Raw genomic sequence first — 144,179 nt, 5'->3', positions numbered from 1 at the left:
GAGGGCCTGTAGGCCTGTTGAAAGGCAGGTCCTCACCAGACATCACCGGCAACAACGTCGCCTATGGGCACAAACCCACCGTCGCTGGACCAGACAGGACTGGCAAAAGTGCTCTTCACTGATGAGTCGCGGTTTTGTCTCACCAGGGGTGATGGTCGGATTCACGTTTATCATTGAATGGAATGAGCGTTACACAGAGGCCTGTACTTTGGAGCTGGATTGATTTGGAGGTGGAGGGTCAGTCATGGTCTGGGGTGGTGTGTCACAGCATCATTGGACTGAGCTTGTTGTCATTGCAGGCAATCTCAACGCTGTGCGTTACAGGGAAGACATCCTTCTCCCTCATGTGTTACACATCCTGCAGGCTCATCCTGACATGACCCTCCAGCATGTCAATGCCACCAGCCATACTGCTCGTTCTGTGCGTGATTTCTTGCTAGACAGGTATGTCAGTGTTTTGCCATGGCCAACGATGAGCCCGGATCTCAATCCCATTGAGCATGTCTGTGACCTGTTGGATCGAAGGGTGACGGCTAGGGCCATTCCCCCCAGAAATGTCAGGGAACTCGTAGGTGCCTTGGTGGAAGAGTGGGGTAACATCTCACAGCAAGAACTGGCTCATATGGTGCAGTCTATGAGGAGGAGATGCACGGCAGTACTTAATGCAGCTGGTGGCCACACCAGATACTGACTGTTACTTTGATTTTGACACCCCCTTTGTTCAGGGACACATTATTCCATTTCTGTTAGTCACATGTCTATGGAACTTGTTCAGTTTATGTCTCAGTTGTTGAATCTTGTTATGTTCATACAAATATTTACACATGTTAAGTTTGCAGAAAATAAACGCAGTTGACAGTGAGAGGACGTTTCTTAAGTTTATATTCCCAATCTTGCGAAATCCATAGATTAGGGCCTAATGAATTTATGTCAATCGATTGATTTCCTCATATGTAACTGTAACTCAGTAACATCTTTGAAATTGCTGCAATTTGTGTTCATATTTGTGATCGGTATAGATACCGTGCATTAGGAAAGTATTCAGACCCCTTCCCTTTTTCCACATTTTGTTACGTTACAGCCTTACTCTAAAATGTATTTAATTATTTTTTCCCTCATTAATCCACATACAATACCCCATAATGACAAAGCAAAAACAGGTATTTAAAAACAGAAATACCTTATTTACATAAGCATTCAGAGCCTTTGTTATGAGACTCAAAATTGATCTCAGGTGCATCCTGTCTCCATTTATCATCCTTGAAGATGTTTCTAGAACTTGGTTCTACAACTTGGTCCCACAATTTAATTGATTGGACATCATTTGGATTGGCACACACCTGTCTATATAAAGATCTGTCTATATCAGGTCCCACAATTGACAGTGCATTTCAGAACAAAAACCAAGTAATGAGCTAGAAGGAATTGTCCACAGAGCTCAGAGACAGGATTGTGTCAAGGCACAGATCTGGGGAAGGGTACCAAAAAATGTCTGCAGCATTGAAGGTCCCCAAGAACACAGTGGCCTCCATCATTCTTAAATGGAAGAAGTTTTGAAGCACAAAGACTCTTCTTAGAGTATAACTGAGCAATCGGGGGAGAAGGGCCTTTGTCAGGGAGGTGACCAAGAAACCATTGGTCACTTTTACAGAGCTCCAGAGTTCCTCTGTGGAGATGGGAGTACCTTCCAGAAGGACAAACATCTCTGCAGGCCTCCACTAATCAGGCCTTTATGGTAGAGGGGCCAGACGGAAGCCACTCCTCAGTAAAAAGCACCTGATACCCCGCTTGGAGTTTTCGAAAAGGCACCTAAAGGACTCTCAGACCATTTATTTTATTTATTTATTTATTTATTTCACCTTTATTTAACCAGGTAGGCAAGTTGAGAACAAGTTCTCATTTACATTTGCGACCTGGCCAAGATAAAGCAAAGCAGTTTGACACATACAACGACACAGAGTTACACATGGAGTAAAACAAACATACAGTCAATAATACAGTATAAACAAGTCTATATACGATGTGAGCAAATGAGGTGAGATAAGGCAAAAAAAGGCCATGGTGGCAAAGTAAATACAATATAGCAAGTAAAACACTGGAATGGTAGATTTGCAATGGAAGAATGTGCAAATTAGAAATAAAAATAATGGGGTGCAAAGGAGCAAAATAAATAAATAAGTTAAATACAGTAGGGAAAGAGGTAGTTGTTTGGGCTAAATTATAGGTGGGCTATGTACAGGTGCAGTAATCTGTGAGCTGCTCTGACAGTTGGTGCTTAAAGCTAGTGAGGGAGATAAGTGTTTCCAGTTTCAGAGATTTTTGTAGTTCGTTCCAGTCATTGGCAGCAGAGAACTGGAAGGAGAGGCGGCCAAAGAAAGAATTGGTTTTGGGGGTGACTGGAGAGATATACCTGCTGGAGCGTGTGCTACAGGTGGGAGATGCTATGGTGACCAGCGAGCTGAGATAAGGGGGGACTTTACCTAGCAGGGTCTTGTAGATGACATGAAGCCAGTGGGTTTGGCGACGAGTATGAAGCGAGGGCCAGCCAACGAGAGCGTACAGGTCGCAATGGTGGGTAGTATATGGGGCTTTGGTGACAAAACGGATTGCACTGTGATAGACTGCATCCAATTTGTTGAGTAGGGTATTGGAGGCTATTTTGTAAATGACATCGCCAAAGTCGAGGATTGGTAAGATGGTCAGTTTTACAAGGGTATGTTTGGCAGCATGAGTGAAGGATGCTTTGTTGCGAAATAGGAAGCCAATTCTAGATTTAACTTTGGATTGGAGATGTTTGATATGGGTCTGGAAACAAGATTCTCTGGTCTGATGAAACCAAGATTGAACTCTTTGGCCTGAATGCCAAGCATCATGTCTGGAGGAAACCAGGCACCATCCCTACAGTAATGCAAGCATGGTGGTGGTACCATCATGCTGTGATAGAGCCCAGACTTGAACCCGATCGAACATGGAGAGAGAGACCTGAAAATGGAGAGACCTGAAAATAGCTGTGTAGCGACGCTCCCCATCCAACCTGACAGAGCATGAGGGGATTTGCAGAGAATAATGGGAGAAACTCCCCAAATACAGGTGTGCCAAGCTTGTAGCATCATACCCAAGAAGAGTCAAGGCTGTAATCACTGCCAAAGGTGCTTCAACAAAGTACAGAGTAAAGGGTCCTAATTCTTATGTAATATCTCTGTTATTTTTTTAAATTTGCAAACATTTCTAAAAATCAGCTTTTGCTTTGTCATTGTGGGCTATTGTGTGTAGATTAATAAGGGGGGAAAACAATTTCATACATTATAGATTAAGCCTGTAACGTAACAAAATGTGGAATAAGTCAAGGGGTATGAATACTTTCCGAATGCATTGTACAGTGTGGGTATAGCCTACATGAGAATATTATGGAAAAAAGAGCGAGAAAATATTTATTTTTCAAACGGCAGCCAAGCATCAATCATCATATCAACAGACTAAGCCCCTCGATATTGTAACGGATTTCCTCCTCTGAAGAGGTGTATCAAGGATCGGACCAATACGCAGCGTGGTAAGTGTCCATGTTTTAATAGAATAGACTGAACATGACACAAATACAAAATAACAAAGTGAAATGGAAACGAAACAGTCCCGTGTGGCACAAACACTGACACAGGAAACAATCACCCACAAAATAACCAAAGAATATGGCTGCGTAAATATGGTTCCCAGTCAGAGACAACGATAAACACCTGCCTCTAATTGAGAACCAATCTAGGCAACCATAGACCTACATAAACACCTAGATGGAAACAACCCCATAAATCTACAAAAAACCCTAGACAGTACAAACACCCTAGATGAGACAAAAAACACACATATCACCCGTGTCACACCCTGACCTAACCAAAATAATAAAGAAAACAAAGAATACTAAGGTCAGGGCGTAACAGGCTGGCTGACGGCTCTGGCGGCTCAGGACAGACGGGAGGCTCTGGCGGCTCAGGACAGACGGGAGGCTCTGGCGGCTCAGGACAGACGGGAGGCTCTGGCGGCTCAGGACAGACGGGAGGCTCTGGCGGCTCAGGACAGACGGGAGGCTCTGGCGGCTCAGGACAGACGGGAGGCTCTGGCGGCTCAGGACAGACGGGAGGCTCTGGCGGCTCAGGACAGACGGGAGGCTCTGGCGGCCCAGGACAGACGGGAGGCTCTGGCGGCCCAGGACAGACGGGAGGCTCTGGCGGCCCAGGACAGACGGGAGGCTCTGGCGGCCCAGGACAGACGGGAGGCTCTGGCGGCCCAGGACAGACGGGAGACTCTGGCGGCCCAGGACAGACGGGAGACTCTGGCGGCCCAGGACAGACGGGAGACTCTGGCGGCCCAGGACAGACGGGAGACTCTGGCGGCCCAGGACAGACGGGAGACTCTGGCGGCCCAGGACAGACGGGAGACTCTGGCGGCCCAGGACAGACGGGAGACTCTGGCGGCCCAGGACAGACGGGAGACTCTGGCGGCCCAGGACAGACGGGAGACTCTGGCGGCCCAGGACAGACGGGAGACTCTGGCGGCCCAGGACAGACGGGAGACTCTGGCGGCCCAGGACAGACGGGAGACTCTGGCGGCCCAGGACAGACGGGAGACTCTGGCGGCCCAGGAAAGACGGGAGACTCTGGCGGCCCAGGAAAGACGGGAGACTCTGGCGGCCCAGGACAGACGGGAGACTCTGGCGGCCCAGGACAGACGGGAGACTCTGGCGGCCCAGGAAAGACGGGAGACTCTGGCGGCCCAGGACAGACGGGAGCACCTGTAGGGATGAGACAGAGAGACAGCCTGGTGCGGGGGGCTGCCACCGGAGGGCTGGTACGTGGAGGTGGCACTGGATAGACAAGACCATGCGGGCACACTGGAGCTCTTGAGCACCGAGCATGCCCAACCTTACCTGGTTGAATGCTCCCCGTAGCCCGACCAGTGCGGCGAGGTGGAATAGGCCGCACTGAGCTGTGCTGGCAAACCTGGGGACACCATGCGCAAGGCTGGTGCCATGTACGCTGGCCCAAGGAGACGCACTGGAGACCAGATGCGTAGAGCCGGCTTCATGGCACCTGGCTCAATGCCCACTCTAGCCCAGCCGATACGAGGAGCTGGAATGTACCGCACCGGGCTATGCACCCGCACCGGGGACACCGTGCGCTCCACAGCATAACACGGTGCCTGCCCGGTCCCTCTCGCTCTCCGGTAAGCACAGGAAGTTGGCGCAGGTCTCCTACCTGGCTTCGCCACACTCCCTGTGTGCCTCCCCCCAATACATTTTTGGGGCTGACTCTCGGGCCTCCAACTGCGCCACCGTGCTGCCTCCTCATACCAGCGCCTCTCTGCCTTCGCTGCCTCCAGCTCTGCTTCAGGGCGGCGATATTCCCCTGGCTGTGCCCAGGGTCCTCTCCCGTCTAGAATTTCCTCCCAAGTCCACGAGTCTTGTGTTCGATGCTGATGCTGCCTGTTACCACGCCGCTTGGTCCTCTGTTGGTGGGTTATTCTATAACAGATTTCCTCCTCTTCGCCTGAAGAGGTGTATCAAGGATCGGACCAATACGCAGCGTGGTAAGTGTCCATGTTTTAATAGAAAAGACTGAACATGACACAAATACAAAATAACAAAGTGAAATGGAAATGAAACAGTCCCGTGTGGCACAAACACTGACACAGGAAACAATCACCCACAAAATACCCAAAGAATATGGCTGCCTAAATATGGTTCCCAATCAGAGACAATGATAAACACCTGCCTCTAATTGAGAACCGATCTAGGCAACCATAGACCTACATAAACACCTAGATGGAAACAACCCCTTAAATCTACAAAAAACCCTAGACAGTACAAACACCCTAGATGAGACAAAAAACACACATACTGTATCACCCATGTCACACCCGGACCTAACCAAAATAATAAAGAAAACAAAGAATACTAAGGTCAGGGCGTGACAGATATTTATTGGAAAGGAGCATCAAGCTCATCACCTTGCACTTTCACCACACTGTAAAGTTCATCATAACTTATTTAATCTGTAGCCTAATAAACTGCATGCTTTCCAAGACTTAGTGGGAGGACCTCACAACATACTGTATCAATGCGTGACTCCAAGTTTGCTTCGATATAATGGATATTTGATCAATTTTTGCACACAAAAGCATTTACACCACAATTTCTCAAATAATACATTTTACTGACACAAAAATATCCCATCTTTTGTCGACATTTGTAAAGTTTACCAACAAATGTACTGTTTTCATCAGGCTTGTCATTACATTTTTATCTGACATGTACTTTACTCGTGTCACACCTGTTCTTGTGCTTGCCTCCACCCCCCTCCAGGTGTCGCCCATCTTCTCCATTATCCCCAGTGTATTTATACCTGTGTTTTCTGTCTGTCTGTGCCAGTTCATCTTGTTGCCAAGTCAACCAGCGTTTTTCTCTTAGGTCCTGGTTTTTCCCAGTCTCTCTTTTTCTCGTCCTCCTGGTTCTGACACTTGCCTGTCCTGACTCTGAGCCCGCCTGCCTGACCATTCTGCCTGCCCCTGCCCTCGAGCCTGCCTGCCGCCCTGTACCGTTATGGAATCTGCCCTGGATATGAACTCTTGCCTGTCCCCGACCTGTCTTTTGCCTACCCCTTGGACTATAATAAAGATCAACTCAAACCATCTGAATCTGAGTCGCCTTGTGTCGTTATAACTACCATAAAAAGGTTACATGGAAACATGTTTACTGTAACAAATTCTTGCTGAAAGAGAGATACAGTAAGTATGACACACACTCCACATTATGACAAACGTTTGAACTTTAATTGGTTGATTTAAGATTTTACATAATAGTAAATGTACTGGTTACACGTGTTATGTTTAAAAACAGCCACCAGAGTACATGTAGAGTATACCTCAACTTCAATGTTTCAGACTCGGTTCTACATGCTTACCTTCACACACCTACATTAGACCCAACAGCGATGTGGACAGCTCGAACAACACTTCAATTCTGTCCAACAAAGTCCAGAGCAGCTGCATCTATTTTACCCCCTGCAAAGTCCAGAATACTTTAGTAGCGATTGTCCTGAAAGCCACCCATATCATCCTGGTATTATGCCCAACTAGAGAATTTCAAGTCTAGCACCAGAATAGCTTGATACGATTGGCTTGGCAAAAAGTCAGTCTGTGTACCTTTCCTAACATCTGCGAGTTGAATACTGGCACTTCACAGCAACATGTTTTTGGTGGTGCTTTTTTTTTTTAAAGATGTTGAATTTAAAAGGAACTATAGTTGTACATTGTTATTTTTTAATCAAGTACCACAATCCAGAAGATGACTGTCAGATTCAAGTAGAATATGGAGCAACTATGCATATCTTACATCCAGTAAGATGGTCTCATTACACCAAGCTGGGACATATCAGAATGCCATTGAAATCAAGACAAATAATAGTTGCTAAGAAATCAAAAAGCTAAAAAACTACAAATGATAATACTCAAACTAAATGTTGAAAAAAAATAAGTGTGACATGTAAGTAAACAGCATTTCAAAGAGACATTGAAGCACATATGGCAGAATGCATACAGATGAAATGGTTATGTTACTCAAAGAACAAGAATTAGTGCATCAATCATATTACATACTATTAGTGTAAGACATTGTGCATCATGAGTGTGTGTCGTAGTGTCCCTCATAAAAAAATACTACAGTTTATTCTAGAATACTACAGTATATAGAAGTATGTAGTAAACTGTAGTATACTATACAATTGTATACACTGTAGTATCCCTCGATCATGTGTAGGACTTAGTATAGAATTTTGTAGTACTGTAGAATACTATAGTAAATACTACAGTATTATCCACAAAAAAACACTAGTAAATAGTACAAAAAAGTCTGCAAAAATACTACAGTCCACAAATTTTTTTTTTTTTAAACTATAGTAAATACTACAGTATATAATTTGTACATACTGTACCCTGCCCATTCCCCTCCCCCAAGTCACAATTTGGGCCACCCGTAAGTTTGAAACCTACATGCCAAGTTTAGACCATATATTGTGTTCCCTATGGTTATAGAAAAGAGTAGAAGTTCTGAACTCTCCGTGTCAGAACCCAGCACTACCTACAGGTTATGGAAAATTTACTCTGAGTATTTCTCCAGTAGGTTTCTTCAAGGAGAATACCCCCCACTTCTATGTCAAAGATAATAAAACAAAAACACTACAGTAAATACTACAGTATACTACCGTCTGCAAAAACATTACCGTAATGAATATAGTATACACTACTGATTGTTTTTACTACAGTATTTATACTATAGTAAACTGTAAATACTACAGTATACTATAGTAAATACTACAGTAAAGTTAGCAAAAACACTACAGTGAATACTGTAGTAGTCCTACCATAGTGCAGACTATAGTATTTCTTCATGTGGGATGTTTGACATTTATAGACATTGTGCATGAGAGTGTGTTGTTGAAGTTTGCTTGCATGAATATGGGTTTATAATCTCAAAAATGTAAAGAGAACACTTGTTTAATGCTACATTGACACAATAGCTATGGTTTAATAAGCATAGTGGTGATGGTGGTGCTATGTCTGCCCAGAACTCCAGGCTGGCCACTCTGTCCTGCCCTTCCTCCAGGCAGGCAGGCTCACCATGGGGGGCTGTGTGTGGGGGGGGAGCCTGGACCCCTCCCCTCAACATGGGGGGAGTGATGGAAGGAGACTTCAAGAGGTCAGGCATGTGGCTGTATGATCTGGCCTGGGGGTGAGAGTGTGCAGGATCATAGAGAGAGAAGAGAGAGAATTTACAACTGCCAGGTCGCAGTTGTAAATGAGAACTTGTTCTCAACTAGTCTACCTGGTTAAATAAAGGTGAAAAAAGGGAGGCTCCCTGACCCTGGTATTAGTAGGGGATTAAGTCAGGCTGCTAGGAATGGAGGATAGCCGATTGGCAGTCATGAAGGCGTGTAGACGACTATCCAGAATCAAGCAGCATCTCACTAGCTTACCTCAGAGTATTCGGGGGGGCACACCCAAGTAGCCACACCGAAAAGGAGGGGTTTGCAGCAGAAGGAAATGGGGTGTCCCCTGACCACAGTATAGGTCTGTAGCATCACAGCAGTGTGCCTATAGGAGGTCAGGCAGGTGGCTGTAGACCGAGTCCAGCAGGGTCTGGCTGGCCTCCTGGCTCTTGACCCCGGCAATCTCGAAGAGGCGGTCCAGTTTGTCCTCTGCCATGGGGATCGCCTCGATGACATGCAGCTCGTCAAGGTTTAGGATGTGCAGCATGTCGTCGAAGATGGGCTGCAGGTCACATGGGTCCAGCCGGACCTGACGCAGCACCGTGTCTTTCTTCTCTGGAAGTCACAGAGGAGAGGAAGAAAATGTCAGAATGAGGAGGAGGATAGACTGCAACATACTGTGGATGTTAGCTACAGCTTGTTGTTGTCCATAAAATAGGAAATCGTGAATGACTAAATTAGCAGTCACGTTCTGCTGCTGGGAATAAAAGCCCAGTCATCCTTATGAGAACAAAGACGTATTTCTCAAAGATTTCATAGTTGATGACTTGCTATAATGGAGTATGAAATCAGGTGCACTTTATAACCAGAAGGGGGCAGTAAATACAAATATGTCACCTCTGTAGGAGCCAGTTGCTTAGCATAATTACTGAAACAGAACTGTGTCATAATATGTGGTTACCTTTGGTAATGAATGAGCCATTCCTGCTGAGGGCGGAGTCTTTGCTGGAGGTGGAGTCACAGCGGAGCAGAGGCTCTGATTCGTCGGGGAAGAAGCCCTTGGTCCGGTCCACAGGAGACTGCTCCACCACCACCCCAGGAGACTCCAACGACTTGTGGACAGGACTGTGGCTCGGGGTTACATTCACAGTCATCAGCTGGTTCAGATTAAACTGCAGAGAGGGAGAGGGGAGGAGAGAAAGAGAGGGATATGGAGAGAGAGAAAGGTATATTATCTACTTCACTTGCTTTGGCAATGTTAACATATGTTTCCCATGCCAATAAAGCCCCTTGACTTGAATTGAGAGGGAGAGGGGAGGAGAGGGTCAGTGTCAGTGTTGGAAACCAATGGCTGAGAAAGCAGTGTTCTGAGTCACACTGTTGTCCGGACAGACCACTGCACAAAATAACCCAGTTTCGTACTCCTAGTTATCAGTACACCTCTGAAGGCACTTGTGTCTTGCTTGCCACTCTGAGGATTTAAAGTATGGTATCTGTGATGACTCAAAAGCGATTTACGACTGTTTGATAGTGGGAACACCACTCAATGGTGACTTTGATCCTGACTGCAATTGTGTCCAGCCGTTGCCATGCTGAGAAGTGCCAACGCTAAAGAGATTGCTAGATAGTTGGAAGATATCCTGACACTCACACCTCACCATTGTCATGAACTATTAGCATTTCAAGAGCTGAGTGCTCAGGCTTGTCATGTCACAGACAGTCAGTGACTTTAGCAATTGCTTAATTTTGAATCCTTTACACATCACGACTTGTGCCTACTATGGTACAAGTGGTTATTATTAGACTTTTGGATACACCTGCACAAGTTTGGAAACAGGCCATTTACACGGTGCAGAGAGAGGACAGGGAGCTCCTGTGTGCCCAGCCCCAGCCCAATGCAGCCCACGTCAGGTGACACAGCGGGCCAACCCACAGCCCCAGACCACCCACTCCCATCCGTGACTCTCTCTCCTTGCCTCAGGGAGCGTACACAACCGGCCAGACATGAAAGGGATTCTGTGGACTTGGACAGAGCAGGAATGTACTGCCCAAAGACCACATGGGCCCAGTCACACACTACCAGGTATAGTACACCACTGTGCTTGCCCTGGGGCTCAGGGAAGACATAAATAACAGTCTTCTTCGGTATGGTAATGTAGTGAACTGGTGGTGACAGGACCAGATGAGCTCTTGAGAGACTTACATTTTGACTTCGGTACTGTAGAAAAAAAGGCCCTGCTGTGAGTGAGACAGGAAGGAAATGGTAAAGGGCATTTCAAACAGTCGATGGGAATGCAACGGAAAACTTTCAGGGTGCTGAAAATCCAATAGAACACAGTTCAATATGGCTTCACAGAAACACAATAGAATTTCATGCAGGTGACGGGAGTGCAACGGGAAAACTTCTGATGCGAACATAAAATCCCATATAAAACAGCTTGATGTGGCATCAGACAGACCTCACTTACTTCTGCGTGTGTATATGACCCATATGCAGCCCCTGCTATCTCCCCTATTTGATAACAAGTTCCTCTGTGCACTAGGCCAGATAGGCAGGCAATGACACGTCCACGAAGACTGGAGCACTACGCCGCCCTGGCCAAATTATGTTACAAACAGCTGTTACAAAACCTACCAACTAACCCTCCAGAGAAACCCCTGGAGTCTAAAAATACTTGAACTCAGATTGACTCATCGTGGAGAATTAGGAGAAAACAGGGGGAAATGGTGTCACCGTTCCAGATGCTTCTCTGAGTTGTCAGTAGCCAGTGACTGAGTCATTAGAGGAGAGACAGTGATCTGGCTGAGTCACTGACATAGCCTGTCAACACACACACAGCAGACCCCAGGGTAGGGACATTGTCACGCATCACACACACACATACACATACACATACTCACACCAGGCAGCAGGCACACACAGGCACGCAAGCACACACACAATCACGCACACACTCAAACACACAATAGACACGCTAGGGGGTCTGGCCCTGTGTAGGGAGGAACTGCTGAGGCATCAGAGACACAGAGAACATCCACATTTGAATGGATACACGGATATTTTACTGAATCTGCAGAGTAGAGACAAATTTTGGCATGTGTTGCATGTTTAGTCATAAACCCTGTTCAGCAGCAAAATACAGCAGGCTATGGAAAAACTGCAATATCATAAGACATTGTGGGTCAAGAGAGCCTTTACCACTAAAGTGAATCCTCATATGTTAACACTGAGAAATTTCAGCATCACTACTGTTATGTAGGACACTGGGGGTGTTGTTTAATAGGCAGCTCTTTTCTCTGCTTCTCCCTCATAGACAGTATTCTTGTGACGCTGCAACCACTGATGTTACAGCTGATACTAAACATCTTCCCCAACAGATGTGATGAAGGGCCTACCTGAAAGTACACGGTGATGAGCTTGATGCTCCTTTCCAATAAATATCCAGGGTCTTATTCTGGTGACATGAAGATAGATGCTTGCCTGCAGTTTGACAAATAAAGATCATCTCACTCTATTGTCCATAATAATCTCATCATGTAGGCTATACATGCACTGTATCTGCCAGCTGTTGGCTAGAAAGCATGTGCCAAGACCAGAGTGGGCACATTCGCTATATAGCGCAACATTTTTACTGACAAAACCAGTTGAAAAAGCGATGGAAACTCATTTAACTTGTATTTTTTAATCGGTACATGGGAATTTAACGGCAAAAGTTATTTTTATGTGCACTGCATGTCACCACGCACAGCCTTTTATGTGAAACAAGGCAATTTGATAGAAACACATTAATTAACAGCATTCTTACAAAGGTATTCCTCTTGTCCAGATGGGATAGAGCAGTGTGTAATGCAATGGGGATTGCGTCATCTGTGGATCTGTTGGGGCGTCATGCAAATTGTAGTGGGTCTAGGGTGTCAGGTAAGGTGGAGGTGATATGATTCTTAACTAGCCTGTTAAAGCACGTCATGATGACCGAAGTGAGTGCCAAGGGACGATAGTCATTTAGTTTAGTTACCTTCACTTTCTTGGGTACAGGAACAATGGTGGATATCTTAAAGCAAGTGGGGACAACAGACTGGGATAGGGAGAGATTGAATATGTCCGTAAAAAAAACTCCAGCCAGCTAGTCTGCACATGCTCTAAGGATGCGGCTAGGGATGCCATCTGGGCCGGCAGCATTATGAGGGTTAATGGGCAAAGTAGGTGTTTAGCTTGTCCGGGAGCGAGGTGTTGGTGTCTGCGACAAGGCTGGCTTTCCCTTTATAATCCATGTCTGGAGTCCCTGCCACCACATCTTGTGTCTGAGCCGTTAAACTGTGTCTCCACTTTGTCCCTACATGGTTGTTTTGCCTCTTTGATTGCCTTACGGAGGGCATAGCTGGCCTGTTTTTACACGTCCATGTTCTCAGTCACCTTGCAGAGGTTAAATGCTGTGGTTTGTGCTTTCAGTTTTGCGCGAATGCTGCCATCCATCCACGTTTTTTTGTTTGGATAACATCCTCTATGCACTTCCTGATGAACTCAGTCCCCAACTAAGTTTATACGTTGATACTATTCTCTGAGGCAACCCGGGACATTTCCCAGTCTGCGTGATCAAAATAAACTTGAAGCATAGATTCTGATTGGTCAGACCAATGTTGAACAGTCCTTACCATGAGTGCTTCCTGTTGAAGTTTCTGCTTATAGGAGGGGAGGAGCAAAATTGAGGCATGATCTGATTTGCCGAAGGGAGGGTGGGGGAGAGCCTTGTAGCTGTCCCGGGAGGAGGTGTAACAATGGTCAAGAATGCTCGATGAGCGAGAAGCACAGAATATGTGTTGATAGAAGTTCGGTAGCGTTTTCCTCAGATTTCCTTTATTAAAGTCCCCAGCTACAATAATTGCAGCCTCAGGATATTCAGTGTCTAGTTTGCATAAAGTTGAGTGTAGTGAGTTGAGAGCCAGAAAACTCTCTTGGGAGGTAATGCGGTCGGCATTTGATGATGAGGTATTTCAGATTGGGAGAACAAAAGGACTTGAGTTCCTGTACATTACCACAATCACACCACAAGTAGTTAGTCATGAAACATACACCTTTCTTTTTCCTGTTCGCGCAATGGACAGAGAACCCTGCTGGCTGAATGGTAGGGGACAGTATGTCCGGAAAGAGACATGATTCCATAAAATAGAGTACGTTTCAGCCCCTAATGTCTCGCTGTAAGGAGATCCTTGCCCTGAGCTCATCTACTTTATTGTCCAGGGACTTAACGTTAGCGAGTAACATACACGGAAGTGGTGGATGGTATGCATGCCTCCTGAGTCTGAATAGGAGCCCACTCCTTATTCCTGTTCTCCAACAGCGGAGTCTTGGAGCTGCCCCTGGGAAGAAGGGAACTGTCTTGGGGAGTTCAAACAAAGGATTCAATTCAGGGAAATATAATTTCTGGTCGAATTGCTGGTTGAGTGATCTCCAATCTAATATCCAAAAGTTATTTTCGGCTGTAGGTAATAATGCAAGAAATGTTCTGAGCAAATAATATAAGAAATAATATTTTTTTAAATACTGCAAAGTTGACTAGGAGCTAGAAATAGGCACCATCTTCCTGTGCAGACCGGAGAATGCACCTGGGCCTCTGAACGAATGAATGGACCTTTAATGGGAGTAGTAAACACTTAATAATGTCTGAAATTGGATTCCGTGTGTAGCATTGTGCCTGCCTGAAGGGGAGGCTAGAACTCTTATTATGAGAAGTTGCCTTGGTGTGGATGGAAAAGCTCCTACTGGGAGTAGAGGACCAGAGGGAAAGAAGAAGAAAACAGACAGAGACAGCTGGCTAGGACCTTTGGGACAATACTTTTTTCCCAAGCGTGTATAAACACAACAACCACTGAAGCACTAAGAGAGAATCTTCATTCTGTTAAAGCAGTTTGTTTACGAGGAGTTGACCTGAGGTCTTGCGTGCCACAGAGAGTCAATGTGTTGTGATGTTTAATCTCTTCCTCTAAATGCATGTAAATGTGTTTTTTTTGAGCAGGCTAAAACGTGTCTGTCTGGGGCACAGAGGAGAGAGGGAGGGTGCCCCAGAAATACCTTACATAGAAAACACATATCCTACAGCAACAAAACATGCTGAGCAGATTGGTGCTCCAACTGCACTCATTTCACTTTATGGGGGAGGGTGTTTTGTCTGACATAACGTCATGTAGGTCAGTTTCCTTGCTGACTGAAGCATCATAACACATGGGCCTAGACTTTTGCAGCTGCAAAGAAACAGACAGTGAGAAGTAAAAACACGTTATTTTGACCATATGCTGCGGCAAAACTGTTTTTCCGGTGACATTATCAGTAAAAGGGTCTATCACTGTGTCCTAGGGTAAACTACTACAGTGTGCCAAGGCCCTTCAGTATCAGTGGTCTATGGCTAGGCCTCATTTAACACTGACAGTGCAGTGACTAAATCAGTCAGCCCTAACCAGCTGAGACCGAGGGCAGGAGGAGAGACACAGCTCAGCTCACACTGCAGCTATGGTCATCTGCAAGATTAAACAGGAGGACATGCTCCACACGCATACCAACACACGCTGACACATACAGTACATGCTGACACACACACGCGCAAACAACTTGGATCAGCCTCTGTCCTTTCTGCTTCAGGCTCCGTGCCTTACAGCTATGATAAAATCACACTATTGGAATGAGAGAATATCAGCTGGGGAGGCAGATGAGCAATGTTTGGGGCTCACCACCTGCGGTTTGTTTAAAAACAACCCAGTCATGGAGGATAGCTCCAAGCTGTGTCTTAATGAATTAACAAAACTGGGGTGGCAGCAGGAAACAGCATCCCCTCCCTCTCTCATTTCCTCCCTCCTTCGCTCCATCCCTCCCATACATAAGGCAGCCAGCCCACTCTGGTGGAATCGCCACACACAGACACCTCATTTATGAATCACACGGATGGGGAAGTCTTACGTCAGTGGAACCACATGGTTGTATATTATACCTCTAAGGAAGAATACCATATGTGTACACCTACAATGCTGTCTGTCTGCAGCATTTCTGTCTGGTACCAATAAGAGGCCCACTGCATGATGAATGGTCATCCCTCCTTACAGAGTATCCCTCATGAAATACCATTTCCTGGTGGTTTACCCTTAAGTTATTTATAACACATGACACATTCAATGGAATGAGGAGAAAATCTGTAGAAATGGCCAAGAGTGTACTGAGGAAAAACAAGGGAGGGAGGGAGAAAGGGGAGAGAGCAGCCTCCAGCACACTATGTTCCCTACTCATATTGTGCTTCTGCTTCCCTGTTCCCTCCCTCACCAAATGATTTATTACCTGCAATCTCCTCCACCATCAATTGAGACGAAACACCCTAGATATTACCATCATCCAAGGATTATTAAGTAGTGACGACAAGCAGAATTACAATAGGCAGCCTGTTAGATATATCTCCGGGTCTCAATATCTCTCATAAGACGACCATAACAAGCCCTTAACTGTAAGAATCTAACTTTGAGCAGAGAAGGTCACTGGACATGGGGATAATATGATATGTATCTGAGAGATGGGAGGAAGTTAGGAGAAAAGTGGAGCGTGATGAATGATCCACTTTCGCAACTGGCCAGTCTCTCTATGTTGACCTCTGTACTGTACAGTAGCGCTAGGCCACGCCAGGACAGTCACGGGGGCCCTTCCCTTCCCATGCAGGAGGGCTGGTCACCACTCGTGACTTGTTTAAATTAACGTTGTCATCCCATATGTGATTTCTATGTTTGCGTTCACGTTGAGTGACTTTGTGAGTGACTTTGTACTCTAGAGATTTGGTGAGATAAAATGAGGACCTGAAGGCTCATTAGTGAGGAGTGCCATTTAGCCCAAATAGCCCACCTGTGATTCAAGATGGGAGAGTTCACTGGAGGACAGAACAGATTCTCTTTGCCAGTAGGGCTTACCTGAGGATTGTCTTCCATGATGCCCCGTATCTTCTCCACCACGTCGATGCGGCGGTGGCGGTGCAGGGCGTTGATGAGCTTAGCCAAGTTGGCGTCCCCATCGCGGATGGTCCAGTGCTGCAGGGCAGCATATGCACGCTCGTGGTCCGACTGGTAGCCGTTGGAGAATGCTGCCACTTCACGCTCCGTGGCATTGGCCAGGGATTGGTACATGTCAATCCAGTGGCTGCCAATCTGAGCTGCCACCAACTTCAGGATGTCCACACCTGGGTAAAGAGAGGAGAGAACAGGTACATTTTATGCCATGTCTGAAATAGACTGGAGCCATTGATTAACAATGGATGTCATTCTTGACTAATAAGTCAATCCCTAATTCACATGGACTCGGTTGATCATGAGACATGATATGATAATTTACCCCTTCAGACTTTTCAGCCCTTCCTACATTTATAGTAATTATGCCCATTGAGTACTTAGAAATCAAATTAAAAGAGCATACAATTATATTACTTGATTTCTCCTTAATTGTAAGGTTGTGTCAGTTAAAAGCAATAATCAACACTATGACTAGTACAACAACAAAACATGGGTCCTCTTGAACCACACTGAGCCATTGTTCCTTTCTTATAAAACGCTATTAAGTGAACACAGTGAATCTAAGATTTGTGTTGTAGAGATGTAGAGAGTGAGTTTGTATGTGTGTGTTACATAAGGGTTATGACCTCTCAGTCAACCTAAGCCTTAGGTCTCAGTTAGGGGGTAATCAGAACAGTTTTAGCAGACCTGCACGTCTGGTTGCTGCTTATGAGCGATGCACCGTCATAAACGAGTGGATCCAGGAATACACTCTCTGAAAGTGATCTCTCACCAAGCTTTACCTCAGCAGATGCATCTGAAGTTCTCCACTACCCTCCACCTCTCCGCACCCCAGAATTGGCAGCCCATCTGTTCCCTCTGCACACCCTGTCCAGACAGACTCAGCGTGACTCATAAAGCTGAACTGGTCTCAACCAGATGGAGGAAGTGTTACTTTCAGTATATGAAGACAACCTCCTGATGGGTTCAAAGACCCTTGAAGAACTGCCTACCTGTCCTCCTGTCCGGCTTTTTGTGCTTTAAAGTAACACTGCCTATGTAGTTGAAGTAGTAGTAGTAGTTGAAGTAGTAGTAGTATTAGAAGTAGTAGTAGTATTCGAAGTAGTAGTATCAGTAGTAGTATTAGAAGTAGTAGTAGTAGTAGTAATAGTATTAGAAGTAGTAGTATTAGAAGTAGTAGTTGAAGTAGTAGTAGTAGTAGAAGTAGTGGTAGTAGTAGTGGTAGTAGTTGAAGTAGTGGTAGTATTAGAAGTAGTAGTAGTATTAGAAATAGTGGTAGTTTTAGAAGTAGTAGTAGTATTAGAAGTAGTAGTCGTATCAGAAGTAGTAATGGTAGTAGTAGTGGTAGTAGTACAACACTGCTGATCTAAGATAGACACTCCATTGAAATTATGTTGAGAATGCTCTTTCATAATCTCTCTCTGATAATCACAATAGGCATGTGTGAGAGTAGCTGGTGCTGAAACAAAGGTCCTTAGTGCCAGTGCGGAACATGGTTAGGCTCAGCTGCAGACTCAGCAGGTTGGTTGTCCTTTTCAGCCAGGGCCACTACCCAGGTATAAGACACTGCCTAAGCTCAGAGATAGGGCCAAGAGTTTTTCCTGACCATGTTAACTGACTGGGAAATAAACCCAGTGCCCTATAGCTTATAATTAGGGAATAGGGCCTGTTTTTTTTCCTGATGGTCTGGAAAACTACTGGACCTACTCATAGATAACTGTGGGTTTTGATAGGGCAATATTGTTGTGAAACTGTAAATAGAAAATGTGCATACTATAAGACATTGGATCATCTCATGCCTTGACATATGATTACTGGTTTAAGGTCCGTGCAATAGCATGGCATGCTATAACTCCCTGCTGTTAATGGCATCTGGATAACAAACAATGCATAAATCCATCTTGCGGTCCCCTTTGGTCTTTCATGCTAGAAATACCTCTCTTTATTCCTTACGTCATGGTCTACTGATGAATGTGTAATGATAGGTTTGAGAAAATGCATACTCGTTGGTTTAAATGTATAAATAGTACTAAGCGGCCTCAATTTGTTGATTGTGAAACGACACAAGTGGAAAAAGAGGACATGGGGTTCTCCTTCTCATCCAACCATAGCCTTTCTGAAGCTGTAGGACCTTATCTGAAGGATATCCTACACCACACCCTGCCTGGCTGGCTCCAGTCACACTTCTGAGGGATGCAGCAGAACATGTTGACTTGCAAATACAAGCCAAGTGGCAGAAATATGTCGGGGGGGAGCATTTGTCATAACAGGAAATGTCCCAGACGTGAATAGCCTAACTAATATATATTCAGACTGCCAGTCAGACACAAACATCCCCAGGTGTTAAAACTTCACTCAGTCAAAACAGAACATGTTCGCAAACAGGTGCAGAAAAACCCCATGTCTGTGTGTCTGTGAAACTGTGCCATCCCTGCAGGCATAACCATATTCAACTGAAAGATAAGTATGTGCGTCATAATTAAACTTGAATAAATTAAAATTGAAACCTTAATTAAAACATGGGGGGGATTTCCAATTGACTTACTGAATGTAACATTCATTCCAATTCATTAATTGAATTGATGGAAAGTTAAATGGAATTGACCCAAACCTCACTCCCCAGACTACAAGAAGCCACATTATGCAGGCTGAACTATAATGTGCAGAGAAACATCATTAATAATTACATTTTGATAACGATCACAGTGATCCCTGATCAATATCTTCTATCAAAGCCCAAACATCCAGAGTGCATAATACAGGGTCGGTTTGGAGAGATGGTAGCTGGGAGATTGACTCGCTGTAAACCGGCGGTGGTTGGCTTGTGATCTGGTCGAGGCCAAGGCTACACTACAGTTGTCCTGCCCTGAGGTCAGAGTCGTGCCACGAAGCGACTTTGTGATGAACGATGAGACCGACACCTGAAGCCTTTTGTGACAGTTCCTATCAAGCCTGCCTACTGTCACCTTCTTTAGAGAGAATTAAAACAAAGTGACAGAGCTAGGCTAGGGGGAAATACAATCTCTGTTTTAGTTGGATATAATAGATGACCTACATGTATAATGCAGTATGCTAGCGAATGTGTACAATAGTCTGTTTCCTTAACCTCCTGGCATGATTGCAGTGGTGGCAGATTGAATATAAACAAATTACTGACCGAAAATGGCTGCCAATCAGTAAATAGTAACGGGACGCTCAAAAGTAATGAAGACTCCAAATTGAATCTGTTAGTTAGATGTAAAACATAGATTGAGTTTTCACATTGATGATGGTGCATAGAGATGAGGCGACAAGTTGTGTCACAGTTATAACCCACCGTTCCCCGGTAGGCTGTCATTTTAAATAAGAATTTGTTCTTAAATGGCTTGCCTAGTTCAATAAAAGTTCAAAATAACAAATGTAAAAATAAAACAGTTTGTTCACAGCAATGTAACGTTGCCTGCAGAGCAGAGAAATGTATCTACTGCAAGGCTTTTCAACAGGTTACTCAGAGTCAACACAACACAAACATACTGTCACGTAGTCTACATCTGTTACAAGTAGAGCCTCTGAGAGGTGGTGAGACAATGTGGAATGTGGTTAATCTCTTACACACTCTTACACAGACCCTAATGGGAAGTGGGGGCGCTGTAAAATTTTCATTCGAAAACTCGATTGAGACAGCAGGTCTGAGTTGAGAGGGCTGCATGACAAAGAGGCCACAATAGCAGCCTTTCCCCTCCAGTCCATCTGCTCTGATTCTCTCTGGGGATTCCTGCTGGTGACAAAGTAAACTTGTCATTTTTATTTATGTAGGCAAGTCAGTTAAGAACACATTCTTATTTACAATGACAGCCTACCCCGGCCAAACCCTAACCCAGATGACACTGGGCCAATTTTCAACTGTTCGCTGCCTGCACCCGCACGCCTGACTAGCATCACCACCCTGGATGGTTCCGACCTTGAATATGTGGATATCTATAAGTACCTAGGTGTCTGGCTAGACTGTAAACTCTCCTTCCAGACTCATATCAAACATCTCCAATCGAAAATCAAATCTAGAGTCGGCTTTCTATTCCGTAACAAAGCCTCCTTCACTCACGCCGCCAAACTTACCCTAGTAAAACTGACTATCCTACCGATCCTCGACTTCGGCGAGGTCATCTACATAATTGCTTCCAACACTCTACTCAGCAAACTGGATGCAGTTTATCACAGTGCCATCCGTTTTGTCACTAAAGCACCTTATACCACCCACCACTGCGACATGTATGCTCTAGTCGGCTGGCCCTCGCTACATATTCGTCGCCAGACCCACTGGCTCCAGGCAATCTACAAGTCCATGCTAGGTAAAGCTCCGCCTTATCTCAGTTCACTGGTCACGATGGCAACACCCACCCGTAGCACGCGCTCCAGCAGGTGTATCTCACTGATCATCCCTAAAGCCAACACCTCATTTGGCCGCCTTTCCTTCCAGTTCTCTGCTGCCTGTGACTGGAACAAATTGCAAAAATCGCTGAAGTTGGAGACTTTTATCTCCCTCACCAACTTCAAACACATCTGAGCAGCTAACCGATCGCTGCAGCTGTACATAGTCTATCGGTAAATAGCCCACCCATTTTTACCTACCTCATCCCCATACTGTTTTTATTTATTTACTTCTCTGCTCTTTTGCACACCAATATCTCTACCTGTACATGACCATCTGATCATTTATCACTCCAGTGTTAATATGCAAAATTGTAATTATTCGCCTACCTCCTCATGCCTTTTGCACACAATGTATATAGACTCTCTTTTTTTCTACTGTGTTATTGACTTGTTAATTGTTTACTCCATGTGTAACTCTGTGTTGTCTGTTCACACTGCTATGCTTTATCTTGGCCAGGTCGCAGTTGCAAATGAGAACTTGTTCTCAACTAGCCAACCTGGTTAAATAAAGGTGAAATAAATAAAAAATATAAAAAAATTGTGCACCGCCCAATGGGACTCCCAATCACAGCCGGTTGTGATACAGCCTGGAATCGAACCAGGGTCTGTAGTGACACCTCTATCACTGAGATGCAGTGCCTTAGACCGCTGCGCCACTCAGGAGCCCAAGTCATCCTAATGGAAGAGACTAATTGGTCGCATAAGACCAGCTTGCTGCTCAGTCAATTTCATTGTTTCAATCTCTTTGACTCCCTAGGGTTGTGAAGTCTTGCTCAGTTTTTCTCATTTTGTAGAATACTATCATTCAAAAAACACTAAACAAAATGAACGTAAAGTATCATAACCCAATCCGTCTGCATGAAAATTTTAATAATACAAAATCCACAGCAGGCCCAAATGACCCACAGCCACAGTCCAGGTCCTATCTCTGCTTCCCTGCCTGTCCCTGTGGCCTGGCCCACCCTGGTGCTGAGCAGCACGGCCTCCTATGTACTCCCCCACCCCCCCGCCTGGGCGTCGTAAACAGCAGGCTCACACGGCGGATTCATTTCATCTGCACTATGTATACCCTGCTCGCCCTTCACATCACTTTCTGGACTCGTATGAAAGAATTGGCTATTTGTATGATCTCGTCTTCTTTATGTTTCCCATTCCACGTTTTATTAGGAGTGTTTTAACTACTCTAGTAAATAGACATTAAAGCCTTCAGGGTAGCCAATTATACACCTTGGACGAATTAACAAACTGTTTTGTTCGAAAGAGTAAACAGCTGTGTAATCACACACACAAACACACACATGGTCTGAATGTAAAACTTGGCATCCACTTGATAAACATTCTATAATCCTTTTTTTAAAAACATGCCGTAAATTCACTTGTTGTTTGAAGTTTAAAATACAATTAAATTCTCTTTTTTGGAACTGAATGTAGACAAACATCGCCGTAAAAATGCAGATTATTTGTGTATCTGGACATTGTTAATAAAAAGCTTACTACTACTACTACTATTTTGAGACAACAGTAAAGAAAGATATGTGAAAAATGTCAGTGCACTTAATTTCTTGATTGCCATTAGTGTGTGTGTGAGAAATGGACAAAACATTTTAAATGCTGAAAATCCTAGCATAGCAGCTGGAATCCATGTAAATACCAAAGCAGTTTATCATGGACTTTCCTTGAGGACTTTCCTTGAGGACTGAATTGTTAACAGATTGCTCTCTCTAATGCTTTCAAAATGCCTTTCGTGAGTAACACAAAGGGGAAGTTGAATAGACAATTGTATGTAGTCAGGCTGAATATTAATCACGGTTAGACTACTGATCATGTTTCAGTTGTCCCTTTCTATCTTCATAATGTACACATCCCTACTATACACTAACATTCCTGGAACATTCTCACGTGGTGTGAGCGGACAGGTACAATGTGCTAATCTCTTCACTTCACACAGTGAGAGCCCTGACACACAACAACCCCCAGACACCCTACCCATTTTCGACTTGGATAGTTCCATCTGTACCACTGACTTAGTCTGGCTTGTTAAAAGTTCATTTGTGGAACGTCTTTCCTTCTTAATGCGTTTGAGCCAATCAGTTGTGTTGTGACAAGGTAGGTGTGATACCCTATTTGGGTTTTTTTCTTGTAAATTTGCAAACGTTTTTAAAAGGCTGTTTTTGCTTTGTCATTATGGGGTATTGTGTGTAGATTGATGAGACAAAAAAAAACAATGTAATCAATTTTAGAAAAAGGCCGTAACCTAACAAAACGTAGAAATACTTTCTGAAGGCACTGTTTGATGTGAAAATTATACCAATTTTGAAGGGGCGGTGAGACATTTGTGTTTCGGTAATGAGGAAAGGGCCGCAAGATGAAGGATCAAGGCCTCGCCTGGCATGTATGTCCTAGATGGCTGGGAGCTCACCCCCAGGGATGCGCTGGGCCGTCCGCACCACCCCTCGGTAGGGCCTTCTGGTCAAGGGTGGTGCAGTTGCCATATTAGTCGGTGATACAACCAGTCAGGATGCTCTCGATGGTTGCGTTGTCAACCAAACACAATTCAATATTACTTTTGTAATACAGTAAATAGCCTAAACTTAAGGCTATCTAACAAACTAACATTCAACCTTAAAATGAGTAACACATCCATGGCCACATTTTGAAGTTACTGTTACTATACATTTATTTTTCTGTAACCATATAAAGCATGCATGTTCAAGATAGCATACATAGGTCATCATAGGTTTGTGGAGATCTTCACAATTGCTATAATAATCTGTGCAGAATCTCAAACAACATTGGTCACTTGCACCATGTACTTTAACGTGATCTCAACTGCAATTCAGGCCATTTGGTTCTGCTATTATGAAGCACAGTGATAATAGATATATAATAACAAAATATCTGACATTGTATATCCATTTGAACTTTGCTGTGTTTTTAAATGGTTGAAAGCACATTGACAGACATTTGGGTGACAACTAAACCAAAATCCGACATTATTTTTCCATTGGAATTTGTTTGTAATTTTAGATGGTTGAAAGCATAGAAATGATAATACATTAGAAATTCAACTAACTTTTGGCTGTCTTTCTGAGTGGGGGGAATATAGGTTGTAATCTCATTGATTAATGTCTCAACCAAATATTACCCAACACACCACGTTGAAATGACATGGTGTGCCCAGTGGGACATATATCTGAAAGCAGAGGCCTCTCCAGCCCTCCCTTCACCCTCTCCAGGGTGGCATGTGTCTGTGCAATGATAAAGTTGAGCTTCTCTCCAACCACAGAGAACTGGAAAAATCTGGTTTGAACTGAACTGCACTGGGTTGGAGCTCTCCCTGTCTCTCGCTTACAAGCGGATGGATATCTGAGGCTGACATCAGGCTGTGGCAGCCGGCGCTCTTCCTCCTGCCTGCCTGCTGCAGTGCTGTGGTTTCACTACTTTAACTGATCAGCCCCATGCTGCCACCCCGGCTCCCATGGTTACACACAACCAGACACATCAGGGAGACAGAGAGAGAATGAAAAGAGGAAGAGAGTAAGGCGTGAGGAGAGGGGGTAAAGAGGGAAGTAGAAAAAGAAAGTGAGACAAAAGAGGATGGGAGAGAGGTAGAGAAAGAGGAGATACGTGTGAGGAGAGTGAGGTGGCAGTTACCGCTTGTTGCAGACCATGCCCTTGCTTGTGTAACTGCCATTACTGTCCTGCTATGTGTAGTATTCTCTGGCGCAGAAAGAATTGGATTTAGATTCCCCCACTGGTGCTACAACAGATCAACAGATGTTCGTTCTTTTCGGCTGAGAGTCTCGCAAATATCTCTTTGTACCAAAAATATATGTTTTTCTGTTTGATTTTTTCTGTCTTTATAAAGTATGCAGCTACATAGAAAAAGACTTATCACCAAAGTTGCATTTCTTTCTATAAACCTTTGAGAGGTAAAATAAAGCGCCCACTCACCCTGTCCGTTGGAGTAGTAGATCCACTTCTCCTTGGTCTGTGTCGGGGGGCATGTCTTCTTCTGGATTGCCTTCTCAATGATGCTGCTGGGGTCCTGGACTGGACCCTTCTTCAGAACTCTGGAGCTCCTCTTCACGCTGCACACCACGATCACCACCAGCACCAGCAGCAGCAACAGAACGATCATCCAGGGCAGGTGCTCATTGATGTCAAAGTGCGTATGAGTGCTGGGTCTGGGGGAGCCCCTCCGCGTGGGCCTGTACCCTGAGCTCTGCACCCATCTGCCCACTCCCACACCAGCTCCATCCTCCATGCCATCCATGGCCCGGTTGTTGGCCGCCAGGTGGGTGCGGTGGTTATCACTGGGAACAGAGTATTTGTGGTGTGGTAGAGTCCGTGTGGAGTCCTGGGCTTCAGGCGTAGCGGCTAGGTTCAGGATCTCTCCATTGTCTTCGGGGCTGGCTTCGGAGGAGCCTGCTGGGGGGGGATCCTGGCCATGGCTGGGTAGAATCCCTGTGGCACTCAGTAAGAGCTCTAAGTCCTCAGCACCTGCTGTCAGTCTGAAGTTGTCTAACCCACAGAGCCACACAAACACAAATAGAAATGAAAAGAGAGAATGAGGGAGGAGAGGGAGAAAAAGCGAGAGAGACAAAGGGGGAGGGAGATGCAGAGAAAGATAATTAAATTCAGTCCAAAGATGGGCTAAATCCAGACTACAACAACACAGAAGGGAGAAATTGTCAAACTTTAATCCCACAGGCAATCTGCTGGACAGCTGTGGAAGGGAAGGTCCCCGCCTTGGCCAAGCCCCAACTAATCTGACACGAGAAGAGCACTAGCTTGCTCCTTCTACAGCTACCACATTGGAGCAGCAAGTAACTAACTTTAGCTAGCCAAATGATAGCAGGTAGCCTAGTGGTTAGAGCATTAGGTAAGTCACCGAAAGGTTGCTGGATCAAATCCCTGATCTGACAAGGTAAAAATCTGTCGTTCTACCCCCGAACAAGGCAGTTAACCCACTGTTCCATGGTAGGCTGTCATTATAAATAAGAATGTGTTCTTAACTGATTTTGCCTAGTTAAATAAAAATACAAAATTCATATTGTGTTCTACTAAAGCTGGAGTAAATTCAATTACAGCTCCAGTCTCAGCAGGAAATAAATGAGATTTTGAGTTGAAAAGAAGTCAACGATATATGCCTAAACACATTCATGATGCCGTTAGTCCATTGAGATTGAACTGGATATTACTGTTGCCCCATAACAAAAGAGCAGGCCCAAATGTCAAACTTACACTGCCTTTATAGGCTACTGTAGAAACAAAAACAGCCAATCAATAGGGGAGATGTGTTTATTTCCACTGAACCTGAATCAATACTGTAAAAACTCACTAACCCTGAACTGGAATACCCTTGTCTACTATAGTACTCAACAGATTAGATTAGAATTTCATAATGGCATCATATTGGGGGATGCTTTTGGGATTGGCACCCGGATCATTGGTAATCCTTGGGATCCTATTAACAGTGTACAGGTAATCCAGAAGTAAGCTGTGTTATTGGCATATTCATCTCAACTGCAATGCTTTCAGTTCTTCACTGCATGGGGACACACTGTCATGTCGTGGTGGTTCTTGTGCAAAAGCCTCTTCCCTATCCCATCCCATTGAGACTGAGGCATGGGAATCTCTGTAGTACATGTGGGACTGGAACACCCCTCAGCCATTCTCACTGAATGAGGGGGCAAGTTAACCAAGTGAAAGGCTATGAATCTACACACAAGACAAATAGCAGTGGAATTGATGCTCCTCTATGGGTGGTTGACATCGTGAAATACTGCAGACGAAACTGGGAGGAAACTGTGGACAAAAGCAGTAGCCGATTAAAAAAAAGACTTGTAAAGTCCTGCGAGGGGCTGTGGCATTCATGACATTTTGTTTGCCGGTTATTGTCATGCAAAAGACTGCCTATCTCACAGTAACTGATTGTTAATTAACATAAACACGTTTAGCATCTCCAGGCCTCCACGCATACAAGCCGCTGATGAGCGCCTTTGGAACATATGCATTTAAAAAAGTATAATATACACCATCACAATAAGTCCATTACTTATTTTAGGCAGGATATATTGAACTCAGCTGAATAAAATAGAAAGGATATTTTTGCCATTCCGGAGCTATGTTGAGTAGGAGGTTGCGGCAGGTACCATAGTGGTTAGAGTGTTGGACTAGTAACCTAAGGTTGCAAGAACGAATCCCCGAGCTGACAAGGTGACAAACATGTGTCGTTCTGCCCCTGAACAAGGCAGTTAACCCACTGTTCCTAAACCGTCATTGAAATTAAGAATTTGCCTAGTTAAAGTGATAATTTGAAACGTCCTATATGATAGATTTACAATTATTTGGCAACGTCAGTTGTCAATGATACAAACCGTTGAACCGTTGAATGCCTAAATCAAAAAAATATATGGGCTGCATGAAGAGACTATAGACTATTGATTACTTTAGAGGAAAAAGCTTGCGCTCTGTTTCTTGCCTCAGGCTGCACACGCTGTTGTTTTTCACTCATCAGTAGGCTACTCCGGTCATTTCGCTGCGCGACAGGGGATATTCCGCCCAAACTCTGTATGCCATGGGCTCTCCAACCCAGTTCCTGCAGCTAACCAGTGCTTAATTTGGGAAACCAAGTGAAATCTGTTCGGGAACATCGATAGTAACATGTTTTCACAACGAAACATATTTCATTAAACTGTTGACAGCCTTTCTCTCTGCGCGCTGGTGAAAATAATGAAGGAGAGAGGGGAAGAGATGGAAATTTACGGTGGTGAGATATTCTGTAGCTAAAGGTAATGTGTCTGCCTATTAATTATGAAAATATAAAAAAACGACCTATTACTATGCTATTCAAAATCAAATACAAATTCACTAAAATCTGCATTTGTTTAATTTAGGCTAGACCAATTATGTACCAAATACATCTTAAATCTGTATATATATTTTTAAAATGTTTTTCTGGCATGTGTTTTATGCGATAGGTTATGTATTGTATACTGGCACAATCATTATTTTAATTCCGTTTTTTGGGGTCGGGCTTGGACTACGCATAAACTCTAATATGCATATGGGTGTTTTTAATGAATCATCACCTTAGAAAGCGCTGTCCATTTGGTTCCGTTTATTCTTTGAAACAACATCCACAACAACCATGTTTTCCACTGAGTTTCAACTTGTTGTTGAACTTCTTTCTTCAAATTGATCAATTACAGTGGTGAGTTTTAAAATCACATACTGTGCTTTAATTGATGTCACAGTGGTTCGAGAGACAATAGAGCGACCTGATGATTGAATAACAATGAATAACAAATTCTTATTTTCAATGACGGCCTAAGAACAGTGGGTTAACTTGTTCAGAACGACATATTCTTTATATTATTTTGGGGGAATCGATTTTGCAACCTTTCGGTTACTAGTCCAACGCGCTAACCACTATGCTACATGCCGCCACAGTGAGCTGGGTACTACTAATGCATGTCCAGAGTGCATAGGGGGGATCACCACTGCGCAACTGTCATATAGTATTTTACTGCGGTCATGAGTCGGGTGTGGAGGTAATACTGTCACCAACTAAATAGTTAATCAGTCTCTGAGAACTATGTTGCCAAGGTAACATCATCAGCGAGTGACTACTTGTAGCGTTTCCGGGAATGTGTAGTATCTTCTCTGACCATCTTTTTATTTATTTATATAATTTATAGGAGACAAAAGTATTTCACATTTTCTGAGAATTCCCTTCTCTGCATATAGACAGCAGAATATGTGGTTCGTATAAAAAAAAAATAGGAACCTTTGACTTGAATGCTTTTATCTGTTTCAGATGAGCATCCTTTTTGATCATTGTCAATATGACCTGTTAGCAGGGAGACAAATTGGAAAGAAATAACAACAGCCCCTACAAAGGAATCTTTCTCTCTCTTGAGCCCCAATGGCTTCCCCTTGTCTTCCTATACATGTGATGTATTTAAGTAAAAGGGCAACCGTTTACCCACGTTACTCACCTTTCCCCTCTACAAGCAATTACAAAAAAAATGTACAGACATGACCTTTTACGGACCAGAGTGAGAACAAGGAAGTGAGTAGTCTGGGAAAGGTATGGAAACAACAACATGTTTTCCACCAAAGCAGTGTTGTCTGTGACAAGACCAAACATGTCACCGTATCACTACAGTACAGTACCTGATAGCCGGACCAATGTTTGACATGCCAGACCAAATAGGGGAGAATAATAGCCATCTGGGGACAGGTATTTTAGGAACACAAGTCTGTTCTACAGTTTGGGTTACCTCTAGAGTTTCTACATGATAATTACAATCCCCTGAGGGCATATCTAGGGCGATACTGAAATGAAAAACAAAATAACCTTGGTGGGGGAGCAACAGATGTAAAGTAGTTGAGGGAGTCTGGTCCACTGCCCCTTACCTTTACGTACTGGGCCAGATGAGGAGGAGGAAGAGGAGGACTCCTGGACGAAGGCAGACTGTGCAGGTCGCAAGAGGGTGGGGGAGGTGGGAGAAGCAGGTCCACAGATGTTGTCTGTCTCTCTAGTGCCCGTCGCCAGTAGGGGCAGACCGTGGGTCAGGCAGTCTGTGTGTGTCCTGCACCTCAACACACTGGAGGCCATATCAGAGAAACTCCCCCGTGCGCATGCCTTACAGCGCACATCCTCCACATCATTGCCCCTCTTCTTAACCCCTGAGCCCACAGGGCACAGGGAGTGAGCTGTGCAGCTGTCCCCCTGGGTGAAGGTGTCCGGAGGGCAGGTGCAGATCCGGTCCGAGGTGGCCGTGCAGGGGACCTTTTCAATGAGGGGGGCGAGGCAGGGCCTCATGCAGCGGTGGCAATGCTGAATCCCGTTCTCTCCGTGAGTGAATGTGCCCTCGTCACAGCGGCTGCAATCCCTCACACTGGTCTGGGTACAGTGTCTGGAAACAAAGGTGCCCGCGGGGCACTTGTCACAGACCAGCTGAATGCCTGTGCTGGGGTCTGTGTGGTAGTAGTGGCGGGCAGACAGGGCCTCTGTCTCAGTGCCTCGGCTGGGTGTCAGAGGCTGGCTGGAGGCCTCACCAACTACACTGTACAGTAGCTGAGAACAGAAAGAAACGACAACAGAGACAGTGTTGGGCTTAGACAATGTACTGCAGACAAGACAAAAACACATAAGAGTCGCTGTTAGAGACTCAGCTGATTTACCAAATAAATTGACGTGTGAAAACAACCACAGCTCAGGCAAAGTCACCCCTAGAAACCACCAAACTGGCAATAGTTAAAGGACAGTGAGTCACAAACAAGGGCATTGAGTCAACATTACAGGACACAATCTCACACCGAGTGCTTAGCCACCTACCGTACTGGCTTCCCCACATACTGTAATATGACAGAAGCTAGGCCATGGCCAGGGGGCATGCTCTAACAGTGACATCATCATGGAATGGAGAAGTCTATTATGTCATCAATAAATATAATTCCATAAGTACTAGAAGATTGTTAATTTTTTCCGGTGTTGTTGCTACAACCTTTAATAGATCCAATAAACTAATTGAAATAACTTATTCAAGTTCTCTATAAAGAAACTAAATATATATTAGTATATGTTTTAACACGGCATGGTTGTATTTAGTTATTTTCAAAAATGTTAAATATTTATGTTAAGGCAATCCATCCAAGGAACACAAAAATATTTCATATTCTCAGTAGCGAGCACTTGAAAATTCATTCAAATAACTGCTACCACAACTTGGCTGATGTTCTAAACAGCACAATGAGGAATTTCATCAAGATAACATCTGGTGAAAACACACAGTACCCAATGTTCTGTTGATGTGTGATGTCCTTCTGTTTGACTTTCACTGACAGGCATTCTTTCAGCACTAGTAAACGCTTCCATTCTGAAGTGATTATGGCTTGAATGTGTTCCATGGCAGTGAAATGCCATCCGCATCCACAACAGCCCTCCACTTCTTTCACTGAATTTACATCCAGTCTAGCCCTATGCAGATCCTACATAAAATCCCTTCTAATGGCAGACCACATGTTCTATTTCCTCTCTTAAATGTGGGGCTGGATGGGAAGTGACTCTGTTGATCTAACTTTTTGGTCCAGTGTGCCAATTCGCCACAGAAATATGATGTTTGAGGCTATAACCACCGATATACAGGGAAAGAAAGGAGAGCTTCATCATCACTTTCTGAACATGCAGAGCCCTGTTAAAAGTTGTTGTCAAATCCAGTGTTTTTAATGGTTTACATACTGCAGTAGACCTACCAGAGAAACAGGAGCGCCCTGATTCATCTCAGAGATGTGGGGTGGGAGGTATTAATATTCTCAGAGCAATCTCATCAGGAGCGGGACAATAAAATACCAGCCTCCTCCGCTGCTGCTCCCCGTTTGGCTCAGAAGCACATGTTGTTCTCGCTGATGTGAGGGCCGGGGACCTGGCGGGACCCTTTCACAATTTTGAGGGGAGGGGGAGTGAGACCAAACTCTGCTGAACATGAATAGAGATTAGCAGTTTTCCCACATGCCTGATGTCCTAAACTGAACCACAGCAAAACAGACTTTAGAATTGAATCAACATCCCTGAGTTTGTAGTCGGTGGGAGGGTGGGGGGGGGTGTATTAGCCATACTATTAGCCGCTACACATTGACTATATGCTTGTTGAGTAGCTTGGATGAATAAGGTGCCCAGAGGTGCCCAGAGTACACTGCCCGCTCCTCAGTCCCAGTTGCTAATATATGCTTAGTAGTGTATTTGGATAGAAAACACTCTGACGTTTCTAAAACTGTTTGAATGATGTCTGTAAGTATAACACAACTCATATGGCAGGCAAAAACCTGAGAAAAAATCAGACCAGGAAGTGGGAAATCTGAGGTTGGTTGATTTTCAACTCAGCCCATATTGAAGATACAGTGGGATATTGGTCATTTTGCACTTCCTATGGCTTCCACTAGATGTCAACCGTCTTTAGAAACTTGTTTGAGGCTTCTACTGTGAAGGGGGGCTGAATGAGAGGGGAATGAGGTCTGCCAGCTGCCAGCAGCCACGAGTTGGTCACGCACATTCACATGAGAGGTAGCTCCCGTTCCATTCGCTTTTCTGAAGACAAAGGAATTCTCCGGTTGGAACATTATTGAAGATGTATGTTAAAAACATCCTAAAGATTGATTCTATACATCGTTTGACATGTTTCTATGGACTGTAACGGAACTTTTTGACATTTCGTCTGCAACTAGTGAACACGCTTTGTGAGTTTTGATTTGTTTACCAAACGCGCTAACAAAAGTAGCTATTTGGACATAAATGATGGACATTATCGAACAAATCAAACATTTATTGTGGAACTGGGATTCCTGGGAGTGCATTCTGATGAATATCATCAAAGGTAAGTGAATATTTATAATATTATTTCTGACTTCTGTTGACTGCACAATATGGCGGATATCTTTTGGGCTTGTTGGGTCTCTGAGCGCCGTACTCAGATTATTGCATGGTTTGCTTTTTCTGTAAAGCTTTTTTGAATTATGACACAGAGGTTGCATTAAGGAGAAGTTTATCTATATTTCCATGTATTTTACACTTGTATTTTCATCAACATTTATAATGTGTATTTCTGTAAATTGAGGTAGCTCTCTGCAAAATCACCGGATGTTTTTGGAACTACTGAACATAACGCACCAATGTATACTGAGATTTTTTTATATAAATAGGAACTTTACCGAACAAAACATACATGTATTGTGTAACATGAAGTTCTATGAGTGTCATCTGATGAAGATCATCAAAGGTCAGTGATTCATTCTATCTCTATTTCTGATTTTTGTGACTCCACTCTTTGGCTGGAAAAAATGGCTGTGTTTTTTTGTGACTTGGCTCTGACCTAACATAATCGTTTGTAGTGCTTTTGCTGTAAAGCCTATTTGAAATTGGACACTGTGGCGGGATTAACAACAAGATTACTTTAAAATGGTATAAAATACTTGTATGTTTGAGGAATTTTAATTATGAGATTTCTGTAGTTTTGAATTTGGCGCCCATAACATTCACTGGCTGTTGTCATGTCGATCCCGTTAACGGGATTTCAGCCCTAAGTTAAATAAAGGTGAAATAAAAATAAATAAAAAACATTAACAAACATTAACTCAGCACCGGGATTAAAAAATATGATTTAATATGTACAGAGGGATCTGTTAGCAGCAAAAGTATTTTATTAACAAAAAGTAAACAAATTAGTTAGATTTGTTTGTTGTTGCAGTTTTATAGCTAATTTTCTGCAATTCTACTATTCTAACTCTCAACATTAGGTTGATGGGCACCTTTCTTATTCCTAACGCAGTTAAGCCAAAACCACACCCTGTTATTCAGAGAGGGGTTCTACAACACTTTGAGCGCTCTCCAAGTCTCCAAGTCTGGAAGTGAATATCCCCTAGTGTGAAATTTCAGTCACTGATCAATAACATTTGCCCTTGTATTTCAAGATCGAAAAATATAACAACATAATGTCATGGACAGAGATAGCCATTACCTTCCCTTAATGCTCAAAGACAGATTCAATGTCTGTAGCATAGCGTGTTCGACTGAATGATTAGCTAATAAATATTTGAGAAATTATGAATAATAAGCATATGCTTTTACCTGATAATAGACTGCTAAAGATAATATAACTTCAAATACGGAGCTAGTAACGTTATGTAGCCTAGGTAAACTTAGCTTACCTTTAATTGAGGGAATTCAGCAGAGTTCTGAGACATTTTTACAACTCATTTGAAACTCTGAAAATAAATACATGGGCAAATGTTACCAAACACGATGATAATAATAGGCTCTGCATTACGGTAGGCAGCTAATTGTTAAATTACACTTTCCATCCTTACATGGAATGCCACTGTCTCTGCGCAGATCGCCTGTGAGTGAGACAACGCTAGCTAGCCAATGGGAGCGTGATTTTGGCTTAACTGCGTAGGGAAAAAGAAAGATGCAGTTGAGACACTGACTGAGTTCCAAAAAACATATCTAGTAAAAACTATCTGTTCGTGTCATCATGTGCAAATTGACCCCTGGCGAACGATGGACATTTGAAGATAAGTAAGGTGCAACTAAGCGCAACATCACTCAAACAACGTTATTTTCAGCCAACAGTCAACAGTCTTTTGATGATATGTCATGAGGTACAAAATGTTCCAATTCCAGCCTTATCACGTTTACCCAATAAAAAAACAAGTGTGAAACTGGTTATATTCAACATGTGATACACTGCAGTGACATTAGTTTGGTGGTCTGAAACTGACAGATATTGACGGTTTGGGGTGTGAATTAATGTGTGCATGCGTGCGAGCGAGCGAGAGGGTGAATGTCCCTCCCTTCTAGCTCAGATAAGAGAGTAGGCTCCTGTCACTGCATTTCCTGTTTGAAAAAAACACACCACTGGCATCCTGTCATGAGACTGCTGCTGTCTGAGGGACTGCCCACCATCACACCACGCCGCCTGTGAGTGGCCATGAATCCCTGATAATTACCCATTACTCTGAATCTACCTCAGCCCTCTTTAGCGTTTCATACCTGCCATGCAGGATAAAAAGAGGAGAGAAATACTATAGTCTAATCTGGTTTGTAGATATTGTATACAGCAGTATCCTTTAAATCTAATACATTTGATACATGATGAATGTGTATAGGATACATATAGAGTATATCTGTTGATAGAACATCATTAATACTAAAGCCATAGCAAGGCTAGTGCTATTACAACTCATATGTTTAGAGCTGAGCTCCAGGAGGTTAGTGAGTGATATCAGGATGCTCCCTCCCTGGCTGGAGGACAGAGGGAGGAGAGGACAGCCAGCCCATCTATGCCGTGCCACTGCAGTGCTGCTGCAGGGAAACCCTGATCTGGAACAGGGGTATTCAACTCTTACCCTACGAGGTCTGGAGCCTGCTGGTTTTCTGTTCTACCTGATGGTTAATTGCACACACCTGGTGTCCCAAGTCTAAATCAGGTGAACAATTAAAAAATACAGTGGAACTAGCTTTGAGGTCCAGAGTTGAGTTTGACGGGTTTAGAACATCCATTTTAGAGCTAAATAAAGGTTAAATAAAAAAAAATTAAAATCCAGCTTAGAGTCTAACTGTTCTGTTGTAGGCTACATGAAAGGCATGGCTGTGCAAAAGTAACTATGTGCAAAAGTAACTATGTGTGTGTTTGTTGGACAACACTGAGCTTCCCATAAGACAGTACCAGATAACAACCAACCCAGCACCTGTTGCAACATGTCATCATGCAACTAAACGGCGAGGAAGAGGGAGTGTGTTTGGTGCAGTCATGCCTCGTTTATCACTGACAAACACCAGTGGTGCTGCCTCCTTCATGGGCCAGTGAAGAATATTCATGCTAATGTCAGAATGTACTGCCAACAACACAAGCACAAACAAGCAGTGGACCTCGCCTGAGTGGAGATGCACAGAGGGGCCCAAACCACAGAAAGGACTGACACACAATTACATTTTAGAATGGAAAATTATAATTTTGTTATAATATCTGTTCCATGGTGATACTGGAAGATAAGGATGTCTCCTTTACTGGTTAAATGTCAATAATTGATTACAGTGGATGATGGACTACTGTATCTCTAAGATTGGCTAGATAGAATTTTGCCAAATAGTACTTTAAAAAATTGGTCATAAAACATGCATAGATTCCTAGATGGTATGTTCTCTCTGGCTGAGAGCACTCATATAAATATTGCCCTGCACTGTATGAAGTGTCAATATTAGACAAAAATACATGGATCTATGTATAAATGAGAACATTACTTAAATATTAGTGTTAAATTGGATTGAGGCAGGGTGGGTCAACATCCACTACAGCATTTCAATGTCGTCTGTTTTCCCTAAGTTTTTCTCCAGCATTGGAAAAACAAAGCCTGAAGTATATGAGACTTTGTATTGGATGATTCCAGTAATACATATAGGACCTCACAGGTGATAGTCCCATACAAGCTGTTTGAATACAGGGACAGGGATACTTAAGATGACATATGTTACAATACAATTGTGTACAATTAAATAATGTTAGCTAATAACAAGCAATAAATTACATTTACAGGTAGCCTGCAATAAGATAAATAGTAGTGTCATTCTCATGGGGCAAGTGTCATAGCACATAGGCCTATGTGCTATTGTTCATCCATCCTACCATTCTGTTCTGACAATAGATATTTTTTTATTTAAAAAATGAATCGATATTGTAGTCTATTATACAAGAGTACCTGTAAAATTCACGAATTATAGAAGAGTCAAAGTTAACAATATCTTCACTTGGCTAATTGCAGATAGGTTTAGAACAGAACAAACGCAAAAATAAAAACGGTCTCTTTAAATCGAGAACCTGCCGGGAAGCACCCCTATAATAAGAACGATACCAAAGACAAAGGTGTCTGGTACTTACCGCCACAGACATACAGAGCACTAAAATTGTCCAGAGCATTTTCCCAAAATCAATTAGGACAATTTAGAAAATGCCCATCTCCAGTTCTGAGAAAACGTTAGGCTACTTCTCATCGCACAAGGTGGTATATCATCCCTGCATCAGCAGGAAACATATTCTGTAAATGCTGTACTGGCTAAGGCAATAATAACAATCTACTGCTGGTGTTCCTTCAACCGGCAGTTTTTATAGTCTGTGTCTCGAAGTGGACTGGCTTCAGATAGTATGGGATAAGAGCTTGGTTCTGAAAGAATGGTATAATTCCCATATCGATGATGGATAAGCAACTGAAATTCCGCCTCGTTTGGTCCAGGTTCCTGCGCGGTCTATGCAGCAAAGCAAGGCGATAACTGAACGGGGCGGGCACTGGCGACAGACGTCACCAACGAAACTCGCCCAAACCAGAGATACTGTATATAATGACTAAATGGTATTGTCTCCGCTTTGATGGGAGTGGTTGTCCCAAAGGCGGAAAGGTAGGTGGTCTGCTTATCGGTCTGTATGTTGTGGACAAACAGGACTAAACCATCTCACTTCGTCTCTTCTACCCAAACGCAGTTGACTCGGTTTCACGGAAGAAATTGCATAGACGGGATTATAGTGGTAGACACTATACAGGTGAACATTTACGTAGGCTAGGCTTTATATCTCCGGTACGTTTAATTGAAAATACACAAGGAAAAAAAATAACTAACAGGTTAAAACTGAGGTTACATTTTGATGTTGATAGAGTTATACATATATTATAGATAATTCAATATCGAAATGTTGACGAATAGTCTATATGTTTCAGTTTAGGGCACAGGTGAGGGGATTAACCATGTCCAGTGTGCTTTAGTTGTGCCATCCCCAGGCATATTTAAACTAGGCCAAAGCAAATACAATTTCCCTATGTTTGCCTCCTTATAATGTCAAATTGACAATTAGTCCATTGTGGAACACAGAGAGGATATGTGAATGACCCTATTTTATCATGAATAAAAAAAGCAAAAATATCCGCTATTGAATGGTGGCTTCACCCATACTTGATATTTTGTAATAGAGGATTTGTGCATGTTTTTGCATGCCATTCAAACAGTGCTGTTGGACTCATATTGGCACAGTCATGTGGATACTGCACATTTTAGGAATGGAAATTCCCTATTTAATCCCCAACATTGGCCACCATTATTACCATGAGACTGCCATATAAATGTTCTACTAAAAAACAGAAGGAATGGTTCACTTCATGTGTGTCAGTAGACAGAAATGCTCAGGCCCAGCATCAGTGATGTAGGATATTGAGCTTTGCCCAGACAGTGACTCCAAATAGAGTCAATTGATAGATTAGCACAACACACCATCTGGCATGTATGTGGAGGTGCCACTCTGTTTTCTGCTGGGGGGTCAGTCTAAGTGGGTTAGTGACTCAGCAGAGGGATAGAAAAGGCAGAGATAGAGCCAGATACTGGCTAGTGATTTTCCTGCCTGCCTGGCCAACATTGCTGTGCACTCAAGCTGAGATGTGACTTTCAACATGGATAGCATTCCCTTCGCCTTAAGTGAATCTCTGTTGCTCTCAGATCAGAGTTACTAGATTACCTTAAATAAAACCATATTTTGGAAGGGGAGAAGTTCTGTGCTCAAATGAAATGTTTTAATCAAGTAGAAAATTATGATATGGGGACTGTTAAGTGCTCAGTATTTGTTGAAATTATAATTCTAGACCATAAATGGCTAAGCCCATGCCCCGTGCTCAACACATATGGAATCATGTAGTAACCAAAAAAGTGTTAAACAAGTCCAAATATATTTTATATTCTTCAAAGTAGCCACCCTTTGCCTTGATGACAGCTTTGCACACTTGGGGCATTCTCTCAACTAGCTTCATATGGTAGTCACCTAGAATGCATTTCAATTAACAAGTGTGCCTTTATAAAAGTTTATTTGTGGAATTTCTTTCCTTCTTAATGCGGTTGAGCCAAACCGTTATGTTCTGACAAGGTAGGGGTGGTATACAGAAGTTAGCCCTCTTTGGTAAAAGACCAAGTCCATATTATGGCAAGAACAGCTCAAGTAAGCAAATAGAAACGACAGTCCATCATTACTTTAAGACATGAAGTTCAGTCAATACCAAAAAGGTTCAAGAACTTTGAGAGTTTCTTCAAGTGCAGTCGCAAAAATCATCAAGCACTATAATGAAACTGGCTCTCATGAGGACTGCCACAGGACAGGAAGACTCAGAGTTCTCTCTGCTGCAGAGGATAAGTTCATTAGAGTTAACTGTACCTCAAATTGCAGCCCAAATAAATGCTTCACAGCGTTCAAGTAACAGACACATCTCAACATAAACTGTTCAGTGGAGACTGCGTGAATCAGGCCTTCATGGTCGAATTGCTGCAAAGAAACCACTACTAAAGGACACCAATAAGAAGAAGAGACTTGCGTGGGCCAAGAAACACAAGCAAAGGACATTAGACTGGTGGAAATCTGTCCTTTGGTCTGATGAGTCCAAATTTGAGATTTTTGGTTCCAACCGCTGTGTCTTTGTGAGACGCAGAGTAGGTGACCGGATGATCTCCGCATGTGTAGTTCCCACCGTGAAGCATGGAGGAGGAGGTGTGAGGGTGCTTTGCTGGTGACACTGTTAGTGATTTGTTTAGAATTCAAGGTACACTTAACCAGCAAGGCTACCACAGCATTTTGCAGCGATATACCATCCCATCTGGTTTGCGCTTAGTGGGACTATCATTTGTTTTTCAACAGGACAATGACACAAAACACACCTCCAGGCTGTGTAAGGGCTATTTGACCAAGAAGAGTGATGGAGTGCTGCATCAGATGACCTGGTCTCCACAATCACCCGACCCCAACCCAATTGAGATGGTTTGGGATGAGTGATGGAAAAGCAGCCAACAAATGCTCAGCATATATGGGAACTCCTTTTTACTGTTGGAGAAGCTGGTTGAGAGAATGACAAGAGTGTGCAAAGTTGTCATCAAGGCAAAGGGTGGCAACTTTGAAGAATCTGATTTGTTTAACACTTTTTTAGTTACTACATGATTCCATATGTGTTATTTCATAGTTGTGGTGTCTTCACTATTATTCTACAATGTAGAATATAGTAAAAATAAAGAAAAACCCTTGAATGAGTAGGTGTGTCCAAACTATTGACTGGTAATGTAGGTCTCCTCTGCTTTCAGTTTATGTCTGTTTCTCTGTTAGTTTAATGCTTCTCTAGCCTATGCGTGGTGGGTAGAAACCACTAATGTCCGGTTTTCATGGATACAGTATCCAACCTAGCATCCGTTTCCCTTGAAAACCGGATGTGGGCACTCCGCTCAGGTGTTTCTATTACATCTGCTACTTAGGTTAATGTTTCTCTGACCGTGTTCTTCAAGCCAACTGCTGCATTAGGAACACTAAGTTTGACCTCTGCTGGACATCTTGGTCTGTTACATCTTCTGAAGTTTTTGACTTTAGCCTATTGTAACTGCTCAGTGCTCTATCACCTATAATAAAACTCTGTGTATTCAGTGTTTATTTAAGTATTGTAGGCTATTGTAATATTTTGTGTGAGATCTTTTTCCAATAGAATTAATATAGACGTGAATTATACATTCTAAAGTCAAGGCAAGGGAGAGTAAGCTACACTGGAGTGACATGTTGTTCCATGGCTCTCTAAAACTAAAATTAATGATTGAATCTTTGCCTTGGAAGCCAGTCATATCTTATTGGCCATTTAGATTGCTGTTTGTTATTTTGTAAGTCTACATCTATGTCAGAGTTCATTGACATTCTCTAGTCCAGCCTATAAACCTACATTTTGGATCCAGTTTTATTCACCTTCTGAAATGCTGCACCTGAATCCTGCCTGTACCCTGATGCTTTGCAACCCCCTGACAAGACTGTAGGGTTCACTATTTTACAATTAGATACCATCATTTTCCAATAGGATTTCAGATCTCTCTAAAATATCCTTTATGGAACGCTGAATTACTTGTTGTAAATTGATTTTCAACACAAGGTGGCAGCACATTCCACTAAGTGTCAAGGTTCATATTGTAACATGGAGAGGTAATGTAGGAAAAGCCAGCAACCAGCAAATACAAATCCATAGTTTTCTGACAGTGGATTAAGTTGCATTAATAATATTACATATATTGAAGTGATGTTACAGACCCAGTGCTAATCTTCATTCTGTATTCTGCTCTAAAATAGATCTCTATGCATCATTCTGAGCCGTCCCCGGTGTCCCTCCATGTTTAGCCTTTATGTGGTTAGATTCATTTGCATAGAATTTGTGTTTACGCCGCTTCTTTATAGGATGTTGGAACTCTTGTCAAATTGATCCAATCAAGCAAATTTGTCTTCTGTACTTCATTTTACAGTGCACTTTGCATGTATTACAGATAGGTCAAACCAGGATGTCTCTGCTAATAGGGGACAGGGGGAGACAGGTGGGAGTCACTGGGCCAATTCTACATCAGAATTTAGGACCAGGGATTTTTTGGACCAGGAGAAACTTGGGGCCCTAGTCATAACCTGTGGTCAGAAAAAAAGCTTTAATCACAATGCAGTTTAAACTATGCATGTTTCATTACTCCCTGTCAAAATAAAAGGTTAAATACAGTTTAAAAATACCTTGAATCTGCTCCCCGTGATTGATTTTTTTGGCCAGAGTACCAAGCAGTGCCCCCTCTCTCAGTGTCATTCTCAAGTTCAAATATTTATTTCTAAGAAAAATAACAATAAAAGAGGATTTCTTTGTAGCCCATTTAATACAATGAAAGCATGGAATGACCCTTATAATAATGTTATTCTACCATGACCAACTGGAGAGATAAAAGTAGATCTATTTAATAATAAATATGAACATCAATCATGTTTCAGTCAATTTTGTTGTCTGTCTGATGATGCAAATGTCAAAACTAATGTTCACCAGGAAAGCAATGGTCACTGATGATGCTCAACACGGATTAAAGTGGTGGATAGAGAAAGAAATCTCCTGTCCATCACACTGTTCATGCTGTGTGCTAATGAACGGATGGCATTCCATTAGTTCCAATTTCCTCTCGCGGGACTCACATTTCTAAATATCGCGAATTCTCCTGCTGTTTATACGTGTGGCAGTAGTTTCAGGCAAGTCCAAGAAAGGTGGAGACCATTACAAACATAGGTTTGGTAAACTGCTATTCAGCCAAAGGCGAATGGCTTAACTTGCATATCGGTAGTGAATTTGCAAAAAGCACCTTGGCTTAGTAAATACACATAGCTAGCTAGCATTCAAGCTGCTAGCTAACGCAAGAAAACGGATAGCAGATTCCAAACATCTGATAGCGACATTGAAGGACATTATGGGTGAGTATTTTCATTTATGTGGTTCTTGTTTATCGTGATGGCTATCCGATGTTCCCCGCTTCAAATTGCCTGTAGCCAGAAATAGGGATCCATCATCACCAACCGTGCCCGGATTTGGAGTGTGCTCCTTGTGGGATGGATCAATGTACTATCTACGTTTAGCTAGTTAAATTAGCTATTTAACATCAAGCGATAATGTCAGCTAGTTAGCTTCCATGCTAACATAAGCTCTATTTTGCCGGCAAGTTTGCTCAATTATCTAGCTTTGCTAGCTAGCTAACAAGGCAATTCCATGGCCAGGTTTTTGCGTCAGAAGTAATGGTTACTGTATGCCTGTTTTTAGATAGTTAACCAGTTAGTAGTAGCACCAGTTAGTAAAAATGTAAATGTTTTTATCGGTCCAGTGGAAAAGCAAATAGCACGCCACCTCTCCACCCCATCGTTGCTACTTATTTGCTAGTTACGCGTTATGGGGTGAAACCTAAATAAGATTAAGAAGCAACGTTTTCCTCCCTCTGCTTGTTATTTTTATACAGCATTTCAAGCCAGGTTTGCCCTAGATTATATTACTTGCAAAAGTTATGGTGTCAAACCCGCTTGACACAACTCATTGACAGTCCCAGTTTCACACCCAAAGTCTAAGCAACACAGAAAACCTTCTGATAAGTGTGCGCTTGGGGGAAGGCACCAAACACATCTTCCCCATAATCTTGACATATTGCAAAGTGTGAGTCTCAAACTTGCATGTCATGAAGCCATTTTTAAAAGAGCTGTATTTGGATGTAACATTCCGTGTGAAGTTGTTCACACTGTTATGTTGTAAAAGGTTAACACGTATTTTTAAACATACTGTACACTAGTGTTGAACAAAGTACCCAAATGTCATACTTGAGTAAAAGTATATATACCTTTTCATAGAAAATTACTCAAGTGAAAGTCACCCATTAAAATACTACTTGATTAAAAGTCTAAAAGTATTTTGTTCTAAATATACTTAAGTATCAAAAGTAAATATAATTGCTAAAATATACTTAAGTATCAAAAGAGAAAGTATAAATCATTTTAAATTCCTTCTATTAAGCAAAGCAGGCAGCACCATCTTCTTGTTTTTATGTTTGTATAGCCAGGGGCACACTCATTTACAAAAGATGCATTTGTGTTTAGTGAGTCTGCCAGATCAGAGGCAGTAGGGATGATCATGTGTTGTCTTGGTAAGTGTGAATTGGACCATTTTCCTGTCCTGCTACGCTTTCAAAATGTAACAAGTACTTTTGGGTGTCAATTAAAATGTATGTAGTAAAAAGTACATTATTTTCTTTAGGAATGTAGTGAAGTAAAAGTAGTCAAAATTATAAATAGTAAAGTACAGACACCATAAAAAAAACTACTTAAGCAGTATTTCAAAGTATTTTTACTTAAGTACTTTACACCACTGCTGTACACACGGCATGCTGGTGTCTACGGTTTATCATTGGGTTCAGTGTAACTAACTTGCTTTGTAGCAGTTGATATGTTTCAACAAGTCAGACAGTTGTGAGCCCCTTACATTTATTGCCTGTGGCATGCTCTCCGTATTTCCATCTCATAGTTTGTATCAGGCTGCCCACTTTAGCCATATCTCTCTCTCTCTCGCGCTCTCTCTCTCTCTCTCTCTCTCTCTCACTCACTCACTCACTCACTCACTCACTCACTGACCCCCCCCAACAAAAGTGTTTCTGATCAGTGGAAATGTATGCAGATATGAGTTTCCTCTATGCTCATATGTCAGCTAGCAGTCAGTCAGTGTTTGTGTGCTAGACTCTAGAGGGGTCTGGGTACAGCTGTGTAGAATGCAGGCAGCTTCCTGGCCGTCTGCTGTTTCAATGTGTAGCTTACATAACCCAGTGACATTACCTGAGAGGAGGAAACAGTCAAGGCCACGCTTGCGTGTAAGCTGCACATTGAAACAGCGGCCGGCCAGGAAGTACTTGGGTGAGGGAAACAATATTCTGGAGGTCTTTGATATCCAGCTTTATCTGGCCCAGCCTCGAGAAAATGTCCTCCTTGAGTAACTTTACTCATACACCAGGGCAAGCCCCGTGACAGTATACACTGTCTTTCTCAAAGTATTTGTATTTGTTATGGATCCCCATTAGCTGTGTCAGTTACTTGATGTTGTCATGGCTCTATGTAGTACTGTGTGCCTCCCATAGTCTGTTCTGGACTTGGGGACTGTGAAGAGCTCTTGTGGCATGTCTTGTGGGGTACGCATGGGTGTCCGAGCTGTGTGCCAGTAGTTTAGACAGACAGCTCGGTGCATTCAACATGTCAATACCTCTCCTAAATAAAAGTAGCGATGAAGTCAATCTCTCCTCCACCTTTAGCCAGGAGAGATTGACATGCATATTATTAATATTAGCTCTCTGTGTACATCCAAGGGCCAGCCGTGCTGCCCTGTTCTGAGCCAATTGTCATATTCCTAAATCCTTTTTTGTGGCACCTGACCACATGACTGAACAGTAGTCAAGGTGCAACAAAACTAGGGCCTGTAGGTCCTGCCTTGTTGATAGTGCTGTTAAGAAGGCAAAGCATCACTTTATTATAGACAGACTTCTCCCCATCTTAGCTAGTACTGCATCAATATGTTTTGACCATGACAGTTTACAATCTAGAGTTACTCCAAGCAGTTTAGTCATCTCAACTTGCTCAATTTCCACATTATTTATTACAAGATGTATTTGAGGTTTAGGGTTTAGTGAGTGTTTTGTTCCAAATGCAATGCTTTTAGTTTTAGAAATATTTAGGGCTAACTTATTCCTTGCCACCCACTCTGAAACTAACTGCAGATCTTTGTTGAGTGTTGCAGTCATTTCAGTAGCTCTTGTAGCTGACTTGTACAGTGTTGAGTCAGCCGCCGACGTAGACACTCTGGCTTTACACAAAGTCAGTGGCATGTCATTAGTAAAAATTGATAAAAGCAAGGGGGCCTAAACAGCTATCCTGGTGAATTCCTCATTCTATTTGAGAGGCTTCCATTAAAGAACACCCTCTGTGTTCTGTTAGACAAGTAACTCTTTATCCACATTATAGCAGGGGGTGTAGTAAAGCCATAACACACGTGTTTTTCCAGCAGCAGACTATGATCGATAATGTCAAAAGCTGCACTGAAGTCTAACAAGACAGCCCCCACATTCATTTTATCATCAATTTCTCTCAGCCAATCATCAGTCATTTGTGTAAGTGCTGTGCTTGTTAAGTGTCCTTCCCTATAAGGATGCTAAAATTCTGTTATCAATTTGTTTACTGTGAAATAGCATTGTATCTGGTCCAAAAAAAATTCCAGAAGGGTTTGTAACAGGCTGATTGGTCGGCTATTTGAGCCAGTAAAGGGGGCTTTACTATTCTTGGGTAGCGGAATGACTTTAGCTTCCCTCCAGGCCTGAGGGCACACGCTCTCTAGTAGGCTTACATTGAAGATGTGGCAATATCATCTGCTATTATCCTGAGTAATTTTCCTTCCAGATTGTCAGATTCCGGTGGCTTGTCATTGTTGATAGACAACAGTAATTTTTTTACCTCTTCCACATGGACTTTACGGAATTCAAAAGTACAATTTTGGGTTAAACAGGTTTGGTGCCAAAGTTTAGGAATGGCTAGATAGGACAGAGATCATTGTCTGGCTCAATATATTTAGACATAAACAACAATCCTATACATATGATATGCTAGTGTACATGCTTAATGCACTACTTATAACAGGCAGCTGACATTGACCTTATGACCCCCATGCTGTTGAATAGTTTTATCCCTAATGTGTTTTCATAATGTTAACTATCAAATCAAAGTTTATCGGTCACATACACAGTTTGGCAGATGTTATACCGATTGCAGCAAAATGCATATGTAACTGTCACTTGTCTTTGATTGAGCGCCAGTCTCAGCTGAGACAGCAACAGCTTTTATCCACATTTTCCATTACAATGATTTGATCCCCCTTGGTAAATGGTAGGCTACTACTTTGTGCTTCAAATACGCCCCTCTGTTGAAATTGAAAGAAGAGTCTAACGCAGTCTTCTAGATCTATGCCCTATTCTGCTGTGTGGACCTTTGGCAGACACATCATAAGAGAGGCTTCTAAATCAGGATTACTGGACAGCAGCTCAACATTGGGTTTGGCCCGGGGACAAAAACTCTTGTTATTAGCAATCAATTTAATTGTAAATTGCGTCTCATGGCACAAGCCTAGTCTACAGCCTCCAATGACCCAGCATGCCTGGCTGGCTGTGTCCTGGATGATATTTTTCCCAATATCCCCATTGTCTGATAAACATCTCTGTCTCAAGTAGCACTTGTACAAGCATTTTCACTGGCTAGTTCCCAAGGCATGTGCAGACAGACAAAAAGAGAGAACTGGAGGATATTGAGCAATGGTGGCGGGGAACCAAAAAGGGAAGGAGAGTTCATCTCCAAGTGCCCTCCATGCCTTGCCTAGCCTCATTTATGAAACTTTGCTGTGGAATGAATTTCTCTGGCTGGAAATACACAACATGACCAAAAGTATGTGGACATTAGCTCATTCCAAAATCATGGGCATTAATATGGTGTTGGTCCCCCACTTTGCTGCTATAACAGCCTCCACTCCTCTGGGAGTTGCTGTGGGGACTTGCTTCCATTCAGCCAAAAGACTATTGAGGTCGGGCACTGATGTTAGGCGATTAGGCCTAGCTCGCAGTCTGTTGTTCAAATTCATCCCAAAGGTGTTCGATGGTTGAGGTCAGGGCTCTGTGCAAGCCAGTCAAGTTTTTCCACACTGATCTTGACAAACAATTTCTGTATGGACCTCACTTTGCATGGTTGCATTGTCATGCTGAAACAGGAAAGGGCCTTCCCCAAACTTTTGCCGAAAAGTTTGAAGCATTCTAGCTATCTAGAATGTCATTGTATGCTGTAGCATCAAGATTTCCCATCACTGGAACTTAGGGCCTTAGTTGTTCCATGAAAAACAGCCCCACACCATTATTCTTCCTCCACCAAATTTACAGTTGGCACTATGCATTGGGGCAGGTAGCGTTCTCCTGGCATTCGCCAAACCCAGATTTGTCTGTCGTACTGCCAGATGGGAATCATGATTCATCAATCCAGAGAACCCGTTTCCACTGCTCCAGAGTCCAATGGCAGCGAGCTTTACACCACTCCAGCCAACGTTTGGCATTGGGCATTGTGATCTTAGGCTTGTGTGCGTGCGGCTGCTCCGCCATTGAAACTAGTGATGCACCGATATGACATTTTTGGCCGATACCGATATCCAATATTTTCCTTGCCAAAAAAAACAATAACCGATATTGAAAATTTTGGGGCCTTTTTAGGCATTCTAGTACAGTTAAATAATTAACATACACACATGGATGCAGCGGTCTAAGGCACTGCAAGAGGCGTCACTACAGTCCCTGGTTTGAATCCAGGCTGTATAACATCCGGCCGTGTTTGGGAGTTCCTTGGGCGGCGCACTATTGGCCCATCGTTGCCCCGATTTGGCCGGCGTAGGCCGTCATTGTAAATAAGAATTTGTTCTTGACTGACATGCCTAGTTAAATAAAGGTTACACACACCACACTGACCAAAATGTTATTTTGTTGGCATTTACGTATGTCCCCATTTCCCGTATTACATAGTCAAAACCTATTTATTTTACTTGCTGTGCTGTTTTGTTGTTAATTTTTTCAGTCGTTTCCATCTCAACCAGGATTTCTATGGAACATAGTTTGGGTCGTTACGTGTCAAATAACACTTTGACCAATCAGGACCTGAATATGACTGCACGTCACATAATAATTTAACGCGTTCCTCAAATCAAAATCAAATCAAATTTATTTATATAGCCCTTCGTACATCAGCTGATATCTCAAAGTGCTGTACAGAAACCCAGCCTAAAACCCCAAACAGCAAGCAGTTCATTCATTTTGTACGTAGTTATTACTCATTGATTACACTATCACTCGTATTTCATATGTCACAACGAATCATCGATACGTATGCTATGATGCTGGTAAAGTTGTCTCGAGCATCTACAGTGCTGGTCATTAAAAAACAGCTAGCTAGCTCATGGATGCAAACAATGTTCTTCCCAAAAACATAGCGAAACGACATCTGTTTCAGTAGCTATAGTTAGCTAACTCACTATATAGAACTAGGTGTCATCATCTAAAATAACCCTCATGTATAAGACAGTTCTTGTTTGATTAATGGTGGTCGGACCCATCTGTGAAAATAGCCACAAAGTGAACGTTGTGGTTAGCCTTCAAAATAAAACTAGGTTATTGACAGTGATGCAAATGAATACAAGTAGTAGAGTTATGCCATAATTGAATAAATCATGCTAAACGAGGTTGGAATGTTGTTATAAAATCAACAAAAGACCATTTTGTTAATTTGACAAAAATCTGAAATCACACTGGATGTGTTATACTTTAGAATTGTGCTGGGGGCATACTTATTTCACTGTACAGCCTTACCTGTGGATTAATGACATGGGGTATCAGTCTACTCAGTGACACTCAGAGAACATTAGCGTCGTAGCTCTTATTGCGGGACTCTGAAACAACTGTGGATTGAGCCACATTTATTGTCAACCTATGTGTATTGAACGCTATTCCCTAGGAAAAACAATACTGTGTGGATGTTTTTGAGTCTGATAACTCTGAGGAGGACGTTGGGAAAAAATTGCTTGGGTATTGAGTAGACTGATACCCCATTTCATTGATCCCCAATCCTTAGGTAAAGTTGTACAGTGCAATATGAATGTCAATACACACAATATGATGACCGGGGAGGTGATTTCACACAGTCACAGTCGAGATAAGAGCTGCAATGCTAATATTTGTGGAAACTCTTTAACAGTTGTGCTATGTGGGTGTTACAGTGTAGACTGATACCCCGTTTCATTGCTTCACATTCCAACCTTGTTTAACATGATCTAGTCTGAATATGGCATGATTCAGTTGAAGTCGGAAATTTACATACCCTTATGTTGGAGTCATTAAAATTTGTTTTTCAACCACTCCACAAATTTCTTGTTAACAAACTATAGTTTTAGTAAGTCGGTTAGGACATCTATTTTATGCATGAAACAAGTAATTTTTCCAATAATTGTTTACAGACAGATTATTTCACTTATAATGGATTGTATCACAATTCCAGTGGGTCAGAAGTTTACATACACTAAGTTGACTGTGCCTTTAAACAGCTTGGAAAATTCCAGAAAATGATGTCATGTCTTTAGAAGCTTCTGATAGGCTAATTAACATCATTTGAGGCAATTGGAGCTGTACCTGTGGATGTATTTCAAGACCTACCTTCAAATTTAGTGCCTCTTTGCTTGACATCATGGGAAAATCAAAAGAAATCAGCCAAGACCTCGGAAGAAAATTGTAGACCTCCACAAGTCTGGTTCAATATTGGGAGCAATTTCCAAATGCCTGAAGGTATCACGTTCATCTGTACAAACAATAGAACGCAAGTATAAACACCATGGGACCACACAGCCATCATACCGCTCAGGAAGGAGATGCGTTCTGTCTCCTAGAGATGAACGTACTTTGGTGTGAAAAGTGCAAATCAATCCCAGAACAACAGCAAAGGACCCTGTGAAGATGCTGGAGGAAACGGGTACAAAAGTATCTATATCCACAGTAAAACGAGTCCTATATTGACATAACCTGAAAGGCCGCTCAGCAAGGAAGAAGCCACTGCTCCAAAGCCTCCATAAAAATGCTAGACTACGGTTTGAAACTGCACATGGGGAAAAAGATTGTACTTTTTGGAGAAATGTCCTCTGGTCTGATGAAACAAAAATAGAACTGTTTGGCCATAATGACCATCATTATGTTTGGAGGAAAAAGGGGAAGCTTACAAGCCGAAGAACACCATCCCATCCGTCAACCATGGGGGTGGCAGCATCATGTTGTGGGGGTGCTTTGCTGCAGGAGGGACTGGTGCACTTCACAAAATAGATGGCGTCATGAGGAAGGACAATTATGTGGATATATTGAAGCAACATCTCAAGACATCAGTCAGGAAGCTAACGCTTGGTCACAAATGGGTCTTCCAAATAGACAATGACCCCAAGCATACATCCAAAGTTGTGGCAAAATGGCTTAGAGACAACAAAGTCAGGGTATTGGAGTGGCCATCACAAAGCCCTGACCTCAATCCTATAGAAAATGTGTGGGTAGAACTGAAAAAGCGTGTGCAAGCATGGAGGCCTACAAACCTGACTCAGTTAAACCAGCTCTGTCAGGAGGAATGGGCCAAAATTCACGCAATTTATTGTGGGAAGCTTGTGGAAGGCTACCAAAAACATTTGACCCAAGTTAAATAATTTAAAGGCAATGTTACCAAATTCTAATTGAGTGTATGTTAACTTCTGACCCACTGGGAATGTGATGAAAGAAATAAAATCTGAAATGAATAATTCTCTCTCCTATTATTCTGACATTTCACATTCTTAAAATAAAGTAGTGATCCTAACTGACCTAAGACAGGGATTTTGTTTTAACAAGAATAAATGTCAGGAATTGTGAAAAATGTGAGTTTAAATGATTTTGGCTAAGGTGCATGTTAACTTCCGACTTCAACAGTATTTAATGGAGGTACATGACGTAATAACGCCATGTAAAATTTTGTCCTGCACGTGCAACACAGCATTCCTAACCTAGCCCACACAATGTCTGCTGTGGATCGAGCAGTCAACAAGTCGCGCCGTCATTTGAAAAACGAAGAAAACTTCAGCGAGACAACTCAAATCCCTTAACGCCAAGAAAATGGACTTCATTGCGCTTGACAGTCAACCGTTCTCTGTCTTGGGTGATGTTGGTTTTCGCGAGTGGTCGAGCGTACCGGTGCTCGACCAGCACATCGGCGTTAAACTAGACATCGGGGCGATAACTATGTTGGCATTTTTAGCTAATATCAGCCGATTCCGATACGTTCACAGATATTTTGTGCTTCCCTAATTGAAACCCATTTCATGAAGCTCACGACGAACAGTTCTTGTGCTGATGTCCTCTGAAGTGTTGAGTGTTGCAACAGAGTACAATTTTTACGTGCTTCAGCACTCGGCAGTCCCGTTATGTCAAATCAAATGTATTCATATAGCCATTCTTACATCAGCTGATATATCAAAGTGCTGTAAAGAAACCCAGCCTAAAACCCCAAACCGCAAGCAATGCAGGTGTAGAAGCACGGTGGTTAGGAAAATCTCCCTAGAAAGGCCAAAACCTAGGAAGAAACCTAGAGAGGAATCAGGCTATGAGAGGTGGCCAGTCCTCTTCTGGCTGTGCCGGGTGGAGATGTTCAAATGTTCATAAATGACTAGCATGGTCAAATAATAATAATCACAGTAGTTGTCGAGGGTGCAGCAAGTCAGCAGGAGTAAATGTCAGTTGGCTTTTCATAGCCGATCATTAAGAGTATCTCTACCGCTCCTGCTGTCTCTAGAGAGTTGAAAACATCAGGTTTGGGACAGGTAGCACGTCCGGTGAACAGGTCAGGGTTCCATAGCCGCAGCCAGAACAGTTGAAACTGGAGCAGCAGCAAGGCCAGGTGGACTGGGGATAGCCAGGAGTCGTCATGCCAGGTAGTCCTGAGGCATGGTCCTAGGGCCCAGGTCCTCCGAGAGAGAAAGAAAGAGAGAATTAGAGAGAGCGTACTCCAGATATAACAGACTGACCCTAGCCCCCCGACACAAACTACTGCAGCATAAATACTGGAGGCTGAGACAGGAGGGGTCAGGAGTAGAGGTCGACCGATTATGATTTTTCAACGCCTATACCGATTAATCAGACAATGTTTTTTTTTGTATTTGTAATAATGACAATTACAACAATACTGAATGAATGCTTATTTTAACTTAATATAATACATCAATAAAATCAATTTAGCCGCAAGTAAATAATGAGACATGTTCAATTTGGTTTAAATAATGCAAAAACTAAGTGTTAGAGAAGAAAGTAGAAGTGCAATATGTGCTATGTAAGAAAGGTTTCAGTTCCTTGCTCAGAACATGAGAACATATGAAAGCTGGTGGTTCCTTTTTAACATGAGTCTTCAATATTCCCAGGTAAGAAGTTTTAGGTTGTAGTTATTATAGGAATTATAGGACCATTTCCCTTTATACCATTTGTATTTAATTAACAGTTGACTATTGGATGTTCTTATAGTTACTTTAATATTGCCAGTGTAACAGTATAGCTTCCCTCCCTCTCCTTGCGCCTCCCTGGGCTCGAACCAGCAACACAACGACAACGCTATTAGCGCGCGCTAACTAGCCAGCCATTTCACTTTGATTACACCAGCCTCATCTCGGGAGTTGATAGGCTTGAAGTCATAAACAGCGCAATGCTTGACGCACAACGAAGAGCTCCTGGCAAAACGCACGAGAGTGCTGTTTGAATGAATGTTTACTCGCCTGCTTCTGCCTACCACCGCTCAGTCAAATACTTGTTTGCTTGTATGCTCAGTCAGATCATATGCAACGCAGGACACGCTAGATAATATCTAGTAATATCATAAACCATGTGTAGTTAACTAGTGATTATGATTGATTGTTTTTTATAACATAAGTTTAATGCTAGCTTGCAACTTACCTTGGCTTACTGCATTTGCGTAACAGGCAGTCTCCTTGTGGAGTGCAACGAGAGTGAGGCAGGTCGTTGTTGGTTTGACTAGTTAACAGTAAAGTTGCAAGATTGAATCCCCCGAGCGTTCTGCCCCCGATCGAGGCAGTTAGCCCACCGTTTCTAGGCCGTCATTGAAAATAAGAATGTGTTCTTAACTGACTTGCCAAGTTAAATAAAGATTAAATAAAGGTGTAAAAAAAAAATAATAATAATCTGCAAATCGGCGCCCTTAAATACCGATTTCCGATTGTTATGAAAACTTGAAATCGGCCCTAATTAATTGGCCATTCCGATTAATCAGTCGACCTCTAGTCAGGAGACACTGTGGCCCCATCCGATGATTATGTGAGCTACTTTGGCCTATCACTTCGCGGCTGAGATGTTTTTGCTCCTAGACATTTCCACTTCACTGTAACAGCACTTACAGTTGACCAGGGAAGCTCTAGCAGGGCAGAAATTTGACGAACTGACTTGTTGGAAAGGTGGCATCCTATGACGGTGCCACGCTGAAATTCACTGAGCTCTTCAGTAAGCCATTCTACTGCCAATGTTTGTCTATGGAGATTGCATTGTGGTGTGCTCGATTTTATACACCTGTCAGCTACGGGTGTGGCTGAAATAACCAAATCCACAAATTTGATGGTGTCCACATACTTTTGCTGCCTCTACCTTGTGGTGACACACTGTGATAGTGTGTTTCTGTTGCCAAAGGGCCTGAGTGAGTTACTGAGCCCAGTCTTTTCCCCCTAATCTTCACCTCATTTAGCATATAGCCTTAACTTCCCTATTATGTTAGTTAGAGCTAGGCCTATACTTGGCAATTATGGTGACTCACAAGAATGTGTACACTTACTTGGGGTTATTAATAGTATGTGGAGTTGTTTGGAATGTGATGCTAAGTTTAAGGCTTTTTCCCCCTTCTACTTCCTGCTTCCAATTGGAGAAACAGACCTGTGTTTATTTGGTGTCCTTGTCAAATCAAATTTGATTTGTTACATACACATGTTTAGCAGATATTAATGCGAGTGTAGTGAAATGCTTGTGCTTCTAGTTCCGTCAGTGCAGTAATATCTAACAAGTCATCAAACAATTCCCCTACAACTACCTAAAACACACAGAGCGCTTTAGGCTTGACTTTCAGAATGTGTGTTGTTGGTTTTATAGGGGGCTCTTGGAATCAACACCCGCTTGTTGCAAATGATTTCAGCCTATGTTTTGTAGACTACATACACCCCAACTTAAGTCAATCAATGTTTTACATGGCATTTGTTACTATTGTGCTCATAATGTGTGAAAGCAACTGAAGTTTTTTAAAAGAAATTTGGTCATTCATGCCTTTCTTACTCAAACTTTTAAATAATATAAGGTACAACCTGGTCTCAGAGCATTTCATATTACTTAATTTAGTGTGATATGTTTCCTATGTTATGTATTAATTTGTGGATGTCAATTACCCATTTCGAATGATATGTTACAAATTACAATTCATATTATATGTTATGAATGATCAAAAATTACAATATGTTTCAACATTTTCGAAATGTATAATATGTTACACATTCTAGCTAGGCTTGGGGTTAGGTTTAGGACTTAGGTTAAGGGTTAGGGGTAGGGTTAGCTAACATGCTAAAAAAGTTGAAAAGTTGCTCAAATACTCCATTTGTCCCTGGTGAGATTCGAACTTGCAACCTTTGGTTTGCTAGACGTTCACGTTATACGCTCACCCACCCACACTGACCAACCACCCTACTTTCCAACTGGTGTGCCCATCGGGCAGTTTGTTCACTACGAGGCCAGCACCTGTGGGTCGCTGAAGCTTCCTGTGTGTTTGTGTGTACCACTGAGTGTGTGCGGCGTGTGTATGTTGCCTGCCTTTCTCCTCCCTGAGGGAGAATAAGGCTGATCACAGAGTGGCAGCCATGGTCCTCTATAATGACACAGTAGTCTAGCTGCAGAGAGATGGCTCTCATTTAACTCAACCCAACTTGAAAGCGTTCTCTTCTGTAACGTTCTGTCAGGCTTTCTTCGTTAGAAGACATTGTAACTAGTAGAGCCCTGACGATACCACTATCGCAATTCTCATTATTATCGTGGCAAGGAAACAAATCACGAAGTAGATTTAACTTCTTTAGGAAAACAGCCATAAGGGCTGGAAACAAACATAATTATGTTGTCATCCAGAGTCACATTTATTTTCCAAGCTATAGAATGCAATATTTTAAACAAGTAGGTTTGGTCTTCTTCGTGTCTTAATTTTTTCTATGGAAAAAATATTGCGACACTGGTATCGTCCCGGCCCTATAAACTTCTTTCGGATCAGTGGGACGCGCCTTGACAACATCCGGTGAAATTGCAGAGCGTGAAATTGCAGAGCGCCAAATTCAAATTAAATTACTATAAATATTTAACTTTCATAAAATCCAAAGTGCAATACATCAAAATAAAGCTCAAGTAGGCTAAACCTCTTGATGCTACCCATCCCGGATCCGGGATCGTGACTACGGCTCAAGCTCATTAGCATAACGCAAAATGCGAAAAAATATTCTTAGAAATATTTAACCTCCACACCTACACAAGTCCAATAGCTCAAATGAAAGATAAACACCTTGTTCATCTACCCAGCAAGTCAGATTTCTAAAATGTTTTACGGCGAAAACATAGCACACATTTATATTAGACCACCACCGAAACAAAAGGCAAGCGGCGGCCATTTTGTCCCAGAAAATATAAAATTTAAAAGTAGGATTAAAAAATAAATAATTCACTAACCTTTTGAAAATCTTCATCAGATGACAGTAATATTACATGTTACACAGTACATTTTTTTTTTTTTTTTTCAATAATATGCCATTAATATCCATAAATCTCTGTTTACAATGACGACATTTCAAAAAATGCTACTCAAAATGTCCGGAGAAATTATGATAGCTCCGACAGATAACATCAGATAACAAGCAATAAACATGACTAAATATACATGTTCTACATATAGTTACAAAGATACACTTCTTCTTAATACAACCGCTGTGTTACATTTATTTTTAACGTTACAGAATTCGTTCACTAGTCTATGCTATGAGTCGGCGCTCAGATATTAGCAGTGTCTCCTCTACGTTTGGAGTCCACAGAAACCCAAAATAACCACATAAATATTCCCTTACCTTTGATGTTCTTCGATCAGAAGACGTAGAAGGAGTCATACTTACCCAATACATTGTTTGGTTTCAAGTTGTGCGTCTTTGTATTAGCATATGCTAACAGCTTCAGCTGAAATGCACCCAAAATAACTTCTGCTCCTTCTGGTCCCGCACTCTTGCGCATCAAATCTTCAAAATTACATATTATATGTTGACTAAACTGGTCAAACTAAGTGCAGAATCGAGCAAAATGATGTTTTTATCATGTAAAACAATGATCATCGCGAACAAACGAACCGGCTTCAACTGGTGTCTATTGGAAAAGAACGTTCCCCAAATCGGCCGCGCGCAATAGAGTGCATGTATGTGAGAGTGAACCGGGCATTTTCGCCCGCCAAAGGATGAGGGAGCGCGAAATTCAAACAATGAACGTGCCAATTGAAAGCAGACATCGCGCTGAACAAATACATACTGTTCCCAGATCGGTAGCTGCCTGGGAAGGGTGGGGGCGATGACGTCAAAGTTGACCAAACTTTTCTCTTGACAAGAGAGTTTGGGAGAAAGGCTGCCCTGAGAGTTCTGCTTTACATACAGACATAATTTAAACGGTTTTAGAAACTTTAGAGTGTTTTCTATTCAATAATTATTATTATATGCATATATTAGCAATTTTGTAAAAAAATATTTTCAGTTTACTATGGGCACGCACTTCCTCCAACGGGGGCAGTATTGAGCCATAAGCTCAAGAGGTTAAATGCATTAACTAACTGTATATTTATTGTTACATAAACAATGATTGAATTGCCAAATACATGTGTTTTTAATGTAGAAAGTATAATAAACAAAGACTTACTTTATGCTAGCTCAAAAGTCTTCCAGTAGATACACTTCTTTGTGGTTCTAAGATGGATAATTACAGGAGGTGGGACAAAAGGAGCATTTTACTATTAGTTTTCAAGAAAGGAAATCAGAACGAAAGCAAGTAAACAAAGAGATGGTACCTAGCTAGGCTAGCTGTTAGTAATCTCTGAAGTAAAGAAAGGCTGGGTGAGTGTAATATTAGCCAAAATACTTACTCTTTTCAGAGAGCTTCCAATTTGGACTGTCAGGTGTGACATGTCGTTTCCAGTTGATCCTGGGCATTCTGAAGAAAGTCTCCAACTCACCAGGATTGACGAGAGACAAAAATCGGATCTTCTGCTGCATCGTCAGTCTGATGTTCTACCTCCTCCATTATCAGAATTAGCTGGTCCCATTCTCGAAAGCCAAAACGTTCACTGTCTGTTGGTAGAGGTATGCATCTCCCGCATCTGTACCACCAGTCACTGTGCGTTCTGGGAAGAGCCTGTGTTTCCTAGACACTGGCTTGCTTCGCTCTCTCTCTAGCTCTTTTCTCTCGGTCCCCTCACGAAAAAGATTGCAGTTAGAGTGCAGTATAGCTGTGGTATGCTGCAAGTATTGCATACAAAATGTATTTTTTACTGCAGTAATTTTGCAGTGTAACTTCGTTTAGAGTACAATATAACTGCAGCTATTCTGCAATTACTGCATCCAAAATACCACTGTCGACTGCAGTTACTGCAGTTTCAAGAACTGAAATCTTTTTTTGTAAGGGTCAGCTTGCACATGGAACAACTCAGCCTCAGTACACTTCGGCTCAAACCGATATGGCCCAAAAGTATCATTCTGAAAATAAAGCAGGTCTCCAATTTCCTCTTCGTTCTCGATCTGACATTCTTCACTCTAATAAATTTGACGAGGGCAGCAAATACTGTGAGGGAGTGAGAACAGAAAAGTATTGTTTACATCCTTTAACCATGCCCACCCCGGAAGTCACCACCACGCATTAATCTACTTCCTGGATACGAAAATAACAATCAATACTGAAATAAGTTAGCTTAAAAATTGTGCTGAGAAAGTCATTACAAGGACTATTGCGGTAATGGAGGTCAGTAGTGTGTTTGGGAGGTATTTATGATGGACTTTGATGTTACATTGGGTTTCTTTGGAAAGGCGGGGTAGAATCGGCTTATTAGGCCTACTGTACCCACATCTAAATACTCAAGCAATGGACTGACAAATGACAAGGCAAGTGTTAAAAAGTGCCCAGAAGTGTTTTTGGGTGAACTTCCCGTTTTAAGACGGACTTGTTGAACACTGTTGGTTAGCCAGGCTAGCAAGACTATGCTTCTCTACGGCATTTACATGTTAACAGAATTACAATTTGACTCAGTTTTTTTTTTCACTTTAAAATGTATGCTAAACAAAAACCATTGATTTCAAAGTTTAACAAACCATAACGCTATTCACAAGGACTCTCTTTAACCTTTTGTGACTAGGGGGCAGTATTTTCATTTTTGTAAAAATAACGTTCCGGTAGTAAACGGGATATTTTGTCAGGACAAGATGCTAGAATATGCATATAATTGACAGCTTAGGATAGAAAACACTCTAAAGTTTCCAAAACTGTAAAAATATTATCTGTGAGTATAACAGAACTGATATTGCAGGCGAAAGCCTGAGAAAAATCCAATCCGGAAGTGACTCAAATTTTGAAAGCTCTGCGTTCCAATGCGTCCCTATTGAGCAGTGAATGGGCTATCAACCAGATTACTTTTTCTCCGTATTCCCCAAGGTGTCTACAGCATTGTGACGTAGTTTTACGCATTTATGTTGAAGAATACCCGTAAGCGGCTACATTGCGCAAGTGGTCACATGATGGTTCTCAAAATGATTCTCGCGTAAAATACAGAGGTAGTCATTATTCCAATCGGTCCTACTGAAAAACCAATTGTCCCGGTGGATATATTATCGAATAGATATTTGAAAAACACCTTGAGGATTGATTATAAACAACGTTTGCCATGTTTCTGTCGATATTATGGAGCTAATTTTGAATATTTTTCGGCGTTTTCGTGACTGCAATTCCCGGGCGATTTCTCAGCCAAATGTGAAGAACAAACGGAGTTATTTCGCCTACAAAAATAGTATTTTTGGAAAAAAGGAACATTGGCTATCTATACTGTACTCTGCTGTACTATACCCTACTTTCCTTTACTGTACTCTACCCTATTGTACTGTACTACTGTATTGGATTCTACTGTACTCTATTGTGCTCTACTCACTGTATTGTCCTATCCAAACTTGTGAAACATACATCTATGGTCGGTGTCAGTAAGAACTGGGAGAGGTGACATTAACTGGAGAGAGAAAGGGGCATAGAGAGAGAAGACAGGGTTGTCCAGACTGTTTTAACTAGAGGTCAACCGATTTATGATTTTTCAACGCTGATACCGATTATTGGAGGACCCAAAAAAGCCCATACCGCAAATTAATTACTGTCTTTGTTAGGAAGAAATGGTCTTCACACAGTTTGCAACGAGCCAGGCAGCCCAAACTGCTGCATATTTCCTGACTCTGCTTGCACAGAACGCAAGAGAAGTGACACAATTTCCCTAGTTAAAAGAAATTAATGTTAGCAGGTAATAACCTCTTGAGCCTACTTGAGACGCAGACGTCCCACCTAGAGCTCTGGAAATGCAAATGCGCTACGCTACACGCTAATAGTATTAGTTAAAACGCAAACGTTCATTAAAATACACATGCTTGGTATTGAAATAAAGCTACAGTCGTTGTGAATCTAGCCACCGAGTCAGATTTTTAAAATGCTTTTCGGCGAAAGCATGAGAAGCTATTATCTGATAGCATGCAACACCCCAAAAGACCCGTAGGGGATGTAAACAAAAGAATTAGCATAGTCGGCACTACACAAACCGCACAATAAAATATAAAACATTAATTACCTTTGACCATCTTCTTTCTTGGCACACCTTGATGTCCCATAATCAATACTGGGGTTTTTTTTGGATTAAATCGGTCCATATATAGCCTAGATATCGATCTATGAAGACTGTGTGATAAACGGAAAAAAATAGCGTTTCATAACGTAACGTCATTTTTTAAAAGTTAAAAATTCGACGATAAACTTTCACAAAACACTTCGAAATACCTTTCTAATGCAACTTTAGGTATAACTACACGCTAATAAGCTATAAAAATCATCAGGAGGCGATGTAAATTCGATAGTTGGTCGTGTGGAAAAAATGTCCGGAAAAACACAGAGACAATGCCTCAGGTTGGTGGTCGGAGGGAATCGGTTCCCTTTGGTCGGATCTACCAAGAATCAAATCAGAATCAAATGAGGAGACTCTATACATCCTGTGGAAGCTGTAGGTACTGCAAGCTCGGCCTCATTTAATACGGTTCACCTTTAACAATGGGTTGAAGTGGCGCATGGATATTTTTTTCCATCTCCAGTGATCAGATTTTCCTGCGCTTTTCGATGAAACAGACGTTCTGTTATAGTCACAGCCGTGATTTAAACAGTTTTGGAAACGTCTGAGTGTTTTCTATCCACACATACTAATCATATGCATATAATATATTCCTGGCCTGAGTAGCAGGACGCCAAAATGTTGCGCGATTTTTAACAGAATTTCCGAAAAAGTAGGGGGAGGCTTAACAGGTTTTTTAACTAAATATGCAGGTTTAAAAATATATACTTGTGTATTGATTTTAAGAAAGGCATTGATGTTTATGGTTAGTTACACATTGGTGCAACGACAGTGCTTTTTTCGCGAATGCGCTTGTTAAATCATCACCCGTTTGGTGAAGTAGTCTGATTCGATGATAAATTAACATGCACCGCATCGATTATGTGCAACGCAGGACAAGCTAGATAAACTAGTAATATCGTCAACCATGTGTAGTTAACAAGTGATTATGTTAAAATTGATTGTTTTTTTATAAGATAAGTTTAATGCTAGCTAGCAACTTACCTTGGCTCCTTGCTGCACTCACATAACAGGTAGTCAGCCTTCCACGCAGTCTCCTCGTGGAGTGCAATATAATCGCGCCATAATTGGTGTCCAAAAATGCCGAATACCGATTTATGGAAACTTGAAATCGGCCCCAATTAATCGGCCATTCCGATTAATTGGTCGACCTCTAGTTTTAACACTCTTGGTTTGACTAATGAAATAAACTAAAACTTGACTAATCTGGATTTGGCAGATGCCAGGAAAACGTTACCTGCCCGACTGCACAGTGTCAGCTGTAAAGTGTGGCGGAGGAGGAATAATGGTCTGGGGCTGTTTTTCATGGTTCGGACTAGGCCACCTAACGCTACAGCATACACTTGCATTCTAGATAATTCTGTGCTTCCAACTTTGTGGCAATGGATTGGGGAAGGCCATTTCCTGTTTCAGCATGACAATGCCCCTGTGCATAAATCGAGATCCACACAGAAATGGTTTGCCAAGATCAGTGTGGAAGAACTGGCCTGCACATAGCCCTGACCTCAACCCCATTGAACACCTTTGGGATGAATTGGAACGCTGACTGCGAGCCAGATCTCATCGCCCAACATCATCACTAATGCAATTGTGGCTGAATTTAAACAAGTCCCCTCAGCAATGTTGCAACATGTAGTGAAACGCTTTCCCAGGAGAGTGGAGGCTGTTATAGCTGCAAAGGGGGACCAAATCCATATTAATGCCCATGATTTTGGAATGAGATGTTTGACAAGCAGGTGTCCACACATCTTTGGTCATGTAGTGTAGTTAGCAATATAAGTTGTTTTTTAGGTTTGGATAGAATTTTGATTAAACACATGACAATGATTTTGAGACACTAAGATGTTATTATAAATTAAATTAAACAGTCACACAAATGTGTATGAAAATGTAACTGCACGCAGATCGTTAGGAATGGTAATATAAATTGAGTTGTTTTTGCCTTTATGTAATCAAACAGTGACTTAAAGCGTCAGACAGGCTCAATGCATATACCTGATTTTATTAAAACACATAGGGTGTGTCTATATATGGAAAAATACACATTTTAAAATGTCCACAAATTGATTAGTCGAAAGAACGGATGACTTTCGGATGATTTTATGATTGATTTTGGTCGGGATAACCCTACTTTATATCCCCATATCATGTTATGCCATTTTCCCAAACGATTCCATTATATTTAGAAATGCATCTAAAATACCTTAGAACCACACATATCCATGTCCTAATAAACTAATATTACCTGTAAAGAGCTTAAGCATAATGTATGATTATTATTTTTTTTAAATCTCCACTTTCGAATTTTGAAAATACACTTAATTACAGTTCTTATGCTGAAATAGCAGGTATTTTTGTCAGTTGCATTAAGATCAGTGAGTTTAGTATTATGCAAGTCATTTGGGATTAACAAATGACAGTGTGTATTGGGTTACTGAATCTAAAAAGAACTCAGTACAGCTTTAACTAACTACAGATCCTAATATTAGTGATGCAATAAGAAAATGTTTCTTTTTTTTGTCATGTTTTTTTGTCAAGTGCCAGTTTCGTGAGAACCAACCTTTTCAGGTATCTGCTATTTACTGGCTAATGAATCTAGTCTATAGAAGACCACTATGTGGTTCATTGAATACATTGACCACAGTTTCAAAATGATTCTCCTTTAAACAAAATCACTGTCTGCCACTTGACTTTCTTCCGATATCCAGTCATCGTTAGCCGACCACAGCACACAAACACGCCTTGGGGAAAGAAAAGACAGTCATTTGCTAGTTGACTGACTTGAATATCGGGGCTGTGTCATGTTGTCTACAGCGCCCTTGTAATATGCTATATCTAGTGACTCAGTCATTCATGCGCCTGAAAGCCATTTGATTGGTTGTTTGCACACACACACACGCAATCTCTGTTGACCGTGGTTATTTACATAGCGATGTGGGAGATAAGGCAGCCAGTAGTATAGTGCAGTACAGTGTACCAGCCAGTCTCGTTGTGGAAACAAAGGCAATAGGCTAGCCCGACAGACCGATTGTTACAGACTAACAAGCCTGTAAAAATCTTAGATGAGAGCCTATTGAAAGATTTTTTTAAATATGACTAAAATTCTACAATAAGCAGTGATTAAATCTTACAAATGGAATTGTATAAGACTGACTGATCTCATACCAGCCTACTATCACTTCCTCACAGAGGCCATGTCTGGATCAATGGGACTACACTCTCTCCGTCCTCCGTCATAAAACAAGAGCTGTTACACCATACAGAGTGAAATCCTCTCCTGTGACCCTATTCTGTCATCTGGTCCACTGTTGTTAGCATTACCATGTTAGCTAATGTGTAAGCCCAGCCACTGCTGGACTGTGCAGTCTGTTCTGCTGCTTGTGTCCTGCCCTCTCATTATCCAGGCCATGATGTTGATGAGGAGGGCAATTCACTTCTATAAATATAGGACTATAGAATAGTTTGTAGCCCAATGAGCAGCCAGCGTGTTAATCGACCTGGAGGAGCGGTGCTACGCTGCCTGGTGTAAACATAACTTAGCCCACACAAATGGGACCACTATACAACACAGACATACAGGAGAACAAAGAAACACCATGACGGCACACAAGCATGACACACATCAAAGCAGTCAATGATGCACACACGGCAAAAAATTGCTCAGTGGCTCTGCTCCTCTGACATCATCAATGTTGGCCTAGCAGCCTGGGCTTGCTCCGAGGGAGAAAATACCGCTAATCACAGATCCATGATCAGCTTTCCCTACCCGGATCCGAACCCTCAACCATTATGACTTGAAACGCCAAGCTGGACTGGGACCTGTATGTGGGAACGACTGCTAGCAAGATCCCTCAGCCTTTTTTCCTCAGGCTTCCATCCAGACACTCAGATCCTCATCCTCACTTAGGCTTGGTAAGGACATTCTGCCACTTAGCTGATAGCGAGCTCTCGCGCCTTAATAATCCATCCCACTGGCCAGCAGCCATCAATTCCCCCAGCGCCCATTATTTACCCAGGCACCACAGATAAGGCCACTTCTGCTTACACTAATCAGTGTTAGTGTTGATGGTGTAGCCTACATTGAGAAGGCGCAGCAGGGCATGAGGCAGGGTCCTGACCAGACCAGCAGTCTGTCTGCAGAGCCTCGTTTACCACTGGCCAAAGTCAGACAGTATCTCATCCTGTTACACGGACAGAAATTAGGAGCTCGTCCCTCCCGTTGGGGGCCTCCATAAATTATGTTGTGGTGAAGCAGAGATAAGTGGTGGATGGAGATCGGGGACAAAGGATGCTTTCATACCACCGTGTTTTGCCTCCAAGGGTCCTTTGCCAAAGGTGGCCTTGGCGGCCTATTAAAAAGGGGTCTAAAGCTAAATCGTCCTCTTTTTGTCTTAGATTGTCCTGGGTTGACTTGTTCTTATTCTGCCAGAGTAATGTTTGCCCTTGAAGTACCGGCGCTGCTGGAAAGTAGACAAAGAAAGCCCTCTTAGTTTTTCCTTAGGAGGAAATGCCTTCCTAAACACATTACAGCACACAGGTGGTTAGTGCAGCAGCTAGGCTTTCTTTTTTATAGGAAATAGTGCACATAGAACACATCTACCACTTCTTAGACTTACTTTCAAATTGGTCGGGTCACCCAAGAAGTTACATATTGCAGCTTTAACTTGAGCAAATTAATGCATTTAATAATAAATTCAATACAATTAGTGGATTTCCTTCTATGTTAAATGCATTTTTTTGGGGAATTCCGTTTCAATGTCTAGATTCCGTGATTCCGTCAGGATTATTCGCAATTCAGATTTTATAGGACACTTCTATTTTTGTGAAGTAGACTGGGGGCTTTCTGAATACTCCCATTAATGCGCCATGTTGACCAGTGGGTGAAACTTCCTTCCAGTTCGGTTTTATGAGATTTGAGAGTCACCTGCCTGGACTGAAAAACGGGCCAGGAGTGGAGCGTCATGACTTAGGATAGGCCTACGTTACAAACTAAAGTAAATAGCCTATTTCAACCAGCTCAAAAGTATTGTCCTATCATTGGTGTACAGATTAACACACACGCGCACACACACACACACACACACACACACACACATGGCTGGATTCAAAACATATGCTCACAGTGGGAGAGAGGTCAGGACTAGCTGTTCCCTGAGTGCTTCTGGAACAAAGTGGGTCCACTGATTAAATGGGTCAGTGGGTTAATTTAATAGCACTACTACCACGTCCAAGACGAGGAAACACTGTAGACTAATACATACAGGGAGAGGTCACACACCAGTCAATACTATACTAGGATGCCAAGACACAATAGTAGTGAGAGCAGCTCATGTTGTTGAGACAGACGAGATGGGGGTGCTTCAGTACAGTACATTCCCAGAGTAGCCTAATTGCATCAAAATCAAATCGTATTTGTCACATACAACAGGTAGACCTTACAGTGAAATGCTTACTTACAAGTCCAACAATGAAGTTTTAAGAAAATACTTACAAAATAGTAAGAGAAAAAATTAACAAATAATTAAAGAGCAGCAGTAAAATATCAATAGTGAGACTATATGTACAGTTCCTTGCGAAAGTATTCGGCCCCCTTGAACTTTGCGACCTTTTGCCACATTTCAGGCTTCAAACATAAAGATATAAATCTGTATTTTTTTTGTGAATAATCAACAACAAGTGGGACACAATCATGAAGTGGAACGACATTTATTGGATATTTCAAACTTTTTTAACAAATCAAAAACTGAAAAATTGGGCGTGCAAAATTATTCAGCCCCCTGAAGTTAATACTTTGTAGCGCCACCTTTTGCTGTGATTACAGCTGTAAGTCGCTTGGGGTATGTCTCTATCAGTTTTGCACATCGAGAGACTGAAATTTTTGCCCATTCCTCCTTGCAGGTCCAAAATCATCTCCTTTGTCTTGATCACGTTGAGGGAGAAGTTTTTGTCCTTGCACCAAACGGTTAGGTCTCTGACCTCCTCCCTATAGGCTGTCTCATCGTTGTCGGTGTTCAGGCCTGCCACTGTCGTCATCGGCAAACTTAATGATGTTGTTGAAGTCGTGCCTGGCCATGAATTCATGATTGAATAGGAAGTACAGGAGGGGACTAAGCACGCACCCCTGAGGGGCCCCCGTGTTGATGATCAGTGTGGCGGATGTGTTGTTACCTACCCTTACCACCTGGGGATGGCCCGTCAGGAAGTCTAGGATCCAGTTGCAGAGGGAGGTGTTTAGTCCCAGGTTCCTTAGCTTAGTGATGAGCTTTGAGGGCACTACGGTGTTGAACGCTGATCTGTAGTCGATGAATAGCCTTCTCACCGGTGTGGCTTTTGTCTAGGTGTGGAGTGCAATAGAGATTGCATCACCTGTTGGTGCGGTTTGAAAATTGGAGAGGGTCTAGGGTTTCTGGGATAATGGTTTTGAGCCATGACCAGCCTTTCAAAGCACTTCATGGCTACAGACATGAGTGCTACAGGTCGGTTGTCATTTAGGCTGGTTACCTTAGTGTTCTTGGGCACATGGACTATGGTGGTCTGCTTGAAACATGTTGCTATTACAGACAGGGAGAGGTTGAAAATGTTGGTGAAGACTCTTGCCAGTTGGTCAGCTCAGTACACAGTATTGGAGGCCCAAAAAAGCCGATACTGGTTAATCGGACAATTTTTTTTTTCTTTTCTTCTTTGTAATAATGACAATTAATTCAGTATTGTTGTAACACTTATTTTAACTTTTAATATAAAACATCAATAAAATCAATTTAGCCTCAAATAAATAATGAAACCATGTTCAATTTGGTTTAAATAATGCAAAAACAAAGTGTTGGAGAAGAAAGTAATATGTGCCATGTAAAAAAGCTAATGTTTAAGTTCCTTGCTCAGATTTCCGATTGTTATGAAAACTTGAAATCATCCCTATTTAATCGGCCATAGTAGTCGACCTCTAGTACGTATGTACAGTCACTGTGGGGACGACGTCATCAATGCAGTGTATTCCTGAATGCCATCGGAAGAATCCCGGATCATATTCCAGTCTGAGCTAGAAAAACAATCCTGTAATTTAGCATCTGCTTCATCTTACCACTTTAATGTTTGCTTGTAAGCAGGACTCAGGAGGATAGAATTATGGTCAGATTTGCCAAATGGAGGATGAGGGAGAGCTTTGTATGCGTCTCTGTATGTGGAGTAAAGGTGGTCTAGAGTTCCCCCCGGTTGCACATTTAACATGCTGATAGAAATTAGGTAAAACTGATTTAAGTTTCCCTGCATTAACGTTCCCGGCCACTAGGAGCACTGCCTCTGGATAAGCATTTTTCTGTTTGCTTATGGTGATATACAGCTCATTGAGTGCAGTCTTAGTGCCAGCAATGGTCTGTGATGGTATGTAAAACAGCTACGAAAAATACATATCTCTCTAGGTAGATAGTGTGGTCTACAGCTTATCATGAGATACTCAACCTCAGGCGAGCAAAACCTTACTTAGGTATTGTGCACCAGCTGTTGTTTACATATATACTTTGCCCGCCACCCCGTGTCTTACCGGAGGCTGCTGTTCTATCCTGCCAATGGAGTGTATTACCCGCCAGCTCTATGTTATTAACATCGTCGTTCAGCCACGCCTCGGTGAAACACAAGATTTCAATGTCCCGTTGGTAGGATATACATGCTTTTAGTTTGTCCCATTTATTTTCCAGCGATTGAACGTTGGCTAACAGTACGGATGGCAGAGGCAGATTAGCCACTCATCGCCTGATCCTCACAAGGCACCATGATCTCCTTCCGTGAAATCTGTTTCTTTCTCCTGTGAATGACGGGGATGAAGGACTTTTCGGGTGTTTGGAGTATATCCTTCCCGTCCAACTCATTAAAGAAAAATTATTTGTCCAATTCGTGGTGATTAATCGCTGTTCTGATACCCAGAAGGTCTTTTCTGGCATAAGAGACAGTAGCAGAAACATTATGTACAAAATAAGTTACAAACAAAATAGCACGGTTGGTTAAGAGCCAATAAAACGGCAGCCATCCTCTCCGGCGCCATCATATGTCTAGTCCACTGATCCAAGCCTGGACCTAATCAAAGCACAGGAACCAATGGGGCACAGGAAAGGCTCTGACTCCGATGGTACTGCAATTACCAATAACCTTATGGGGATATCTGCTGAAGTGGCCATCATTATAGACATAAATAATGAGAGGAACGGCCGAAAGCATGGCTGTACATAAAATGATTTATCAACTGGATGATGAGCCGCCATGAGTCAGATGAGGCTGTGGCATTTAGCTAGGACATTTCCATGTAAAAGGACCCATGAGCCCAAACGTGAAGTTCATAGGAGCATATCAAATTGGGTGTCAAATGAAAGCTAAGAGTCTATATTTTGGGCAAATGAAAGCAAAGATTCATTTTTCAACCATTTTCATCTAAAGAAATCTGGCATAAGTAAAGGATTTGATTTCTGTTAAACAGATGGACAAGGGCTCTTAAAATATCTACCAGAAAGTCTTAATGTATCGTAAATACAATAACGTTGACGTTAAGACAATGTCAACTAATGTTAATTTTGAATAAATTGTGTACCTTCTGTAGGTTTAACAAATATTGCCTTGTAATTGCGTTACTCAAAACCCAGATACTGTACCTTCTGAGATATTTTCACATTTCTCTCCCTTATGAGGGAGGATAATGAAAGTTCACAGAAGTAATAGTAGACCTACCAATTAGTTATAGTGATTTTACCAATATCATTTTTGTTTGAATTATTAAGTGATTTAAACGGTGTATTCAGACCCCTTCCCTTTTTCCACATTTTGTTACGTTACAGCCGTATTCTAAAATGGATTAAATTGAAACATTTCCTCATCAATCTACACACAATACCCCATTTAAATTTTTTTTAAAAATGCCTTATTTACATAAGTATTCAGACCCTTTGCTATGAAACTCTAAATTGAGCTCGGGTGCATCCTGTTTCCATTGATCATCCTTCAGATGTTTCTACATCTTGATTGGAGTCCACCTGTGGTATATTCTATTGATTGGACATGATTTGGAAAGGCACACACCTGTCTATATAAGGTTCTACAGTTGGCAGTGCATGTCAGAGCAAAAACCAAGCCATGAGGTCAAAAGAATTGTCCGTAGAAGGCTGAGACAGGATTGTGTCAAGACACAGATCTGGGGAAGGGTACCAAAACATTTCTGCCGTATTGAAGGTTCTCAAAAACACAGTGGCCTCCATCATTCTTAAATGGAAGAATTTTGGAACCGCTAAGACTCCCTAGAGCTGGCCGCCCGGCCAAACCGAGCAATTGGGGGAGAAGAACCCGATGGTCACCCTAACAGCTCCAGAGTTCCTCTGTGGAGATGAGAATGAGATGAGAAAGGACAACTATCTCTGCAGCACTCCACCAATCAGGCAATTATGGTAGAGTGGCCAGACGGAAGCCACACCTTCCTTAGTAAAAGGCACATGACAGCCCACTTGGAGTTTGCCAAAAGGCACCTAAAATACTGACCATGAGAAACAAGATTCTTTGGTCTGATGAAACCAAGATTGAACTATTTGAATGCCAATTGTCACATCTGGAGGAAACCTGGCACCATCCCTATGGTGAAGTATGGTGGTGGTGGCGGCAGCATCATGCTGTAGTGATGTTTTTCAGCGGCAGGGACTGGGAGACCAGTCAGGATTGAGGGAAAGCTGAACGGAGCAAAGTACAGAGATCCTTGATGAAAACCTACTCCAGAGCACTCAGGACCTCCGACTGGGGGCGAAGGTTCACCTTCCAACAGGACAATGATCTTAAGTACACAGCCAAGACAATGCAAGAGTGGCTTCGGGACAAGTCTCTGAATGTCTTTGAGTGGCCCAGCCAGAGCCTGGACTTAAACCCGATCGAACATCTCTGGAAAGCCCTGGAAATCTCTGGAAAGCCCTGGAAATAGCGGTGCAGCGATGCTCCCCGTCCAACCTGACAGAGCTTGAGAGGATCTGCAGAAAAGAATGGGGGAATACGGGTGTTCCAAGCTTGAAGCGTCATCCCCAAGAAGACTCAAGTCTGTAATCGCTGCCAAAGGTGCTTCAAAAAAGTACTGAACAAAGGGTCTGAATACTTATGTAAGTGTGATATTTTTAATTTTTTTTGCAAACATTTCTAAAAACCTGTTTTTGCTTTGTCATTATGGGGTATTATGTGTAGATTGATGAGGGAAAAAACTGTTTAATCCATTTTAGAATAAGGCTTTAATGTTTAATTTGGAAAAAGTCAAGGTGTCTGAATACTCTCTGAATGCACTGTATGTAATGGGGAATTGTTAGACACTAGCAATCAAACGCAAACAATTCACACAATGAAGTTATGAAACAATGATGTGCACAGATTTGCAGGTTGAGACTGCCTTCGGCAGAGAAACGTGCATTCTGCATCTTAGCCACACTCGCCTCGGCAATGGATTAAAGGATCTGCGTGGTCAATCGAATGTCTGCAGTGGCCGTACAGAATTTACTGTAATACCGCCTCTGCAGAAGTCAGGGCATTCATACCTCTTTCATTTCACGTAACAGAGGAGAGCTCTTGTGAAGGATGTTGTCAAGGAACTGAGTTTGTGTTTATACAGGACCACCTACCACCATCCAGTTATGTCAATGCGGAGCTATACTGAGGCCTCCACATTGGTACAACATTTTGGAAGCACATGGCAATGTGGTACGTAGCTCGATTTGGTCTCTGCGTGCCTGTGGAGGCTCCTCAATTGCATGGACCAAAAACTATCTTGACATATCAAACCACAGTAAAAGTAAGTGCTAATGGTAAACATCCACCATTGTCCCCGTTCCCAAGAAAGACTAGCCTCGCTCTCTCAACAACAGCCTTTTGCACTGACCTTTCTTGTGATGAAGGCCCTGCAGCAGCTAGTCAAGGCCCATATCACGTTTGTGGCATGTGCTCTTCTGGATCCCCTCCAGTTTGCATACCGCACTTAAAGGACGACGCCAAGCTGTTCTTGATGGACACCATCCACAGACATCTGGAGGGCAGAAGGGCCTCTGTCAGGCTCTTATTTGTGGACTTCTCATCAGCATTTAACATCATGCAGTCTGCCATCCTTGCCAGACCTTGTCTCACAGTTGTCTCACAGTTCAATCATGATCACGGCCACAGAGAGTCTATGCCAATGGTAAGACACGCTACTCGCTTGCGCTGGTTCACCACGGTGTGTACGGTCACCTTTTTTATTCTCTACACCAATGCCTGTCAGAGTGGCCATACCAACCTCCATCTTGTGAAGTTTGCCAATGACACAGTCCTCTCAGACCATCAGGACTTCATTGACAGGTGTGACTGCGCTGCTGGAGTTGAATGTTTCCAAGATGAAGGAAATGGTTGTCAGCATCAGGAGGAAGCCAGGATGGACCCGGTGATCATCCAGGGTGAGGAGGTGGACAAGTATAAATATATTGCTGCCATCTTTGATAACTCCCTGAAGGTTGAGCAAAACAGATGTCATTTTAAATTATTTTTGTAAAATTATTTTTTAAAACCTTTTTATTTAACAAGGCACCACCTCCAAGCCATTGTGATATGCTCTAAGATCACCAGGGTGCCTCTCAGAAGTCTGGCCTCATTCTTTGAGAAGCAGGCCAGGAGGAAGGCCCATGACATCCTGGGGGACAGCATGTCCTCGACACGCAGTTCCAACTGCTCCCCCTTTGACGCTGCCTGTCTCAAGTGCCCCACCAATGGGCACAGAGCCTCGGGCACAAAATATGAGACCATCTTCCTCGTTAAGAGGACCATTAACGAAGACCTAGGGATTATTCTAGACATAGTTTAGTAAGAACTGTAGCAACCATGGTTGTTTAGTTTCATAAATTGCACCATGCACTTAAAACTGTTGCCTTAAATGTTGTATTTATTTTTAAAAAGTATACTGTCAGTCTGTGTGTGTTTATCCTGTCTGAAGCACCCTTTCCATCCCTGAGTAAATTTCCCCTTGGGGATTAATAAAGTTCTATTGTAAAACAGGTACACATGTCAAAATGGGGGATTTACTGTACTTCTTTAAGTGGTGGGGTTACTCTTTGCTGAACACAAACTCCAGATTGTGGCTTTAAGTAAATTACATTGTTTATATACACATTTTTTGACTCATACTTAATCAAATAACTGTTTTACAAAAAATCTGTACAATAGGTGTAAGCAGTGGTCCTAGTAAATAATTAACGTTACCAGCACAGCACACCCATTGACTATACATTAGAATTGGCTTATTATCATTATCAAAATGAGGGTTCTAATTACCAAAACTGACCTAAACATGAGGCGATAATGAGAAATTTGTGTTTCGGTAATGAGGCCCTTACCTCAATCTGCAAGTAATGGGAGATGGTCAGTGGGGTGGTAGCGTAGCCTAGTGGTTAGAGCGTTGGACTAGTAACCGAAAGGTTGCAAGATCGAATCCCAGAGCTAACAAGGTTCTGCCCCTGAACATGGCAGTTAACCCACTGTTCCTAGGCCCCCATTGAAAATAACTGACTTGCCTAGTAGAATAAAGGTTTAAATACAAAAAAACAATTGAACACATCACTAAAGCCCATGTAATGGTTCTCAGAGTTTTTTCCAATATGAGTTTTTTAGTAATTCCGGTAATGAATAGATCAAGCGTTGTAAATGGGGTGTTTGAGATCCTCATTCTGAAAGCATATAAGTGAAATAATAAAATAAAAGTATGCTCATGTAAGGACTTCTCCTCTAGATTATGCATCATGGGTGAATTAAACCAAATTATTGGAGATTTTACAGCAACTTCAAAAAGTGTTACGGTAATGAGAAACGTCCAGAGACAGTTTTTACGCAATAAATATGACGGTTTATTTTAAACTTCAACTAGTAAACAGTTTTTAGAATTTATGGACAAACTACAGCAACATATTTAGTTTTAATCAGATAAATTAGGTTTTTCGAATATTATAAAATGACAGAATTTAATCATGCACCACGATTTTCAAACTCTTTGTTACTGCCATGGTTAAAACTAGTTTCACGAGAATCACCCAATTTAGAGACTTCATATCATAGTAGGTAGGCTTTGTTTTTTGATCCATCCCTGTTTTCTCAAAGAATGCATTTTCTTTCAATTCACACACTTGTAGGCTCAAATGCAAAAACATTCTTCAAATGCAACATGTCCGGGCTCTCGAGTGGCGCAGCGGTCTAAAGCAGTGCATCTCAGTGCTAGAGGTGTCACTACAGAACCTGGTTCGATTCCAGGCTGTATCACAACCGGCCGTGATTGGGAGTCCCATAGGTTGGCGCACAATTGGCCCAAGGTCGTTAGGGTTTGGCTGGGGTAGGCCGTCATTGTAAATAAGAATTTGTTCTTAACTGAGTTGCCTTGTTAAAATAAAATACATTTTAACAAGCATGCAGGTATGATCAATGTCATTGAGTGAAGTGTCTGTATGCACATTTGCAGGCTTCAGGACTGTCATACCTCTACATGTCATCACAATGTGTCCAGCGATCTCTGTTTTGTTATATTGATAACTCCCTCTCTCTCCCCCCACTCCCTCTCTCTCCCTCAATATCTCCTGCCCTCTCTCCCTCCCGCCCTACCTCCTTCTCACCAGTAGAGGTTGTGGTTGAGTATGAGTATGATGCCCTCCATGAAGATGAGCTGACCCTGAGGCTGGGAGACGTGATCAGGAATGTCTGCAGGATCGAGGAGGAGGGATGGATGGAGGGAGACCTCAACGGGAAGAGAGGACTCTTCCCTGACAACTTCGTCAAGGTGATTTAGAGCCTCTCCCCATTTTAAACAATATTGAGACACTGACCAAAACAACTTCCGGGTTGACAGGTACACTAACAGTATTATAATATATGCCATTTAGCAGGCACTTATTTTATCCAAAGTGACATACGGGTGGTCCTGGGAATTGAACCTGCTATCTTGGCGTTGCAAGCTCCATGCTTTACCAACTACAGAGTACTGGTTGCACACTTGGGACTTGTAAACCCTAGTGCACAATGAAATCTGGTGTTTCCGTTGAAGACATGCGTACACTTCTCTTTCTAATATGAAATGGAGTTGTCATGGTACTCATTGCAAATTCTAAGTCACGCTAGTAGTAGAATGTTGTGATGAAGTCACAGAGAGCGGCTGCTCTTCCCTCGTCCCTCCCTCCTGGCTGTAATCCAGAGTAGTGAGATAGGAAGTCTGGCAGCTTTGAGGAGGGATATCTCGCTGTACTGAACTGAACTTTGCTCCCGGACACTAAGACTAGTTTTCTTCCTCTAGAAGTGCTTCTATGACTGTCTGAGACTAAAAGTTCTTCCCAGGAAATCATGTCTGAGTTGGAGGAGTCGGTAAGGGATTTACTCGTCTTTACTAAACGTCAACATGACAGGGTTCTTTGAGGTGTGTATTATAATCAACAACTGATATTTGCCAGCGGAGGTCTTGATGTTTTGGGTGTTGGCGGTGCTGTCACAGTTTGCACTTCTGACACCTCAGAGGCTTAAATCTGTTTGTTTGGCTCTCCAAGGAGAGGAGGGAGAAAAGGAAAGAAACTCCTTTTCTCCATATGAGATTGTTGGAAATAGCAGCCAATTATGCAAGAAAAGTTAGGTATTTTTTTGTGTCTGATACATTTGCTGTTTGTTCAGCTTCACCACAGTGAGTTGTACAAGTCAGCGTTACTCTTAGAAAGTGTTGTTGTTTCTGAGAATGGCTGGTTCTCTCTTGGGATAGAGCCGAGAGTCATCCAGAGGAGGATGTCTCTCCTTCTCTCCCCCCAATCTCAGCAGTCTGGCTCCTCCCGAGGACTCTCACCTCCTTGCCGTCACTCTTGACTTGATGGTCTTTATTTTATGGATTGAATTAATCTTAAAATAGTTTTATAGTTCAGGAGTCAGGACACTGGTCGGAACGCTGGTCTCTGTCCTGTTACATGAGTAAAAAAAAGTGAAATGTGTTGTTTTACAGGGTCAGATATAGTAGTACGGCACCCCTGAAGCAAATTAGCGTTAAGTGCCTTGCTCAAGGGCACATCGGTACATTTTTCATCTTGTCAACTCGGGTATTCCAACCGGCAATTCGGATACTGGCCCAGCGCTTTAACCGCTAGGCTACCTGCCGCCCATAAGGTAGAGAAGAGACTTGCTGTCCAGTGTGAGAGAAGCAGCCAGTCAGCAGGACACACACAGCATTCCTGTCTGTCTCCTCTTCCTCTGCTGTGAAAATACCCAGTCAGCATGTGTGAACCAGGAAGCGGATGGAGCGGGGATCAGCAGGGGTGAAAGTAGGTTTAATTTCTTACTGGTACGGGACACCCAGATAAATAAAAACAATGTTGGACTTTTGACTGGAGCAGGGGTCGAAGGCACTGCATCTCAGTTGAAGAGGCGTCACTACAGTCCCTGGTACGAATCCAGGCTGTATCACATCTGGCCGTGATTGGGAGTCCCATAGGGTGACGCACAATTGGCCCAGTGTCGTCCAGGTTTGGCCAGGGTAGGCCATCATTGTAACTAAGAATTTGTTCTTAACTGACTTGCCTAGTTAAATAAAGGTTACATTTTAAAAAACAACAACATATAATTGGCTTACAAAAGGGGAGACACAAATACAATATGTGACCAACCGACTCGATTTGGCCTTATGTAGCAAATTTTGAAATTGTGTTTATTTTTTATTTTTATTACGTTGGATAGAAGTGGAGACTCGGAAATAGAAAATTGTATATCATACACTACAGTTGAGGAACAATGGGAAAGTAATTCTGCTTTGAAAGTTGATCAACTTGTAACCTTACTTTTGAGAAAATGACCCATGAAGATTGTGTACCTACTGGAGAGCTCTTCTTTGTCTACACCCATTCAGCATCTTTCACACCATTTTAAGTTTTAGCCCCACCCATCTCTTTCAAGATTCACATGTGAGGCTATGTACTAAACAACCAAAGATTTGAAGACTAAAAGCCGGCTTATACTACAGGTGTGTTCGTAAATTTAATCTGGGGTGCCAGAGTGTGCTCTGGGCATTCGTAGTGTTGTCAGATTGGCCGTTTTGTAAAGTCAGAGCGTTTCTCTCTCGGAGCGTTCAGAGCTCACACTAGACGCTCTGGCTGAAAGGTAGGGTTGATCCGAGCGTCCTGGCCTAACGGCAGTCAAGCACCCAGACTGACTGGCTAACGTTGGCTAGCTTGCTAGTGAATTCCAGACACAAATGAGAGAACAGCTCACTCTGACCATTTTACTCGCTCTAGCAGAGCTGGTTAGGCTGTTTTTATGTTATCCAGAGTGTTGGTGACTGCAACTTTGCTGCTGGCAACTATTTTTAATTAATATTTTTTGCCATTGTTTCCTGACACCGGACATATTCAACAGGTGTTGAGCGTTCGTACATTTTGTGCTCAGATGAGTGCTCTGAAATCGGAGTAGATAGCCAAAGCGAATTTACAAGCTACGTCTATCGACAGTTCTCAGTGACATCATAAACATTCTATTGAAATAGTTACTTGCATAGTGGAGTCTTTTGTTTAGACATGTAGCTAGCTAGCTAGCTAAACAATGAACCATAATTCCAACTCATAACATTACTACCCTGCATGAAGGTAGCTCACCAACCAGGCTCAATGTTAGCTAGTTAACATTAGGCTATAACTAGCAATACAAATGGCTCTGAGATTTGAATAATATTACTATACAGATCATACACCTAACGTTAGCTAGCTAGCTAACTTGAAATGAAGATGACTTTCTGACAAAATTAGAAATGTGTAATATCTGAAAATGTAGCTTGCTAGACTATCTTACCCGCATATATCAATGGACGCTTCTCCCTCTCTTTCATGGATGCTATTGTTGCACATACAAGTTTGTTATTAAGGCACATGAAAGTTCACAATGTTCCAGAAGACATTTCTTCCCCCCAAAATGTTTAGATTTTTAAGTTTATGTTCAAGTGGTGCTCCTGTGAAGTAGTGACACGCAACATACGCCTAGTTTTCTGAAAGGAGTCACATATGACGTCCATCTAACCTGGAGGAGGAAATTATCGTCCAAAAACAAAGAAAAGTGGCACAGACCCAATGATCAAGACGGTGAATATGCACACTCAGCGGGGATTTGGGATGTTCTCTGCTGGTGCAATAGCCATTTGCCTTTTGAACAGTTTTTCTGTGATTATATTTTTTAAAATTCTGATATGCCTGGCTGGGTCTCTCTGCTTTTCATTGACACTCACAACTTAACAATCATCTACACTGAACAAAAATATAAACGCAACATGTAAAGTGTTGGTGCCATGTTTCATGAGCTGAAATACAATCTCAGAAATGTTCCATACGCACAATTTATTTCTCTCAAATTATTTATGCAAATTTGTTTACATCCCTGTTAGTGAGCATTTCTCATTTGCCAATATAATCCATCCACCTGACAGGTGTGGTATATGAAGAAGCTGATTAAACAGCATGATCATTACGCAGGTGCACCTTGGAGTATTTCTGTCTGTAATAAAGCCATTTTGTGGGGGAAAAACCCATTCTGATTGGCTGGGCCTGGCTCCCCAGTGGGAGGCCCACCCATGGCTGCACCCCTGCCCAGTCATGTGAAATCCATAGATTAATTTATTTATTTAATTTGACTGATTTCCTTATAGGAACTGTAACTCAGTAAAATCTTAGTTGTTGTATGTTGAGTTTTATATTTTTGTTGAGTTTATTTGGTCATTTGCAGCTTCAAATCTTGACATGGTTGGACTTTGCCTCTTGAACTCCAATAGTAGTTGTTCTTTACAACCTTGCAAGTGGAACAGTAGTCGTCTGTAATATGATCATTTGGTGTAAATTCAGCATGTGAAGACTTTGCAAAGCAAGTTTCAAAAGCAGGTTGCCATAGCTCTCATTTGTTCAGTGAGGTGGACGCCACTAGAGACTGGGAGCGATTCCATAGTGATTTCTTACAGCGTTCCTGGGAGTTTCTGGCAGAGTGAGTGGAGCGGGCTCTGACTGGCTGCTGTCCTAGCCCTGCTCAATGGTCTGAGATGGAGAGGAAAGGAAGCAGGTCTCAACATGAGCAGACAGGTCCACGGAGTAGTAAAGCATACACACAAACATTCACTCAGAGCATGTACTATATTGTATCAGTTATTATAGCGGTTAATGCTGTGGAAACATTAAAGCACACAAGGTGAGAGACCTGTGTCAGCAAACTTTTAGTACAGTCGATCGATAGTGTGTTTGTGTATGAGGAGTCCAGTTGTTGTATGTTTATGAGGAGTCTGTTAAAGTGCTCTGAGGAGGAATGACCCTGTGTACTTCCTGCTGCTCAGCTCGGTGAATCATAGCATTTCTGAGGGCGGGAACTACAAAATGGTTGATTCCATCTGGGCAGTTAAAGGGGAACCTTAGCCTACATGAACCTAGCCTTTGGCTGCTTCCCCCCACGACACACTATTCAAATCTTGACATGGTTGGACTTTGTGCCTCTTGAACTCCAAGAGTAGTTGTTTACAACCTTGCAAGTAGAACAGTAGTCGTCAGTAATATGACTTAACGATTTACTAAACTCAACCATTTACGATGGAGTTGCGTAACAACTAGTGTGGGTGGACTGGAGCGCCGATGTAACATAAGTTACTTTTTAATTGTGCATTGTTGGGAATGGGCTTGTAAAGTAAGCATTTAATGGGGAAGTCTTCACCTGTAGTATTTGTTTCATGTGACTCATACATTTTTATTTTAAAATAATGTTTTTATCCAAAACTACTGATTTGGATAATCAGTAGTTTTTGATTAAAACATAATTTTATGTGAAGTCGGAGCTCCAGTCCGACCACGCTAGTTGCCGCTCAACGGAGTCCCTGCCCAGCAACTGAGTTTAATCTGCTAACATAAACTTAAATGTTAGGGTTAGATGAAGTGAGAGCCTACACATGGTTTGGCCTGTGAAAGTTACTTTACAAGTTCAATATGAAGGCATCAGATATATTGGCTGTATCAGTTCATGATTGTAGGTTTTGTGTTCAGGGTTGTGGCGATCATTACATTTTCGTCATATTCTTTAAAAAAAAAATGGCAACCATCATTCTGTAGCTAAAGGTAATGTCAACCTGTTCATTATGGAGAATATAACAAATGCCTTGTTACTAGACTATTCAAAATCAAATACAAATTCACTGTAATTGTAGGCTAACCATACTCTGTAAGCCACCCTGCACTATCGATAATGATACAGTCCACACTCCAGGGCTATAACTAGAGTTTGTTTAATTTTGATGCAGCCTATAGGCTAGACCAATTATGTACCAAAGACATCTTGAATCTTAAATTAAATAATACATCTGTTGTGCGTAATGTACTAGTAGTAGTCTATTAGGCTATGTATTGTATAATGGGACAATATTCTTTTATTTGTTGTTGCTTGGGCTCGTATAGGCCTATGCATAAGCTCTAATATATGTATGGGGGTTCTACAAGTGACATCTTAAATGCTTTGTTTTAATCATCACCTTAGAAAGCGCTGTCAATTTCGTTGTTTGGCTTTGAAACCAGATCCACAAAAAACATGTTTTCCACTCAGTTGCAATCTTTTGTTAAATGTCTGTCTTCAAATTGTTCGATCACAATGTAGCATAACGGTGGCTTTTTAAAAGCATGATACACTTTTGACAAGTGTTTGATGTGATTTTAGATGTGCATGTGCATTGACATCAGAGTGATTAGGGGGACAATACCAGGCCACTAGTGACCTGACTGTCATTAGCGAGTTGGGTACTTACAACACATCAGCGCCATGTACAGAGCACATAGGAGATTTGACTATTGTCATGACCCATGACTGCCGGTGTGGCGCAGGTTTTCTGCTAGGAAAGTGTTGCGCCGGACAACGTGACCCGGGGAGATTTTAGTTTACTGTCCATTTTGAGAAATTTACCGGATCCATATGCATTGGGTGCATAATCCATCAGGGCATCCACCTACGGTGCTCAGAATGACAGAAATCACATTTAGATTATGGTTATTCTTCTTAACAGTACATGCAACTCCTGTAATGAAGCAGCCAATAAAACATCATTTTCAAACATTCACGGGAAAACACTATTCTAAACCACGCACCTGATGAGTTGTTCCACATGTGACAGAGATTAAAATCTCTGTTAGAAACTTAGATGCAACTACTAGGATTGTGCCTTTTTGGCTTATGGACAATGAAAGAAAGTTGATATGAAAAGACCAGGAGAGAAACGGCACATGAGGAAGTCTTTCATAGGTCCAATAGGCTCGGGAAGTAAATTGAAATACATTTGCCAAATTTATATAATTACTCCTGTCTGTACAGAAACAAATTAAATCATTAGTAATACTTCACCAGAAAGCATGACTTAGCCACAGAGGAATCATAGATCATTAGCTTCTTTAAAATGTTTTGCTGTGGATTGTTTCAAATCACAAGCTTGTAAGCCACCACCATGCTTCACCATAGGAATGGTGCCAGTTTCCTCCAGATGTGACGCTTGGCATTCAGGCCAAAGACCAGAGAATCTTGTTTCTCATGGTCTGAGGCCTTTAGGTGCCTTTTGGCAAACACCAAGTGGGCTGTCATGTGCTTTTACTGACTAGTGGGTTCCGTCTGGCCACTCTACCATAAAGGCCTGATTGGTGGAGTGCTGCAGAGATGCTTGTCCTTCTGCAAGGTTCTCCCATCTCCACAGAGGGCCTTGGTCACCTCCCTGACCAAGGCCCTTCTCCCCCGATTGCTCAGTTTGGCCAGATGGCCAACTCTTCTTCCATTTAAGAATGGTGGAGACTGCCTTCCGTGTACTTGGGGACCTTCAATGCTGTAGAAATGTTTTGGTAACCTTCCCCAGATCTGTGCCTCAACACAATCCTGTCTCGGAGCTCTACGGACAATTCTTTCAACCTCATGGCCTGGTTTTTGCTCTGACATACACGGTCAACTGTGGGATCTTATATAGACAGGTGTGTGCCTTTTCCAAATCATGTCCAATTAATTACATTTTCCACAGGTGGACTCCAACCATGTTGTAGAAACATCTCTTGGATGACCAATGGAAACAGGGTGCGCCTGAGCTTAATTTCAAGTCTCTTAGCAAGTCTCTTAGCAAATGCTTATGAGACTAAGGTATTTCGATTTGTTTTTTATAAATTTGCTGACATTTCTGGATACTCCATAATTATAGAGCAAAAGCATGTGTTGTGTGTAGATTGAGGATTTTTTTGTTGTTGTTGTATTTAATCCATTTTAGAATACGGCTGTAATGTAACAAAATGTGGAAAAAGTCAAGGGGTCTGAATACTTGACAAATGCACTGTATGTATGAAGATAATGTGTCTTGCATATAATTAACATTTTAGACAGGAAAGGGAGGGGTGTGTGGCTAAGATATAGGCGAGTCTCTCTCCAGAATGGTTCAGCTGTCTCCCGCCAATTCTTGCGCAGTCATTGTTTCATTGTGTGAATTGTTTGCCCTTTGTTTGTTTGTTTGTTTGTTTTGATCAATTCCCCATTTCACCAGAAAGTAAACGGACGTAATGGGGAATTGATAAAGCGAGAAACTCGAGTCTAGACAGAATTGCAGGCAGACAGGCTGAGTAGAAAGAACCCTGAATTTTCATGTTTTTGTCATCTTTGTATTTTTACTTAGTTGACAATGGAATTTATTGGCCTACTGCTGCATTGGTCTATAGGCTGAGTTCCATGCCCTAATGTCTTTCTCGGTGTATCAATGTGTCCACTTGACAGAGGCCGGTGCTCTCACTTTAGTTGAATTTTAACTTTCAGATCACTTTAATTCAGATTTTTATGATTAGCCACGTGACAATGATTTTGAGAAACAGAAACGTTATTGAAATGGAACTGTTCCACAAAAATGTGCAGCTGTTCCTCTTGTAATATAGCTGAAATGAATCATTGTCCTCTCTGCTGTGTGTGTGTGTGTGGTGGCAGGAGGTAAATGAGCCCAAGGAGGTGAACGTGACAAAGGAGGAGGCCGAGGAGGAGCTGCCCCAGCGGAGAGAGAAGAGTGCAGGGAATGTGGCCAACCTGGTCCAGAGGATGAGCACCTACGGCATCCCAGCTGGGGGCTTCCAGCCACACTCACAGCCCCGTGGACTCAAGAAGAGTAAGTTGTGCGTGCGTGTGTGTGTTGGCTGTGCTTTCATATTTATAATCACATGTTGTCTCCAACGAAGCACTAACTGAAACACTAGGAAGAATGCGCAGGGTCTTCCATTCATTTCTGTGGACTTAATCTACCATAGGCTACAGCCTGCTGCACACAGAGGGAACCAACACATGTAACTCTCAGAATAAACTGCTTTCAATTCATGTTTCCCAACACTGTGGGAGGAAGGAAATCAGATGTCTGTCCTCTGAATTGTGTCAAATGTATTAAAAGGATTGTAGGTGCATTCTGGATATAGCCTATATTCCCTGCTGCTGTATTTGCATGTCTGTCTGCTAGTCATGGAGGCTTTTCTTCCACATTGAGCCTTTGTATAGCATACACACATTCTCTTGTGTGACATTGGTGAATAGAACTTGATTGACTTGATGTGTCAACAGCAGCAGGGTTAGATGAAGGTCAAGTCCCTATTGAAATGCAGCATTAAAGTGGAGATGACGAACTTCTGATAATCACGTTTGTCTCTGCAGGAAACTGCCACTAGCCCATGCCTCCTCCAATCCAATGCTTTTAGATTTGTGGGAAGAAGTGAATGAGTGTACCCTTCAGAAGAAAGGAGATATTATTGGGACTCAACAGCCCCTGTGTGCAGCTGTGCTTGTTCAGAGGGGCGTGTCCTGCCACAGGAGCAACTTGCTGAAAAGTCCCATAGTGCTCCTATCAGGAGAGGAGTGTTCTCCTCCTCCACTTCCTGGATCCAGACACCCTTCCCACACTGCCCTCATGCACACCAGGGTGTGTAAACACATCATAAACGTGCACACGCTTCCAGGATGTTGACGCCATTAGCCGACCCATTGAGCAGCGAATGGACTGGTGTAACTGGTGTTCCCAGCCTTCTCAGGCTCCTGTCTGTTGTTGTTGTTGTTGCAGTGTCTAAGAAGCGGCAGTGCAAGGCGCTGTTTGATTACATGCCCCAGAACGAGGATGAGCTCGAGCTGAAGATTGGGGATACCATCGACATCGATGAGGAGGTGAGGCTAGTGCTTCGTTACACATTTACATATGCTGCTCGTAATGACTTTCCTGCATTGGGTTACTTTACCTGTGCTTTATTAAATGTGTTGGACACATTTTTCTGTTTAGAGTTGAAGTTGTAGAGGTTAGTATTGCATGGGAGAATGAAAGAGAAATTGCCATGCTCTTTCTGTAACCAACTTACAGCCTAATGGTGTTTACACATGACCATATTTACATTGGATGCAAATCCTAACTCACAGCTAATAGTTCTTTGGGTAGAGCTGAGCGATTAACAATATTTTTGTTGTGTTCCGCTTTTTGGACAACTAATTGATCTGTTCAATTATTTTAATTCCATTTAGTTTTTTAGTCCGCTCAATGCACAGTTTTCTCTAGACATAAATTACATCAGAGCAGCTCACAGATTACTGCACCTGTACATAGCCCACCTATAATTTAGCCCAAACAACTACCTCTTTCCCTACTGTATTTATTTTATTTATTTATTTATTTTGCTCCTTTGCACCCCATTATTTCTATCTCTACTTTGCACATTCTTCCACTGCAAATCTACTATTCCAGTGTTTTACTTGCTATATTGTATTTACTTTGCCACCATGGCCTTTTTTTCCCCTTTACCTCCCTTATCTCACTTCATTTGCTCACATCATATATACACTTGTTTCTACTGTATTATTGACTGTATGTTTGTTTTACTCCATGTGTAACTCTGTCGTTGTATGTGTCGAACTGCTTTGCTTTATCTTGGCCAGGTCGCAATTGTAAATGAGACTCTCAACTTGCCTACCTGGTTAAATAAAGGTGAAATAATATATAAACAAACATCAAGCCAAAACTGTAGGGAGTTGTAGTTTCCAACAGGCCAATATTCTGCATAGTTTAGCGTAGAAAACGTGGTAATTAACTACAATCACCATGAACTATTGCACACCTACTTGCCCAGTCTGTGTGGGGCAAAACACTGAGGGGATAGAGAGCAGTTGCTTCGTGAGGTATCTCTACCTGAAAATACATGATCTAAGTGATTGATAGTTGGCATTCAGCAGTGATAAAAGTATACCTTATTTACTTTGAACTACTAAAAAGGGGATTTTGACAGACAGCATAGCCAGCAGCTCTGTAGAGATGGGTGACTTGGAATGAAATAAAACAAGTAATCAAATAAAACAAATGTAATATACACAACAACTGAAATATAAGTCATGTGAATAAACGATGGTTAATACGTAATAACAGTAATGGGCAGTCACTACCATCATGTGACTTTTCTTCATTGTTGTATTCTGTGTTACAGCATTTAACCCTCATAATACACATAATACATAATGAATTGAATGTTTAAAAACAGAATCAAAACAAATTAAAAAAAATTGTTATTTTTTTATAACCAAACCGACCTAAAAAAAGCACTAATCGCTCAGCACTAACCTTAGGCTATAGGCTAATGTTGGAACTTGGTGATGTATATGGTATATTATTCTAAGGTGATTAGATGTGTACATCAGGTATTCAGAGGGTTCTGATTGGTTGTTCCAGGTAGAGGAAGGCTGGTGGAGTGGAACCATGAATGGAAAATCAGGACTGTTCCCCTCCAACTTTGTCAAAGAGATTGAGACGAACGAAGATGAAGAAATGAACGACGTAACAGATGAAACTGGTAATAAGGGAGCTAACGGAGCGTCACTCATGTTCATTCAGAGCATGTCATAACAAGTTAGAGCTGCTAAAGGATTGAGGTTTTTTTTGCTGGATCTCCAGGGTTCTGTTTGTATTATTGTGTCTAGGTAAGAGGCTATAGTGCCTGTCTTTGTTTGCGTGTGTGTTCTTCTCATGCGCCTATACACATGCACGTGTTTTTGTTTTGTTCCATTCACATTTGACATTGTGTCCTTCCCACAGACGTTAGCGGTAAAGAAGCTCTGCTTCTCCCCACCCCCACCCCCCCCATCCACCTCTCTCCAGGCAACGGAGTGATCGCCCAGCCCAAGAAGATCCGGGGGGTGGGCTTCGGGGACATCTTCAGGGAAGGTTCAGTCAAGCTGAAGGTCCGCCTACCCAGCTCAGAGGGAGAAGAGAAGAAAGACAAAGTAAGTGAGCTGAGCCAGGACTGAGAGATGCCTGTCTGAGAACTCACTTACTTACAGGGTGTCATGGACCTCAACAGGTCCCGATAAGGATTAAATACTTCCCCTTAAAATAGGCCAAAGCCCCCTGAGAACTAATTCACAATTGAGAGGAAGATGGGCATGCTTTTTAAATGTCCAAAAAGTTTCCAACTGTCATATGTTACATAACAGTGTAAAACTAGTAAGGAATGTTTATGATCATTGGGGGGGAAAAGTACCCAATTGTCATACTTGAGTAAAAGTAAAGATGCCTTAATAGAAAATTACTCAAGTAAAAGTGGAAGTCACCCAGTAAAATACTACTTGAGTAAAGGTATTTGGTTTTAAATATAGTTAAGTATCAAAGTCAATAAAATTGATAAAGTATAAATCATTATAAATTCCTTATATTAAACAAACCAGACGGCACAATTTTTATTTTTTAAATTTACGGATAGCCAGGGGCTCACTCCACTCATAATTTACAAACAAAGCATTTGTGTTTAGTCAATCTGCCAGATCAGACAGTAGGGCAGACCAGGGATGTTCTCTTGATAAGTGCGTGAATTGGACCATTTTACTTTCTTGCTAAGCATTCAAAATGTAACAAGTACTTTTGGGTGTCAGGGAAAATGGATGTGTATGGAGTTAAAAGTAGATTTTCTTTAGAAATGTAATGAAGTAAAAGTTAAAAATAAATAAAAAATATTGAAGTACATATACCAAAAATAACTACTTAGGTAGTTCTTCAAAGTATTTTTACTTAAGTACTTTACACCACTGTTTATGGTTAGCATGTTGATACTGAGAGTCATATCACAAAAGTCAGAAATGGATTGCATTGACACCAGTGCTGGTGTACGAAATAACTTTACATGGGATAATATTGGTTTCTGAACTTGTTTTACATTAGCTAACATTCGGAGTTCAGCCACCGTTACACAATCAGTATTGTTTAGTGTTGCGTGAAGGAGTATTCATAGGTGTCGCTGGCCTTTTGGAATCCCCTGAGTGTTTCAGTCCTGGGAGAGGTGGTGCAATGTAGTGTGGGTTGACTTACTTTGTCAACCTTTCCCTCTCTTCAGCTTTGTTTTGTTCGCTAATTGTTTGGGTGGCAGGCAGGCAGTTTCCCTGCTCCCTCTGACTGACCTAGTTTCCTGGCGTCATATCTGAGGTAGATGTTTCAGTGTGTCTCTATGGTAGGTATTTCAGTGTTTCTGTGGAAGAAATTTCAGTGCGTTTCAGAATGAGATATTTCTGTGTGTTTCTAAGGGAGATAGACTATATATACAAAAGTATGTGGACACCCCTTCAAATTAGTGGATTCGGCTATTTCAGCCACACACATTGCTGACAGGTGTATAAAATCAAGCACACAGCCATGCAATCTCCATAGATAAACATTGGCAGTAGAATGACCTTACTGAAGAGCTCTGACTTTCAAGTGGCACCGTCATAAGATGCCACCTTTCCGACAAGTCAGTTAGTCAAATTTCTGCCCTGCTAGAGCTGCCCCGGTCAACTGTATGTGCTGTTATTGTGGAGTGGAAACATCTAGGAGCAACAATGGCTCATCTGCGAAGTGGTAGGCCACATAAACTCACAGAATGGGACCCCCAAGTGCTGAAGCACGTAGCGCGTAAAAATCTTCTGTCCTCGGTTCCAACACTCACTACCGAGTTCCAAACTGCCTCTGGAAGCAACGTCAGCACAATAACTGTTCGTCGGGAGCTACATGAAATGGGTTTCCATGGCCGAGCAGCCACACATGTCAGGACAACACTACCTGCCCCAATGCATAGTGCCAAGTGTAAAGTTTGGTGGATGAGGAATAATGGCCTGGGGCTGTTTTTCATGGTTTGGGCTAGTCTGGGCCCTTAGTTCCAGTGAAAGGAAATATTAATGCTTCAGCATACAATAACATTGTAGACGCTTCTGTGCTTCCTTCTTTGTGGAAACAGTTTGGGAAGGCCCTTTTCTGTTTCTGCATGACAATGCCCCTGTGTGCAAAGCGAGCTCCATATGGAAAAGGTTTGTTGAGATTGGCGTGGAAGAACTTGACTGGCCTGCACAGAGCCCTGACCTCAACTCCATCGAACACATTTGAGATTAATTGGAACGCCGACTGCAAGCCAGGCCTAATCGCCCAACATCAGTACCCAACCTCACTAATGCTCTTGTGGCTGAAATGGAAGCAAGTCCCCGCAGAGGAAAGCCTTCCCAGAATAGTGGAGGCTGTTTATGGCAGCAAAGGAGAGACCAACTCCATATTTTAATGATTTTTTAATGAGATGTTCAAAGAGTTGTGTCCACATACTTTTGCTCATGTATAGTATTTCAGTGCGTTTCTGGGTAAGATGTGTTTCTGAGGGAGATATTTCGGTGTGTTTACAGACAAACTGCAGCTGCACATCCAAATTAATGTTAGATTTTTTTATTTGCATTAATAGCCCTGCTAATAGCACACTGTCGATTACAGCATCCATTTAACCCCCTCTGAAACTCTTCTCTCTTCCCTCCTTCTCCCCCCCCTCCTTTGTCATGGCAGCGTTGGTTCAGTCTTCGTCCCACAGCTTACAAGATGGCATATTCCATTACGCTGTCGTTCACACACACTCCATCAGTAGATGCATCTCTCTCTCCTCGTGACTCAACAGCTTGTTGCTCTCAATTCCTTTCATCCAAGACACAACAGACTACCGTAGGCCTGCCTGGCTCTACCACTTGTCTGTCTGCTCGCGCCGCAACTAACAAAGGCTGTTCCATGTCGACTCTTTCCCATCCCAAGCTTTCTGATGTTAGTATATGTTTTAGCGTAACTCTTAACCCATGTGACATAGTCTGTAGTAGACTGGCATCTCTTCACAAACACTGACCTGCACGCTGACTGACACACTGTCTGTTGACCAATCAGTGAGTCCGCTGATGGCTCTGTGTTCATTCCGGTCAGGGATCTGGTGGAGACCATCTGGGCATTGTGTTGTGCATCCAATCATGTCAGTAAATCCATCTGTGGTTTGCTTCATTTTAGCCAATCCCATCATTACCATCTGCCGCAAAGCCCGCCCATTCCAACACGACAGATTCACAGAAAGCAGAGGGGGACAGCAAAGCAAAAGGTAAGAGAGAGGGTAAATGTCCCAGTGTTTATGATTAGAAGTGACTGTTCTATTCAAAATGTAATATAGTGTTGCGTTCTCAGACATTACACTTAATCATGATAACACAACATGTATAGTGTTTTATTGTGATTTGTTCTTACATTGAGGGTAGGTTTATATTGTGAGGGAATGTGTAACTACAATCACACAGTTGCTACCTAGCTAAGTGTTCAACTTTTAAAGTCAATTTCAGGATTAGTATTAGCCAATGGGAATGGTATCACTAGGAAAAAACATATCACTTCCATTACTTAACATGTGTTCATATATTCTGTGTGTGTGGTTTGTTTGTCAATGACTTCTTGAGAAATGCAGAGTGTTGTTCCTCCTTCCTCAGTAAAAGAATACTGCAAGGCCACCTTTGCTTTTGAGTCCACAAACGAAGACGAGCTGACACTGAAAGATGGCGACGTAATACAAATATTGAGTAAGGTAAGTAAAAGCCACACTGACCAGCAACAAGCCCGTGGCCCTAGCCTATACTCAGTGGAGGAGCTTAAAGCTACTACTACTGCTACTACTTCAACAGTCTCCATTTGCTAGTCAAAAAAGTTTTCAAACAGACTACATGACTGTCCCTCTCGTAAGGGAGAGAGGTAACTAGATAGAGGATCTATATTTCCAGCCATGTGTCTACACTATAAGCCTGGCAAATGGTGCCACATTTTAACACCAGGCATTATCTATTTGGTCCTGGTCAACATGGTCCTTCACAGACCGTGGTCCCCTCAGTGTGTTAATCTCAGGTATAGTCATCCATCTTACTGCACACTCTCCAACCCTGCCTATCTATTCTTCCCTAGTGACCTAGGTGAATGTTGTGAGCAAGGACTGGACCAGGACCCCAGGGACAGATTTGAGTATTTAGTCCTAATGCTTTGTATTGGGATTTAGGTAGACCTGGGTAGTTTGTCGGCACGATGACATTTAGAAAAAGAAAACGAGTTATCCTCTTATTGGACCAGTTCAGATAGTACCTCTCCATTTCAAAAAGCCCTCTAAAAACAACGCTGATCACCAACGAGCACCCTGCTATGTTTTGGAAGCAGTAGGATGAGAGGAAGCCGTCGTCATAGCAAGTAGGTGATCTACGGCAGTTGGCTTCCCTTGATGTTGGCCAGAGACTGGGGACTTGAATTTCACACCCTGAAGAAAAGCATTAATGCTGGGAACACGGTCAAGACATAGTGCTAGTCCGTCTGGAGAGGCTGAGTTACCATTAAGAGATGATGTGTCTCTCGAATCATGGTTTGTTATTTAAGGCAGACACATTATGAAAGATCGTGTTTCGCTGTGGGTAAATCAAGATGTTTAAGCACCATCTAGTGTCCATTAAGCAGATTGATGTTCAAGGGCTGCATTCAACTTGATTTGAAATCTAAAGGCAATGTTTCTTCGTTCGCGGAGACTGCATATGTGAACGCTGCATCTAACATGAAGTGAGGCTGATTTATATTGAATGAAAATAATCATTGTTTATTCAGAGGAGATGGGAGAATTTATTTTGATTACAAAATGGCCTGATGCAGACATTTTAGAATGTTTCTCAGACTCCCGTCTCCCAACTGTCTGTGTTATGATGTTCTGTGCTTGTGTCTTAGCCTTTTCATCGTAATGTTTGAAAAGTGCTTCACCAATAAAGTTCTTGTTATGTTTCAGGACACTGGGGAGCCGGGGTGGTGGAGAGGGGAGATCGGAGGTAAAGAGGGTGTCTTTCCTGACAACTTTGTGGCTGTTATGTCAGATGAAGACAAAGAGGTAAGATAAAAGTGGTAGTGAACGCCAGAACCCATATGTGTTCCCTAGTTGCCTTTTTGTCCCCTAGTAGCCTGTGTGCGAAGTCAGTCATTTGACTTATGATCATACATGTTTAGTTATAAAAACTGTCTTCATCATGATCATACATGTTTAGGTATTTTTTAAATTAAAAACTGTCTTCATGTTGCAGCCAGCTCCCACATCAAGAGGATCAGTCAAACTGTCTCCCAAGCAGGAAGCAGAAGAGGTACGCTGGGCTGTCCACATGCTTGTGTTAGAGTATATGGTGTATGTTCACAGAATTCATATGGGCCTCTTCCATATAAAGCACAGTTATGATGAGAGTGGTATCCTGGGAATAATATCCTGATATTGGATCCACCATAATGTGTGGTCTTTGTCAGGGGGCTCTAAGTCATCAATCACTTTATACTGAAACTTATGCTTTCTCTAAATATTCATACACAATACAGTTGAAGTCTGAAGTTTACATACACCTTAGCCAAATACATTTAAACTAAGTTTTTCACAATTCCTGACATTTAATCCTAGTAAAAATTCTGTCGTAGGTCAGTTGAGATCACCACTTTATTTAAATAATGTGAAATGTCAGAATAATAGTAGAGAACTTTTATTTATTTCATCACATTCCCAGTGGGTCAGAAGTTTACATACACTCAATTAGCATTTGATAGCATTGCCTTTACATTTTTTTAACTTGGGTCAAACGTTTCAGGTAGCCTTCCACAAGCTTCCCACATGAAGTTGGGTGAATTTTGGCCTATTCCTCCCGATAGAGCTGGTGTAACTGAGTCAGGTTTGTAGGCCTCTTTGCTCACACACACTTTTTCAGTTCTGCCCACAAATTTTCTATACGATTGAGGTCAGGGCTTTGTGATGGCCACTCTAAAACCTTGACTTTGTTGTCCTTAAACCATTATTTGGAAGTATGCTTGGGGTCATTGTCCATTTGGAAGACCCATTTGCGACCAAGCTTCTTCCTGACTGATGTCTTGAGATGTTGCTTCAATATATCCACATAATTTTACTCCCTCATGATGCCATCTCTTTTGTGAAGTGCACCAGTCCCTCCTGCAGCAAAGCACCCCCACAACATGATGCTACCACCCCCGTGCTTCACAGATGGGATGGTGTTCTTCGGCTTGTAAGCTTCCCCTTTTTCCTCCAAACATAATGATGGTCATTATGGCCAAACAGTTCTATTTTTGTTTCATCAGACCAGAGGACATTTCTCCAAAAGATACAATCTTTGTCCCCATGTGCAGTTGCAAACCGTAGTCTGGCCTTTTTTATGGCGATTTTGGAGCAGTGGCTTCTTCCTTGCTGAGCGGCCTTTCAGGTTATGTCGAAATAGGACTCGTTTTACTGTGGATATCGATACTTTTGTAGCTGTTTCCTCCAGCATCTTCACAAGGTCCTTTGCTGCTGTTCTGGAATTGATTTGCACTTTTCACACCAAAGTACGTTCATCTCTAGGAGACAGATCGCGTCTCCTTCCCGAGCGGTATGACGGCTGTGTGGTCCCATGGTGTTTATACTTGCGTACTATTGTTTGTACAGATGAACGTGGTACCTTCAGGCGTTTGGAAATTGCTCCCAAGGATGAACCAGACTTTGGGGGTCTACCATTTTTTTCTGAGGTCTTGGCGGATTTCTTTTGATTTCCCCATGATGTCAAGCAAAGAGGCACTGCGTTTGAAGGTAGGCCTTGAAATACATCCACAGGTACACCTCCAATTGACTCAAATGATGTCAAGTAGCCTATCAGAACTTCTAAAGCCATGACATCATTTTCTGGAATTGTCCAAGCTGTTCAAAGGCACTGTCAACTTAATGTAAACTTCTGACCCACTGGAATTGTGATACAGTGAATTATAAGTGAAAAAATCTGTCTGTAAACAATTGTTGGAAAAATTACTTGTCATGCACAAAGTAAATGTCCTAACCGACTTGCCAAAACTATAGTTTGTCAACAAGAAATTTGTTGAGTGGTTGAAAAACTAGTTTTAATGACTCCAACTTAAGTGTATTATAAACTTCCGACTTCAACTGTAGTTACTGAGCTCTCACAGTTTTAATCTTGTCTTTAGCTAAGACCCCTCACAGCAAATGTTCCTTCAAAAAAAATGTGGCACTGAGCAAATTTTGTCTAACTTTTTATTTGATTTAACCAAGTAAGTTGACTGAGAACACATTCTCATTTACAGCAACGACCTGGGGAATACTTACAGGGGAGAGGAGGGGGATGAATGAGCCAATTGTAAGCTGGGGATGATTAGGTGACCGTGGTGGTATGAAGGCCAGATTGGGAATTTAGCCAGGACACCGGGGTTAACACCCCTACTCTTAGGATAAATGCCATGGGATCTTTAGTGACCACAGAGAGTCGGGACACTCATATAACATCCCATCCGAAAGACGGCACCCTATACAGGGCAATGTCCACAATCACTGCCCTGGGACATTTGTATATTTTTTTTAGACCAGAGGAAATGGTGCCTCCTACTGGCCCTCCAACACCACTTCCAGCAGCATCTGGTCTCCTATCCAGGGACCAACCAAGACAACCCTGCTTGGATTCAAGAGGAAAGCCAGCAGTGGGATGCAGGGTGGTATGCTGCTTGTTGATAGGGGTGTGGGCCACAGAAAAACTGAACTTAACACGAGGGGCCGCAGTGGCTTGCAGTTCTGCATAGCCATACATGCAGTCAGAGACCTAGCCTTTTGGGGGTCCTAAGTTACATTTTGTTGAGAGGCCCCCCGCACCTTGCAAGCAAAACATTTTAGCGGCCGTCCTCTACACATTTTGCCATGGGGCATAGAGAAAACAAGTATGATGTAAAAGATTTAGTAATTTTATAACTAATTTCATGCATTTCTAATAATTTTGCCATGGAGTGGAGCATTTTTTTCTTCAGTTTTACAGGTAATTTCCTGCAACTCTACAAATTTTGTCATACGGTGGGGAGAAATGTTTGCAGTTTTTAATACGATTTCGGAGTGAGACGGCCTAACAAAATCATTGGGGGCCCCCGGTCGGTAGTTCAACCATTATTACTACAAGTTTAGATAGCTAGACTAATTTACCAAAAAAAATGTTTAGTTGACATGAATTGAGAGAGATTATTATGCACAACCAAATGTCGAAATTGCACGTTGTATATTTTACTATTCTAACTCTCAACAGGAAGTTGAGACAACTGAGTTCCCAGAAAATATATATATATGTATTTTTTTTGCCTGCATTCCTGATATAGGGCTACCAGAATGACATATCATCAAAAACAATGGAGAAAATGCATATTATAACGTTTCTATGATACAGCCTACAGTAGTAACCTATGTGTGTTGTTCAATGTAGCCTACGTTCAATGAGATTTGACAAAAAACACTTTATAAAATAAAATGTATTATTATCCCCATACAATTATTATAGCGAATCAGACCCTCTGCCTATTATTCAAGCATGTCTCAAAATTCAACACTGCCCCTTTAAGACATAAAAAAGCTCTATCTGACTCGATTTTCAAGGATGGCTAGAAATGTACACGTTTTTGTGCTGTTGTAGGAAGCAATCACACCCCATTGCAGACCAGAAATGATCTGTAACTGGGCTATTAACCAGCAAAGAATATGAATAAATGTGCACACGTGGTTACATGCGTTGTGCTGTCAATAGAATCATCAGACGATGCGCTCTGCCTACATCAAAATCACAGACAGTCTTGTTAGATTTGTTTCGGTATGTTGCATTGAAAGGTGGACAATATGTTGATTTGATCACAATTCCCACAATAGAGGGACGCGTTGATTATGTAAACTAACAGGGCAAACTACAAAGTTGAGGGATGTTCAATCTCGTGCATCTCTTTGCGGGCTGGTATTTCATCTGCGCGGCAGTCCTGGGGAAGCTGCGCCCCAGCACGCGCACAGCTTAGAGGAATCATTGCTCACAGCTGTTCTGTTCAAAGAGAAGTGTACACTATCAATTCCTTCTGGTCAAAAAGTATCCTCCAGCTAAATAGTCCATTGTTAATGTTGAATTTCGGAGAAGATGTTTTTTAATCATAAGTAAAGTTCCTGGTACTTGAACTAAGAGTCCTGCCCGTTGTTGCCTCACCGGCCCACACAGTGGCTGTCGTGTCGTGTCACGGCCCTGTGGAGAGAACACACTGCTCTGCCCCCCCCCCCCACATTGGGGCGGCAGGGTAGCCTAGTGGTTAGAGCGTTGGACTAGAAACGTTGCAATGTCAAACCCCCGAGCTGACAAGCTTACTAATCTGTCGTTCTGCCCCTGAACAAGGCAGTTAACCCACTGTTCCTAGGCCATCATTGAAAATAAGAATTTGTTCTTAACTGACTTGCCTAGTTAGATAAAGGTTTTAAAAAATGTAGGTCAATGGGTGAAGCAGTGGTGGAGCACAGTCTTCTGGCCCAGAGCGTTGGGAGAGTTTTTACTCCATAAATTAGCTCAATGTTGCCCTTTGTTTAAGGCCCTGGCCTAGGCAGAGGGAATGTGATGAGCACTGGCTCATGTGACAGTTGAGAAACACACGCTGGTCAAATGTTCATGAGAGGGAGGGATGGGAAGGGAATGTTCTCAGCTCTGCTAGATGCTCAGTAGAGGGCAGCCATAAACAGATCTCCATTAAGAGGTTACCAGGCCAGTCTCTTTCGCTCTCTCCCTCTCTTCCTCTGTTTTCAGTCTTGTTTTCTTTCTCTCCATCTCTCTCTCTATTTCTAAATAGTTTTTGCCAGCATGGTATAAACTCCCAGTGTGGATTGTTACAGCATGCATATCCCGGTATGCATCTTTTGTGGTGCTGGCAAGGAGCATTATCAATCTGAAATGTTGCAGTATCCATCCTATTATCACTGCATGACGTTTACTTTCTCCTGTAAGACTGAGTTTTAAACCTCCTAATCCACCACTCATAGGTGACCCACTGATGCTGTTGATAAAGATTGCTAGTTCCCTTTTGACTACCACAGTTTGTCTGCAAATAATTCTCAGGTATAGCCTTAACATGGAAAGTTGCCATGGAAGTTGTAATCACACTATAATAGAATGATCTCATTGGGCTTGTGGAAAGGCTATGAATAAAAAAGCACACACTTATTGTCTAGAAGCTGTCAGTGTTACTGCAGTGTCTTACTGCTTGGCATCATCTATTAAGGACTTAATGTAATTCCATAGGACAAACATTAAAGCACATTTTAAGATGAGCAAGATTAAGATCAGTGTAATAATTGCGTGTTGTGTTCATTTGGAGCATGTGCTTCTCTTCTGACTCATGCTCTGGCCTCCGCATTAGATGCCTGGCATCACTCTTCCTCAGCCCTCTAGTCTCTGACACACTGATGGGCCTGAGCAAGACGCTGTGCAGATTCCTTAATCTTTCTATCTAAGGAGCAAGATAATTTGTATATCAGTGATTCGGCCCAGTGCATTGCTCAGGCTGGATCCCTGGAACAGCTGCCGTGACATCGGAATCTCTGGCACATGACTTTACAGTAAGGAAGCCCTGTGTTGCTATTGATATACCGTTTAAATTGGAATGATATCAGGTCGACTAAAGTCAAAGCATGGTCAAATGTATTACAAATATTCTGTCAGAAATAATATCATGAATTGGGAACAATTTAAAGAAACTGATGAAGACCAAAATCATCCAAACATTGTTGTAATGGTTACAGCAAAGGGCAGTCATTCTCTGGAGCAACAAACAATTGTTGAACAGACCCTGCCTTTCTTCTTTGTTAAATGTGAAATTCATCGGAGCAATTGCCCCAAAATAATTTAATTTAGTTGCGCGCTTAAAAAAACATGAAAACATTGTGTCCCCTTGAACAAACAATTAACCCTAGGCATACTGTTTTTCGGTGTTCACAAACCACACCCTCGCCCCTACCAACTCGCTTGGAGGGCGCTCCGTTGTCACATGTTGCTGATGGAACTCAGACGGTGACTTCAAGGGTGGCAAGGGATCAAATAAACCTATCAATTTCAGGACACACTCATGACTTGAATAATGCAATTCATGTTCCACTTTTAAATCATAAAACAAGCATGACCTTCAAAATGAGAAAATTCCCCTGTAGATATACCCCCCCCAAGTAACAGCTAAAATAATTATTTGGGAGGTATTTCATATGTTACATGTATCAAGCCTTGAAATCCGACACATACAAATACAGGTGACTCATAATTAGGGATGACTTCTATTTTGTGTGAAATTTTAAAATGATGCTTAAAAAAGATGCAGTGTGTTATGGGATACCACTTCGCTCTGAAGCCGGCAGTGTAACCGACTCGGTCAAAGTTATCGAAGGGATTAATTAGGCCCTTCACCCTTTCAATCCCTCAGCTTTGGGACACCTGTGCATATGGCGGAAGCGCGTGTGAACGTCCAAATGGAGGGACAAAGGGAAGGGGGTGATTTGACACCAGGAGTAAATAATGAATAACGAGTAAAAAATAACATGGCTATATACAGGGTGTACCAGTACCAAGTCGATGTGCAGGGGTACAAGGTAACTTAAGTAGCGATGTGCATATAGTAGGGGTTGCCATACCAGGCCGTGATACAGAATACATAGATCAAACACTAGTATGGAATGGAACAATCTAATATCTCATGACAAATAAAAAATACCTTTGGTTTGACATCTGAGTTCTAATCAAACTAATATTTGAAATGGTATGTGTATTCTTTACATTAATAAGTGGTATATCCTTTTGATAAGTGATTAGTCAAAAGAATGAGACTCGTGTTTCATGTCTTAGTTGAATTGGTTTGAATTAATTTCTTCTTCCTTCAATTCAAATGTAATTCAAATTCTGCGTCCCTTGAGGTGTGGCCAATTCAAATTAGTTCTGGGTTGTTTTTCACCAGCCTTGTTGGCCTGTCACAAGGTATTCGGGGTTGCTTTTCTTTCGGAAAAATGCTTGACTTGTTACCTTACTACGTACTGTACTTATTAACATATTCCCTGAATGTTGAACCTAATTCAGTGGGGCAAGAAAGTGCTCTTTCTCTCTGTAGTTGTTGGCCATCATGGTGTGTTTGCTGGGAGTCTGATGTTTAAACTGAGGGCTACTGTATTGACCCAATTTGTGTTTTTCAGAGACTCAAGAAGCCGCCGCCACCATCAAAAAGCATAGGTAAGGCCTGTTTCATAAGGAACATGTGACCATCATCAATCTCCTGTAGATGAACATGTGTGGTAGTAGATCACTATCAGTTAGCGGAGAGGCAGGCAGCGGGCGACTTATCTTCAAAACATCCCCACGCGAGTCTTCTCTAGTACAGTAGCAAACAATATGGGCAGACAAATATAAAGGTGTACCTCTGCCTGTGTCCATTAGCATGTCCTGTCACCTAATATCATGGGCGGCAGGTAGCCTAGCGAAGGTCACTTGCTCGAATCCCTCAGCCAACAAGGTGAAAACTCCACCAGATAATTGTCATCCTCTCCAGTTCTGAATGCTTGGTTAGGGGATGCTTTATAGATTTAAACGCCACTCAAAGATTTTCATAAGTGGCAATTGCTGTAAATCTCCCGAGAGGATGCCTAAATTGGTGCGTTATTAAGAATGCCTTGAGTTGAGAGTGTTGCGCTACGACCCCAAGTTCAAGATTCAGGGCAAAGAAACCAACATCTAAGACTTTCCCAACTTCGTTTACTACCAAGTAGTACACTCAGTCCAGATCTAAGCCGAACTGCCAAGGCCGACAGAGGCTTGATGCATGTAGGGAGTTAGGATCCTTTGATTCCTGTCTGATAGCACAATGTACTCTCACAGAGCACACTCCTAGGGCTTTCATCCCTGCGGCTGTTAGAGGAGATACAAGACCTCTGGTATAATAGGTTTTAACTATGCCATAGATCTAGATCTCTGGAGGCAGGGAGACTTCCCTAATGCCCTCAAGGTGTAGGATTAATGACTTGTCCCATTCATTCTAACTGCTCACATATGTATTTATATTTGAATTACTTTTCCGAATTGAAGAAGGTACTTGGCTGTTCTATATTGCACCGGCATTCACCTAGATATCTGTCTTGATTGGAAAAAAATCATGTTTTCTCTTCTGAGGTTGTTGTTTCCGAGAGGGGTGCTAAGACTGACATATCTAGCACACCCACATCTGAAGTTACAGGCGCTTGCAAAAAGCACTGCAAAGATTTCTGTACTCTCCCTTTAGTCTGCACAGGAAACACTTGTCTCCACATCCTCCTGCCTGTCTGCAGAATATCTGTTTAGTTTGCTCTGTGTTCGAGTGGCTGTCCTCATAGACTCATGATCCACGGTAAAGAGAGGAGGACGTTACTAAACAACGGAAACATGCTTCGCTTTTCAGCTCGAAAACCCGAGGTCCCGAGCGCCGACAAGAAGCCCCAGCATCCCCATCCTGAGGATAGAGGTAAGGGTCGCCCTCTTCCCTCCCTTCCACCTATCTGCCCTTTCCCATTAAGGGGTGAGAAACCTCTCCACTCCCCCCCCTGGGAGCAGCACTTGTGCCCCAGCAGATGAGTTGGTGTGAAGAAGGTTGCAGACAACACCTCCCACCTCCCAATCAGCCCCGACAGCTCCAAGGGACATGTGGCTCTCCGGATGAGAGCCCACCCCACCAATCACATCCTCTCCGATATCACATATTTTTTTTAGTGGCGTTGCAGTTCACCCTGGCCCTATGTGTGTGGGGAGTCAGTCTCATCCGTAACGCCAAAGGAGAGTTTGCTCTGTTTGCCGATAGACATGCAGGTCTTGATTTACTAAGTGTTCGTACCAAGTGTCAAGGAGAAAGCCGACATTTTGCCTGAGCATTTGGACCCCACATGAATAACTTAATGAATAATATGAATAAATAACTGTGAATGCTCAGGAAAGCTGTCCTCAAGGGTCTAGACACTAGACAGACACTTGTCGTACAGATAACGGTAGGGACCCACTTTTTGACAGTAGAACAGCATGAAGGGCGATGGTGATTATGCTAATGTGCTTTTGACCTGGTCCTGGTTCCCTCGCTACAGTGGTGACTTTTTTCCCCCTCTTTATTAACAAGTAAAGGTTTATACAATTGGAAGTTTAATACAATCGATGGACAATTTATCAGATTGGCCACCAGTTCACACATACTATGGATAGTTTTATTTATTTATCCTATAGAAATTCTATGATTTCTTCCCCCTATTGTGTCAGAGACATTATGTACAGTGCCTTCAGAAATAATTCACACCATTTGACTTTTTACACATTTTGTTGTTACAGCCTGTATTTAAAATTGATTGAGATTTTGTGTCACTGGCCGACACACAGTACCCCATAATGTCAAAGTGGAAGTATATTTTTTACAAATTAATAGGAAATGAAAGGCGGAAATGTCTTGAGTCAATAAGTATTCAACCCCTTTGTTATGGTAAGCCTAAATAAGTTCAGGAGTACAAATTTGCTTCACAAGTCACATAAGTTGTATGGACTCACTCTGTGCAATAATAGTGTTTAACATGATGACTACCTCATCTCCGTACCCCACATATTCAATTAATTATCTGTAAGGTCCCTCAGTCGAGCAGTGAATTTCAAACCCAGGTTCAACCACAAAGACCAGGGAGGATTTCCAATGCCTTCCAAAGAACGGCACCTATTGGTAGATGAGTAAAAAACAGACATTGAATTAGGGCTGACCCCATTTAGTCGACTGGTCGATTGTTTGGTCGATAGGGTGTTGGCCGACTGAGATTTATTTAGTCGAGCAGTAGCAAAAAATGATAATTCATGGTGTACCATACACCGGTCTGAATCACGCCTGTCTGAGTGGACTAATCCATTGTGGAGGCTGTGGGGATGGCATAGTCAATCGCTCTAAGACATGTGCTACTGAAATTGTATATGGTTATATTACGTAAGAACAATGGTGCAAAGCTAATAAAAATAATATTATTTTTTATAACAAATGCAGATAGCGGCCACTGTCCGCGGTTCTGAAACATCAGTGTGCTGTTGAGTTGTTACCTTTTCCTAGACAATGTTGCTCAATGTCGCCACCCTTTGTGTTGATGACAACTTTGCACACTCTTGGCATTCTCTCAACCAGCTACACCTGGAATGCTTTCCCACATATACTGAGCACTTGTTGGCTGCTTTTCCTTCATTCTGCAGTCCAACTCATCCCAAACCATCTCAATTGGGTTGGGGGCAGGTGATTGTGGAGGCCAGGTCATCTGATGCAGCACTCATCACTCTCCTTTTTGGTCAAATAGACAGCCTGCAGGTGTGTTGGGTCATTGTCCTGTTGAAAACAAATTATAGTCCCACTAAGCACAAACCAGATGGGATGGTATATCACTGCAGAATGCTGTGGTAGCCATGCTGGCTAAGTGAGTCTTAAATTCTAAATAAATTACCGATAGTGTCACCAGCAAAGCACCATCACACCACCTCCTCCATGCTTCACAATGGGAACCACTCATGCAGAGATCATCTGTTCATCTACTCTGCATCTCAAAAAGACATGGCATGACTCATCAGACCAAAGGATAGATTTACACCGGTCAAATGTCCATTGCTCATGTTTCTTGGCCCAAGCAAGTCTCTTCTTATTATTGGTGTCCTTTTAGTAGTGGTTTCTTTGCAGCAATTTGACCATGATGCCTGATTCAGTCTCCTCTGAACAGTTGATGTTGATGTCTGTTACTTGGGCTACATTCTGAGGTGCAGTTAACTCTAATGAACTTATCCTCTGCAGCAGAGGTAACTCTGGGTCTTCCTTTCCTGTGGCGGTCCTCATGAGAGCCAGTTTCAGCATAGCACTTGATGGTTTTTGCGACTACACTTGAAGAAACTTCCAAAGTTCTTGAAATTTTCCTCACTGACTGACCTTCATGTCTTAAAGCAATGATGGACTGTCATTTCTCTTTGCATATTTGTATCTGGAAAATGGCGCCGACAGAGAGGGCTCCCTCGCTTCTAGTCCTTAGGATACTTTGCAGTATTTTGTTTTTTTATGTTTTATTTCTTACATTGTTAGCCCAGAAAATCTTAAGTGTTTTTACATACAGCTGGGAAGAACTATTAGATATCAGAGCAGCGTCAACTTACCAGCACAATGACCATGAATACGACTTTCCCAAAGCGGATCCTTTGTCCAAACCACCCAGGGCATTTGAACTGATTCTAGAGGCTGACCCAAAACAATGCAGCCGGAGGAGAGGCAGACGGAGCGGCCTTCTGGTCAGACTTTGGAGGCGAGCACACCACCCACCGCTTCTGAGTATTTTACTCGCTAATGTCCAGTCTCTAGATAACAAGGTAGACAAAATTAGGGGAAGAGTTGCTTTCCAGAAAGACATCAGGGAATGTAAGATACTCTGTTTCACGGAAACATGGCTCTCTCAGGATATGCTGTCGGCGTCAGTACAGCCACCTGGATTCTCTGTACTTCGCGCCATCGGGAAGAACGGCGGGGGTATATGTTTCATGATTAACGACTTATGATGTAATTGCAACAACATACAGGAACTCAAGTCCTTTTGTTCACCTGACCTTAGAATTCCTCACAATCAAATGCCGACTGTTTTATCTCACGAGAATTCTCCTCGGCTATTGTCACAGCAGTTTATATCCCCCCTCAAACCGATACCACGTCGGCCCTCAAGGAACTTCACTGAACTTTATGCAAACTGGAAACCATATATCCTGAGGCTGCATTCATTATAGCTGGGGATTTTGTTAACAAAGCAAATTTGAGAGCAAGGCTACCTAAATTCTATCAGTATATTGACTGTAGTACTCGCGCTGGAGAAACACTGGATCACTGCTACTCTAACTTCCGCGATGCATACAAGGCCCTCCTTTCGGCAAATAATTTTTCTCCTCCCTTCCTATAGGCAGAAACTCAAACAGGATGTACCCGTGCTAAGATATATTCAACGCTGGTCTGACCAATTAGAATCCATGCTTCAAGAATATTTTGATCGCGCGGACTGACACATATTCCGGTTAGCCTCAGAAAATAATATTGACGTATACGTTGATTCTGTGAGTTTATCAGGAAGTGCATAGGAGATGTCGTACCCACTGTGAGTATTAAAACCTACCCTAACCAGAAACCGTGGCTGGATGGCGGCATTTGCGCAAAAATGAGATCGCAAACCATCGCAATTAAACATGGGAAGGTGACAAACAAGCAACATGTCAGTATAGAGACAAAGTGGAGTCGCAATTCAACGGCTCAGACACCAGACGTATGTGGCAGAGTCTACAGACAATCACGGACTACAAAAGGAAAACCAGCCATGTCACGGACGCTGACATGTTGCTTCCAGACAAACTAAACAACACTTTTGCCCGCTTTGAGGATAATACAGTACCACCGATGCGGCCCGCTACCAAGGACTGTGGGCTCTCCTTCTCCATGGCCGACGTGAGTAAGACATTTAAACGTCTTAACCCTTGCAAGGCTGCTAGCCTGGACAGCATCCTCAGAGCATACGCAGACCACCTGGCTGGTGTGTTTACGGACATATTCAATCTCTCCCTATCCCAGTCTGCTGTCCCACTATGCTTCAAAATGTCCACCATTGTTCCTGTACCCGAGAGGTTAAAGATAACTGAACTAAATGACTATTGCCACGTAGCACTCACTTCTGTCTTCATGAAGTGCTTTGAGAGTCTAGGATCATATCACCTGTCACCCTAGACCAGGCCTGAGCAACTCTAGTCCACGGGGACCTGATTGTTGTCACACTTTTCCCCCAGCTAACACACCTGACTCCAATAATCAACTAATTATGATCTTGAGTTAAAAATGCAATTAGTTTAAATCAGGTGTGTTTGCTAGGGATGGGGGAAAAGTGTAACACGAATCAGGCCCCCAAAGACTGTAGTTGCCTAGGCCTGCCCTAGACCCACTTCAATTTGCTTACCGCCCGACTAGGTCCACAGACGATGCAATCCCCATAACACTGCACACTGCCCTATCCCATCTGGACAAGAGAAATACCTATGTAAGAATGCTGTTCATTGACTACAGTGCTTCTTCAACCTCCGGAGGCTGAAGAAATTTGTCTTGTCACCTAAAACCCTTACAAACTTTTACAGATGCACAATTGAGAGCATCCTGTCAGGTTGTATCACAGCCTGGTACGGAAACTGCACCGCCCACAACCGCAAGGCTCTCCAGAGGGTGTTGTGGTCTGCAAACTACCTGCCCTCCAGAACAACTACAGTACCCGATGTCACAGGAAGGCCAAAAAGATCATCAAGGACAATCACCCGAGCCAATGCCTGTTCACCCTGCTACCATCCAGAAGGCGAGGTCAGTACAGGTGCATCAAAGCTGGGATCGAGAGACTGAAAAACATCTATCTCAAGGCCATCAGACTGTTAAACAGCCATCAGTAACTCAGAGCGACTGCTGCCTACATAGACTTGAAATCATTGGCCATTTTAATAAATGTAATGTAGGCTTAGTATAGCAGCCTTGTATAACCACCATTGAGCTGTAGGCCTAGGAGTGCATCCTGTTTAGTCTTAATACCGTAACTTACTTATGCCTGTATTTCAATACACACTGTATGTAGGCTACTGTATCAATCAATAATGAATTTGTTCCTGTCATCACACAGCATATGAGTCAATCATGATTTGATATGCAGTCAAGCATTTTAGTTATAAAATAACAAAGCACCCCTTGAATAATTAGTGTCAACAATTAATAAACCGCTCCATGTCTACAATTGCATTCACGAGTGCATGTGACTGGTTTTAGTCTTTGCTGTAATAAAGGCTTTCTTTTAAAAAAAAGTTCCAACCGACTCTATGATGGCAGACCTTGTGGATCTGCTGCCATATGTTTGGGTTTTCTGTTTAAGAAAAATACTGAGTGGAGGGGGAGCCAGGCCATTTAGGATCTTGAATACAAGACATGCGTCGGTGTATTGCACAAGAATTTCCCAATTCAGAAGCTCTGAGGATGTAACAGTGATGATGGCTATTGGGCTTCCTATCAAGCACTTTGAGAGCCTGTTTGTAGACAGACTGAATATGTTTTAATGTTGTACAGCAAGCTTGGGCCGAACTAGTCAAGCAGTATGTTAAGTGGGGGAGTATCATAGATTTGAAGTACAGTTTTGCTACCTCTGTAGTCGAACAATTTCGTATACATCGGAAATTAGCTAGGTTGAATTTGGTTATCTGAATGACCTTTTTCACATGCTTTTTAAAAGAGAGTTTGGAATCAAGTATGATGCCACGGTACTTAAAATCAGATACCACCTGGAGCTTCTCCCCTGGCACATAGACATCTGGCTCAGTAGCATCTGTTGCCCTCTTTGTGAAGAACATGCAAACAGTTTTTTTCACATTGAGATGAAAACACGAGTCACTGAGCCACTTTGTAACCTGGACCATTACAGTAGTGAGTTCTTGTGCAGCTTGTTGTTTGCTCTTTGCATGCACATATATCACTGTATCATCTGCATACACTTGAACTTCAGACCCAGTACAGACAGAAGGCAGATCATTAATGTAAAAGCTGAACAGGAGGGGCCCCAGTATTGACCCTTGGGGCACGCCCACATCATAGCTAAGAGTGGGCGACAGCTCATTGCTCACTCTGACACACTGTGTTATGATTTCATCCATCTCAAGGCATCGGGGGAAAAGTTGAACTTGGACAATTTTGTAATGAGAATCTCATGGTTAACCGTATCAAAAGCCTTCCTTAGGTCCAGAAACACAGCCCCAACAACGCCCCCTTTGTCCATCTTGAACTTCACATTTTCCAGAAGAAAGCAGTTGGCCGTTTCTGTGGAGTGTTTCACTCTGAAGCCAAACTGCATGGAGTGTAATGTGAAGGGGCTGTTGTTGAGGTGGGCAATAAGTTGTTCTGCTACACACTTTTCAACAACCTTTGACACCACAGGTAGTATATTAATGGGCCTGTAGTTACTCACGTCAGTAGCGTCGCCCGATTTAAAGATGGCCGTTATTATGGCCGACTTACCTTTGGAAACACCCCCTGACCAATAGATGTGTTGGTGACCTTAGTAATGGGGCCAATGAGTGACTTTTTGTAGTTTTTAAGAAAGGTAGAGTCCAGCCCAAACACATCTTTGGCTTTAGAGTTCTTTAGTGAGCTAATCACCTTGTTCACCTTTGACTCAGAAACCTTCCTTATGATGAAGCCAGGTTGAGCGTCATTTACTAGCACTGAGCCCAAGAAACCAGTGGAGGGGTTCTGTGTCAGTACCCTGACAGTCAATAATGTAGGAATTGAAGGCTATTGCTATTTCGATTGCATCCTGTGTTAGATTGTTATTCACCATGATTTCTAGTCTTTTTGCAGTGTTACTATGGTCTTTCCCTGTTAACTTTTTTAGATTCTCCCAAATCAATTTAGAATTTCCCTTTGCTTCACTAATTATGTTAATAAAAACGTTTCCCTTGGCCTGTCTGGTTTCTTTCATCGCCTTATTTCTCAACATGGTAAACCTACGCCTGTCATGCTCCAATTTGGATCTTAGGGCTATTTTTAGAGCATAATCTCGTTCTTTCATCAATTTCCAGATTTCTCCATTTAGCCAAGGAAGAGTGCTCTTTTGGCCAGGTTTGGATTTAATTTTCTTTAGGAAACCATTTGTAGTCTGGATTGTGGACAGAAAAACCTGACTATCAGCTTCCACGTCTGTATAGGACAAGAGATCATTCCAGTTAATTCCCTGGAGTGGCAGGGTAGCCTAGTGGTTAGAGCGTTGGACTAGTAACCGGAAGGTTGCAAGTTCAAACCCCCGAGCTGACAAGGTACAAATCTGTCGTTCTGCCCCTGAACAGGCAGTTAACCCACTGTTCCTAGGCTGTCATTGAAAATAAGAATTTGTTCTTAACTGACCTGCCTAGTTAAATAAAGGTAAAATAAAATTAATTGCGTTTTCAAAATAGTTTAATTCACTCTTAGGTATTCTTAGTTGATCCAGCTTTCTAACAGTAGAGAGGTTAAACCTGCTCTTAGACAGCTTTCTGGCTATAAATGTCAGATTATGATCATATAGCCCAGTAACCATATTGAATGATTTAGTCACTCTCTCTGGTTTATTACTTAACACCAAATCAATCTGTGTTTTAGAGCAACAAGTCACCCTGGTTGGCCCTTTAACTAGCTGTCAAAGGTATTAGTGATCCGTTTGAGGGTTTTCCTACAAGACTTGTCTTCATAATTAATGTTAAAATCTCCCATTAAGATGACCTCTTTCCCAAAATCACATTCCCTAAGCGTGTTATTAATCTGATAAAAAAAACACACTTTTGGTGGAATAATAATTTTGCACGCCCAATTTTTCAGTTTTTGATTTGTTAAAAAAGTTTGAAATATCCAATAAATGTCGTTCCACTTCATGATTGTGTCCCACTTGTTGTTGATTCTTCACAAAAACATACAGTTTTATATCTTTATGTTTGAAGCCTGAAATGTGGCAAAAGGTCGCAAAGTTCAAGGGGCCGAATACTTTCGCAAGGCACTGTAAGTGAAAAGAAGGAAGACTGTACAGAATAAAATATTCCAAAACATGCATATGGCACTAAAGTAAAACTGCAAAAAATGTGGCAAAGAAAGGTACTTTAAGTCCTGAATACATTATGTTTGGGGCAAATCCAACACATCAGTCAGTACCAATCTTCATATTTTCTAGCATGGTGGTGGCTGCCTCATGTTATGTGTATGCTTGTCATCGCAAGAACTGGGTCATTTTTATGATAAAAAGAAATGGAATAGAGCTAACTAAGCACAGACAAACTCCAAGAGCAAAACCTGGTTGTCTGCTTTCCAACAGACACTGGGAGACAAATTCAGCTTTCATCAGGACAATATCCTAAAACACAATGTTAAATATACACTGGAGTTGCTTTCCCAGATGTATTGAATGTTCCTGAGTGGCTTAGTTAAGTTTTGACATAAGTTGGCTCAAATCTAAGGCAAGACTTTAAATCAAATCAAATGTATTTGTCACATACACATGGTTAGCAGATGTTAATGCGAGTGTAGCGAAATGCTTGTGCTTCTAGTTCCGACAATGCAGTAATAACCAACGAGTAATCTAACCTAACAATTCCAAAACTACGACCTTATACACACAAGTGTAAAGGGATAAAGAATATGTACATAAAGATATATGAATGAGTGATGGTACAGAACGGCATAGGCAAGATGCAATCGAGTACAGTATATACATATGAGATGAGTAATGTAGGGTATGTAAACAAGTGGCATAGTTTAAAGTGGCTAGTGATACATGTATTACATAAAGATGCAGTAGATGATAGAGTACAGTATATACATACATATGAGATGAATAATGTAGGGTATGTAAACATTATATTAAGTAGCATTGTTTAAAGTGGCTAGTGATATATTTTACATCAATTCCCATTATTAAAGTGGCTGGAGTTGAGTCAGTGTGTTGGCAGCAGCCACTCAATGTTAGTGGTGGCTGTTTAACAGTCTGATGGCCTTGAGATAGAAGCTGTTTTTCAGTCTCTCGGTCCCAGCTTTGATGCACCTGTATTGACCTCGCCTTCTGGATGATAGCGGGGTGAACAGGCAGTGGCTCGGGTGGTTGTTGTCCTTGATGATCTTTATGGCCTTCCTGTGACATCGGGTGGTGTAGGTGTCCTGGAGGGCAGGTAGTTTGCCCCCGGTGATGCGTTGTGCAGACCTCACTACCCTCTGGAGAGCCTTACGGTTGTGGGCGGAGCAGTTGCCGTACCAGGCGGTGATACAGCCCGACAGGATGCTCTCGATTGTGCATCTGTATAAGTTTGTGAGTGTTTTTGGTGACAAGCCAAATTTCTTCAGCCTCCTGAGGTTGAAGAGGCGCTGCTGCGCCTTCTTCACGATGCTGTCTGTGTGGGTGGACCAATTCAGTTTGTCTGTGATGTGTACGCCGAGGAACTTAAAACTTACTACCCTCTCCACTACTGTCCCATCGATGTGGATAGGGGGGTGCTCCCTTTGCTGTTTCCTGAAGTCCACAATCCTCCTCTTAGTTTTGTTAACGTTGAGTGTGAGGTTATTTTCCTGACACCACACTCCGAGGACCCTCACCTCCTCCCTGTAGGCCGTCTCGTCGTTGTTGGTAATCAAGCCTACCACTGTAGTGTCGTCCGCAAACTTGAGGATTGAGTTGGAGGCGTGCGTGGCCACGCAGTCGTGGGTGAACAGGGAGTACAGGAGAGGGCTCAGAACGCACCCTTGTGGGGCCCCAGTGTTGAGGATCAGCGGGGTGGAGATGTTGTTACCTACCCTCACCAATGGCTGTCGAGCAATGATCAACAACCAACTTGACAGAGCTTGAAAAATGTTTAATAATATTGTACAATCCAGGTGTGCAAAGCTCTTAGAGACTTACCAAGAAAGACTCACAGCTGTAATCGCTGCCAAATGTGGCTCTAACATGTATTGACTCAGCGGTGAGTTCTTATGTAAATGAGATTTCTGTATTTCATTATCAATACATTTGCTACAATTTATAGATATGTTTTCACTTTGTCATTATGGGATACTGTGTGTAGATGGATGTGAGGATTTTTTTTTTTTAAATCTATTTAGAATTCAGGCTGTAACACAAAATGTGGAATAAGTCCAGGGGTATGAATACTTTCTGAAGGCACTGTATCTCTCTGGAAGTTTTGTTGTATGTGAGCATCCCTGGTGGTTTCAGAGCAACGTCAGCTGCTGTCTGTCCTTTGAGACACTGTTGCTCGACAGCCGTCAAATTAAAACGTGGAGCTCAAGTCGGTTCCACTGCTTTTTTTCTTCCCCCTCTAATCAGGGACTGATTCAGACCTGGGATACCAGGTGTGAGCAATTAATTATCAGGTAGAACAGAATACCAGCAAGATTTGAATACTCCTGCTTTACAACAATGTTATTTTACTTGAAAGCTGTGCTGCTTTTCAGCATCATGTTTTCTAAACAGGCAGTCAGCTTCCTGACCTCAACATACTTTTTCTGGGATGTTCATGTTTGCAATTAACACTCTTCTTCCAGGGTACTAATCAGATAAGGCACCTATAAGTCACCAAATAAATTAACTCCATGTGGCCTAATCTATGATTGAGAGAGAGAATGCAGAGTGGAACACTCAATTGTATAAAATGGCTGAAGGTGCTGTTTACTATCAGTTGTCAGACTGAATGTAGGACAAAGTGTTGTGAGTGTGCTGTTAACACGGTGATGAAGTTGACACTGATGTGTCACTAATTGACAGCCAAGTTTATCTGGTGAAGATGTCTCAGGCCTCTCTTCTGACCTACTTTTGTGTGTGGGTGTGGCGGACCTGTGTACACATATTTTTCAGGTCCTTTTGTAACAACACGTATGTAGTTCTATTGCTGTTAACACGATGATGAAGTTGACACTAATGTGTCACTAATTGACAGCCAAGTTTATCTGGTGAAGATGTCTCAGGCCTCTCTTCTGACCTACTTTTGTGTGTGGGTGTGGTGGATCTGTGTACACATTGTTCAGGTCCTTTTGTAGCAACACGTATGTAGTTCTATTGTCAATCAATCGTGATTTTAATATTACCATCCTTTTTGATGTGGCAGGAACCACATCAAATGCCATATGTAATTTGCTTTTGAGTACTTAGGGACATTTATAATGTCCCTATTTATAATAATAGGGACATTTCATAGCACAGGGGATTGAGGCGCTATCAATTAATTTGTGCTGTAGCTATCTGCTTTTGTTTGCTGTTGTCTCTCAGCCCCCTTAATATTTATTTATTTAACCTTCATTTAACTAGGCAAGTCCGTTAAGAACAAATTCTTATTTACAATGACGGCCTAGGAACAGTGGGTTAACTGCCTTATTCAGGGGCAGAACGACAGATTTTTACCTTGTCAGCTCCGGGATTCGATCTAGCAACCTTTCGGTTACTGGCCCCATGCTCTAACCACTAGGCTACCTGCTGCTGCATATGTTGCACCGCCGTGCTACTTGCTGACTATGTAAGCCCAGAAGACCATAGGCCTATTTTATATGTGCATAGACCTGTTTTAATTAAATATCTTCCCCTCTAATCAGGGGCTGATTCAGACCTGGGACAACAGGTTTGTGCAATTAATTATGAGGTGAAAAACAGTAGTGGTAGGGACTAGGATTGGGCGATATACTGAATCCTGGGTTATTTTTGAAATACCCTCTGTATGATTTTCCATTACAGTCAATAGTTTTTAATAAATGTGAATATTTGTACATTTTAAATGAATACCTGCAGTCAACTTGTCCACTAGGTATTAGGTAAAACCGAGGGCCTTCATAATTTCGCCTGTTAAATTAGTTTTAATTATTTATCTTACCAATAATAGTTTCCCAAAACAGCTGTTTTGAGCCAGTCATGTATTTCTTTACCAAGTAGCACAACAACCCAAGAAGCTCGAGTTTCCTGCAGCGCAACTTAAGTGAGATGATCACGTTACACTTGTATGAAATTCACTACTAATATTTGCCAGCTATACATCTTATACCTATTAAGTTAACTACACTACATACAGTGCCTTTGTAAAGTATTCAGACCTCTTTACTTTTTCCACATTAGGTTAAGTTACAGCCTTATTCTGAAATTGATTACAAAAAAAACAAAAGTCTCAATCTACACACAATACCCCATAATGACAAAGTGAAAACAGGTTTTTATACACTTTTACCAATGTATATAAAAAAAATTAAAAACATACCTTATTTACATGACTATTCAGACCTGAAATTGAGCTCAGGTGCATCCTGTTTCAATTGATCATTCTTGAGATGTTTTTACAACTTGATTGGAGTCCACCTGTGGTACATTCAATTGATTGAACATGATTTGGAAAGGCACATGTCTATATACGGTTCCAGCGTTGATAGTCCATGTCAGAACAAAAACCAAGCCATGAGTTCGAAGGTATTGTCCGTAGAGCTCCAAGACATGATTGTGTCGAGGCACAGATCTGGGGAAGGGTACCGAAAATGTCTGTCACATTGAAGGTCCCCAAGAACAGAGTGGACTCCATTTTTAAATGGAAGAAGTTAAGAACCTCCAAGACTCTTCCTAGAGCTGGCCGCCCGGCCAAACTGAGCAATTGGGAGAGAAGGGCCTTGGTCAGGGATGTGACCAAGAACCCAATGGTCACTCTGACAGAGCTCCAGAGTTCTTCTGTGGAGATGGGAGAACCTTCCAGAAGGACAACCATTTCTGCAGCACTCCACCAATCAGGCCTTTATGGTAGAGTGGCCAGACAGAAGCCATTCCTCAGTAAAATGCACATGACAGCCAGCTTGGAGTTTGGCAAAAGGCACCTTAAAGACTCTCAGACCTTGAGAAGCAAGATTCTCTGGTCTGATGAAACCAATATTGAACTATTTGGTCTGAATGCCAAACGTCACGTCTGGAGGAAACCTAGCAACATCCCTATGGTGAAGCATGGTGGTGGCAGCCTCATGCTGTGGGGATGTTTTTCAGCGGCAGGGACTGGGAGACTAGTCAGGATTGAGACAAAGATGAACAGAGCAAAGTACAGAGATCCTAGATCAAATCCTGCTCCAGAGTACTCAAGACCTCGGACTGGGGCGAAGGTTCACCTTTCAACAGGAAAACAACCCATAAGCAAACAGCCAAGACAGTGCAGGAGTGGCTTCGGGACAAGTCTCTGAATGTCCTTGAGTGGCCAAGCCAGAGCCTGTACTTCAACTCAATCTGTCATTTCTGGAGACCTGAAAATAGCTGTGCAGCAACACTCCCCATCCAACCTGACAGAACTTGAGAGGATCTGCAAAGAAGAATGGGAGAAACTCCCCAAATACAGGTGTGCCAAGCTTGTTGCGTCATATCCAAGAAGACTCTGTGCTGTAGTAGCTGCCACAGGTGTTTCAACAAAGTACTGAGTAAAGGGTCTGAATACTTGTGCAAATGTGATATTTTAGTTTTGTATTTTTAATACATTTGTAAATATGGAAAAAAAACTGTTGGCTTTATCATTACGGGGTATTGTGTGTAGTTTGAGGGGGGGGGGATTATTTAATCCCTTTTAGAATAAGGCTGTAACGTAACAAAAACGTGGAAAAAGTAAAGGGGTCTGAATGTTTTCCAAATGCACTGTAATTCCAAAAAATTCCAAAATGTAATTTTGGGTCAGAATATTTATGTATATGTGATATTTAAGTTTTTGCTTTGTCATTGTGTGTAAATTGATGGGGGGGAGGTGATTTAATACATTTTTGAATAAGGCTGTAACGTAACAAAATGTGGAACAAGTCAAGAGGTTTGACTACTTTCCGAAGGCACTGTATACAAAAGTATGTGGTCTCCCCTTCAAATGAGTGGAATTGGCTATTTCAGCCACACCCATTGCTGACAGCTGTATTAAATCGAGCACACCGCCATGCAATCTCCATAGACAAACATCGGCAGTTGAATGGCCTTACTGGAGAGCTCAGTGACTTTCAACATGGAACCATCATAGGATGCCACCTTTCCAACAAGTCAGTTCGTCTAACTTCTGCCCTGCTAATGCTGCCCCGGTCAACTGTATGTGCTGTTGTTGTGAAGTGGAAACGTCTTGGAGCAACAAGTGGTAGTCCACACAATCTCACAGAATGGGACTGCCAAGTGCTGTAGCATGTAAAAAATCTTCTGTCCTTGGTTAAAACACTCTCTACCGAGTTCCAATCTGCCTCTGGAAGCAACGTCAGTACAAGAACTGTTCGTTGGGAACTTAATGAAATATCAGGGGAACACTACCTGCCCGAGGGTGGAGGAGGAATAATGATTTGGGGCTGTTTTTTATGGTGTGGGCTAGGTCCTTTTAGTTCCAGTGACGGGAAATCTTGACGCCGCAGCATGCAATGACATTCTAGACCATTCTGTGCTTCCAACTTTGTGGCAACAGTTTGTAGAAGGCCCTTTCCTGTTTCAGCATGACAATGCCCCCGTGCACAAAGCGAGGTCCATACAGAAATGGTTTGTCGTTCGGTGTGGAAGAACTTGACTGGTCTGCACAGAGCCCTGACCTCAACCCCAGCTAACACATTTGGGATGAATTGGAACGCTGACTGCGAGCCTGTCCTTATTGCCTAACATCAGCACCTGACCTCAATACTGCTCTTGTGGCTGAATGGAAGTCCCTGCAACAATGTTCCAACATTTAGTGGAAAGCCTTCCCAGAAGAATGGAGGCTGTTATAGCAACAAAGTGAGGACCAACTTTATATTAATGCACATGATTTTGGAACAAAGTGTTCGAGGTGCAGGTGTCCACATACATGTAGTATATCCAGCTGGGTTTTGCTAACATTAACTTAGTGCCTGACGTTAGCTTGCAAGATCAAGCTTGTTGGTAATAGCAGCAGAGACAATCCCCTCCTGTAATAAGATACCTGCTGTCAAATGTTTTTTTTTTGTGTGTGCTGCAAGCTGTGTTTTGAGATACTTGCATAACTTTATTAGCTGTGTTGTCTGTCTTAGTAGAACATGTTTGCATGCGTTCATTAACATTTACCTGGCATTTAAAAACAAATGTCCCTAGATATTAAAAACAAATATCGATAAGAGTGGAAAAGGTGCTCGTGCATTTCTTTTTTTATATTCATAAGGATTCCCAGCGGCTATTCTTCCTGGGGTCCAAACAGGAAACAGCTTGGTAGGTAATCAGCTTCCTGACCTCAATTAACCTTCTCTGGGATGGTCACGTTTACAATTAATTATTCTTCCAAGGTATTCATCAAATAAATTAACTCCATGTGGCCTAATCTATGATTGAGAGAGAGAATGCAGAGTGGAACACTCAATTGTATAAAATGGCTGAAGGTGCTGTTTACTATCAGTTGTCAGATTGGATGTAGGACAAAGGGTTTGTGTGCTGTTAATACAGTGATTTAGTTGACACTAATGAGTCACTGGTTGAGGGGGAACAGCCAGGGAGGTGGATCTATCTGGTGAAGACATCTCAAAGGCCTCTCTTCTGACGGATTTTGTGAGCCCAGAAGACCATGACCTAATATATACAGTTCATTCGGAAAGTATTTAGACCCCTTGACTTTTTCCACATTTTGTTACGTTACAGCCTTATTCTAACATGGATTCAATTGTTTTTGTTTTTTTTACCCCCCAAAAAACAACTGAAATAGCTCATTTACATAAGTATCCACTCAGTACTTTGTTGAAGAACCTTTGGCGGCGATTACAGCATAGAGTCTTCTTGGGTATGACGCTACAAGCTTGGCACACCTGTATTGGGGAGTTTCTCCCAGTCTATGCACAACCTTTCAAGCTCTGTTAGGTTGGATGGGGAGCATCGCTGCACAGCTATTTTCAGGTCTCTCAAGGACATTGAGACTCGTCCTGAAGCCACTCCTGCGTTGTCTTGGCTGTATGCTTAGGGTCGTTGTCCTGTTGGAAGGTGAATCATGAGCGCTCTGGATCAGGTTTTCATCAAGGATCTCTCTGTACTTTGCTCTGTTCTTCTTTCCCTCAATCCTGACTAGTCTCCCAGGCCCTGCCTCTGAAAAACATCCCCACATCATGATGCTGCCACCACCATGCTTCACTGTAGGGATGGTGCCAGGGTTCCTCCAGATGTGACGCTTGTCATTCAGGCCAAAGGGTTCGACCTTGTTTTCATCAGACCAGAGAATCTGGTTTCTCGTGGTTTGAGAGTCCTTTTGGTGCCTTTTGACGAACTCCAAGCTGGCTGTCATGTGTCTTTTACTGAGGAGTGTCTTCCTGGCCACTTCCTACCTTAAAGACCTGATTGGTGGAGTATTGTAGAGATGGTTACCCTTCTGGAATGTTCTCCCATCTCCACAGAGGAACTCTGGAGCTCTGTCAGAGTGACCATCTGGTTCTTGGTCACCTCCCTGACCAAGGCCAGGCGGCCAGCTCTAGGAAGACTCTTGGAGGTTCCAAACTTCTTTCATTTAAAAATGGAGGCCACTGTATTCTTCATAACCTTCAATGTTGCAGAAATGTTTATGTACCCTTCCCCCGATCTGTGCCTCTACGCAATCCTTTTCTCGGAGCACTATGGACATTTCCTTCGACCTCATGGCTTGGTTTTTGCTCTGACATTCACTGTCAACTGTGGGACCTTTTTATATAGACATTCAATCAATTGAATTTACCACAGGTAGACTCCAATCAAGTTGTAGAAACATCTCAGGGATGATCAATTGAAACAGAATGCAGTTCAATTTCAAGTCTCATAGCAAAGTATCTGAATATTTATGTAAGTAACATTTCTATTTGTCTACATTTCTAAAGACTTGTTTTCGCTTTGTCACTATGGGGTATTGTGTGTAGATTGAGGAAAATGTTTTATTTAATCCATTTTAGAATAAGGCTGTAATGTAACTAAATGTGGAACAGTTAAGAGGTCTGAATACTTTCTGAACGCACTGTAATATACAACTAACTCTTATGTAAATGTCCTGTACTTTGGGCTATGTTTTAGGTATCATTTTCAGTTTTGGCATATGTATTTAGATTTGTTTAAGAGTGTCTGGTAATTGACTCAAATCTAAATGTAGCCTAAATATTTTTATTAATACGTTTCTTTCATGTATGTAAGTTTACTTTTTGTTTTATCCTCAAAGCACCCTTAGTTTTTATATATATATATATATATATATATTGTAGCTCCAGGTAGGGCTGTTACGGTGACTGTATTACCGCCACACTGGCAGTCACGAGTCATGACCACAGTCAAATTCCACGTGACCGTTTAGTCTCGGTAACTAGCTTCTCCAAGCTCTGATGCTGCTGCTGGTCATTAGTAGCCTACCAAACTCGTTAACTGCCTGGTACTCAGCACTCTATTGTCCCTCTAATCACTCTTACGTCAATGCAAATGTCTTAGAAAATCTAATCAAACACTTAATGAGAGCCCATGAGCTCATGTTGCGCAACATTTCTATAGGCTATGCAATTGCATGAGAGAACAAGAGTTTTGATGTTCTCTATTAAAAAGAGGATCCCATCAGCTTCTATAGGCTGACTATATATTTATTTCTCAACTTTCCTAATATTAAACACATTGGTTCTCTTTACAACAGCTTACCTGGCTGGCATGATAATGAACTATGTGAAAAGTGTCCTCTATTAGGTATTTAAATGCATAGATGACATGTATTTTTTTCCCCCTGCCCATGTTTCGAGACATGTGCATGACAATGTTCCATTCTAAAAATGCACACATTATTTAGTATTTGTAAAGACGCGATTAAATCAAGAACAGTCTGATGGGTGACTTAGCGTATCACTTGTGAATGATGTCCAGCTTGTGTGCAGTAAGACAAGAAACGGCACATGCCTTTTTTCTTCTTTTTTTTTCAGACTTTTTCAAATCATAGTCGCACACCTCATTTAGCTTAGCCCATAGGCCTATATTTTTTTATAAGAATTGTTTCACAACTAAAGTGGCCAAAACTTCTTACAATTAAGCACATTAATCTGCTTTACAACGGGTATAGAGCCTAACTAGCATACATGCGCGGCACGTGAGTTTCAAGTTTGGGGAAGATCATTTTCACCATTAAAATGTACCTTTTTATAATAAAAGCTTTGCACTTGCAGTCATTTTTGAGAATGATGTTTTGCCACTAATTGATTGCATTTTGGAACATTAAATTTATTTGCTGCGCTTACAATGTTAAGAAATAGGCTAATAGTTTATCAAGCATTTAAGCTAAATGTTCTGATCTGTTGCGTCAGCCTTATTTGCTTTTGAATATATTTTTTTTAATGCAAGTGGTTGTATTAATTTGGGACCTATTGCATCCCACAATTGTCCCAGACAATGTTTAGAATATTTGGTTCTATGCAGGATAGTAGATTGACATAGGCTAGTACTTTTGCTGTTTGTTAGGCCTACTTATTTTGTTGGCTGACGAAAAGTAAATGTGGACAGTTCTTCCAACCTCTGAATTGGATAAGGACGCGCGCAGTTGTGTCCTTGGGGGAGGGTTTGGCCGGTCGTGATTTCCTTGTCCAACGACTCCTTGTGGCAGCCGGGAAGCTGTTTTCATTCGCCAGCTGGACGGTGTTTCCTCCGACATATTGGTGTGGTTGGCTTCTGCGTTGAGGTCATTGTGTCAAGAAGCAGTGTGGCTTGCCAGGGTCGTGTTTTGGAGGACGCATGGCTCTTGACCTTCGCCTCTCACGAGCCCGAAGGGGAGTTGCAGCAATGGGACAAGACTGTATCTACCAATTTGGGTCTCACAAAAGTAGAAAAAAATAACTTGCCGTGTCCGGTCACTTTACAGAAGTGATGTCACTAGCAGTCCTCAGGGTGGCTTAAAAACTTTCCTTTGCCGTGGCGTTCCCCCCTTTCCAATGATGACCTCAGGGCCACCGGGACCCTTGTCTCTCTAGAGCTAGTAGAAATATATGGCTATTTTTTTCCCCCTTTCAAATCAAAGAAGTACACTTTTTCTTGGTTGGCCTATCTAATCGGCCTCAATGCATATGACACGTTTCACAGGATTGTTTGTTTATTTCTCTTTGAAGAATGAAGAATTTCCCTAATGAGATTAAGGGTTGGCTACTTTACTGCTATTGTGGAGTATGCCTTGGGACAGATGCTAACATGTCCTGGCTGCTGAGAATGAAAAATGAAGGCACCTAAAACAACCATCAACCTTTCTGGCTTTGTGCCATAAAACTATAAGAAATATTTGATCACAATGATCATGCTGATTCAAAATCAATCTCTCTCTCTCTCTCTCTCGCTCTCTCAAGGTGACAAGACAGATCACAAAGTGTTAAAGCCTACTGCCCCTCTGGTCCCCCCCAAGAAACCCGTACCCCCGCCAAGCAAGGGAAGACCAGCCAGCCTCCCTCCAAAACGACCAGACAAGCCTCTCGCACCCTCCCCAGGGTCCAAGTAAGTTTCCCCGTACTTCTGCCCGTCTTTCTTTTCTACCATCTCTCCCTCCGTTCAAACATCCATTCGGCCGGTGTGTGAGCCGTCTAGGGTCACATATTGGGTATATACACTGCACATTGAGGAAGGACAACATTGCCTAGTCTGACTCATGCCGCTATGTTGCATAATAATGTTAATAAACTAATGTAAACACTAACAAACCAATGTATTTAGTTTCTCTGTTTGTCATGCCTTTAGACATTTTATTCCTTCTGAAATATGCTATTTTCTAAATCTACAGGTAATAAAGCCAGAATCCTACATTTTTCTAGGTGCACTAGTGCTCCTAAATAAAGATTCCAGGTCGCATAGCAAAATATCAGGCACATATGCAAATAAAATGGTCTCACTGTACCACTGCCACTACTGTTTACAACAATTACTAATGGTACTACTGTTACTGATGTTGGTTTCCCCCATATACAGGCACAATGGAGAGGTGCCTTCCACGCGACCAAAGTCTGACATTGAGCCAACATTACCCACTAAATCAAAAACGCTGTCCGGTGACTGGGGGGACAAAGCCCTTGACATGGGTATGTATGGCTCTGCTGAAGTGAACTTTTATTTTGAGGACATTCTGAGCATTAAGACCTTGAACAAGACATGCAGTGAAACGTTCATTTGGGGTCCCGAACATATACACTTCACTTCCACAATTCTAAAGCTCCATGATAACATTATTATACTGAACAAAAATATAATTGCAACATGCAACCATTTCAACAATTTTACTGAGTTACATTTCATATAAGGAAATCAGTCAATTTTAAATAAATGAAGTAGGCCCTAATCTATGGATTTTACATGACTGGGCAGGGGTGCAACCCTGGGTGGGCCTTGGAGGGCACAGGCCCACCCACTGGGGAGCCAGGCCCAGCCAATCAGAAGGAGTTTTTCCCCACAAAAGGGCTTTATTACATACAGAAATACTCCTTGGTTTAATCAGCTGTCCGGGTGGCTGGTATCAGACGATCCCACAGGTAAAGAAGCCAGATGTGGAGTTCCTGGGCTGGCATGGTTACATGTGGTTGCCACGATACCAGTATAATGGAAAACAAAAAAAACATGAAGTGGACTAAATTTCCTGAGGAAAACAGTCCTATTGTTGGAAACAAACAGCTTTATGTTGTCACCCAGAATCATACGTTTCTTTTCCAAGCTACAGCACACTATATTTTACAAACAGTAAGTTTTTTTTTAAAGGACCAAAGAGTTTAGCCTGTTTTGCCTTTTTGCCAAGGAAAATCAGGTATTGTATGGTATCGTGACAACTGCAATTGAAAGCATGGGGTGTTTCCACACAGGAAGTTCCAGACACTTGTAGAATCTATGCCACGGTGCATTGATGCAGTTCTGGTTGCTCGTGGTGGCCCAATGCCCTATTAAGACACTATGTTTGCATTTCCTTTATTTTGGCAGTTACCTGTAGCGGCAGGCTACATTGAAAATGGAACCGCTCGATTCACCCAAAAGGGAATATAACATTGCGTTTAAAATTCGGAATTACACAATTTTGTGTTTACTGTACAACATCTAAAGACCTGCATCACTATACTGAGAGCTTGGCTGTTTCTAAAAGGACGTTTTTTCAAGGCCCCCATACTACACAATAAGAATGACGATGTGATTTGATTTGATGATGTGATTTGCTGTATGGAGTAAGTTTCTTAATTAAAAAGATGTGACATCACAAAAGGTGTCTGCAACCTTCTATATAAAAATGGAGATTTGGTTGTAAAAAACAGCTCCTTTTAAAAGCTGTAATCTGTATAAGGTGAAAGGGCGCCACTGTTCGCCCCAGCACGTTTGTTATTATTTTTGTTTTGTTGATGAAACTGAGGAGAGGAGCATCCAGCATGGTGGGGATAAAAACATTGCAGTATACACTATGCTGTTCTATCGCGCATGCAAAGATGTACAATGATGTCCAAGTTTTGTTTTTTTATGGTTTTAAAAAATAACAGTATTGGTTGTCTGGAGTAACTTCTTTTTTGAATTTATTTTTTATTTTTTTACTCAAAATAGTTCAAAGTGCTTAATTAATTTTAAAGTGGAGTACTAGTAGCTACTGGGGATTGCTCCTCCTTCTGCAACAGGATGTTGGAGTAATGGCTCCAAGAGCAGAAAACACTGACCTAAAGGGAGGGCAATGACCTCAAAACCCTTATTCATAATTCGGGTTTTCATTTGGGTTATTCTTATTTGGACATTATTTAAAATGTTGGCTTCCAACTTTTAAAAGGTGCAATATGCTTTTTGTGTTCATTAAGGACTTAGTTTTGCTAACATTATGCGTATTTTGTGATTTGTTTGCCCTTTTGAAGCATATCGGTAGATTGACAATGATTCTCTATCACAGATGAAAATGGAGACATATTTAAACTCTGAAACGCATGGGTTTAATGTCAGTCACTGCTTCCTTTTTAAAGCAATTCAGGTGTACTTTGACACATTACCAAATGCTCTTAGGTATGTGGACAGCTTTGCCCATTAAATACATAATTACTTTAAAAATATATATATATTTTAGAGTTGTTGTTGCTAATGTGTTGATTTAATCCTCTAAACCCGTGGAAATATCTTTTTTCAGCTTGTGTCCTGAGTTCAGAGGGATAAAGGAGGACAGAGGATAGACGGAAAGGGGAGGTTGCTTCTGTTTACATCCTCTCGTTTCACGCCATGGACAATCACAAATAGGAAAAACATTAAGAGAAGAGCTTTTAGGAAGAGAGTAAAGGATGGAGAGAGACAGAAAGGTGAGGACAGGTGAAGACGAGGGAGTTTAGGTGAGGTGAGTTCTCAGAATGTAGGTGGGGGGCCGATGCCGAGAACAATGAATCTGGCAACGTTTTTCCACTCCTCAATTGTCCAGTGTTGTTGATCATGTGCCCACTGGACCAACTTCTTCTTGTTTTTACCTGATAGGAGTGGAACCCGGTGTGGTTGTCTGCTGCAATAGCCCACTCGTGACAAGGACCGACGAGTTGTGCTTTCCGAGATGCTATTCTGCACACCGTTATTTGCCTGTTTGTGGCCAAATTCTTGCCATTCTCCTTCGACTTCTCATCAAACTGTTTTCGCCCACAGGACCTCCGCTGACTGGATGTTTTTTGTTTGGCGCACCATTCTCTGTAAACAATAGACACTGTCGTGCGTGAAAAGCTCAAGAAACTGGCCATTTCTGAGATACTCAACTGGCACGCTTAGCATCTACGAGCATACCACGCTGAACGTCGGTCGTCGGTCGTTAGGTCACTCGTTTTGCCCATTCTAATGTTCAATTGAACAGTAACTGAATGCCTTGATGCCTGTCTTGCCTGCTTCATATAGCTAGCCACAGCCACGTGACTCACTGTCTATAGGGGTTAACCATTTTTGTGAAACGGGTGGTGTACCTAATAAACTGGCCAGAGTGTATAGAGTACCTTGCAGTACAAAGTTTTGATTGGTTTATAGTTTAGTACTCAGCAGCATTTGCCTGTCCAGCTAGAGAACAAACGTTTTGAAAAAAATAGCTCAAATTGGCATTGCCAACAAAAGGAAATGTTTTCAGAATATGTAAATATACACTACGTAAAAAACAGCTCTTCCCTCGACAGAGATGAATCATCCAAAAAACGAATACAGATAGCTTGCTATGGCCCACTGCCTAATAATGACAGTGTGGAGGATAGGGAGTCGTGTCTGTGAGCCATACCGCTAAAAGCGACAAAATAGCTGCTAAAACCATGATGGCTCTCAGCTCCAGAGGTCATCAGCCCCATGGGCTCAGGGCATGAAGACAAACACGGAAACACACTCCTCATTCTCCTTTACCTCTATCTTCACTCCTCTGGGAGTTCTGCAATCTTACTTAAGATCCTGTCTATAGTCTTTAAATAGGGCTATATAGTGCTTACCTAGATTGTAGTGATGGCTTTGTGTTATAGTGATTGAAGATGGTGTCATACTGTGTGGCAATGTTTCAAAGTATACAATTCTCAAGACCGTCTTAAAGTAACTGTCCAGTGTTTCCATATTTCTATGAAATATGACCTATAATCAATGACAAAATGTGTAAAATCGTTTTCCTTTAAAAAATGGTTATCCAAAATGTTATCTTTTTTTCTCTTCCTCTGTGAAGAACTGATGAGCTTTGATCTGTCGTCTACCTCTGAGAAGCTGTTTCACCCCACCGCTAACAGGCCAAAGATGCCAGGCAGGAGGCTGCCCGCTCAGTTTGGAGGAGGCCACTCTGTGAGTACACACACCGTGAAATATCAACATGCTATGGAGAACACACAACTCTGCACACCCACACGCCATGTGTTCATCTTGCTCCATACATTACATTGAGACTTCAAATTCCTCTCAGAATTTCCACATGCAGGCCCTCTCTGTACATTAAATGTACATCACCATATTCCTTATCTGCACCTCATGATGGATTGGGGTGAGATAGGAACAGGGTAGTAAACGCCCAATTGAAAAGACATTTGACTTACTTGAAGGGCTGAGAGGAGACTTGTCGGGTCGTTCCGATTTGTCTTTGATTGACTGAGTTCCCTGAAGAGTAATATGAAAGCTCTCCATCAGAAACGGGGGAACATGACAAGCCAGAGTGTTTCAGTCAGTGTCTGGCAAGGTGTGTCATAAACTGAGCAGACCTGTTGTGATTTGTTTTCTGTCTTCTCAGCCAAACAAGAACATCAGCGTGGAGAAAACCTTAAAGTTGGACGAGGAGGAAGCACCCAAACCAAAGTTGATAGACACAAGAAAGGTAACGATGACATTGACGTGTCTGATCGTATTGGTCAGTGTCTGTCCTGTATTGAACTTGTATGTTTGGTACACCAAGAACCATTCCAAAACAACTATTTTCTATGTATGGATCAATGTACATTAGATCTATCTCAGTTCAGACACTTGTCATTCGTCCCAAATGCATCCTATTGCTGCAAGTTAGTCATTTCAGCCAATGTTTTCCCTCAGTGGAGAATTCATACAGATGACACAGCACCCCAAAAGAAGAACAGCAAAGCATATGTCTAAGGTTTGACTATATAGAAGGTTTGACTATATAGACTACATATGTCTAAGGTTTGACTATACATTTCATATAGAAATGAACTAATACATCCCATGAAAAATGGCCTGCAACCATCTGGTGGTTTTTAGTTAAGTCATAGATACGTCTTGGAGACCTCTCTCAGTGCCTCTGAGTAATCTCTCACTAATATGTCTAAATTGTCCTCTTATCTTGATGAACCCTGATCCCTCCAGTACAGCACAGTCGCAAGCCTGGCGTACACACAACAGTGTTGTGGCGTCCACATCACTAAGGACTTAACATGGTCCATACACACCCGTGTAGTCATGAAGAGGGCATGGTATCGGCCTCTTTCCCCCTCAGTAGGCTGAAAAGATTTAGCATAGGCCATCAGATCCTCAGTGTTCTACAACCGCACCATCGAGAGCATCTCGACTGGCTGCATCACCGCTTGGTATGCCAAATGCACCGACCTTGACCGCAAAGCCCTACAGAGGGTGGTGCCGACAGCCCAGTACGTCACTGGGGCCATGTTCACTGCCATCCAGGATCTCTATATAAGACGGTGTCGGAAGAAGGCCCGAAAATCTGCCAAAGACTCCATCCATCCATGCTATATTATCGCTAAATAGCCATAATAACCTGAACTACCTGCACTGACTCTACGCACACTCACTAGACCAGTGGTCACCAACCTTTTTAAAATCAAGATCTTTTTGAGTCAAAATGCATTTCGAGATATACCGCTCAGATTTTTTTTAAACATGACTTCAAAAAACTAAGCCTATTCAACATTAACCTACTAAAAACACTTACTTAGAAATTAGGTTTTGTAGTAGGCTATATGGCTAATACATTATCACTGCATATTGGCTATGTTGAATTGCCCTGCCAATGTTCTTCTCAGACCATTTTGAAATAAAAACTATTTTTTTAATTGGTATGATCATACTAGTAATAGATCATGTGTTGTATTACTTGTAAAACACAGCTGAGTGAGCATAATTAGCTTTTTTATTTTACTGGACTGATGTCCTACATCTGATGGTCAGTCTGAGGGGAGGGAGAGGGCAGCGGTGAGAAAAGTGGGGGACAGTCCTTCAGCTGATGGTGAAACTCAAGTCACATTCCGTTATTTCTGCCTCATGCACCAATTCATGTTATTAATCCGATGTCCAGATGAAGTTTAATATTACTCTATATAAAAAAAGAGACAAGCTGCTAATAATAACAACACAAGCTTATCGAAACACTGCTATACTCATTCATTGCAGCTGCAGTGCTGGTTGTAGTGTGAGTGGAGGTAGGGAGAACGCGCATTTTAATGCTTATACAATATAAATGTGTTGAACAAGGTGTTGACAGTGCTGAATAACTTCAACATTAACTTACTCATAAAAACTGCAGCGCTTTGTTGTATTCGTTGAGTCTCTCTCTAGTCATGGTTTTAAAAGTTTGGACATATCACAGTATTAACTTTGCTGTGCGCTAGATGCTTCTTTTTACATCTATGGCTCAAGGAAACTGTGCAGACACGATGATCTGAGCTATCTGATTGGTCAGCGGTTGGCCTTTAGGTGAACTTGATTTGCTCTCTGGGCCTGCCGTGTAGGCGGGGTTCTACCTTCAGACACATGAAATGACTCAAAATGGGAACATTTTGGCTTCCCGGCACTAGGGCTGCTGAATCAAGTGCACCTACCGCAAGAATCACAAAATACGAGTAATGCCTTGGTGGAATGCCTCGGCGACCACTGCACTAGACTATATATACACACCATAAAATCACTCACTCTCACACTACATTGACACTCCCACACAAAACCAACATACATACACTACAAACACGCATACCGACGCAACACAAACACACACATTACACTCACTTTTACACTGTACACTTTAGCCTGCCTTCATGTACATATGAATGTATGTACATACATATGAATGTATGTGGACACCTGCACGGTTAACATCTCGTTCCAAAATCATGGGCATTAAAATGGAGTTGGTCCCCCCCCCCCCTTTGTTGCTATAACAGCCTCCACTCTTCTGGGAAGGCTTTCCAATAGATGTAGGAACATTTCTGCGGGGTCTTGCTTCGATTCAGCCACAAGCGTTAGTGAGGTCGGGCACTGATGATGTGCAATTAGGCCTGGCTCTCAGTCGGCGTTCCAATTCATCCCAACAGTGTTTGATGGGGTTGAGGTCAGGGCTCTGTGCAGGCCAGTTCTTCCACACCGATCTCGACAAACCATTTCTGTATGGACCTCGCTTTGTGCACGGGGGGGGGCGTTGTCATGTACACTACATCGTCATTGTAAATAACAATGTGTTCTTAACGGACCTGCCTAGTTAAGTAAAGGTTAAATAAATAAAAATTAATGCTGAAACAGAAAAGGGCCTTCCCCAAACTGTTGCCACAAAGTTGGAAGCACTGAGTTGTCTAGAATGTCATTGTATGCTGTAGCGTTAAGATTTTCTTTCACTGGAACTAAGGGGCCTAGCCCAAACCATGAAAAACGACCCCAGACCATTATTCCTCCTCCAACAAACTTTACAGTTGGCACTATGTATTCTCGCAGGTAGCGTTCTCCTGGCATCCGCCAAACCCAGATTCGTCCATTGGACTGGCAGATGGTGAAGCATGATTAATCACTCCAGAGAACACATTTCCTGTGTTCCAGAGTCCAGTGGCGGTGAGATTTACACCACTCCAGCCAACGCTTTGCATTGCACATGCTGATCATAGGCTTGTATGCGGCTACTCGGCCATGGAAACCCATTTCATGAAGCTCCCGACAAACAGTTCTTATGCTGACTTCGCTTCCAGAGGCAGTTTGGAACTCGGTAGTGAGTGTTGCAACAGAGGACAGAAGATTTTTACGCGCTATGCGCTTTACCACATGGCGGTCCCATTCTGTGAACTTGTGTTGCCTACCACTTCGCGGCTGAGCCGTTGTTGCTCCTAGACGTTCCCACTTCACACTAACCCCACTTACAGTTGACCGGGGAAGCTCTAGCAGGGCAGAAATTTGATGAACTGACTTGTTGAAAAGGCATCCTATAATGGTGCCATGTTGAATGTCACTGAGCTCTTCAGTAAGGGCATTCTACTGCCAGTGTTTTCTAATGGAGATTGCATGCTTGATTTATACACCTGTCAGCAACAGGTGTGACTGAAATAGCTGAATCAACTAATTTAAAGGGGTGTCCTCGTACTTTTGTATATATAGTGTACCTCAAACACATTTATCTGGTACTGTATATAGCGCCATTTATTGAATTTTTGGTTTTCACCCGTTGTATTTGGCGCATGTGAAAAATAACACTTGATTTGAGTCAAATGCACTAACGCAGATATTCGCACACATTCACTAAATCATTCTCTTGCATTCCTACACACACACTCAGGTCCAGTGTAAGGCAGGTGGTTCTCATTAGCACAGGAGGCTAGGCTACAGTCACACTGGGACACTCTGTTAATAACTTAGCTAGTTGTCCTGCAGATGCGAGATGAAGCGCATCCTCACTTTTCTAATGAAGACTTCGTTTCCATCCACGTGGTGTTTGTCTTGTTAGTGTTTCCCCAGATGCTCAGCGGGAGACTGAGGGGAGTACAACGCCCTCCACCTCCATGCTAACAACCATGCCATTAGAATGGTCATTCTTGAACCTCTCCTTTCTCTACAGACCGTACAAATCCCCAGAGCTCTCTATAGTGAAGGCATGCTGTCTTCATCCTGTTATTCCCAGACTCACACCAACCCATTAAACACAGGCGGCTAATTGTCACCTTCCAGTTAGCATGCGGCTTTCACTATAATTGCATTGAGGAGATGAGAGATTTTGTCTGTGCTTCACGTCCCATCTTATCGTCCACATTAAGGCACACCTTGTATTATTGGCTGACAGACCATGGGCTGGAGGTTGTGGGGAAACTTCACAGTGGAGATATCATGATTTGGGAGCAATAAGAGCCCTTGTGATGGTCTGTGTGAGGAGACCAGCCCCACTGGAGGCCCTTTCAAAGGACCCACCAGACCCGTCGTTTATCAGTACCACTCGAGTGAATAATCGAGTGAATAATCCCTGCACATCAAGCCCCATTACTGTGGGCTCAGAACTCCTATAGGTTGAATTAAAGATGTTGACCCTCTGACAAAAATAAATAAATGAAAACCATGATGGAGGTTGAAGATCACAGTATTAAAGCACCCCTGACATAACTTCAGAAGGAAACACATGGAATCAATTGTGTTCAATCTAAATGTTCCGCAGCTTCGGTAGGTACAATAATGCTCAACAACAGCGTGATTAAAATGGCTACTGTAGCTCCCTCCTATGCAGTGATGTCTCGTGGCTAAAGACTAATGTATGTTATGACCAGAAACATTGACTTGATTCATTTTGAGCAAAGAAACAGACTTTTAATTAGTCAAAATCATTCAGAAAGCTTAAAGGAGTGTCACAGCCAGGGCAAGAATATTTAGGATCCCCCTGTCCAGCTAACAGTATGTGTCTGGTGTCCACAGCCTTCCATGCACAGCTCACACTCCCAGTCTCCTGTCCTTAAGCCCAGCCCATCCCTGTCGGAGGGGTCAAAAGCCTACCTGGTGTCGTTCCCTGGCTGCAGAAGCCCCAGCACTAGCTTCAGCCGAAGCCACAGCCCAGGCCCCAGCACAGAGCCCAAGCCCAGGGCAGAGCCAGAGGAGCAGAGGTCTGAGCTGGAGGACCTCCAATCCCAGATGAAAGAACTGCTGCTGTCTGTGGAGCTCCTCAAGACGCAGCAAATGTAACTAACTACCACTTTCCTTAGATGATGTTGTTCAGTTCCTACGTATTGCGCTCAAACTCTGACTTTAAAGGGATAGTGCGTCGTTTTTGCAGTCAAGCCCTTTTTTCCAAGCAAATGTTGCATTGTTAAGATCCTTTAGCTTCATCATTATCAAAGCTAGCAAAAAATATCAGTCAACAATTTTTCTTTGTGTACCTTTTTCAGAATAATATTTTATATAGTGCCCTATGGCTTGTTTCTAGGGAAGTATAGACGAGTCACTGTTAGAACTTGAGTGAAGCCTGGTCGGCCAGAGCTGATGGTGATGTGATCTTATCGTTGAGCAGATGCTAGCCAGGCAAGCACTGATGTGAACGTCTTGGCATTGCTTTGCAGGAGAGAGATGGCAGAGCTAAGAAGCGAGCTGGATGAGGAGAAGTTGAAACGAGTGGCCCTGCAGGTAAATTGATCACCATGTCCATCTTTACATCACAGCTTGTCACAGTGTGTTAGCCTGACGGGTCCAGTCAGATGGTGAGAGATGGGCTGGAGAGAGTGAGAGGTATGAACACACAGTACTATTGAACACACCCATGCCGAGTACACACGCACACACACTGCGGGATGCTTTATGGCCCTACTTGGCACTACCCAGGGAGAGACCCAGCCTACCACAACTTTGTCCATCCTTTTCCCCAGGAGCAGTGAAGGGAGGCAGGCCTGTGTAGACCCCCTTCTGGGCCCCAAGCATACACACATCCACCCCGCTAAAGATTCTCTGCCCTCCCCTCCTCCTACCTCAACCCCCTGTTGCTGCGTCCACGTGTTGATTTACAGAAGCACTGCAGAGGTCTTATTTAAGACTGAGAACTAAAGTATCTGTCTGCATTCATTCAGAAATAATCCATAGCTTTCTTCCTTAATTTTTGTCTTATTGATTTTTTTCCTCCCCAATCTCTTTCCTGTTCTCCCTCTTTCCCTTTGTTTATTTCGCTCTCTCTCTCTCTCTTATCTTTGTATTCCATTTACGTCTGAGTGAGAGCTTTTCTCTGAATGCAAGAGATGTTCATATCGTTGCAAATTTCTGCCATCTTCAGTCAACCTGCCTATTAGTATTCAAATGACGGTCAGCATGAAATTATTAATTAGAAGGCATGCTGAGTCAGTGTGCCACAGCCTCACAGTAATGATTGGTTGTGGTGACTAGGATTGCAGAGTTACTGGAATCTCCTGTAATTTTGATAATTTATACTTGCATAACTTTTACATGTATTCATATATATAGTATTACATTTTTTTAAATATCAGTGTCCATATTGGGTTTCGAGTGGCTAGACCATATGGTTCAAGAGAAAACAGTGGCATTATTTTCAAATAGCTCGGCAACTCTTCCAATTTAGCTCGGCAACTCTTCCAATTTAGCTCGGCAACTCTTCCAATTTAGCTCGGCAACTCTTCGAACTATTTTTTCACAACTGCCACCAGTTTGTCCCCAAAACATTTACAACAAAAACATATTGACAGTCAAATAAATAAGTGTGATTTTATTTTTATTTTTTTAAGGATATGTCATGTTGAAACCCTCATACTAAACACCAATGGTATTCACAGTTTGTTTAGGATAATATTTTACAGATTTGTCATTCTATTTTTACATTTTAAAATTGTTCATATATTTTACATGTGATAAGGCCACACAGAGGGTCAAAGATGATTAGACACCTGTGATAATCTGAAGTACCCAAAAAAGCCTCTAGATGTCATGTGATCATTCCATATATTCCTTGAAAGTTACCAAAATTCTGCTAGTTTACTAGCAAAATTTGAAAGTTTCCAGTAATATACTCTTGCTTTGCAACCCTAGTGGTGACTCATGATTGAACTCTATTATTCCTGTCATTGATCATAGCTCTGTGCAGCCGTTTTAAAGCGAATATCCTGCAATTCTATGCCATGCAGCTGAGAGAAAATGTTGAAGTATTAAAGCTAATTTCCTATGACTACATATTCTGCCATGGCGCTAAGAGAACGCATTGTAGTTTTAAAACTAGTTTCCTGCAATTCTATGCATTTTGCCATTACTAATGCTGTGTTTTTTATACTCAAACACAATACCAAAATCAATTCTGCTAAATTTGTTTTTAGAATTTTAAGTTCTTCCGGACTGTCTAGCTTTTACTTTGGTCATTGTTTGTTCTCAAAGATGATATTATTTTTTTAAAGATATAGGTCCATTTTATTTTTTTCTACACTTAAAGCGTTTTTTACATCCTGGAAATGACATATATTTTTTAAATAATAATTACACTGTTTGCACTTAGGCGACCAAAAATAAAAACACTTACACAGCCCACCCAATGATTACAATGACAGAAGAATCCCTGCTATGCTATGGATGGGTTCATTTGCATCACAAGTGGAAATAATACATTATTATATTCAAGAGCTGATGCATACTTCCATGTGAGGCTGTTAGCTACGATGTTATCAGAATTGTATCTGATGCTGGTTTCGCATGAGAAAATGTGTTAAATCTGACGCTGTTTGTGTTCCTGCCTGCCTTTCAGATGGAGATAGAGAAATTAAAGAAGACAGTTCAGTCGACGTGAAGTCTGACCCAATCAGCCTGGAACATCAGTCACCTATCTGTCTTTCCCTGACCCCGCTGGGCAGAGACTCAGGAGGGGGACGATGGCATTCCTATAATCCTTTTAGATATCAACCTATTCCACATTTGTAAGATTTACATTTTTGCACATGAAGGTTTTCTAGTTATATAAAGGTGTAATTAAATACGGATGTATATGTTTTTTTGTTACATTCTAGTTTCTGTTTTGTTTTGCCAACACAAATGATTGAGGCCTTTCTACTGTGCTGGACTGGCATTCTCTATGGGAATGTGTGAGGATTGCTCTCAATACTACTACTGATTCTGTATGAAGCGATAGTTTTTATTGGCGTTTGTTTTCTTATTTTTTACGACTTCCAAGTAGTTGATTTTAAGTATCCATTTTAGCATCTTTAGATCATAATGAATGATATTGTGATTTGTCTGTTGCTATGGCGGTGTTGTACTCCATTGCTTTGGCATTAGGGAGATTTTCTTTTCTTTTTTCCTAACATTCCTATCCAGGGTATCACTATTGTGCCTGTTAAAAAAATCTTGGTGTTAATATTTGTAGCTTACATTTATCAAAAGGTTTAGGCTTGCTGCATGATATATTTTTTTAAGTCTACTGACGATGTGCTTACACAGAGGGCCGTTTTTTTCTTGTACAATTTATGTGAGAAGGTTCTCCCAGAAAGAGCAATTAGAGTCATTGTACAGGTGTATAATATAAATCCTATATTTAGTACCATCAAATACAGCCAATAATAGCCATACTTGAAAAGAGCACCAGTGATTTACGGGCTAAAACTCCATTTTATTTCATGCCACTGTAAAGATTGTGGCTTACTCATTGATTGTTGTTCTCCTGTTCGCCAAATGCTCTGACCCCTCTTTTATGAACCATATGCAGCTCTCTCCTACTCTTTCTCTGTAAAGGAAAGCCATGTGTACTTTTAAAGAGTGAGCAATCTCTTTCCATCCTCCCAGATGAGACCTGAAGTCCTGTATAGCAGTGACCGTTTGTGTGTCTGTTTCCACGTTGTTCTGAATGTGTCACATGTCTTTATGCTTTGACCAAGTACAAACATGGAGCGTGGAGGTTAACTGGACAGTACACAGTATCTCTGCCATTTCTCAGTACTGTAAGTGAGAGGCTGAATGGAAAGGCATTAGGGAAGAGATCTACTTCATACAGAATGGTTAAGCTCTGCACCTTACTTATGCACCGCCAACACCACTGTTTGTCAGTGAACCATCCGTTGTGACTGTCGAATGGTATTGGAGGACTCCGAGACCCTGCTAGAGTTTAAGTTGAAAGCCTTAAAGATGGACCCAACATTAGCGTGAGCAGGGTGAACTGCTAGAAGGAGTTCACACAAGGTGTTTTTGATGGTATGCATTCTGTGTACCGCTCAGACAAATCATGAAAGAAATCGCCTTTGATAAAAAAGCATCGGTTGCATCTATTTTATGCAGCAATTTGATGATTCTTAACGTGTTACTTAACCATGATGATCAGAAGGATGTTTGCCTCGACTCCAGATCCTCCGAAACACTATGGATGGCCTTCTGTATGCATCCTTCTGCATATTATATTTTAGCAAGTGAATTATTGCTTTACATTTTAAGTATATAGTACCAGTCAAAAGTTTGGACACACCTACTCATTCCAGGGTTTTTCTTTATTTTTGCTATATTGTAGAATAATAGTGAAGACATCAAAACAATGAAATACCACATATGGAATCATGTAGTAACCAAAAGTATTAAACAAATCAAAATAGATTTTAGATTCTGCAAAGTTGTCACCCCTTGCCTTTACTTTGAGGAGTCTAAAATATATTTTGATTTGTTTAATACTTTTGGTTACTACATGATTCCATATGTGTTATTTCAAAGTTTTGATATATATATATATATACTGATCTCACAAAATGTCTTATCCAGGAAATATGTTGTCCTTCACAAGAGTACACCAAGCTGTGTACTATCCTCAGGCTTATCTTATCCTTTAAAAGAACGCAGTCCTGATCACGGGCTGTGTGTGTCCATGTGTATATGCATAAGGAAGCCTGAGAGCCTGTGTGTGTGTGTGTGTGTGTCTGAGGTTGGATTTTAGGTTTGTAAGTGTGTTTGGCCTTGTTGACATGCTGATCCCTAAAGCAATAAGAATCTGTAATGTCTCGTTTCCATCCCCCCATGTTTCGCATGGCTACATTCTAAGTTGAGGTTGACTAAAGAGATAATCATGCAAAGGTATATACAGTATGTGTATATATAAAGAAAAGGCTATCCATGTAACGGTTATTTGGCTTAATTACTGTACATTCCATTATTTGATGCAAAGAAAATAGGAAATATGTGCACATTTAACATCTTCAAGTGATCTTGTTTACATGTGCTGTGAAATTGCATGAAATTAGATTTTTTTCCGAAATGAATAAATATCTTTATTTACACTCATGAGTACCAGGTTATTTTATAATCATTTGTTATTGTGTTATGTGATTTTTGTCCACTGGTTGAGCTTGATCTCGTCTTTCCTCATCACTAGACATAGGTACAGCACACCCTCACGGGGAGTCCTTTTCATGGCTTGGTAAAGCCAGAGGACATGTTTATTCATCAGTAAATGGAAGCAGCAGAGAATATTGACACAGAGCTGAATTGATAGGTCCACATGCTATTAGAGCAAGGGAGTCTATCTTGGAAACCTATAGTAGCTCTCCTGTCTAGGATGAATCAGAGCTGACTTTATACAGTGCATTCGAAAAGTATTCAGACCCCTTGATTTCTTTCCACATTTTGTTACAGCCTTATTCTAAGATTGATTCAATTGTTTTTTCCCCTCATCAATCTACATACAATATCCCATAATGACGAAGTGAAAACAGGTTTTTAGAAAATGTCAAATGTTTTCAAAATAAACTGAAATCACATTTACATAAATATTCAGACCCTTTACTCAGTACTTTATTGAAGCACCTTTGTCAGCAATTACAGCCCTGAGTCTTCTTGGGAATGATGCTACAAGCTTGGCACACCTGTATTTGGGGAGTTTATCCCATTCTTCTCTGCAGATCGTTTCAAGCTCTGTCAGGTTGGAGGTGGAGCGTTGCTGCACAGCTATTTTCAGGTCTCTACAGAAATGTTTGATCGGACTCTTGACAGGGCCACTCAAGGACATTGAGACTTGTCCAGAAGCCACTCCTGCATTGTCTCGGCTGTGTGCTTAGGGTCGTTGTCCTGTTGGAAGGGGAACCTTTGCCCCAGTCTGAGGTCCTGAGTACTCTGGAGCAGGTTTTCATTAAGGATCTATGTACTTTGCTTCGTTAATCTTTCCCTCGATCCTGACTAGTCTTCCAGTCCCTGCCGCTGAAAAACATCCCCACAGCATGATTCTGCCACCACCAAGCTTCACCGTAGGGATGGTGCCAGGTTTGCTCCAGATGTGACGCTTGGCATTCAGGCCAAAGAGTTCGATGTTGGTTCCATCAGACCAGAGAATCTTGTTTCTCATGGTCTGAGTCCTTTAAGGTACCCTTCACCAGATCTGTGCCACGACACAATCATGTCTCGGAGCTCTACGGACAATTCCACACTGTCAACTGTGGGAATTTATATAGACGGGTGTGTGCCTTTCCAAATCATGTCCAATCAATTGAATTTACCACAGGTGGACTCCCAAGTTGTAGAAAGATCTCAAGGAACATCAGTTGAAACAGGATGCACCTGATCTCAATTTCGAGTCTCATAGAAAATGGTCTGAATAGTTATGTAAATAAGGTATTTCAGTTTATTTTTAATACATTTGCTAACATTTCTAAAAACCTGTTTTCGCTTTGTCATTACTGGGTATTGTGTGTAGATTGATGAGGGGAAAAAATACTTTCTGAATGCACAGTAGCACCCGAACAGGGTAGATGTATTGGAAACCGAGTTTTGCAATTAAATGATGGGAAACTTATTTTTACGCATGTGCATTCTCTAGGGATCCTTAAGCATGCCTGACAACCATAAGCTACATATATGACATTGGACAGATCGAACCTAATCAATGTGGATTCTTGGAGCACTGCTGTCCTGCAGAGTGAGAGTGACTGTCAGAGGCTACAGTCAATTTCACTGACACCGTCACACAATAGCAACAACATCCAATGTCCTAGCAATGCCACAATGGCAATTTGCAACACCTTTTTGCCCTCTGTTCTCGTCTACTATCTGAACTCTGACCACGTTGTCTATTCTGAAAGCAATTTGCCGCACTCCACTCATAAGGAAAAGGGGGACAGTGAGTCTCCCAGAGACAAAGGCGGGTGTCTTACTGCCTCACGCATCTTTGTCAGCTTGACAATAGCAGCTGTGAGCACTTAAGCCCTCCATACAAAAACTCTGGTTCAGGGGATTGACCAGCATCATGGCAAAGCGCTTTCTCCTGCCTTCATTTGGTAACACTTTACCCCCAATCCTCCTACTGGAAGCACAACATGACTGGTATTGTGACACCATGTGCAAAGGATTGTGTAAATACAGTTTTCAGTGTGTGGAATGTCAGTGAGTGTGATGCCTAATTAGTGTTTATCTTGTAAAAGAGCTGTATTTACTTAGGCTAAACATGAGGAAAGATCACAGCATGAATGGTTATAGTACTAGCTAATTAGATCGTCTGAGAATACCTAATTGATGTGTTATAGAGGGCATAGTAATAGTAGCTTCAAATGAGCTTGTTGACCATGAAAGAGACATGGGGTATTTTGCCATAGTAATTTTGCTCATGAGCATCAAGATGTGGTGCTACAGTGTGGTTGTCAATGGCCGGCTAAACTCTATTTCAGTATAATCCAATACATTACTAAGAAATGTTGTTGAAAAACATGGCCAAAAGTCAAAACTATTTTAACATCCTAAGATATTTACAAGTGACTGTGTGGGATATTTTTTTTTATTTGTACAGTATTTTACCAAATACAATAACACCCTGTTTGGTTGCCCTCCCCACTCGACAGATTTACATGCTAGTTAATTAAACAGGCATGTTTCATTTTCTAAGGTTCCCATAAAAGTGTTGCCCTCCTGAACCATCTGTGTAATTGATATTTCATAACAAGCAGCCTGTTTCGTAACCGGTATCTGATGCTGTACTGAAGAGGAAGCTTTTATGATAATTGCCAGCCAGGATTACACGGGGTGCAATTTCTTACATTTGGAAGATTGTCTGCATTTATTTAGAGAAAAAGAGTGTAGGCATGTATGACAGTGTGCAAGATGTGACATGACGTAATGCACTTGTTACGTTGAATAACAAAAGACAAATGATGAATAAGTATGAGATTCTCACATCTTCATATCAGGTTTTGTCTCGTTTCTCCTTTCTTGCTGTTTATTGTTGATGTTACGGCTGAGCCACAGGCTTTCCATGTGTTGTGTTGTTCCTGTGGGAATCAGCTGACGTTCCATTTGATAGACCCGCTAGTTCAAATGAAAGCGTCTCACACCACTGGTCTTATGAACATGGTAACTGCACACACTCACTTCGAGCACCACCCCACTGCTTGATGACTGCACGCTGCTACCTCTCAGGATTGGATTTTTTTTGCTTTTGTTAATCAAAATAATTCCTCTTTATTCCGCGAGGACTGAAGTTCACTGAATCTCACTGGGTCCTCAGGCATAGCTGTGGAGGGTTTTTCTGTTCATTTAAACTATTGTAAACTTGGTTTGCATCAGTTTGAGCATTTCTGAGGAAGTGTTTGGGTGTACAGGGTTCACGGAGGGCTGATTTGTCTCTAACCATGGGGCACCATTGCCTTTCAAGCCTTACACATTCTGTTAAATATTTTGATTGTTTGTCACTAATCATTAGCTCAAGTTCTTGCGGACAGTAAATATGAAATTCTACTTTTACCTCTCACAAAGAATGTCATGTTTCTGTCCAACTGTAATGATGACGTAGCCTGATGTTATAGTGATGTACAGTATGTATGCCTTGGATTTCTTCACATTTTATTGTTACAAAATGGGATTCAAATGGATTTGTCATTTTTGTCAACAATCTACACAAAATACTCTGTCAAAGTGGAATAGAAATTTTAAAAAATATATAAGATAAATCAAAATTATCTAAAATAGCTTGCCTAAATTAGTTCAGGAGGAAAATTTGGCTTAGCATATCACATGGACTCTGTCTGTGAAATCATAGCTGGGTTGACATAACTTTTTTTAAACTAACCCTTCCTCTGTCCCCCATACATGAATCTGTAAGCGTCCCTCAGTCAAGTATTGAATTTCAAGCACACATTCAACTACAAAGACCAGGGAGCTTTTCGAAAGCATCAGAAAGAAGGGGAGTGGTTGGTAGATGCTTAACATCAACAAATCAGATATTGAATATCTCTAAGTGTGGTCAAGTTAATAGTTATGCTGTGGATGATGTATTGAGCCACCCAGAATCATCAAAGATAGTCGTACTTCTGAACTGAGCAGCAGGACAGGAATGAAATTGATGTTACCATGAGGCTATTGGTGATTTTAAAACCGCTACAGAGTTCAATGGCAGCGATGGGAGAAAGCTAAGTTGTGCACATACATTGTAATGACTCCACAATAAAGACCTAAATGATGACAGAGTGAAAAGAAGACAAATATTCCATGTATTTTGTATGCAACAAGACACTAAAGTAATACAGCAAAGGAATACACTTTTTGGCTTAAATGCAAAGCCTGATGATGGACAGGTATTTTATACGGATAACAAGTTCAAACAGATGCCATTAATACAGGTAACGAGTGGAGGACAGAGGAGCCTCTTAAAGAAGAAGTTACAGGTCTGTGAGAGCCAGAAATCTTGCTTGTTTGTAGGTGACCAAATACTTATTTTCCACCATAAATTCATTACAAATCCTACAATGTGATTTTCTGGATCTTTTTAAGTGGGAGAACTTGCACAATTGGTGGCTGACTAAATACTTTTTTGCCCCACTGTATAATCACACACATACAGTGCCCTCAGGAAAGTATTCAGACCCCTTGGCTTTTTCCAGCCTTATTTTAAAATTGATTAAATAAAATGAAAACATACCCCATACACACAATACCCCATAATGACGAAGTGAAAACAGATTTTGGGGCAAATTTATTAAACATTTAAAAAAGACATACGTAAATAAGGTAAGTATTCAGACTCTTTTCTATGAGACTCAAAATTGAGCAGGTGCATCCTGTTTCCATGGATCATCCTTGAGATGTTTCAACAATTTGATTGGAGTCCACCTGTGGTAAATTCAATTGATTGGACATGATTTGGAAAGGCACAAACCTGTCTATAGAAGGTCCCACAGTGGACAGTGCATGTCAGAGCAAAAACCAAGCCATGAGGTCAAAGGAATTGAGTGTAGAGCACTGAGAAAGGATTGTTTCGAGGTACAGATCTGGGGAAGGGTACAAAAACATTTCTGCAGCATTGAAGATCCCCAAGAGCACAGTGGCCTCCATCATTCATGGAAGAAGTTTGGAACCACCAAGACTCTTTCTTGCACTGGCCGCCCAGCCAAACTGAACAATCGGGGGAGATGGGCCTTGGTCAGGGAGGTGACCAAGAACCCGATGGTCACTTTGACAGAGCTCCGGAGTTCCTCTGTGGAGATTGGACAACCTTCCAGAATATCAACTATCTCTGCAGCACTCCACCAATCAGGCCTTTATGGTAGACTGTCCAGACGGAAGCCACTCCTCAGTAAAAGACACATGACAGCCCGCTTGGAGTTTGCCAGAAGAAGTGACGCTTGAATGCCAACCATCCCTATGGTGAGGCACGGTTGTGGCAGCCTCCTGCTTTGGGGATGTTTTTCAGCGGCAGGGACTGAGAGACTGGTCAGGATCGAGTGAAAGATCAACGGAGCAAAGAACAGAGATCTTTGATGAAAATCTGCTTCAGAGGGCTCAGTACCTCAGACTGAGGCGAAGGTTCCCCTTCCAACAGGACAACGAACCTAAGCACACAGCCAAGACAGCGCAGGAGTGGCTTCGGGACAAGTCTCTGAATGTCCTTGTGTGGCCCAGCCAGAGCCCGGACTTGAACCCGATCGAACATCTCTGGGAGACCTGAAAATAGCTATGCCTTAACGATCCCTATCCAACCTGACATAGTTTGAGAGGATCTGCAGAGAAGAATAGGAGAAACTCCCCAAATACAGGTGTGCCGAGCTTGTTGCGTCATACCCAAAAAGTCTTAAGGCTGTAATTGCTGCCAAAGGTGCTTTTCTTTATTTTTTTAAATTAGCAACAATTTCTAAAATCCTGTTTTTTGCTTCGTCTTTATAGGACATTGTGTGTAGATTGATGAGGGGGAGGGGAACAATTTAATCCATTTTAGAATAAGGTTGTAACCTAACAAAATGTGGAAAAAGTCAAGGGGTCTGAATATTTTCCAAAGGCACTGTATATTATTTAACCCTACCACCCCACCCCTGATTGGAGTAAACTAACGGACCTTAATACGTCTTCTCCTGCTTCTTACAGCTATTTTATTTTACATATACAGTACATATAGTTAACTAATCATAAATGCATTCCTAATTTACTGTTTCTGCAAGTGCAGGATTTTCATACACAGCTGCCAATCTCCCATTCATTTTGATCTTAACTCCAACCCTCCAATGTCCACAGATTAACGCATGTTTCCAAGTATAATACCATTTTGCTATTTGCTTTTTCAATGCAGTAAATCCCTCCATTTTAATGTGATTTTACATTAGTCACGAACCTCCCTATTTGTTACATTTCTACGGATATTGCCCTAAAAATAAATACTTTACCCAGGAGTATAATGATATTTCCATTTGACTGATCGTGTTTTTTATTTATTTTTTATGTCCTAACAATACAGTTTGCAGGTCCATCTGAACCCTGGTATTATGACTTAACCATTCCGGGAGCTGACTCCAAAATGAGCCACCGATGGTAAGTACCAGAAAAGATGATCTATTAATTCTGTTTCCTCCTGGCTGTTCAATGCCCCATATATTGAGCATTAATTTTTATGCAAATATTTTACGTATTAGCTTGAATTGAAATGAACAGATTGCTGTGTTTATTGTTTTATATATCAGTTTGTGATTTATTGTAATTTTATGGATGACAGACATTCTTTCATTACTTCTTTCAATTATTACATCTTCCAATTTTGTGGCAGAGCCACGATGAGTTGGGTATAATTTTGCATTGAGCAGACACCTCCATACACTGTTAGTTGTTTGTGTAACATCATTTTACATGACTTCTTTACAATGTCCATAAATATTATACACTTCTTGTACATTTTTCCCCCCAAGAAAATTGTGTTTTTCTCTATCAGTACTTTGAAGTTTTGCCATATTATTTGCTGTAATATTTAATCTGCCTTTTCTGGAGGAGGAAATTGAATTTGCAGCCAACTCTGTACGGCTTATTTTGAGTATCTTCATTTTTTAAAAAGATGATTCAATGTCAATCCACTGAAAATGAGGTTTAATCTGCAAAAAGGCAAAATGCCCCCTCTTAAACATATGTGCTTCTCTTTGTAGCCTGCTGGGAAAAACTGTTTGGATTTAGACATGCACAGTACATGATCTGAAATAAAAGGACTAACAGATTTTACGCACAAAGAAACGTTCTACCTTTGAAGTTGAGAGAGTGTAATTGTATTATAGATTAAATGTGACACTGTCTTTGGAGCAAGCTAAGCATAACTATACTGAACAAAAATATAAATGCAACATGTAAAGTGTTGGTCCCATGTTTCATGACCTGAAATAAAAGATCCCAGAAATGTTCCATATGCACAAAAAAGCTTATTTCTCTAAAATGTTTTGTAAAATGTAAAATTTGTTTACATCCCTGTTGGTGAGCATTTCTCATTTGGCAAGATACTCCATCCACCTGACAGGTGTGGCAATCAAGAAGCTGATTAAACAGAATTATCATTACACAGGTGCACCTTGTGCTGGGGACAATAAAAGGCCACTCTAATGTGATGTTTTGTCACACAACACAATGCCAAAGATGTCTCAGGTTTTGAGGGAGCCTGCAATTGGCATGTGGGCTGCAGGAATGTCCACCAGAGCTGTTGACAGAGAATTGAATCTTAATTTCTCTACCATAAGCTGCCTCCAATGTCAATATTAGAAAATGTGGCAGTATGTCCAACCGGCCTCACAACCACAGACCACGTGTAACCATGCCAGCTGAGGAACTCCACATCCGTCTTCACCTGTGGGATCGCCTGAGATCACCTCCACTGTTTTAGAGAATTTGGGAGTACGTCCAAACGGTCTCACATCTGCATATCTAACAGGGTTTGTTATGTTTCCACTTGCCTCTAAAGAAATGTGTATTTAATGTTCAAGCATTCTTATTGGTTGGTTGAACTTTGATGACAATAAGGTGTGTTGTGATTGGCCCCGCTTGCAGATAGGGGGAGATCGCGAACGTCAGGTCTTCCCAGTATGAAAATGTGATGCAAGGGATGGGTCACATTCTGAATACTGAGTTCTATTTTACAATGTGTACAAGTTTGCTGTACGTTACTGATTTATACATGTGTGAGTATATGATACCTGTTAGGAATTGAGGGGCTTTCTGGGATGTGCTTGGGTATATGGTTGCTGTAAAGAAGTGTGTTAGCTAGCATACACCGATGTAATGGTCACATAAGCCCACTGCTAACACAGTTGTCTTCATGCTACAGATTTTGCCATCAACAGCCATCAATATCGTTAAGCCCTGCACAACTAACGTGCTGTTTCCCATTTAACAACAGCAACAGAAATAAATGATGCTCAACTGGGACCACTGGCTGATGTGATTTATTTGGAGAAAACACAACGCACGGAGAGTACGATATACATCCGTTACACATACCACGTGTATGGCGTCGTGTGGGCAAGCGGTTTGCTGATAACATTGTGAACAGAGTGTCCCATGGTGGGGTTGTGCTATGGGCAGGCATAAGCTACGGACAATGAACACAATTGCATTTTATTGATGGCAATTTGAATGCACAGAGATACCGTGATGTCGTGCCTCCATTACCTCATGTTTCAATATGATCATGCTCGGCCCCATGTCGCAAGGATCTGTACACAATTTCTGGAAGCTGAAAATGTCCCAGTTCTTCCATGGCCTGCATACTCACCAGACATGTCACCCTTTGAGCTTGTTTGGGATGCTCTGGATCGACATATACGACAGCATGTTCCAGTTCCTGACAATATCCAGCAACTTCGCACAGCCATTGAAGAGGAGTGGGACAACATTCCACAGGCCACAGTCAACAGCCTGATCAACTCTATTCGAAGGAGATGTGTCTCGCTGCCTCAGGCAAATGGTCACACCAGATACTGACTGATTTTCTGATCCACGCCCCTTTTTTAATGTATCTGTGACCAACAGATGCTTATCTGTGTTCCCAGTCATGTGAAATCCATAGATGTGGGCCTCATGAATTTATTTCAATGGACTCATTTCCTTGCATGAACTGTAACTGTAAAATCTTTGAAATTGTTGCATGTTGCATTTAGATTTTTCTTCAGTATAGCTTATGGAGGCTTTTTTAATGTAGCCCTCCACTCTCTAGTAAGTTCATCTGCATGGTTTGCCATTCCAAATTAAACTGAATATTTTTTGATGAAATTACTTGGAAAAAAAGAGTTGGTAGTGCCATGGATATGTAAACTGCAATATTACTAGATCATTAATCAGGGTAATTTCCCTGTAGATGGACAGGTTTTCCTCTATGGTTTCAAGGTCCTATCTATTTTATTTTATTTTTATTGAAATGTATAGTTGCCAGATCATTCAACTTTTCTGGGATACAGTGCCTTAAAGTATTCACACCTACAGTAGTGCTGTGGTGGTCATGACATTTTGCCAGCTTGTTATTTTCATGCAAAATCCTGCCAGTGAAGGGTGCCGTTGCAACATCTATATTTTAAAAAGTCTAATGAATCAATTGAATTTACACCATCACAAATCCATTACTTAGGTCAGGTCTAAAGAAACATTATGATATTTTATAGAACCGAATATGAGTTGATCTACTGTATGTTATGCTCCATGCCAGTCTGTAAACTTGTTCATTTAGCTGACATGATATGCTTAAATCCAGTACCATTATATGATTTAATAGTAAGAATGTTACTGAATAAAATATAAAGGACATTTTTTCCCATTCTGGAGTGAGGGTGCTATGTTGAGCAAAAGTGATTATTTGAAACAGGTCCTATACGCTAGATTTAGAGTTGTTTGGCAAATTTAGTTGTGAATAATACAAACCTTAGAATGTCTTAGAAATCAAAACATATATGGGCTGCATGGAGCGACTATCTGCTATTGATTTGAGAAAGTCGCAAAAAAAACTTGCGCTTTGTTCCTTGCCTCAGGCTGCACAGCTGTTCTCTCATCAAGTTATCATATTTTCACCCATCACACTATTCTCAATTTAACCTTGTCTTTACTAATATGTCAAATTAGTTTCGATTTAGAATGGCCCATTATCGAATGGGAAGGGACAGAGGAAGTAAGACATTTTATCCATATGCACTCGAAAAGCGAATGGAGCAGCATGCTTTCCCGCCGGGCAGTTTTTCAATGATGCTGGGTAGGCTACTTCGGTTTCACACCAGAGCATGTGCTTAATATGAGCCGCTGAGAAATACACTATACACTGCATTCGGAAAGTATTCAGACACCTTGACTTTTTCCTTATTCTAAAATGGATTAAATGGTTGTTTTTCCCCCTCATCAATCTACACATAATACCCCACAATGACAAAGCAAAAACAGGTTTTTAGAAAGTTGAGCAATTAAAAAAAATAATAATAATAAACTGAAATATCATATTTATATAAGTATTCAGATGCTTTACTCAGTACTTTGTTGAAGCACCTTTGGCAGTGATTACAGCCCCCAGTCTTCTTGCGTATGAAGCTACAAGCTTAGCATACCTGTATTTGGGGAGTTTCTCCCATTTATTTTCTGCAGATCCTCTAAAGCTCTGTCAGGTTGGATGTGGAGCGTCGTTGCACAGCTATTTTCAGGTCTCTCCAGAGATGTTCAACCAGGTTCAAGTCCGGGCTCTGGCTGGGCCACTCATGGAGAGTTAGAGGCTTCTCCCAAAGCCACTCCTGTGTTCTCTTGGCTGTGTGCTTAAGGCCATTGTCCTGTTGGAAGTCTCAGGTCCTGAGTGCTCTGGAGCAAGTTTTCAACATGGACATCTCTGTTCTTTGCTCTGTTCATCTTTCCCTTGATCCTGACTAGTCTCCCAGTCCCTGCCGCTGAAAAATATCCCCACAGCATGATGCTGCCACCACCATGCTTCACCATAGGGATGGTGCCAGGTTTCCTCTAGACGTGATGCTTGGCATTCAGGCCAAAGAGTTCAATCTTGGTTTCATCGGACCAGAGAAACTTGTTTCTCATGGTCTGGGAGTCTTTAGGTGCCTTTTGGCAAACTCCAAGCGGGCTGTCATGTGCCTTTTACTGAAGAGTGACTTCCATCTGGCCACTCTACCATAAAGGCCTGTTTGGTGAAGTGCTGCTGAGATGGTTGTCCTTCTAGAAGGTTCTCCCATGTCCACAGAAGAACTCTGGAGCTCTGTCAGAGTGACCATCGGGTTCTTGGTCACTTCCCTGACTAAGGCCCTTCTCCCCCGATCGATCCGTTTGGTCGGGTGGCCAGCTCTAGGAAGAGTCTTGGTGGGTCCAAACTTCTTTCATTTAAGAATGATGGAGGCCACTGTTTTTGGGAAGCTTCAGTGCTGCCGAAATATTTTGGTATCCTTCCCCAGATCTGTGCCTCAACACAATCCTGTCTCTGAGCTCTATGGACAATTCCTTTGACCTCATGGCTTGGT

The 144,179-nt window shown here is 42.0% G+C and overlaps 2 protein-coding genes across 7 annotated transcripts; one reads left to right on the top strand and one right to left on the bottom strand.

Annotated features, from left to right (window-relative positions):
- Positions 1 to 6,797: 6,797 nt before the first annotated feature.
- Positions 6,798 to 37,045, bottom strand: LOC112217647 (tumor necrosis factor receptor superfamily member 21). Of its 3 annotated transcripts, none has more exons than XM_024378082.2 (7): positions 36,644 to 37,045; positions 31,467 to 31,689; positions 29,625 to 30,288; positions 25,152 to 25,721; positions 16,692 to 16,957; positions 9,715 to 9,925; positions 6,798 to 9,368 (listed from the first exon to the last, which is right to left on the bottom strand). In XM_024378082.2, exons 2-7 carry the CDS (start codon positions 31,491 to 31,493, stop codon positions 9,139 to 9,141), a joined length of 1,968 nt encoding a protein of 655 aa, XP_024233850.1. In that variant the 5' UTR covers positions 31,494 to 31,689; positions 36,644 to 37,045; the 3' UTR covers positions 6,798 to 9,138. The 3 variants fall into 3 exon arrangements, with proteins under 3 accessions (XP_024233850.1, XP_024233849.1, XP_024233848.1); XM_024378081.2 differs by having other exon boundaries at positions 31,467 to 31,686; XM_024378080.2 differs by lacking the exon at positions 31,467 to 31,689 and having other exon boundaries at positions 36,644 to 37,042.
- Positions 37,046 to 41,736: 4,691 nt separating this feature from the next.
- LOC112217646 (CD2-associated protein) lies at positions 41,737 to 132,749 on the top strand. Of its 4 annotated transcripts, none has more exons than XM_024378077.2 (19): positions 41,737 to 42,022; positions 73,297 to 73,457; positions 81,644 to 81,818; positions 82,755 to 82,855; positions 84,399 to 84,519; positions 84,825 to 84,949; positions 87,999 to 88,086; positions 88,466 to 88,560; positions 89,788 to 89,886; positions 90,077 to 90,133; positions 97,036 to 97,072; positions 98,271 to 98,333; positions 117,684 to 117,828; positions 118,297 to 118,406; positions 121,997 to 122,109; positions 122,549 to 122,632; positions 127,438 to 127,697; positions 128,076 to 128,139; positions 130,247 to 132,749. In XM_024378077.2, the coding sequence occupies exons 1-19, from the start codon at positions 42,019 to 42,021 to the stop codon at positions 130,286 to 130,288; spliced, it is 1,944 nt and encodes a 647-aa protein (XP_024233845.1). In that variant the 5' UTR covers positions 41,737 to 42,018; the 3' UTR covers positions 130,289 to 132,749. The 4 variants fall into 4 exon arrangements, with proteins under 4 accessions (XP_024233845.1, XP_024233843.1, XP_024233844.1 ...); XM_024378075.2 differs by having other exon boundaries at positions 41,738 to 42,022; positions 84,762 to 84,949; XM_024378076.2 differs by having other exon boundaries at positions 41,739 to 42,022; positions 73,300 to 73,457; positions 84,762 to 84,949.
- Positions 132,750 to 144,179: the final 11,430 nt, after the last annotated feature.

Source organism: Oncorhynchus tshawytscha, linkage group LG18 (genome assembly GCF_018296145.1).
Source record: "Oncorhynchus tshawytscha isolate Ot180627B linkage group LG18, Otsh_v2.0, whole genome shotgun sequence".
NCBI lineage: Eukaryota > Metazoa > Chordata > Actinopteri > Salmoniformes > Salmonidae > Oncorhynchus > Oncorhynchus tshawytscha.
Note: the sequence above shows the minus strand (reverse complement) of the source record. Positions and strands in the feature narration are given on the sequence as shown.

Coding starts and splice junctions, on each gene's coding strand:
- LOC112217646 (XM_024378075.2), top strand. Junction 73,458..81,643: donor TCCCTGACAACTTCGTCAAG/GTGATTTAGAGC, acceptor GTGTGGTGGCAG/GAGGTAAATGAGCCCAAGGA. Junction 122,110..122,548: donor AGTTTGGAGGAGGCCACTCT/GTGAGTACACAC, acceptor CTGTCTTCTCAG/CCAAACAAGAACATCAGCGT.
- LOC112217647 (XM_024378080.2), bottom strand. CDS start 36,682: ATGCTCTGGACAATTTTAGTGCTCTGTATGTCTGTGGCG. Junction 25,722..29,624: donor ATCTGGCCCAGTACGTAAAG/GTAAGGGGCAGT, acceptor TCTGTGGGTTAG/ACAACTTCAGACTGACAGCA. Junction 9,926..16,691: donor TCATGGAAGACAATCCTCAG/GTAAGCCCTACT, acceptor CCCTCTCTGCAG/TTTAATCTGAACCAGCTGAT.